The following is a 130,791-nucleotide window of genomic DNA, read 5'->3' as shown; positions in this document are numbered from 1 at the left end:
GCGATTCTCCTGTCTCAGCCTCCCGAGTAGCTGTGATAACAGGCGCCTGCCACCACGCCCGTCTAATTTTTGTATTTTTAGTAGAGACGAGGTTTCATCATGTCGGTCAGGCTGGTCTCGAACTCCCTATCTCAGGCAATCCGCTAGCCTCCGCCTTCCAAAGTGCTGGGATTACAGACGTGAGCCCCTGCGCCCGGCCGAGAAACTCTTGTTCCTTCTAATAAAGGATTGAAGTTACTGATTAACTGCTGTTAAGTACTGCAGATTCTTGGTTCTGTAAACCAAAAATAAAATGCTAAGGCCCCCGCAGCCATCCAAATGGGCCCCTCCTCTTGGCCAGGAGCATTCCAGATTTAACCTGAAAATCTAGTTCAGGCCATGATGAAAGAGGGGATTGGACATGCCTCATGAACATCAACACAGACCTTAAGTCTGGTAAGAAATATTTATCATCTATTCCCTCGGACGCCTGCTACTTGGAGGCTGCATCTGCATGATAAAACCTTGGTCTCCACAACCCCTTATCGTAACCCAGACATTCCTTTCTACTGACAATAACTCTTTTTTTTTTTTTTTTTTTTTTTTTTGAGACAGGTTCTGGCTCTGTTAGCCCAGCTGGAGTGCAGTGGCGCAATCTCTGCTCACTGCAACCTCCACCTCCTGGACTCAACCAATCCTCCCACCTCAGCCTCTCGAGTAGCTGGGACTACTGGCGTGTGCCACCATGCTTAACTACTTGTTTGTTTGTTGAGACAGGGTTTCGCCATCTTGCCCAGGCTGGTCTCGAACTCCTGAACTCAAGCAGTCTGCTCCCTTCGGCCTCCCAAAGTGCTGGGATTACGCGTGTAAGCCATAGCTCCCAGTCAATAATAACTCTTTCAACCAATTGCAAATCAGAATAATTTTTTATGTACCAACGACCTGAAAGTTCCTCCTTCTCCCCTTGGAGTTGTCTCCCCTTCCAGATTGAAACAATGTAAATCTTACATGTATTGATTGATGTATTAGGTCTGCCCAAAATATATAAAAGCAAGCTGTACCGCAGCCACCTTGGACACATGTCACTGGGACTTCCTGAGACTGTGTCAGAGGTGTGTCCTTAACCTTCGCAAAATAAATTTTCTAAATTAACTGAGACCTGTCTCAGATATCTGGGGTTCAGAGTTCCCAACCAAACAGCTATAAAAAAGACATTCTAAGCCAGGCACAGTGGCTAACTCATGTAATTCCAGAACTTTGGGAAACTAAGGTGGGAGGGTTGCTTGTGTCCAGGAGTTCAAGACCAGCCTGGGCAACATAGAGGGGCCCCATCTCCAGAAAAGAGAGACAGAGAGAGAAAGAAAGAGAGAGAGAGGGAAGGAAGGAAGGAAGGAAAGAAGGAAGGGAGGGAGGGAGGGAAGACATTCTAGAATAATTGAGGAATAGTGAATATGAGATGTCTATTAGAGTTGATGTTACAGGATAATTAATGATTTATGGATACATTTATGGATATTCATTTATGGATAATTAATTTTTGGCAGCTGGGCGTGGTGGCTCGTGCCTGTAATCCCAGCACTTTGGGAGGCTGAGGTGGGAGGATCACCTGAGGTCAGGAGTTTGAGACCAACCTGGCCAATGTGGTGAAACTCTGTCTCTACTAAAAATACAAGTATTAGTCGGGCGTGGTTGCGAGTGCCTGTAATCTCAGCTACTTGGGAGGCTGAGGCAGGAGAATCGCTTGAACCTGGGAAGTGGAGGTTGCAGGGAGCCGAGATCACGCCATTGCACTCCAGCCTGGGCAACAAGAGTGAAACTCTGTCTCAAATAATAATAATAAATAATAATAATAATAATTTGTGGCTATGTTGCAGGGTGTCTTTAATATTAGAAAACTCACACTAATATATTTAGGAGTCCCCTGTTATCCGTCGGGATGTAAAAAAAAAAATTAAAAGTATTTAGGAGTGAAGTATGACCATGTCTGCAACTTGCTTCCAGATGCTTCCACGAAGATGAATACACAGAGAAAACAAAATAGCAAAACGTTAATTATTGGACCTAAGTGGAGGGTATACTACTATTCAGTTATTCTTTTACTGTTTACGTATATTTAAAAATCATAATGTAAAGTTGAAGAGATGGAAAAGAGTTGAATCCAGTTCCACAAAATGTCAGACACTGAGTGTATTTCTTTTTTTGTTTTGTTTTGTTTTTGTTTTTTTGAGACAGAGTCTCGTTCTGTCACCCAGACTGGAGTGCAGTGGCACAATCTTGACTCACTGTAACCTCTGCCTCCCAGGTTTAAGCAATTCTCCTGCCTCAGCCTCCTGAGTAGCTGGGACTACAGGCGCCCACCACCATGCCCGGCTAATTTTTGTATTTTTAGTAGAGATGGGCTTTCACCATGTTGGCCAGGCTGGTCTCAAACTCCTGGCCTCAAGTGATCCACCAGCCACAACCTCCCAAAGTACTGAGATTACAGGCGTGAGCCACCGCACCTGGCCATGAGCATATTTCTTAAATATATATGACATGCTAAAGGACAAATTAATAAGATAATCAATAAAAGACAGGTTTACATCCTCATTCTGCAAAACTTTGCATAAACTGTGTTCTGTTAAACATAAAAAACGTCACAGAACACCAATATTAAGCAAGACCACTGTATGATCATGATAGAATAAGACAAAAAGAAGGCCACTGTGTAATCATGTCTAAACACAGACAAAAATGGGAACATTGTTCGAACCACAGAAATGACTATGTCCCTATGCTAACTAATATGACTGACTGCTGCCTTTTTCCCAATCATAGCTTTAGCTTCACTTTATTCCACCTACCTTCTAGATAAGATGCATTAAGATACCCAATCAGAATAACATCTTATTGACAATATGTAATCTGGGACAAAGCTCCACTTCTTGAATCCTCCTCGCAAAATCACTGAACACAAACCCAAATCCTGTAGTAAGATCTTTCTAACACCCTTTCACTGAGATGTCCTCATGGTTCTCCATGGTGTTTTTTCACCCTCATTGCAATGAGTCAATCAACACAATGTTGTCTAACTACAGCTATGGTTCTCCTGGACTTTGGCTGAAGAGCATTGATATATTTTGCAGTGAAATAGAACATAAGGTGAAAGTGAATATGGAAGAAAAGTTGTTAGAAGTTTGAAGAGAAAGGAGAAATTATGAAATACTTAGGAGCACAGGTGAATAAACTGACTAATGTTTTAGGAAAACAGTAAAACAGTAGCATTGCTGGGCAACGCAAATACCTAGTTGAGATTAATTGTCCTGTATTTAAAGTGAGATCACACTAATATGTAAACAGCTCCCAGAAAAACATATGGAAAAACTACAGTCAAGTTAAAATTGTTAAAGTATATGTCAGAAAGTTCATGGAAAAGGAAATGCAAGTGTCTTTTTTTTTTTTTTTTTTTTTTTTGAGACGGAGTTTTGCTCTTGTCACCAGGCTAGAGTGCAATGGCACGACCTCGGTTCACTGCAACCTCCGCCTCCTGGGTTCAAGCGATTCTCATGTCCCAGCCTCTGGAGTAGCTGGGGTTACAGGTGCCCACCACCACACCCAGCTAATATATATGTATTTTTTTTTAGTAGAGACGGAGTTTCACCATGTTTATCAAGCTGGTCTCGAACTCCTGACCTCATGATCCACCCTCCTTGGCCTCCCAAAGTGCTGGGATTACAGGTGTGAGCCACCATACCTGGGTAAGTGTCTCTTAAAAATATAAAAGATCCTCAGTTTCACTCAGAATAGCATAGAAATTAAAACCACACTGAAATACTGTTTTCCATTTATTAGATTGACAAAAGTATAGAAATTTGAAAACGCATTCTGCTGACAAGACTGTGGAGATACAGGACTCTTATAATGGAAGTGTAGAGGCTGGGTGCAGTGGCTCATGCCTGTAATCCCAGCACTTTAGGAGGCCAAGGCAGGTGAATCCTTTGAGGTCAGGAGCTCGAGACCAGCCTGACCATCATGGTGAAACCCTGTCTCTACTAAAATACAAAAATTAGCCAGGCATGGTGGCAGGTGCCTGTAATCCCAGCTACTTGGGAGGCTGAGGCAGGAGAATCGCTTGAACCCAGGAGGCAGAAGTTGCAGTAAGCCAAGATTGCACCACAACACTCCAGCCTGGGTGACAGACTGAGACTCTGTCTCAAAATAATAATAATAATAATGGAGGTGTAAAGTAATATAACAAATTTGGCAATAGCTTCAAAAATTACAAAATGCATATACTCTTGCAGCAATACCAACTTCTGCAATTTTTCCTATAGATTTAATTGCACACATGCAAAATAATCCAAAGTTATTCCTAGAAGAACAGTTGGTAGTAAAAATTGAAAACAAATCATCATCAATAAAGGACTGGTTAAATAAATGACAAATCTCCATCCATTAGAATTTGGAATTCTATGCGGTTTCATAATAACTTTTAAAAGAATGAGGAGGAGCAACATCAACAAAAATGGCAGAGTGGGGAACTTCAAAAGTCTGTACTTCCACAAAAGCAACAAATAAGGTGGCAAGAGCTGTCAGAAACAATTTATTCGAAAATCTGGAATGTCACCAAGACCTTACCACAATCAGGGGAATGCTTAATTAAGAAAAAACAGCTGAATCTCAGTAAGAGACTTTTGTGACATTTTATTTTAACTTACCCTGGTACCATCCCCTACTGTACAATAGCCCACATTCCTGGTACTGATTCGTAGTATCAGAGGTAGCAGCACAGACCTTATTCTCGAAGAATTGTTATCTGTTTGCTTTGACCTGTTTGGTGGCTCCCTGAAGGCTCAAGGACTTGTTTGCCTTATTTTATCTCAGAACTCTCCCAAGGGTAGGACACCTGCCTTGGGCAGGTGTTGGTGGGGGAATGTTGGTAGAGGGGCAGGTAGAGTATTTATTGAAAACATTTGGACTGGGCATGGTGGCTCACGCCTGTAATCCCAGCACTTTGGAAGGCTGAGGGGGCAGATCACCTGAGGTTGGGAGTTCGAGACTAGCCTGACCAACATGGAGAAACCCCATCTCTACTAAAAATACAAAAATTAGCTGGGTGTGATGGTGCATGCCTGTAATCGCAGCTACTTGGGAGGCTGAGGCAGGAGAATTGCTTGAACCCAGGAGGCAGAGGTTGCGGTGAGCCAAGATAGCGCTATTGTACTCCAGCCTGGGAAACAAGAGCAAAACTCGTCACACACACACACACACACACACACACACACACACACACACACACACACAAAGAAAGAAAGAAAGAAAAGAAAAGAAAAAATTTGAAGGCAAATATATTATCAGTATCACTTGGGGCAAGGGATAACAGTTCAGGCAAACAATGGACAATCTGAATAAGGGCTTTGAAAAACTCTCACAAATTCCTGGGAATCCAGAAGGCCACATCCATGCCCAGAGCTGGGAACATGCTCAGAAAAGACCTAAGAAGGCCCTAAACTTCCACCTCTGGCTGACTTTCTGCTCAGCTAAGGCAGAGATATAAACTGCCTGGCTGGGTGTTACAGGCATACCTAACACACACAGAAAGCCAGTCTGCAAAGACTGGAAGATAATTCCTTATTTCTGTATGTATTTTTCTTCCTCGGTTTGTATTTTTTTCTAATCTGACAGAACAGAGACTTATGTGGCCATATACAACAAAGATTACAAACTTTACAAAATTAGTTTAACTTGTATGAGGTACCTAGAGTAGTCAAATTCATGGAGAAAGGAAGTAGAATGGTGGTTTCCAGGGGCTATGAAGAGGGCAGAATGGGGCTTTATTTAACTGGTTCAAAGTTTCAGTTTGCAGTGAAGAAAAAGTTCTGGAGATGTGATTATTACACAATGTAAATGCATGTAATGTCACTGAACCATACTTGAAATGGATAAAATGGTAAATTTTATCTTGTGTATATTTTACCATAACATAAAAAAGTAGTTTATAAAAGATACTAACAAACCACAAATAAATGCTAAAATAAGCAGCAACAGTAAAACCTGGGGAGGTGTACAACCTGATTTTCAAAGTTGCTGCATTATGCCAGGCACAGTGGCTCATGCCTGTAATCCCAGCACTTTGGGAGGCTGAGGCAGGTGGATCACCTGAGGTCAGGAGTTCAAGACCAACCGAGCCAACATGGTGAAACCCTATCTCTACTAAAAACACAAAAATTAGCCAGGCCTGGTGGTGGGTGCCTGTAGTTCATGAGGCTGAGGCACGAGACTCACTTGAACTGGGGAGGTGGAGGCTGCAATGAATCGAGATCACACCACTGCACACTGCACTCCAGCCTGAGCAATAGAGTAAGACTCTGTCTCAAAAAAAAAAAAAAAAAAACAAAGTTGCTGCAGTATAATATTCAAAATGTCCAGTTTTCAACAAAAAATTATAAGGTACACAAAGAAACAAGAAAGTTTGACCCATATACAGAGAAAAATAATAGAAACAGCCCCTAATGAAGCCTGAGCATTAGGCAGACAAAACTTTAAATCAACTATTTCATATATGCTCAAAGAGCTAAAAGAAATCAAATTCAAAAGAGACCCATGAGAACAATGTCTCACCAAATGAAGAATATCAATAAAGAGATATAAATTACAAAAGGAACCACATAGAAACTCTGGAGTTGAAAAATACAATAACTGAAATGAGAAATTCACTAGAGTAATTCAAATAGACTTGAGCAGACAGAGGAACAAATCAGCAACTTGAAGGTGGGTCAATTGGGATTATTCAGTCTGAGGCGCAGAAAGAAAAAAAAAGCGAAGAAAAATGAACAGAACCCATAAGACCTGTAAGACACTGCCAAGTAGACTAACATATACAAAATGGGAATTCCAGGAGAGAAGAAAGAAAGAAAATTTGAAGAAATAATGGCCAAGAAAGAATGAGGAAACTCTTTATGCACTGATATATAAAGATCCACAAGAAATTTTGTCAAATAAAAAAAAGTAAGGTGCAAAACAACATACAGTGCCAAAAATGCATACTCTGAATCTAATTGTGAGGAAGCAGACAAACTGAAACTGAGGGACATTACTTGAACTCTTCAAAAACATCAAACTCATAAAAGGCAAAGAAAGACTGAAGTGTTCTTTCATACTAAAGAACACTAAAGACATATAGCAACTAAATACAATGTGTGATTTTGTCTTGGATCCTGAACCAGAAACATTTTGTTGTTGTTGTTATAAAGAACATTACTGGGACAACTGGAAAACTTTGAATAAAGTGTAGGTTACATTACAGTATTGACTCAATATTAATTTCCTGTTTTTGTTTTTTGAGACAGAGTCTTGCTCTGTCACCCAGGCTGGAGTGCAGTGGTGCGATCTCAGCTCACTGCAACCTCCGCCTCTAGGGTTCAAGCAATTCTCCTGTCTCATGCTCTGGAGTAGTCCCAGGTGCACACTATCATGCCCGGCCAATTTTTGTATTTTTAGTAGAGATGGGGTTTTTACAGGTCACGCTGGCCTCGAATTCCTAACTTCAGGTGACCCACCCGCCTTGGCCTCCCAAAGTGCTGGGATTACAGGCATGAGTCGCCATGCCCATACAATTTCCTGTTTTTTATAATTATACTATGGTTAGGTATGGGGATGTGCTTGTTTTAGGAAGTGCAGTCATGCACTACATAATAATGTGTCAGTCACTGCATTCAACAGTGAACCACAAGAAAACAGTGGTCCCGTAAGATTATAGTAGAATACTTTTACTGTACCTTTTCTATGTTTGGATACACAAATACTTCCCATTGTGTTACAGTTGTCTTCAGTATTCAGCATGGTAACATGCTGTCCAGGTTTATAGCTCAGGAGCAATAGGCTATTCCATATAGCCTAAGTGTGTAGTAGTAATACAGGAGATAGAATTTAGGCAGATAGTAAGGGTAAAAGAGTCCTCGGTGGAACTCCCCTTTTAACAAAAATCAGCCACCAAAACATTTCTTTTCTAAGAAACAGCAGCCTGAAAAATCAAGCCTCAAACATGGATAAGCAAGCTAAAAAGCTTGCACAGGTGAATTCCAGCCTCTGTGCCAATAGAAAAGGGCTACGCGGAAGCCAGGCATGTTCAACAGGGAGGGTCCATCTTCTCTTTTCTTTGTCACCATGTGTACGGTAAAGAGGCAGGCAACATGGTGCCTGGCCAGGTAGAGAACCCATCTGCATAATAAAAGATTAGGGTGAGGTGGCCAGCTTCTTTGCATGCTATGCAAACGGCACACCTAGTCCTAACCAGTTCTTCGTGTGCTATGCAAATGACACACCTGGTCTGACCAATCTTTTGTGCCCTATATAAATCAGATACCACCTCCCCAAGATCATCTATTCAACCTTCTGCATTTCACCATGGAAGCAGCAACCCATATTCTCTGGGGCCCCTCTCTCTGCAGCAGAGAGAGCTTTTCTCTTTATTTCGCCTATTAAACTTCTGCTCTGAACCTCACCCTGGTTTGTCTGCGTCCTTGTTTTCCATGACCGTGGGACAACGAACCTCAGGTATTACCCCAGACAACAACATCACTTCAGTAGGCTCTACCATTTAGATTTCTTTAAGCACATTCTACGATGTTGGCACAACAGCGAAATTGCCTAATGACGCATTTCTCAGAACATATCCCAGCTGTTAAGTGACGTATGACTTTGTACACTGATATATTTGATCTAGCTCACCCAAATGTTTCAGAAAAAAAAAAAATTGTGTGCTGAGAGAGAATAATAAATAAAGCAAACATGAAAATCTGAGTAAAAGTTTTATGGGAATCCTTTGCACTACTCTTGCAACTTTCTTATTTCAAATAATTAAAAACTATTATAACTCAATAAATAAAGTGAAGCCAGCCTCCACAATTGTGTCTTTTTTTTTTTTTTTTTTTTTTGTAGTTGCACAAATGCAAACAGAATGGACACAGTTGGATTTACTTGGAGGTTTTGGAGGGTTTCTTGAGACAGGGTCTGTCTCTATTACCCAAGCTAAAGGGCAGTGGCATGATCACTGTTCACTGCAGTCTTAACCTTCTGAACTCAAGTGATCCACCTCAGCCTTTCAAGTACTGGGGCCACAGGCCCATACCACCATACCCAGCTAGGTTTTGGGGAGTTTTGTTTGTTTGTTTGTTTTGTAGAGACTGGGTCTCCCTATGTTGCCCAGACTGGTCTTAACTCCTGGCCTTAAATGATCCTCCCGTTTTGGCCTTCCCAAGTGCTGGGATTACATATGTGAGCCACTGCACCCAGCTTAAGGTTGATTTTTACCAGGCAAGTATGCTAAGTGACAAGAGAAGCAAGGGAGATAAGTATGTATGCAAGGGTTTGGCAGTAATGATTGTCCCTGGAGTCCAAGCAGGGTAAGAAGCAAAATAAGGTCATAAGAGTGTCAAGGCCAATGAAAGTGTGAGGATTAAATGTTTGTAAATCTAGTTGAGATTAAAGGACTGCTGGTGATAGAAGTGATGAGTTGGAAAGATACAAATGGTACTTGAAACTGAGATTGTGGACAAATTGCAGTTATAATGATAAGTTCTATGACATGAGCATGAGAGTGGGTAGCTGACTTGAGTGGTGGTTCAGATTGTTGGGGCAGAGGTCAAGGCACTAGGAAACCAGGAATTGAAAGTGTAACCTTAGTGGCTATTGAAATCACCAAGTACAGGAAGAGCAGGGTAGAAGAAAGCGACCACGAGCAAGGAGCAAAAATCTTCAATAAAAAAGGGAACATGAATTGTGAGTTTATAGGTGACTCCAATAAGAAAAGGCAACTGGTGGCATAGTGTTCTGACATGAAATTCGAAGCTAGAGTATTAGGGAAGAGTGAAGGAAAAGAGTCTGGAAGTAATAGGAAAAAAGAAGACTCACTTTTTCTCGGACCCATTGGCACTCCAGCTACTATAGTTGCATGACAAATCACCCAAAACCTTAGTGGCTGAAAACAACAATAATCATTCATTATTTCATGGTTTCTGTGGGTCAGGAACCTGGGGCAGCTCAGCTCGTCAGTTCTAGCTCATGGGCTTTCAGAGGTTGCCCTTAATCATGTGGAGATCCAGTCATCAGAAGACCTGATAGTGGCTGGAGGATCCACTTCTACGGTGTCTCACTTACATGGCCAGGCACCTGGTACTGGCTGTTGGTTTGGGACCTCAATTCCTCTCCACATGGACATCTTCACAGAGCTGCTTCAGTCCTCATTGCACGGCAGTGCCTTTCCTCAGAGCAGGTAATCCAGGATACCAAGGTGAAGGCTACACTGCCTTTTATGACCTAACCTTGGAAGTTATAAACTATCATTTACACCACATTCTCTTGGGGTCAGTCAGCTCTGATTCACTGAGGGAGGTGACTCCACAGGGCATGAATGATAGAGGCCAGGATCAATGGAGGTCTTATTGATTGGAGGCCAATGGAGGCCAGGATCAAAGAAGGCCAGATCAATGGGAAGTTACAAGTGATATGACGGTGTGGGAGAGGAAACAGACACCACTTGAGAGGGCTTCAGGGAAAGCCGTTTCCTCTCAAGTTTCAGGGGAAAACCAAGTATCAGTGAAAGCTTGTCCAACCCGTGGCCCACAGGCCACATGCGGCCTAGGACAGCTTTGAATGCAGCCCAACACAAACTCGTAAACTTTCTTAAAGCATTATGAGATTTTTTTGCCATCAGCTATCGTTAGTGTTAGTGTATTTTATTTTATTTTATTTTAAGATGGAGTCTCGCTCTGTCACCCAGGCTGGAGTGCAGTGGCACGATCTCAGCTCACTGCAACCTCCGCCTCCCAGGTTCAAGCAATTCTCCTGCCTCAGCCTCCTGAGTAGCTGGGACTACAGGTGCATGCTACCACGCCCGGCTAATTTTTTGTATTTTAATAGAGGCGGGGTTTCACCGTGTTGCCCAGGCTGGTCACGAACTCCTGATCTCAGGCAATCCGCCTGCCTCAGCCTCCCAAAGTGTTGGGATTACAGGCATGAGCCACCATGCCTGGCCTAGTGTTAGTGTATTTTATATGTGGCCTGAGACAATCCTTCTTCCAATGCAGCCCAGGGAAGCCAAAAGATTGGACACCCTTGAGTTAGAGCAAGATGAAGAAAGATTTTTAGAGAATTTTCAGAGAAAACTCAAAGAACTTAGGTTATAGAAGATTTTGTTGGCCGGGCGTGGTGGCTCACGCCTATAATCTCAGCACTTTGGGGGGCCGAGGCAGGCAGATTGCCTGAGCTCAGGAGTTCATGACCAGCCTGGGCAACACGGTGAAACCCCGCCTCTACTAAAATACAAAAAATTAGCTGGGCGTGCTGGCATGCACCTGTAGTCCCAGCTACTTGGGAGGCTGAGGCAGGAGAATGGCATGAACCCAGGAGGCCGAGCTTGCAGCGAGCCGAGATAGTGCCACTGCACTCCGGCCTGGGTGAAAGAGCGAGACTCTGTCTCAAAAAAAAAAAAAAAAAAAAAAGATTTTGTTAATGTCTGATCCTGAATTCCACAACGCACCAGGGAGGGAGTTTTGGAGTTAAGGGCAGGGGTGGTGGGGAAGAAATGAGTGCTGAGGAAATAGATAGGGTGCTCAGAAGCACGCAGCAGTCCTAGGGTCACCTCTTTATTTTATCCCAAGGAGGCCCAGAGGCGGGCTATGGATGGTATGCCACTTTTTGCCCCTTCACTAAGTAGAGTGTTCCTGAGGTACAGCTCTTTAACTCACATTTCAATATTAGAAAGAACTTGAAGGAGTTTACAAACTTCACTCTTTCAAATTTTTTAAATGTTCAGTATGACTAGTTTTAGTATAGATCCTTGGGAAATGTCATTGTTAATTTTTATCACTTTTTTCTAGTTTTGCTAACCCATAAATAGTGAGTTGGCATATCTTTATAGACCTAATGAAGTGGGTCATGCCTGTAATCCTAGCTTTTGGGAGGCTCAGATGGAAGGATTGCTTGAGGCCAGGAGTTCAAGACCAGCCTGGGCATCACAGCAAGACTCCATCTCTAGAAAAATTTTTAAAATGTGTGTGTGTGTGTGTGTGTGTCTGTGTGTGTACACATATGTATCTAACTTTGTTCCTTCCTGAACCCCACCCAAATTACAATAAAAGGAGTTGTGGACAAACAGAACAGGAGAGGAAGCAAGAGCAAGAAACTTGTAAGCTGAAAGGCAGGGGAGTGAATTGCAACTGAATTATAAAACTCACTCTCTCTGACCATATTTTTGCCAGACATCTAGTATCTGGTCCAGGTGCTCAAAGTCGGGTGAGTCCTAGGCTTTCCAGGACTGCCTGTAGGGCTCCTGCTCACTGACTTTCCAAAATGACCTCTAGGACAACCAAGGACCAAGCTGATTTATACCTCAGAATGCCCAAAAAACATGTAAACTGACAACACCAAAATACCTGTGAAATTGATGATTAAATAAGGAAAGAAGTAGAATTCTAACTAAAATAAGGACTCAGGTCAAAGCTGCTTGTTTTATTTTTATTTTTTTATTTTTGAGATGGGGTCTCACTCTGTCGCCCAGGCTGGGTTGCAGTGGCACCATCTTGACTCACTGCAGCTTCCACCTTCTGGGTTCAAGCAAGTCTCCTACCTCAGCCTCTTGAGTAGTTGGGATTACAGGGGCACGCCACCATGCCCGCATTTTTAGTAGAGATGGGGTTTTGCCATGTTGGCCAGGCTGGTCTCAAACTCCTGACCTCAGGTGATCCGCCCACCTCAGCCTCCCAAAGTGCTGGGATTACAATCATGAGCCACCGCGCTGGCCAGGTCAAGGCTGTTTGAAAAGCAGTTATATCCCTAGGTCATCTCCTTGTCTCCACGCTGCTAGGCAACTTTAATTTTCAGATGTATATGTCTCAAAAAATATGCCACCCACCTTGCTTAAGAAACAAGCTACTGGAGAAACAGCTCATTGAGAAACCAGTCAAGATAAAATGTGGGAGATGAAAAACAAGCACCAGGATAGAGATGGCATTTCCCAAGTGGTAGATCCCAGAATGACAGCTGCAAACTAGACATAGAAGGCAAGTAGTCCAGATTGGAGCCATGCAACTCAAGAGACAAGCTGATTGAGTGCTGTCATCACCAAGATCCCTATTGCCATTTATCTTCTTTTTAGCTGAAGACAGAATTTCCCTATGAGCCATGTTCAGATTCTTTTGTGTACTTTGCTTGTGAAGTTCCTATTCTCCCTCCATGCTCTGCTGCTTCACCCCACAGATTTCTGGTTTGACTTACTCCTGAGAATGAGAGGGAGCTATGATGGGTTTAGAAGCAGAAAACCCGGAACAGTCCATTTTCTCTGACCGTATTTTTGCCAAACATCCAGAATCTGGTCCAGGTGCTCAAAGTCTGTTGAGTCCTAGGCTTTCCTGGATTCCTGAAGGCTCCTGCTCACTGACTTCCCTAAAAAAGACTGTTTATTAACTCTCTGGGAACCTAACGCCAGATTATGATCAGTTTCTTTTCTCCTGAAAGGCTTTAAAAATCTGATAGTGACACCAGTCGCCCTTTGCTTACACAGGAACATAGGTGACATATCTATAAATTAAAGGCACTGATTAACACAAAAATCAGAGTAATGTTTATCTTTGGGGAAGAAGAGAGATGCAATTGGTGAGGGCTTCTATGTTACTCCAGTATTCTATTTCTTTCTCTTTTTTTTTTGGAGATGAAATCTTGCTCTGTCTCCCAGGCTGGAGTACAATGGTGCGTTCTTGGCTCACTGCAATCTTTGCCTCCGGGGTTTAAGCAATTCTCCTGCCTCAGCCTCCCAAGTAGCTGGGATTACAGGCATGCACCACCATGCCTGGCTAATTTTTAAATTTTTAGTAGAGACAGGGTTTCACCATGTTGGCCATGCTGGTCTCAAACTCTTGACCTCAGGTGATCCACCCACCTCAGTCTCCCAAAGTGCTGGGATTACAGGCGTCAGCCACCATGCTCGGCCCCATATTCTATTTCTTAATCTGAGTGATGGGTACATGCATATGTATGTTTTTTTAATTGTCCATGTTAATACTATATATTTTTCTGTATTCATGATACATGTCAAAATATTTTAAATAAATAAACAATTAATGAAAGTAATTATGTTTTTATTTAAATGTTGCTTATTGAGTATTGGATTGACAAACATTTTTGTTTTGATTTGAATAGTTTTTGTAGGATGAAGGAAGCTGGAATATATATATCTATCTTAAAAGGAAAAAGCCAATAGAGAAAAACAGGCTTAGGCTGGGCACGGTGGCTCATGCCTGTAATCCCAACACTTTGAGAGACCGAGGTGGGAGGATCATCTGAGGTCAGGAATTGGAGACCAGCCTGGCCAACGTGCCGAAACCCCGTCACTACAAAAAATACAAAAATTAGCTGGGCATGGTGGCATGTGCCTGTAATCACAGCTACTCTGGAAGCTGAGGCAGGAGAATCACTAGAACTTGGGAGGCTGGAGGCAGAGGTTGCAGTGAGCCGAGATAGTGTCACCGCACCCCAGCCTTGGCAACAGAGTGAGACTCCATCTCAGACAAACAAACAAACAAAGGGGGCTTAAGTTAAGCTGGGTAGAGAAAGGGATAAAATTTCCAGGGACTATAGAATGAGATCCACTGAACAGAACAAAGTTTAAGGCTGGTAAAATAAGGATATGTGCAAAATAGAAGCCAGTGCTAGAGTGAAAAGAGAAGAGTACAAACTGAGAGAGTTCCTAGGTCATTTGCTAAGGATATTAGGTTTCCAGATTCACATTTCATTAAACTATAAATTATTTAAATACACCTTGTGTCAATTTCTGAAATGAGATGCCTTATATTATCTAATGTTGCACTATAACCTATGGTGTTAAATAAATTAACCTACCTAAATTTGACCGGCCATCTCTCTCATTCCTCTCCTATCTTTCTGCCTCAATGATATCCACCAACCTCTCAATTTTAGCATTGCTATTTTAAGTAAAAATGCTTTGCCTTTACAAAGAAATAAGCAAATGTTTTCCAATAGACTATTGATAGCGTAATTAAATTTAGAAATTACTGGCCAGGCGCAGTGGCTCACACCTGTAATCCCAGCACTTCGGAGGGCGGAGGTGGGCGGATCACGATGTTAGGAGATCGAGACCAATCTGGCTAACATGGTGAAACCCCGTTTCTACTAAAAATACAAAAAATTAGCCTGGCGTGTTGGCGGGACCTGTAGTCCCAGCTACTCGGGAGGCTGAGGCAGGAGAATGGCGTGAACCCGGGAGACAGAGCTTGCAGTGAGCCGAGATCGCGTCACTGCACTCCAGCCTGGGCAACACAGCAAGACTCTGTCTCAAAAAAAAAGAAATTACCAAACATGTTGAGACAATGTTTTCCTTTACATAATACCCTTCCTGGAAATTAGACATTTTTAGAAACGACATTATCTATTTAATTGAACCTTATAGACCACAGGAGTATTATTTAATAAAAATCTCTAGCGAGATTATTAGCAATTTAGCAGTTATAATTCATGGATAAGTGTTAATTCAGCCAACTAAACATAAAAATAGAAATTGTGTTCATTGTGATTAGAAACCCATGCTAAAAATATATAAAATATAAAATGTGTAGTATTTTTCGAGTAGCTACATTTGTTGGAAGCAGAGGCAAGAATACAAATATTCATGAGTATCTTTCCTTGGATCACACAATGGTGCATTTAAAAATAAGTATAGGCCAGGTGCATTGGCTCACACTTGTAATCCCAGCACTTTGGGAGGCCAAGGCGGGAGGATTATTTGAGTCCAGGAGTTCAAGACCAGCCTGGGCAACCTGGCAAAACCCTGTCTCTACAAAAATACAAAAATTAGCTGGGTGTTGTGGTACGTGCCTGTGGTCCCAGCTACTCGAGAGGTTGAGGTGGGAAGATTGATCACTTGAGCCTGGAAGTTCAAGGCTGCAGTGAGCCATCATCGTGCCACTGCACCCCAGCCTGAGCAACAGAGTAAGACCTTGTCCAAAAAAAAAGGGGGTATCTAGGCAAAATAAAAATGATACTAGGCTGGACATGGTGGCTCATGCCTGTCATCCCAACACTTTGGAAGGCCAAGGTAGGAGGATTACTTGAGATTGACAGTTGAGACCAGCCTGGGCAACATAGTGAGCTCTCATCTCTCCAAAAAAATCTTTTAATTAACTGGGTGTGGCAAGTCCCAGCTACTCAGCAGGCTGAAGTGGGAGAATTGCTTGAGCCTGAGGTCCAAGGCTACAGTAAGCCATGATCACACCACTGCACTCCAGCCTGGGTGACAGAGCCAGACTTTGTCTGAAAAAAAAAAAAAAAGAAAAATTTGGTAGTGTGACTGAGAAGCCTGTAATCCTAGCACTTTGGGAGTCAGAGGAGGGAGGACTGGTTGTGCTCAGGAGTTTGAAACCAGCCTGGGCAACATAGTTAGACCTTGTCTCTACAAAAAATTTAAAAATTAGCCTGGCATAATCGCGTGTGCCTATAGTCCCAGCTACTCAGGAGGCTAAGGCATGAGGATCACTAGATCCTGGGAAGTCAAGGCTGCAGTAAGCTATGACCATGCCACTGCACTCAAGCCTAAGCAAGACCCTATCTCAAAAATAAAATAAAATAAAAATAAGTACAACCTTTGGAAAACAGCATCCACATGTGAATCAAATTCTAGAATAGAAGAAAGACATTGGAGAAAAAGATATGGGCCATCCTGGGCACCATAACAAGACCCTGTCTTTGAAAAAAAAATTTTTTTTTTAATTAGCAAGATGTGGTGGTGCATGCCTGAAGTCCCAGCTACTCGGGAGACGGAAGTGGGAGGATTGCTTGGGCCCAGAGCAAGCCCATATCACAAAAGAGAGAGAGAGAGAGAAAGGAAGGAAGGAAGGAAGGAAGGAGCTGACTTGAATTCTTAATTCTCTCAAAATGAAGGCTGACACATTGAAGAAGCTTTCTATAAAATGATGCAAAAATGTTCAAAATGGGTAGATATCTTAATGAAAAAATAATACATTCTCTCTCTCTCTCTTTTTTTTTTTTTTTGGAGTACAATGTTTCTTTTTCCTTTTTTTTCTTTCTTTCCTTTTTTTTTTGAGACAGAGTCTTGCTCTGTCGCCCAGGCTGGAGTGCAATGGCTCGATCTTGGCTCACTGCAAGCTCCGCCTCCCGGGTTCACGCCATTCTCTTGCCTCAGCCTCCTGAGTAGCTGGGACTACAGGCGCCCGCCACCATGCCTGGCTAATTTTTTGTAGTTTTAATAGAGACGGGGTTTCACCGTGTTAGCCGGGATGGTCTCTATCTCCTGACCTTGTGATCCACCCGCCTCAGCCTCCCAAAGTGCTGGGATTGCAGGCGTGAGCCACCGCGCCTGGCTTTTTTTTTTTTTTTTTCTTTTGAGATGGAGCCTTGTTCTGTCACCCAGGCTGGAGTGCAATGGCACAATCTTGGTTCACTGCAACCTCCACCTCCCGAGTTCAAGCGAGTCTCCTGCCTCAGCCACCCAAGTAGATGAGACTACAGGTGCCCACCACCACATCCAGCTGATCTTTGTATTTTTTGTAGATATGGGGTTTCACCATGTTGGCCAGGTTGGTTTCCAACTCCTGATCTCAAGTGATCCACCTGCCTCAGCCTCCCAAAGTGTTGGGAGTACAGGCATGAGCCACTGCACCCGGCCCAAAATAATACATTCTTTTTTTTTTTTTTTTTTCTGGAGACAGGATGTCACCCAAGCTGGAGTGCAGTGGCACGATCTTGGTTCACTGCAACCTCTGTCTCCCAGGTTCAAGCAATTCTCCTGCCTCAGCCCCCCAAGTAGCTGGGATTACAGGCATCTGCCACCATACCCTGCTAATTTTTGTATTTTTAGTAGAGATGGGGTTTTACCATGTTGGCCAGACTAGTCTCAAACTCCTGACCTCACATGATCCATCCGCCTCGACCTCCCAAAGTCCTGGGATTACAGGCGTGAGCCAGAGCTCCCGGCCTAATACATTCTTAATATACCACTTGAAGGCCTTCTTTTAGTGAGAACTTCCCAGAACAAGACAACCCTATGATTCTGTTCAATATAACTGTAAAAATCACAGTAGTTATTTCTGCTCAGTGAGAATTTTGTGAAAGAGGAAATGTCTTAATTTCAGTTCCCTAGGAACAGAGCCTGAGAATGAGATTCCTGTGAAAGTGGCTTATTGAGGGCGTGCTGCTCAGGTGAAACTCATAAGGGAGTGAGGAAAGTAGGAGAGAGAAGGAGAAATAGAAGATGCTGATGTGGGTGCAACTGAAATTTCTCCTCAGCCTGGTCCCACAGGGAGCTCTGGAGCATCACAGACTGGTGTCACCTTGAGGCAAGAGGACTGGTCTTTGATATCCTCATATTGATTTGGGTGCAGTTGGGTGTGTGGGTGGGGAAAACAGAGGGATTCAGCTTCCAGGCATCGCCAGATGTGGCAGCTGCTGTTAGTTGAGGGCAAGTTTCAGTACAAATATGCTGCTGCGAATTCTTATCAGCCAATACTCCATCAGAGTACGTGAACTGGCCTGGCAAAGGGAATATGTGCATTTCACCAGCAGGGGCTATTACAAGTAATATTTCTTTTCTTTTTTTTGAGACAGAGCCTCGCTGGCCAGGCATGGTGACAGGCGCCTTTAGTCCCAGCTACTTGGGGGACTGAGGTGGGAGGATCAATTGAGCCTTGACCCAGGAGGTCAAGGCTGCAGTGAACCAAGATGGCGCCACTGCACTCCAGCCTGGGTGACAAAGTGAGACCCTGCCTCAAAAAGAAAAAACAAAAAACAAGCAAAACCAGAAACTTATTTGGCAGTAGTTTTATCAAAGTTAATGCCAACAGGTTATGATTCAAATATCAAGAAATATGTTCTATTAATTTTGAAGTACTTACTTCCTGAAGATTGTTGCATTTGATGATGAATTTCTATATAATACAAGGCTAACATTTACCTTGAATCCTTCTAAAGGTATTCAGTAGGCACTTGTATTTTTTTAATTAATTATTATTATTATTATTATTATTTTTTGAGCCAGAGTCACTCTGTCACCCAGGCTAGAGTGCAGTGACGCAATCTCGGCTCACTGCAAACTCCGCCTCCCAGGTTCAAGTGATCCTCCTGCCTCAACCTCCCAAGTAGCTGGGATTACAAGCGTATGCCGCCCTGCATGGCTAATTTTTGTATTTTTAGTAGAGATGAGGTTTCACCATGTGACCAGGCTGGTGTTGAACTGACCTCAAGTGATCTCCCATCGCGGCCTCCCAAAGTGCTGGGATTATAGGCATGAGCCACCATGCTTGGCCTAAAATTTTTTTTAATAGAGACAGGGTCTCACTATATTGCCCAGGCTGGTCTTGAACTCCTGGACTCAAGCAATCCTTCCACCTCTGCCTCCCAAAGTGTTAGGCTTACAGGCATGAGCCATTGTGCCTGGCCAGTAAGCACTTATTTTAACTGATACTAAAGCAGTCAGTCCGATTTTTGACTTACAAGCAGGGTTGCTGAAGTTTCTGTCATTTGAAAACTACCCTCATTTTTGCCATATCCTTTTATTTCTGTGATTTTATGTACTTAATATTTTTCTTTAAAAATGACTCACTTTAAAAAATACTGAATAGTTTGGCTGCCTCCTTAAGCAAATCCTTGAAATCATGGATTAAAAGTACTAAATGTTGCCTCTATACATTAAAATGCATACTATTCATCTGCCTCTTTCCTAAAACCGTCTCACAGCACTGAGGTGCACTGTGCAGGTTTCCCTTTGCAGAAGGCTTGCTGCCCAGCTGCGAGGAGTATGGTCAGCATACAGCCTCCAGCTATCAGCTCCTTCTTACTCTACAGTTGCTGAAAACCACCCAATCTGAGATGACATTCTCACAAGTGTCTTGAATCTGGGAACCAAGAGAGGCATGGGTGTAAAGGCCAGGCCATTTTAGGCTGATGCATGTCAACTCTGGCAAACTCCAGAGGTTCCGCCTAGGAGTAGACAAGTCTGTCAGGCCTGCTTTGTACTTTACTTATTTTCTGCCCAACCCTGCTTTTGCTCCCTTCTTTTCCAAGTTGTTTATTGCTAGTTAACAACTTGCATCCCAAGCTCCACCTAGATGAGCTCTGGAAGTTCATCTGCTTCCAGAAAACTCAACCTGTAATTCCATGCTTGGGGAAATGCTGTCATAAATCATATAAGGGTAAATGTCAAAGGGGCTTTATAAAGACTTTAAAATAAAACATGCAATTTAAAAATTAAGGCCATAAATATGATTTTATGTGCCAGGTGCAGTGGCTCTTGCCTGTAATCCCAGCACTTTGGGAGGCCGAGGCAGGCAGGTCACCTGAGGTCAGGAGTTCGAGACCAGCCTGACCAACATGGAGAAACCCCATCTCTACTAAAAAATACAAAATTAGCCAGGCGTGGTGGTACATGCCTGTAATCCCAGCTACTTGGGAGGCTGAGTCAGGAGAATTGCTTCAACCCAGGAGGCAGAGGTTGTGGTGAGCTGAGATCGTGCCATTGCACTCCAACCTGGGCAACAAGAGTGAAACTCCATCTCAAAAAATAAAAATAGAAATAAACAATAAAGGGGCATGATCATGTCTCACTGTGGCCTTGACCTCCTGAGTTTAAGTGATCCTCCCACCTCAGCCTCCCAAGTAGCTGGGACTACAGGCATGTGCCACCACCCCCAGCTAATTTTTAATTTTTTTGTAGAGAGGAGGTCTTACCACGTATGTGGCTCAGGCTGATCTTGAACTTCTGGGATCAAGCAATCCACCTGCCTTGGCCTCCCATAGTGCTGGGATTACAGATGTGAGCCAGTGTGCATGGCCAACAAATGCTATTTTTTAAAATGGAACTAAATTATACTCCTTTATAATTATGTTCACAAGCTAAGCCTATGTATAACAACATCAAAATATGTTGCAGAATTTTGATTCCTTTTTAAAAATCTCCTATGTATAGAGAAATGGACAGAAAAAAACCTGTTGGTTCATTCAGTAAAATACCTGAAACTACTGTAATAGAATCCTGTCTAAAATCCAAAGGCATTACAGTTATTATTGCTAAAATTTCATGATTTAGGAAAACTTTGAGTGCCAGGCTATTCTGAGTCTAAATGAGTCAGAATACATATGAATCAGCAGAGCACAGTTTAAGGCAACTACCAAGGAACATCTTAAAGGACAAATAGTTCTGCAACATCTTATAATGCTGAGATTATGATAAAACTAGTCAACATTTGGGAGAATGCTTATTTAAATCTAAGTCTGTCATGTTACTTTTTTTTTTTAAGATGGAGTCTCGCTCTGTTGCCCAGGCTGGAGTGCAGCGGTGTGATCTCAGTTCACTGCAACCTTTGCATCCCAGGTTCAAGCAATTCTCCTGCCTCAGCCTCCTGAGTAGCTGGGATTACAGGCACATGCCACCACGCCCAGCTAATTTTTGTAGTTTTAGTAGAGACAGGGTTTCACAATGTTAGCCAGGATGGTCTCAATCTCCTGACCTCGTGATCCACCCACCTCGGCCTCCTAAAGTGCTGGGATTACAGGCGTGAGCCACTGCACCCGGGCTCATGTTATTTTTCATAGCTAAGCATGGAATAAAGATAGTTGTTTCCCAAAACTTGCCCCATGGTAAGAATCACTTGGAATGCTTGTTAAATCTATTCCCCTACCCTTTCCCTAGACCAGAGATTCCAATTCAGGTTGGTCTGGGGCAGGGCCTGGGAATCCATATTAACACAATTCCATGTTTCTTACATTCAGACAAGTTTGGGAAACATCTAATTAAGATATATAATTATTTAAAACATTAAGCCTGTTTCTAACAGTCATCCATTGCTGCTTTAGGGGCTGTGATATGTATTCACGGACACCTAAGTACGTATTTGTATGCAACTGGCCACAGCACTGTGAAGAGACAACAGTTTATGCATTCTACGACTGTGTTCCAAGGACAGACTATTCCCCAAATCCAGGTCAGCTATCCAACAAAGCAAGCTATTGATCGCAAAGAGAATTGAAAGTGCCTGAACTGAAAAATTTAAATCTATTACCACTGCCAGGAAAGCATAAGTTTAAAAATCAAACAAACAAAAAAAAACCACATCATTTTCTTATCAGGTAAAACCTAAAAGTATTTTTTAAACCACCACTATATATTTCTTAATGCAAAACTACTTTAAATAGAAACCTTTTAAGTACAATCATTACTTGTTTTTGTAAACTTATTAGTAAAGTATGATGTATATACAGAAAAGTGCTTGAATCGTGTGCATGAATTTTTACAAAGTGAACCCATCTTTGTTATCAGGACCCATATCAAGAACCAGAACATTATCAGCACTTTGGAAGCCCCCCTTCTGCTACCCTCCTGTTATTTTATTTATTTATTTTTTTGAGATGGAGCCTTGCTCTGTTCCCAGGCTGGAGTGCAGTGGCACAATCTCAGCTCACTGCAACTTCTGCCTCCCAGGTTCAAGCAATCCTCCTGCCTCAGCCCTCCTAGTAGCTGGGATTACAGGCATGTGCCACCATGCCTGGCTAATTTTTGTATTTTTAGTAGAGACAGGGTTTCACCACGTTGGCCAGGATGGTCTCGAACTCCTGACCTTAGGTGATCCACCCGCCTTGGCCTCCCAAAGTGCTGGGACTACGGGTGTGAGCCACCGCACCCGGCCTACCCTCCTGTTATTAACATTCCCCTCCCTACCATGTGTAACTGCTATCCTGACTTCAAACACCATAGATAAGTTGTTTTTTTTTTACATTTTATATAAATTGAATCATTTGCTGTTGTCTGGCTTCTTTAAACATTATGCCTGTGAGATACATTCATGTTGTTGCATTAACTTTCATTTCTGTATAGTATTTCATTGTGCGAATATGCCACAACTTACTTCAGTTCTTCCAAACTGTTATCCAGGTAGTTCCCGGTTCGGGGCTTTTACAAATAGTGCTGCCTGCTGCTATGAACATTTTGGTACATGTCTTTTGGTGAACATATATGTATACATTTCTGTTGGCTATAGACCTCAGAATGGGATTCGTGAGTCATTAGTTATTCCTAATTCAATTTTGTAGATTCTGTCAGAATAGTTCTCCAAAGTGGTTGTACAAATTTACACTCTTACCAAAAATGTATGACAGTTCCTGTTGCTCCACATCTTCACAAGTACTTGGTATTCTGTCCTTCCCATTTTAGCCATTCTAGTGGATATGAGGAGGTATCATATTATATTAATTTGCATTTCCCTGATGACTTGAAGCTGAGCAACTTTTTCATATAATTGGCCATTTTTTGAGGCATCTGTTAATTCTTTTATCTATTTATTAAGATCTCTGCATTTTTTGTTTGATTTCCTTATATATTCTGGATATAAGTCCTTTATCAGATATTTATTATTTTTATATTCTTGTTCCTCCCCTCTTTAAAGACTTCTATACAATTTTGGTAAAAATGGTTATCTAGTTCCAGATTCATCTTCTTCAACTCTGGCTCAAACTCGAACAATTTCCCAATCACATTTTCCTTCTTAAGAAAAACAAATTGGGCCAGGTGTGGTGGCTCACGCCTGTAATACCAGCACTTTGGGAGGCCGACCAAGGCAGGTGGATCACTTGAGGACAGGAGTTTGAGACCAGCCTGGCCAACATGGCGAAACTGTCTCTACTAAAAGTACAAAAATTAGCTGGACATGGTGGCACATGCCTGTAGTCCAGCTACTTAGGGAGGCTGAGGCACGAGAATCGCTTGAACCCAGGAGGCAGAGAATGCAGTGAGCCGAGATCATGTCATTGCACTCCAGCCTGGGCAACAGAGCAAGACTCCATCTCAAAAAAACAAAAACAAAAAAACAAAAAAATTGGCCAGGCATGGCGGCTCATGCCTCCCTCTAGTCCCAGCACCTTGGGAGGTTGAGGCAGGAGCACCTGTTGTACCCAGGAGTTTGAGGCTGCAGTGAGCTATGATCATGCCACTGCACTCCAGCCTGGGCGACAGAATCAGACCTTGTCTCTAGGGGAAAAAAAAAAAAAAAAAAAGATGAGTGGACCAGGCATGGTGTCTCACGCCTATAATCCCAGCATTTTGGGAGGCTGAGAGGGGCGGATCACCTGAGGTCAGGAATTTGAGACTAACCTGACCAACATGGTGAAACCCCATCTCTACTAAAAATACAAAAAATTAGCCGGGTGTGGTGGTGCATGCCTATAATCCCAGCTTCTTGGGAGGCTGAGGCAGAACTGCTTGAACCTGGGAGGCAGAGGTTGCAGTGAATTGGGATCACACCATTGCACTCCAGCATGGGCAAAAAGAGAAACTCTGTCTCAAAAAAAAAAAAAAAAAAAAAAAAGATGAGTGAATCATACTACCTGTGTCCATGTCCTTTGTCTAGCCAGTAATTTCTCCCTGGTTTTTCTCAGGTTACTTTATCTCATATTAATCAACCCAACGTCTTGGGTCTGAATGAAAAGTACACATGTAAGGAAAAGATACACAGTATGATTTAGTGGAAACAAAGAAACACTAGGAATCAGGAAGCCAGGATTTCGCTATTAAGTAGCTCTGTGACAAGGGCAAGTCAGTTAACCTCCCTGAACTTCAATTTCCTCTTCTACATAATGAGGGGGTGGGAATAAATGATCAAAATCCCCATTGATCCAACAAGCTGCCTTTACTTTCAGGAGGATTAAATCCCATCTGTCTACTTACACCCAAAATTGGTAATATGTTTAGTCTCTGCTCTTTCTCAAACATCTTGCCTCCAAGTCTCCTCATCTTTTTACATGGTGTTTCCTTATTTTGCAGAATAACTTTTTTTTTTTTTTTTTTTTTTTTGAGACAGAATCTTGCTCTTGCTCAGGCTGGAGTGCCAGTGGCGCAATCTCAGCTCACTGCAACCTCAGCCTCTTGGGTTCAAGCAATTCTGCCTCAGCCTCCTGAGTAGCTGGGACTACAGGTGCGCACCACCACACCCAGCTAATTTTTGTATTTTTAGTAGAGATGAGATTTCATCATATTGGCTAGGCTGGTCTTGAACTCCTGGCCTCAAGTGATCCACATGCCTTGGCCTCCCAAAGTGCTGGGACTACAAGCAGTGAGCCACCTGGCCCAGGGTAACTTTTCCGTTACTAATTGACTTTTTTCCTGGATTTGTAAGAAGCCTGCAGTTGTTGCTAGTAGTGTCCTACCTCTCTCTATCTCCTCAACCATGACCACCATTTCAGTGCCCACCAGCCCAACCTCCCAACTGCCAGTACTTAAGTTTTTTTGCAGAGGATTTTCTGTAGCCACCAGGACCTGATCTACCTGTATGCATGTGCTACAGGTACATACATGTATCTGTAGATGCATGTATGCATCTACCTGTATGCATGTGTATTGACGCTCCCCATCTTTATGGGGACAGCTTTCAAATGGAAAATCGACAGGAGCTGGTTGTCAAACAAGTTAACCTAGTTTCCTCACACCCTGGTGGGATAATGCACTTGTTCCCCAAACTCCCCAGCAGGATTGTGCTCCATAGTCCAGAGTATTAACTTGGTTGATAATGAGCGCTTTAATTGGCTTCTTTCCAGTCTGTCTCAATTCTCTACTTTCCTAATGGTGTTTCCTGATGCCATCTCCCAAATAAACTACCTAAACTCAACTGCTTGTCTCAAAGTCAACTTCTGCGAGAATTCAAATTAAGCTCTTAGAACTACTTCAGTAGCGTTTTATCACCCCATTTGAGAAAGTTGATTCCCTTCTTTGTGTTCCTATATTGTAGCAATACAGTAAAGCTAATATGCTGAAGATATTGGGATATTACCTAATGGACAAAAAATTTCTGTCTCTATAATGAGGAAGTCTTCTCATGATTTTTAAACTATTTCTCTACATAAACTTCAGACTCAATGGTAATATACTGTTCTTTATTTGACACTGCTTCTTCACTCCTTTGGAAATTGTTAAAAATACAACATTTAAGGAAATAAAATATATCCTACGTACCATAATGAATTGCTACAAAGGTGTTGCACACTGTTATATTGGACTTTAAATTGGCTTGCAAAATCATAAATTACAAGGCTTTAGTTTACTTGTTAAAAACTGAAGAGTACCACTGATTTCCTTGCACTTAGAAGTGAATTTATAGAAACCATTCACTTTCTCAAATTAAAGTAAAATTCAGAATGGGATGGGATTCTGTGTATTGTATTTCCAAAACATAGTGTGATACAATTATGGGACTTTTTGCAGGCTATAGTGAGGGCTCCAATTCAATTTCATAATCTTAAGTAACAATCTACAAAAAGGAAGGAAAAAATTTTAAAAGGTCATACCAAAACAGTAAGTCAAGATACAAGGTACATATTTTCTAGCAGATTGTGCCGTAAAAAAGAGAAAAAGAAAAAAATGTTAATTTAAATCCACTTTTTATTCTTCCACAGATTTTAACAATTATACACAACTTTTAACATAAAGGTAGTGAAATCTCAAGGATAAGGAGGCAATATATATGGCCTCTTCTATTCGTTATTCAGGATGGAAGGAAATTTTCAAAGTACAATGTGTGAGATTTAACACTGGAAAAATACATATGAAACTTGTTTAATTGGCTCCACTTAGGACCAGACACAGCACAATAAATATAGAACTGCATCATCTTTTTAAAAGATCATTGTAATTTTAACACATTCTTACTAAAGAAATACATACTATCAGTGACCAATCTGAAACTCTGTAACAGGTGAAGGGAGACTTACGATGAATATCTGAGCATAGGTTCGCTAGCATCTTCACACTCATACATAAACATTCTTAAAGGGAATAAGAATGATTTCAAATTCAAAACAACAACAACAAAAAAACAAATTTGGTCAAACTTTCTTCACCATACCATTCATTGCTATCACAATCCTAGTTTGCTGGTAGGTTTAAGAAAGGAATAGAAAGTTTTTGAAATCCTTTTAATTTCTACCAGTCTTAGGGCCTCTTGGGTAGGCCACTTTGGAAGCAAACTGATTAAACAGCACCATTAAGTCCGTATCTCAACAAACCACTGCATAATTTCTGTCAATGTTCTCAAAGGTTAAAACAAGTTGTATGGAAGAATACCTTTCCTCAATAGCAGGCCACTGTAAAAACATGTAATCTGCAAGAATTTAAACAAAACTATCCTGAATTCTCTACTGATTGCTTCTTTCCTTAATAGACCAAGAGATAGGCATTACCTAAAAAATTAAATAATAATATACCGAGGCATAAAATAAATACTTTACTTATGCTATCACAATTTGGGTATTTGAGATTGTTAGCCATGTTCACACACCCTTTCCTCTTCCGAAAGAGGAAGCAATGGTGCCAGCACTATTGGTCAGAAAGAGTTAATCGGAAACTGTTGCTCTCAGAGCTGTTCTGCAATACGAAGACACATAAATTATTTTAAATATATACTTAAAAGACGGATAATATGATTTTTTTTTCATGTGACCCAGATTCTGTTATCAGTAGATACAAAATTAATTTCATTCCTATTAGGATGGAAACTGGTATGCTGCTGTGGCCATAGATATTCTGAGAAACCTCTTAAGCTAGTGAACCAAAAACCATATGAAAGAAAGTAATACTTTCTATGATTGGTCAACTGGCTGTTCAAAAATTCAGCAAGCAAACAAACATGCAAACATGTGACATATGTCATTATTCTGTAAAAATATAATGCCACTCTGGCCCCAGGAATCACTACAGCCCAGCTGGTCCTTAAAGGTGCAAACAGCCTTTAATTGCTACTAAACATCTTCTCTGGTATTTTACTGCCCATTACACTTGCCACATGATTTTCAGAAGCTTAGGCTTCCAAGATGTTTAAGGAAAATAAAGAGGGTGTGATGTGGATCAAGTTTTCAGTGATTGTTTTAAGTGTCATTTTAAAAAGAACTTCCTAGTAATGAAGTATATAATAGTCCTTGATACTAAATTTTTTCTAGTGAAATAAACTATGCTTTAATAAGACAATGTTGCTCTAAGTTTGACCATCTGATTCTTTTTTTTCTCTTTTTTAGAGGGTACTGTTTCATATATTGTGTGAGCCCCACAAACGTCTATTTTAAAAAGAGTATAGTCCCTGGCTGGGCACGGTGGCTCACGCCTGTAATCCCAGCACTTTGGGAGGCCGAGGCAGGCGGATCACCTGAGGTCGGGAGTTCGAGACCAGCCTGACCAATACGGTGAAACCCCGTTTCTACTAAAAATACAAAATTAGCTGGGCATGGTGGAGCATGCCTGTAATCCCAGCTACTCGGGAGGCTGAGGCAGGAGAATCACTTGAACCCGGGAGGCAGAGGTTACAGTGAGCCAAGATCACGCCATTGCACTCCAGCCTGGGCAACAAGAGTGACACTCCGTCCCAAAAAAATAAAATAAAATAAATAAAAAATAAAAGTAAACAGAGTATAGTTCCCAATAGTTTCTCACAAATATTCCTGATTTATACTGGGGGAAGTGATGCATAATTGGAACATTAATCATTATGTTTTTGAAAATTAAATATTTCCTGCAAAGCAATTCCTTTGCAAAATGCTAAGCTGCCAAGAGCTTACCACAATAGATATTGAGTCATTTCACAAAGTACCTGTTCAAAAGTTATAGAAACCTGGCCTTCCATTCCAAATTCACTGCAAAGAGAGTACATGCAGTAGTCCTGTTTACAATTTAATAGAGATGAGGAAAGGGCACACCTAGGACAAAGAGGGTCATCACCCTACATACAAGTTTACAGTAGTGTAACCATAATATATATTTACTATATTCACCACTTCAGACAAAGGAAGAGGGAGGCCCTCCACAACACTAGAACAAAGGAATGTTTGTTTTATATAAGACCTACCAAAAAAACAGGGAAACAAATAACACACATAGGCACTAGTCTCAAAGCTGCACAATAAAGAAGCAAAGGGTTTGAGATGAGAAATTCAGGAAAATATACACATAGGAGCTTGCTGAGGAAAAGGAAATCACAGTTCTAATCTTCAAGGCTTCTAATCTTCAAGGCTACGGAATGCATTCTGCATATCTTCAAGAAGTTGTGCATAGTCGCTTTTGATCTTTGCCTCACCATCTTTCAGTGGATCCTGAAAGAAGACATTGCAAATTCAACTCGCATTTGGAAAATAATTTTCATTACGTATGTTAAGTTACTTTTTTTTTTTTGGAGACAGAGTCTTGCTCTGTCGCCCAGGCTGGAGTGCAGTGGCACGATCTTGGCTCACTGCAACCTCCACCTCCCGGCTTCAAGTGATTCTCCTGCCTCAGCCTCCCAAGTAGTTGGGATTACAGGCGCCCACCATCATGCCCAGCTAATTTTTTTTTTTGTATTTTTAGTACAGACAGGGTTTCACCATGTTTGCCAGGCTGGTCTTGAACTCCTGATCTCATGTGATCCACTTGCCTTGGCCTCCCAAAGTGCTGGGATTACAGGTGTGAGCCACTGCACCTGGCCCAGGTTACTCGTATTTTATATATTTTGAGTACTAGGTTTAGTGAGGGACACTGGTAAACCACAGGGAGGAGGTAAAACTATACTCATTTTCCCTTTTCCTTAAAGATATAAATCCAACCGAACAGAAAGAAAACAAAATTTTAATTTTGCATCTTGCCTGATAACCACGTTCAGTGACCAAAGCCTTTATCTATCCTCAACAATGTGCACAATAGTGGGAAATTATGCCGCTTCATATATTAGATGAATGACTTAATGCATGATAATTAGGAATTAATTTAATCAAAACAGAATTTGCTCAACATCTGGTATTATCACACTGGAATGGAAAAGTAAAATTTAGGAAATAATGTTAAAATGCACCATTATTTAAAATCCTTATGGAAAGCAACTTACTGAGTAATATGTATAAAAGAGAATTTAGCTAGGCTTGGTGGCTCACGCCTGTAATCCCAGCACTTTGGGGGGCCGAGGCGGGTGAGTCACAAGGTTGGGAGATTGAGACCATCCTGGCCAACATGGTGAAACCCTGTCTCTACTAAAAATACAAAAAAATTAGCTGGGCATGGTGGCGTGCACCTGTAGACCCAGCTACTTGGGAGGCTGAGGCAGGAGACTCGCTTAAACCCAGGAGGCGGAGGTTGCAGTGAGCTGAGATCACGCCACTGCACTCCAGCCTAGTGACAGAGTGAGACTCTGTCTCAAAAAAATAAATAAATATATAAAAAATAGAGAGACAGACTTTAAAATGTTCCAGGTCTCTAACCCAATCATTCCACTTCTGGGACTCCATACTAAGAAAATGCACAAAACCAACTACACGCAACTACATGGTCGTCCACGCCAGTAACTGGAAATTTTCTTTTCTTTTCTTTTTTCAGACAGAGTTTTGCTCTTGTTGCCCAGGCTGGAGGGCAATGGTGTGATCTCAGCTCACTGCAACCTCCACCTCCTGGGCTTAAGTGATTCTCCTGCCTCAGCCCCCTGAATAGCTGGGATTACAGGCATGCACCACCACACCCAGCTAATTTTGTATTTTTAGTAGAGACGGGGTTTCTCCATGTTGGTCAGGTTGGTCTAGAACTCCTGACCTCAGGTGATCTGCCCACCTCGGCCTCCCAAAGTTCTGGGATTACAGACGTGAGACAATGCGCCCGGCCAACAACTGGAAATTTTCTAAGTGTCTAAGAATAGAAAAGTATTACTCTCCAGCCACAAAACAATGCTACAGAAGAGTAATGACATTAAAAAATACCTGTGATGTTAATTTGACACAATAAGCATGTAAATAGAAATCATCATTACTACAGGTATATTTCTTTTTCATCCTCTTTCTATGAATATATAGTTTTTTAAGACAATATTTGGATCAAGTTACATATGGAAGTTTTTTCACTCTGTGCCATAAGCATTTCTACATATCTTTGAATATTTTTGACAAAAATGGTAATGCCTTCATAATACCTATCTTATGGACACACCATAATGTACTGTTGGCTCTGTTCATTCTTGGGTGACATTTAAGAAATTTGGCTTGGCATAGTGGCTCATGCCTGTAATCCCAGCGCTCTGGGAGGCTGAGGCGGGCAGATCACCTGAGGTCAGGAGTTCAAGACCAGCCTGGCCAACATAGAGAAACCCCTGTCTCTACTAAAAATACAAAAATTAGCTGGGTGTGGTGAATGCACCTGTAATCCCAGCTACTTGGGAGGCTGAGGCAGGAAGAATTGCTTGAACCTGGGAGGGGGAGGTTGCAGTGAGCCAGGATCATGCCACTGTACTCCAGCCTGGACAGCAGAGCAAGACTCCATCTCAAAAAAAAAAAAAAAGAAAAAGAAATTTAATAAACAACCTTGTATATCTATATCAAAATTCTGATTACTTCCTTCGTTTATGTATCTCAAGGTGAAATGACAAGACTAAAAAGGTGTAAGTGTTTTTAAATTCTCAATGTAGTGATTACCTATTTGTACAGGTTTACTTTCAATCTATAGTGTGAACACACACACAAAATATATATATAATTTTAAAATTTTTATATTACATATACACTCGGAGAATCATTCTCAGTAGGTGGTTAGTAAATATGCCTGGATGTCATGACAGAAATAAATACAATTCAACTGATCAAATATTTTAAAAACAATCTTATACATTTGAGTTCCTACTAATAATTTCATTTAATTATCTATTTTTATCTTGTGTACTTTCAAAAGAACAAGAGGCCACTTAAAAGTTAAAAAATGGCCGGATGCGGTGGCTCACACCTGTAATCCCAGCACTTCGGGAGGCCGAGGTGGGTGGATCACATGAGATCAGGAGTTTAAGACCAGCCTGGACAACATGGTGAAACCCCACCTCTACTAAAAATACAAAAAATTATCTGGGCGTGGTGGCAGGCACCTGTAATCCCAGCTACTTGGGAGGCTGAGGCAGGAGAATCGCTTGAACCCAGGAGGTGGAGGTTGCAAGTGAGACGAGATTGTGCCACTGTACTCCACCCTGGATGACAGAGCAAGACTGTCTCAAAAAAAAAACAAAAAAAATGACCTGCAGTACATGATATTTAAAAGAAGTAAACAGAGAAGATGTCATTTCAGAAGAACACGTGTGCTAGAGGTTAATAGGCACTTGGAGTAAGGTAATTGTTGTTCAGCTATGAAGTAAGCTCTAATTTGCCTGGCAGCTAAGACAAAAGGGAATACACATCAGCATTTATTTTAGACATGACTTACTTTAATTTTTTGAGACTGGGTCATACTGTGTTGCCCAGGCTGGAGAGTAGTGGCGTGATCATGGCACACTGCAGCCTTGACCTCAGCCTGCCAGGTAGCTGAGACTACAGGTGTGTGCCCCACACCTGGCTAATCTTGTATTTTTTGTAGAGACAGGATTTCGACATGTTGCCCAGGCTGGTCTTGAACTCCTGGGCTCAAGTCATCCTCCTGCCTGAACCTTTGAAAGTGCTGGGATTACAGGCATGAGAACAACTGTGCCTGGCTGATATACTAATTTTTATCATTAGAATTCCTATTTGAACATAACTTAGAGGTCTCTACTGGTTTTACAAAACCTGAACATGTGTGAAAATAACTGCAAGTTTTATAGCCCAGGTTTGGGACTCAAAATAGCTAGAAAAATTAAAAAGAAGCATTGCACTTTGTGAGGCCAAGGCAGGCAGACCACGAGGTCAAGAGATCGAGACCATCCTGGCCAAAATGGTGAAACCCCAACTCTACTTAAAAAATCCAAAAATTAGCTGGGCATGCTGGCACGCACCTGTAGTCCCAGCTATTCAGGAGGCTGAGGAGGAGAATTGTTTGAACCCAGGAGGCAGAGGTTGCAGTGAGACAAGATCATGCCACTGCACTCCAGCCTCGCAACAAAGTGAGACTCTGTCTAAAAAAAAAGAAAAAAAAAAAGAAGCATTTCCAAATAAAAAAAGTTACAGCAGAAACAAAATATACCTTGAATTTCATTGAGGAAAGTTTATAGAGGATGTCTCCCATGTGCTCACGAATAATGGACCATGTGATTTTATTGTCACTCTGGGCAGTGGTTTCAACAGCTCTACGAGCCATATCATAAAATGCAATCATGTTGGACAGCATTCCTACTGTCTTGTAGAATGGGCAGAACCTAGAATAAATGAAGGTCAAAAAAATTAACAAAAATAAACTCCAAAACAGGTTCATACTTTATATAAAACTACTAGAGCATTAGTTTCTTTATCTAAGTATGCAGATTGCTTATTTATTAGATGATACATAAGGAATAAAAAAAAATAGTGAAAAGACCAACAACTACTTAACCAGAGTTTTTGGACAGAGATGTCTCAGGATATGGGATAGAAGAAGATATATATTCTTTTATTTATTTTAAGGGTAAATTTTACTTTTCTCTGTTAAAATCATCAGGGAGAAACAATGAAACAGTACTGCTATAATCTAATGACTCTCTGAGGGTTTGTTTTTGTACAATGCAGTTAAATAAGTAACCCAAATGGTAAAATAGCTGAGTTGTAAAGACTCCCTTGTGATAGTGGATTAGGTTTAATGAGTAATAGGAAAGCAGGAAACTGCAAGTTCCTGAAGTTAGTAGTAGCCCCTTTTTTCTTAATGTGTTCGTTTTCATTTGCCCATACTTTTAAATAACAGACACATGAACAAATATTCAACTTCAGTCACATACATTCGTACAACTTTTGGACATGTTTAAACATATTTGCATACATAATTTCATGCATACTCCTATTACACCTTTTCCAAAGAATTCTTCCCTTGTTATCTTTGTGTAGGTGGTTCCTAGAAGCTTTGTAAGTTCCCAGTAGAGCAGATTTCTGGGGCTTACGATATACTGGCATATTTACTGCTTGCCCTACATTCTGGTAATCCTTCCATTGGCTCAGTTCCTTCTTCAGTCTTATATGGGGCCAAATATGATTTGAGGGAGAAAAGATAACCTGGCATGAAAGAGCTAAATTCTCAAAGTTTAAAAGAAATGAGAACTTTAAACAAGCCTCAGTAGTAGCATTGATAATAATGAAACAAAGAAAGCACTGAGTAGGAGTTGGAGTGCTCTAACAGAGACCTTGGTAGAAAGCAAGCAATAGGACTCTTGGGAAATGAGGCATGAAAGCAGAACTATTAATTATTTAGGAAAAGAGTAATAATTATTTAGGAAAAAAGTAAAAGAAGCCAGGCGTGTTGGCTCATGCCTGTGAGTCCCAACACTTTGAGAGGCTGAGGTGGGTGAATTGCTTGAGCCCAGGAGTTGGAGACCAGCCTGGGCAACATGGCAAAACTCAGTCTCTACCAAAAAAAAAAAAAAATTAGCTGGGCATGGTGGTGGGCACCTGCAGTTCTAGCTACTCAGGAGGCTGAGGTGGGAGAACTGTCAGGAGGTTGAGGCTGCAATGAGCTGAGATTGTGCCACTGCACTCTAGCTCGGGTGACAGAGTGAGACCCTGTCTCAAAACAACAACATAAGAGAGTAAAGGAGACACAGGCAGTGGAAAGAAATGAAGGCGGCTTCTGAAGGAGTGAATAATCCCCAGGCTCTGCACTAAGCCACAGTTAAATCTAATTATAGATGAATGTATGAGTGAAAATACTGTCATAATTGGACAAATGAGCAAATCAAGATAGGGGACATATTAGATCATGTCTACTACAAATATACAAAATAAACCAATCTACTAAGTCAGAGTGTATGAGCCTGTATGAGAACAAAAAAAGGTTTTTAATGTGTACTCCTTCACCAAAACACAATAGAAAATCCTCAAATAAAAAAAGGAAGTCAATATAGCTTACTTGTCATAAGGAGTATATCCATTTTGTTGTAGGAAATCATCTTTGATAAGTTTTGCTACCTCCAGAGTGATTTTATCTGTTTCTGCCAAAGAAGCCTAGAAGAGAAAAAGATATTTTTAGACATTAAAATGTAAGCTCGATGGTGGCAATTAATTAACAAGCAGAAACTATATAATCCACCATCACCTATTGTTAATAAATTTACTTATAACAGCTTTTTGATTGATGTTTCTTTTTAAACTGTGGTTAAAAAGCATATAACATAAAATTTACCATCTTTGCCACTTTTAGTTATACAGTGTAACAGTGTTATGTATACTCACATTACTGTGAAACAAATCTCTAGAGCTTTTCCATCTTGCAAGTCTGAAACATCCATTAAACAGTAACTCTCCTTTCTCTTCTCCCCCAGCCCCTGGTAATCACTATTTTACTTTCTGTTTCTACAAATTTGACTATTTTAAATACTTCATAAAAATGAAATCATACAGTGTTTGTCCTTTTGTGACCAGCTTATTTCACTTAGCATAATGCCCTCAAAGTTTATCTGTATTGAGGCATGTGACGGGATCTCTTTCTTTTTTAAGGCTGAATAATATCTCATTGTATATATATATATACCACATTTTGTTTATGGATTCATCCACAGATGGACATATGGGTTGCTTCCACTTCCTGGCTATTGTGAACAGTGCTGCTAAGAACATGGGTCCGCGTACAGTGGCTTACACCTGTAATCCCAGCACTTTGGGAGGCTGAGGCAGGAGGATTGCTTGAGCTCAGGAGTGCGAGACCAGCTTGGGCAACATGGTGAAAACTTGTCTCTACAGAAAATACAAAAAATAGCCAGGCGTGGTGGCATGTGACTCTAAACCCAGCTACTTGGGAGGCTGGGGTGGGAAGACTGCTTGAGCCTGGGAGGCAGATGGAGGTTGCAGTGAGCTAAGATCGTGCCACTGCACTCCAGCCTGGGTGACAGACGAGACCTTGTCTCACAAAAAAAAAATCCCAAACATGGGTGGCAAAAAGCTTGACGTTCTTGGCCAGGCGCTGTGGCTCGCACCTGTAATCCCAGCACTTTGGGAGGCCAAGGTGGGCGGATCATGAGGTCAAGAGATCGAGACCATCCTGGACAACATGGGGAAACCCCGTCTCTACTAAAAATACAAAAATTAGCTGGTTGTGGTAGCGCGCGCCTGTAGTCCCAGCTACTCGGGGGGCTGAGGCAGGAGAACTGCTTGAACTTGGGAGGCAGAGGTTGCAGTGAGCCGAGATCGCGCCACTGCACTCTAGCCTGGCGACAGTGCGAGACTCCCTCAAATAAATAAATAAATAAATAAATAAATAAATAAATAAATAAATAAATAAATAAATAAGCTTGATGTTCTTTTCTTGAAATACCTCTTCACATCTTGGCTTGCTATCTTAATTATTTGAATTCTCAGTCTTAAGTTTGTTTCATAAAAATCTATATAGCTCATAAATAGTTGAATTTTAAAAACATTACAAAGTATTTAGAACTATGAAGTACAGTAAGTATGTACTACTCTATGTCTGAGTGCTATTTGACTAGTATAGCTAAGTTACAGAGCTTCACCCTTTAAATATCACTACCTCAAAAGCCCTAACTTTTACAATTGCCCTAGCAGCCTTGAGAGATAGTATTAGTGTTGCCGGGATCACTAACAGGTAAAGATTTTTTGGGAGTGGAAAATGGACAAGCCCAATGAGTTAACTACATTCTTGCATTATGGATCAGGTCTCCAGTTTTTTTTTTTTTTGTAAATACCTTTTATCTCTAGTCCTCTCTTCAACCACAGGTAAATATTAAACAATGTTTTATGTGTATTATTTGTATAAATTCATGTAAAATGTGTATTTTATTTTGTGCAAGTGTCTTTAATTATGTAAAACTTCTTGTGTCTTTCATTTGGTACTTTGTTTTGATCCACCCATGCTGCTGTGCCACATGGTCTGCTGCTTCCAGCTCTCATGTATTTCATCCTCTGTGGTGTGCACCCTCCCTATTTCACCTTCCATCTTTTGCTCATAGTAGAGGACAATCAGATTACTTCTAATTCCCCACCATCACAAACATCCACTTAAGGACCTGCTTGAGAATTTCTTTGGGGATAAATATCCAGAAACAGAATTGCTAGGTCCCAGGGTATGCAAACAAGTCCTATCAGACTGCTCACAATGGCAGCACCAGACAATCCGCCCACCAGCTCCTCTGTCCCCACAACACTGGGCAATATTTGACATTTTAACTAGTATAATGTGATGTTCTCAGTGTTGTTAGAGCAATTCTCCATAGGTCTATTAGTCTTTTGAGATTCCTTTTCTATAATCAGTCTGTTCTTTCCCTTGGCCACATTTCTGTTGAAGTTCTAGTCTTCTTATTAACTTACAGGAGATCTTTGTACATTTTAGACATTAGTCCATCAGTTTTTTTTTTATTTTTTAAAAGTATTTTTAAAATTAAAAATTTTCCTTAACATTTTTATCTTATTATTTATGTATTTACTTATTTTTTAATAGAGATAGGGTCTCACTCTGTCACCCAGGATGGAATGCAGTGGCGAGATCTCATTTCACTGTAGTCTCAACAGCCTGAGCTCAAGTGATCATCCCACCTCAGCTTCCCAAGCAGCTGGGACTACAGGCCCGCATCACCACACCCAGCTAATTTTTATATTTTTTGTAGAGACAAGGTCTCGTCATGTTGCCCAGGCTGGTCTTGAACTCCTGGAGTCAAGCCATCCACTCACCTCAGCCTCCCAAAGTGCTGGGATTACAGGTATGAGTCACAATGCCCAGCCAGTCCATGAGTTTTAGATGTCACAAACTTCCTCTCCCAATGTCACTGGTCTGTTACCTTTAACCAGGGGTAGGCCTTTGCTAAACATAAATGCTTACTTATGTAATCAAAAACTCTTTTTTTGTTGTTTTAAGGCTAATGTTAAGGAGTTTATTTTAGAAGTCCTTTTCCAACTCTAGATCACTAAGATATTTTCTTAATATTTGTTTTCTATTAAACTGAAAGTCTTACCTTTCCCACGTACATTGTGAATCTATCTGGATTCTAACTTTGTATGTGGAATTAGAGAACAATCCAATTTTGTTTTTTTCCTTCAAATAGTAAACAGTTTTCTATCACAGACTGAAACAATCTATCCTATCCTCACTTGATTTTTGGTACCATCTTTGCAATATCAATCGTTTATACAATCACAAGTCTATCTCTATTCTGTTCCACCAGTCTGCTGGTCTGTTATTTTACCAATACCACACTGCTTTTATTATTATGGTTTTGTATCCCCCCTTATCCAATAGGGGAGAAGCTCACACTTTACTATTCTTATTTAAGGTTGTGAATCTTTGTGAAATCAAATGAATTTTAGATTGGCGTTACACTGAATTTACAGATTAAAGAGAAATTGCGTCTTTTTTTTTTTTTGAGATGGAGTCTCACTCTGTCACCCAGGCTAGAGTGCAGTGGCGTGATTTCGGCTCACTGCAACCTCTGCCTCTCAGGTTCAAGCAGTTCTCCTGCCTCACCCTCCCAAGTAGCTGGGATTACAGGGGTGCGCCACCATGCCCAGCTAATTTTTTGTATTTTTAGTAGTGACAGGGTTTCACCATGCTGGCCAGGCTGGTCTTGAACTCCTGACCTTGTGATCTGCCCGCCTCCGCCTCCCCAAAGTGCTGGGATTACAGGTGTGAGCCACCACGCCTGGCTGAGAAGTGGCATCTTTTTAATAAGTCATTCCATCCAAGAGCATGGACTGTTTCTATTTTCATACCATTTTCTGTTTCATTTATTAGTTTAAAAGTGATTTTCATAGAAGAAATATATATTTCTGGTTAGTTCCTACACTCTAGTTTTTGTTGCTATTGAGAACATCTTATTTTTACTTTTATTTTCTAGTTGGTATTGCTAGTGTAGAGAAATTCTCTTGATTTGTGTTTATCTTGAATCATAACCCCTCAGTGAACTCTTATTATTAGTTTCTCTGTTAATTCTGTTATATTTCTAGTACATGAGCACATTATCTACAAACAATGACACTGTTATCTCTTTCTTTACAACTTTTCTTTTCTCTTCTTACATCATTGGTTATGATCTCTGGTATTTGACAGAACACAGTGATGAGATTAGGCATGGTGGTCTTAATCCTAGTTTTTAAATGAAATGCATCTGAAATTTCTCCAGTAAGTAAAGTGGCTTCCCTAGGTCTTAGTATATTAACACATTAAGGAAGTTCCCTTCTATTCCTTGTTTGCTAAGATGTTTCTAAAAATTGTAATAAAGTCAAATATTTTTCCACATTAACTGAGATATCCTTTTTCCATTATATTATTACATTAGTGAATTACAATAGATTTTCTGTGTCTAATATGGACATTCCCGAGATAAACTTGCTTATGATGTATCATTTTATTGTCTTTAATATCCTACTGGACCTCATACACTAATATTTAATATTTTATTAAGTATCTACATTCATATCTACATTCATCAACAATATTAGCCTATAGTTTTCCTTTCTTGTATTGTCTTTATCTGGTTTTGCAGTTCTTCCTGTTTCTTGCTTCTCTTATTGGGCAGATAAGAGAATATTTTTATTCTATAAATAATAAGTAGTAATACATGTTAGAATGTTAGCTATCTCCAAATATTAACCTTTTTTGGAATACATTAGGAGATGACTTTATAACATATAATAAAAAGAACAAATCTACAATGAACTCTAACAAATTTACAAGAAAAAACCAAACAACCCCATCAAAAAGTGGGCGAAGGACATGAACAGACACTTCTCAAAAGAAGACATTTATGCAGCCAAAAAACACATGAAAAAATGCTCACTATCACTGGCCATCAGAGAAATGCAAATCAAAACCACAGTGAGATACCATCTCACACCAGTTAGAATGGCAATCATTAAAAAGTCAGGAAACAACAGGTGCTGGAGAGGATGTGGAGAAATAGGAACACTTTTACACTGTTGGTGGGACTGTAAATTAGTTCAACCCTTGTGGAAGTCAGTGTGGCGATTCCTCAGGGATCTAGAACTAGAAATACCATTTGACCCAGCCATCCCATTACTGGGTATATACCCAAAGGACTATAAATCATGCTGCTATAAAGACACATGCCACACATATGTTTATTGCAGCACTATTCACAATAGCAAAGACTTGGAACCAACCCAAATGTCCAACAGTGATAGACTGGATTAAGAAAATGTGGCACATATACACCATGGAATACTATGCAGCCATAAAAAATGATGAGTTCATGTCCTTTGTAGGGACATGGATGAAACTGGAAATCATCATTCTCAGTAAACTATTGCAAGGACAAAAAACCAAACACCGTATGTTCTCACTCATAGGTGGGAATTGAACAATGAGAACACATGGACACAGGAAGGGGAACATCACACTCTGGGGACTGTTGTGGGGTGGGGGGAGGGGGGAGGGATAGCATTAGGAGATATATCTAATGCTAAGTGACGAGTTGATGGGTGCAGCACACCGGCATGGCACATGTATACATATGTAACTAACCTGCACATTGTGCACATGTACCTTAAAACTTAAAGTATAATAATAATAAAATAAAATAAAAATAATAATAAAAAATAAAAAGAACAAAACCAGACAAAGAACTCTGAGTACTAACTAGCATTGCATACTATCTGAGAAGTCTTTTCATTCTGGCATTTAATTTGCCTAAATTTAATTACACCATCTTTCCTTGAAGAATCAAGATACAGGCACAAGAATGTAACTCACCTGTTTAAGGCCAATAGCTAATTATTGGAGGAACTAGAAGCCAATCCTTCTGAAACCTAGCCCTAGCATTTCTACAAAAACGTATGTTAACAAATCCTAACTCTACCACCTCTAATTTGGTTGCTGATGGGTATATTCCATTTCAAGATAAAAGTAAATCAAATGTTTCTTTCTCACAATATACCCAAAAACCATGCTAAGTACTATAACGAATAGAAAATTTCAATTAAAAATATTTAATAAATATTTAGTTTGCTAGGCAAGAATCTGTAATATCCAAGGCTCTATCTGTCCTTGAAACACCCCAGTGTAACCCACAGATCTATCTTCCATGGAATTTAACAACTCACCTTTCCCACAAGCTGTACAATTTCTGCCAGGTCTTCTTCTTCCTGCAGAATTTCCTTAGCTTTGGTCCTCAGAGGAACGAACTCTGTGAAGTGTTTGTCATAGTATTCATCCAAGGCACGCATATACTTGCTGTAGCTGATGAGCCAATTGACAGAGGGGAAATGCTTACGCTGAGCTAGTTTCTTATCTAAGCCCCAGAACACCTGATTCAAAAAAACACACAAAAAAACCAGTAATTTTTCTCAAAAAACAAAGTTAAAAAAATACCGAAGCATGTTTGTCCTAACTATGCAATTCTTTTTGTTTTTTTTTTTTTTTTTTGAGACAGAGGCTTGCTCTGTCACCCAGGCTGGAGTGCAGTGGCACGATCTCGGCTCACTACAACCTCCACCTCATGGGTTCAAACAATTCTCCTGACTCAGCCTCACGAGTAGCTGGGATTTACAGGCATGCGCCATCAGGCCCAGCTAATTTTTGTATTTTTAGTAGAGATGGGGTTTCACCATGTTGGCCAGGCTTGTCTTGAACTCCTGACCTCATGTGATCCTCGGCCTCCCAAAGTGCTGGAATTACAGGCATGAGCCACCATGCCTGGCCCCTAAATATGCAATTCTACAATTCACTGGTCAAATTATACATCGTTTTAGTATATACTAAGTAAAATTAAAACAGAATAAAACTTGCAGAAAATGACAATAATCTATTTCCTTTCATTTTCAAAGTGGGTAATACCTACAAATCAAATTTAAAATTTACCTGTATTTTCTTAATAGTGTGTCAAATCCAATAGCAAAAAGAAAAATTAATTTACTCTTTTGAAAATTATTATGGTACAATAGAACCAGAAAAGGTTTATGTAGATGGAATACACACTTTACTTTGGTTAAAAACCTCTAACTGGCCAGGCATGGTGGCTCACGCCTGTAATCCTAGCACTCTGGGAGGCCGAGGCAGGTGGATCACCTGAGTTCAGGAGTTCGAGACCAGTCTGGCCAACATGGTAAAACCCTGTCTGTACTAAAATACAAAAATTATCTGGGCGTAGTGGTGGCGCCTGCCTGTAATGCCAGCTACTTGGGAGGCTGAGGAAGAAGAATTGCTTGAACCTGGGAGGTGAAGGTTGCAGTGAGCTGAGATCGCGCCACTGCACTCCAGCCTGCACGATGGGAGTGAGATTCCATCTCAAAAAAAAAAAAAATTTTTTTTTAACTGTTCTGGGCCAGGCACGGTGGGTCACGCCTGTAATCTCTGTACTTTGGGAGGCCAAGGCGGGTGGATCACCTGAGGTCAGGAGTTCAAGACCAGCCTGGCCAACATAGTGAAACCCTGTCTCTATTAAAAACACAAAAAATTAGCCGGGTGTGGCGGCAGGTGCCTGTAATCCCACCTACTTGGGAGGCTGAGGCAGGAGAATCGCTTGAACCCGGGAGGTGGAGGTTGCAGTGAGCTAAGTTCGCGCATTGCACTCCAGCCTGGGCAACAAGAGTGAAACTCCGTATCAAAACAAAACAAAACAAGAACATCTAAGTGTTTTGATTAAATTTAGTTCCCTATCATTCACAGGGCCAATCCAATAACAACTGACAATGATTTTTCTAAGGGCAAACATTCACAGATATTCCATGCATTTCTAACTCTGTTCCCTCTTTCCCCATAATTTAAAACTCAAAATTTTAGCAAATGTTAAAAAGCTTGAGAGTTGTAAATTTAGCCTCTGCCATTTCCTTTTCTCTGATACTGTCAGAAACACAAGTAAATATTCTGTTTTTCCCACATGAATAATATACATATATCACTTTTTTTTTTTTAACTATAGCTCTGATTTGTACACATCTTTTATTTGGGCTTCTTTTAATAGCCAAGCTGGCTACCTATCCACTAAAATTCATGTCTTGTCACTGGGAAGCAAATACTTAGGCAGAAACTGCATTTTCCAGCCTTGCTTTCACCTGGATGTGGCTAACAGAATGAGTGGAGTGACTGTGTCACTTTTGAATCCAAGGTTCAAAAAAGGTGGGTATGCTTTCTCCACGAGGCCTAGCTCCCTCGTGTCAGCTAGATGCAGATGATCACCAAGGCCTAGCTCCCTCGTATCAGCTAGATGCAGATGATCACCAAGGCCTAGCTCCCTCGTGTCAGCTAGATGCAGATGATCACCAAGGCCTAGCTCCCTCGTGTCAGCTAGATGCAGATGATCACCAAGGCCTAGCTCCCTCGTGTCAGCTAGATGCAGATGATCACCAAGGCCTAGCTCCCTCGTGTCAGCTAGATGCAGATGATCACCAAGGCCTAGCTCCCTCGTGTCAGCTAGATGCAGATGATCACCAAGGCCTAGCTCCCTCGTGTCAGCTAGATGCAGATGATCACCAAGGCCTAGCTCCCTCGTGTCAGCTAGATGCAGATGATCACCAAGGCCTAGCTCCCTCGTGTCAGCTAGATGCAGATGATCACCAGGCCTAGCTCTCTCGTGTCAGCTAGATGCAGATGATCACCAGGCCTAGCTCCCTCGTGTCAGCTAGATGCAGATGATCACCAAGGCCTAGCTCCCTCGTGTCAGCTAGATGCAGATGATCACCAAGGCCTAGCTCCCTCGTGTCAGCTAGATGCAGATGATCACCAAGGCCTAGCTCCCTCGTGTCAGCTAGATGCAGATGATCACCAAGGCCTAGCTCCCTCGTGTCAGCTAGATGCAGATGATCACCAAGGCCTAGCTCCCTCGTGTCAGCTAGATGCAGATGATCACCAAGGCCTAGCTCCCTCGTGTCAGCTAGATGCAGATGATCACCAAGGCCTAGCTCCCTCGTGTCAGCTAGATGCAGATGATCACCAAGGCCTAGCTCCCTCGTGTCAGCTAGATGCAGATGATCACCAAGGCCTAGCTCCCTCGTGTCAGCTAGATGCAGATGATCACCAAGGCCTAGCTCCCTCGCGTCAGCTAGATGCAGATGATCACCAGGCCTAGCTCTCTCGTGTCAGCTAGATGCAGATGATCACCAGGCCTAGCTCTCTCGTGTCAGCTAGATGCAGATGATCACCAGGCCTAGCTCTCTCGTGTCAGCTAGATGCAGATGATCACCAGGCCTAGCTCTCTCGTGTCAGCTAGATGCAGATGATCACCAGGCCTAGCTCCCTCGTGTCAGCTAGATGCAGATGATCACCAAGGCCTAGCTCCCTCGTGTCAGCTAGATGCAGATGATCACCAAGGCCTAGCTCCCTCGTGTCAGCTAGATGCAGATGATCACCAAGGCCTAGCTCCCTCGTGTCAGCTAGATGCAGATGATCACCAGGCTAGGTGACAGTGGAGTCACAAGATGGAAGGAATCCTGGACTCAGAATTATCACTAAACAGAAGAGAGCCTTGGACCATACTGTGAAGAGAAATAACTTCTGGGTATTACACATTTTTGGGCCTCTTTGTTTCTGTAACTAGGGTTACTATGACTTAAAGGATAATATTACTCTAATACTAATAAAATTTTTGCTACCTACATTTTCCACTTATATATTATTAAATTTATTATAAATCCTATGTAAACAGCTAAGAAAAAAACAGACAGTATTAAAGGCTCTGTGTTAAGAGTGTTTCTAAACCAGACTTTACCATTGCCTATCCTTTAGAGACTAAATTAAATACTTTACAACGATTACATTAGATTGCATTAGAACAGCAGGAGGAGGTCAGGCTCAGAAGTTGACTATACTAGGGAAAGACATACCTGAACGATACCAAGAGTGGCAGATGTAACTGGATCAGAAAAATCACCACCAGGTGGAGAAACTCTAAATTAAAAAAATAATATGGTCATTACAAAAAAATATGGTCATTAGAAATGCTTATGAAAAATAACATATATATATAAATGTTAACTTTTTTTTAAAGTCAATTTTAATGTAAATAACTTTTTAATGTAAATAACTTTAGAAATGACCTTTGGAAAGAAAATCTTACCTAAAAATCTTAAACAAAAGCCAGTATTTAAGTTGTAAACAACAACGGAAACTACAGAACACCTTCTATTATGAGACATGAGATAGATAATTTATTATAATCAATTTTATTATTCTAATCAAACAGATGAAGCAAGAAGGAAAAGCTCCAAGAAAAAAGTATGGCTTTATGTAGTGATCATGAATCTTCACTTTCTTTTTACCGTGATGCAATCTCACCTTATCATAGCTACAATTTTCTAAATTACAAAAATTAAATAAATATCTAAATTAAACATATAAATATATAAATTAAAGTCAAACCTATGGAACCAGAACATGTAGAAATTGCGTAAACATGTGCATCTTCAAAGAGCTCCTTAGGTGACTCTGGAGTGCAACCCTCCTTAAGAACCGCTGCTCCCAGTGGGAGCTAAATACTCTCTCTTTAAAATAAGTGACTTTTTTTCTCTCTTTAATACATCTGTGACTTTTTTCCTTTTGCAAAGTAAATACTGTGGGTGCTTACGCTCCTACAATGCTGACACTCCCTTCTCTTTCAGGATTTCCAAGACATTTCACCCTGCCTGCTCGTTCATAAAAAGAGGCCAGACGGGCACCAAGATAGGCTGGATATCCACTATCTGAAAAATGAAAAGAAATTTTAAAACAGAGTTTCTAAGCCAGCCCTGAAAATCCCATCAGCCTTGTTTACATGATAAGCAATACACAGACTTACCTGCAGGCATTTCAGCTAAACGACCAGAGATTTCTCTAAGGGCCTCAGCCCATCTAGAGGTAGAGTCAGCCATCATACTGACATGATAGCCCATGTCACGGAAGTACTCTGACAGTGTGATTCCTAAATTGGGAAGAATATTATTATAAGTTACAATGCTAGCATATAAAAATCCTGTTTTTTTCCACCCTTAAGAAAACGTTAAAGCAATAAGTACACAATGTAGACTGCTAGCGGCTCCCTCAAAGCTGCTCTTCCTCTTTTTCTGGGCACACACTGAATTGTTTCCTAGCATCCTGTGCACTTAGATATGGCCATGTAACTGATCTCTGGCTAACAAAACTCAAGTCAAAATAATGTGTTCTATGGTCAGGCAAGTCACACGCTCTTCCATACTCTTTCTTCCTTCTGGCCTACTGAAATGGAAGGAACTCCCAGTAGTCTTGGAAGCCATGTGTTGAAAATGGTAGAGCTCATTTCAGGCTGGATCGTGGCTCAGAATGACAGAGTAAAGAGTCCCCTCAACACTTCAAATAAACATCTATTATATTGAGCAAATATATATTTGGAATTATTTGATGCCATAGCCTAGCTTACCCTAATATAATGCACATTTTAGAAAGCAGGAAATGACTTTCTCTATTCTTTGTTGAAATAATTATGTCTGAAATTAATTTTCAAATGTAGCTTCTCTCTATATATCACATACACACACACAAACAAACATGTATGCATGCAAAAGTAACCCTTAACCAATCAGCTTGGGTGGTTACTTTTCAAAAGTAGCAAATGTTATTAAAATGAGTAATATCTTAATTGTCCAGATTATTCTGCTATGCAGATCAGGTCCTATCCTGTAAATTTAGACAGTAAACCACTTATAAGCAGCTAATATACAGAAACGAGTGTTGGGTTCTAGTTCCTATTCTGTCATTAACCTTAGCAAAATAACTTGATTTCCCAGTGTGGCTTCCTAACCTATTAAAAATGGAATAATGCCTGCCCTATATACTTCTATATAGCAGATGAAGTGAATTAAATAAATGTCATCTAAAAAGTACAAAGCGCTATGAAGCTCTAAGATATTAGGAAAAATGTATAGTTATATTATAAAAGTTCCAAAAGATTTTGGAACTTTTATAATGCCTTGGTTTCTTTATTTTACTGGTAAAGAAACAGAGGTTTATATAAGTAAAATTAACATAATTAGTGGAAAATTCAGTACTTTACTATTTATCATATTGCATCTTTCAGAATAAAAAAATACTGACTCTTGAGGCATCCATAAAGTGGTCTCATGAAGAAAGTCTTTAGGAAACATTACTTATCAATATTAAGGCTTCAATAACACAATAATTACCACATATTCCAATCTAATAAGAACAGATCCTTTCTTATACAAGCACGCTGTGTTTTAAATCTGTGATGAAATGTCACAGATACTTGTGATATTAGAAAGAAATGGCAGAAAAGACAGATACACATGAGTAAGTGAGAATTCTCTGAGAGACCTACAGATATCAGTGCCTACAAGAAAAATATGCCTCAGACAAAATCAAGAGACAATCTGGGACATATTTGCAACTCATGACAGATAAAGGACGAATTTATTCACTAATCAAAGAGTTTCTGGCCAGGCGCGGTGGCTCAAGCCTGTAATCCCAGCACTTTGGGAGGCCAAGGTGGGCAGATTCCCCGAGGTCAGGAGTTCGAGACCAGGCTAGCCAACATGGTGAAACCCCATCTCTACTAAAAATACAAAAATTAGCCAGGCGTGGTGGTGGTGCATGCCTGTAATCCCAGCTACTCGGGAGGATGAGGTTGTAGAACTGCTTGAATCCAGGAGGCAGAGGCTGCAGTGAGCCAAGATCGCACCACTGCATTCCAGCCTGGGTGACTGAGTGAGACTTTGTCTCAAAAAAAAAAAATCAAAAACAACAACAACAACAACAAAAAAGAGTTTTTAGAAATCAGTATGAAAAACAACTATCATCCAAAAGGAAAATGAACACAAGGCAGTTTTCAAATGGTTCATACACACAAGAAAGATGCTAGTTCATTGTTAAATACAGATTGAACAGGTATCTAATAAAGCAAGAATAGTTAAAATTTCAATTGTCAAATCTAAGTGCTGGGTACATGGTATTCACTGTAACATTCTTTCAACTTTTCCGTATGTTTGATAATTATCATAAGAACGTGTTGAAAAAACTAGCATTGGTGAAGATGTTGAGAAGCAGAAACTCTTGTCCACAGCCCTTTTGAAGTGCTATCAGAATGTAAAATAATAATTAGCAGCTGTATTGGCAGGAATTTTACTTCTAAGAAATTACCCTAAGAAATGTGCAAACAAGCCAAGCATGGTGGTTCATGCCTATAATCCCAGGACTTTGGGAGGCCAAGGCAGGAGGATCTCTTGAAGCTAGGAGTTGCCCATCCTGGGCAACACAGTGAGACCCCCGTCTCTACAGAGAATAAAAAAATTAGCCAGGCATGGTGGCTCATGTCTGTAGCCTCAGCTACTTGGAAGGCTGAGATGAGAGGATCCCTTGAGACCAGGAGGTCAAAGCTACAGTGAGCCATGAACATGCCACTGCACTTCAGCCTGGGTGATAGAGCAAGACCCTGTCTCTAAGGAAAAAAAAACATGCGAAGAAACATGCATGCAAAACATACAAAGAATAGTGTAAAAATACATGTATAAGGATGTTTTAGTGCTGCCTATCATAAACGACGATAAAGAATCCAATAGTCCACCAAAAAGATGCCAGTTAAATTGATTATGATATATCCATACAAAGGGATACTGTGCAGCCATTTAAAAGAATAAGGTAGCTTTCTTAAAATGGTAGATGAATATGTCACTGTCTTTTCCTCATAAAACTTACCTCCAAACAAGGAGAACAAGAAATACGGAAATACAAATTTAGTCATTAAAAACTAGGAGACATAGTCCCACAACAATATAATAAAAAAAGTCACCTAAATAAGGTGAAAACCAAATAAGGGTATGGAAAAATGCCAAGAATTCATCTGAGGCCACGCATCTCAGATAAAGCTTCTGCAAACTTGAAGGCACATTTTCAAGTGCTTTGTTTGGAACACTGCAAAAAGCTACATGGCCAGTCGCAGGAAGGAGTTCCTTGTACCCAGTTTGGCATCAAAGAGAAGCAGGGAGATGGGGATGAATAAAACACAAGTAGGTACTCCCTATTTTCACTAAATGAAAAGTGGGTGAGACAGAGGAGAATTCACTGTGAATGGTCTTACAGCTGCTGATTTCTGGTATCAGGCAAGAAGAGTAAAATAGCTTTTTTACACAGCTGCATGCCATAATAAACTTCACAAGTTACCATGAAGAATTCCTGCTACCCTGGAACACAGTCACAGCCAGCCCTCCCATCTCCTACAAAGATGAGTAATAGCAATAATAAATATCAGTACAGGATATCTAAACAAAAATAAAATAAGGAAAAAGACAGAAGAGAAGAATACAATGATGGTCAAATAACTTGTCAAAGAATAAATGAAAACTGTGACCACAGTTAAAAAAAAAAACACCCTAATAATGCAGCCTACTACAAAATAAAATCTCAAGGCATATGGAGCAAGATAAGAAGAGATACTTGATGAGCTGGAAGAACAAAAAGAAATAGAAGTGAAGGTTTCATTAGAAGCAACACAAAGAATAAATACCATTTATCCTGTGAACAGACAAAAGGCTAAATAAAAAGGATTAGAGAGGAAATGATGCACATGGAAAATAGATAACAAAAATCTAATATGTCTAGTTGGTATATTTGAAGAAGACAGCCATAATGAAAGAGAAAAAGTTTCAGATGCAATTTTCTAAATTTTTCCAAAATAAAAGACATATTTCATAGATTAAAAGGGTACATTATGTCTCCAGAAAAATTTAATGAAACTATCAATATTGGAATATATCTTAATAAAGTTAAGAGACTTCAAATTTAAAGAGAAAGTCCTTTGGGAAAAAAGAAAAATCACCTACAAAAGGAAAAAAAGCAGGCCAGCCTCAGCTTTTAATGTCCCCAGCATTTAATACTAGTTCTCAAAGAAAGAAATATTGATCGAGAATTTTATACTCAACCAAACTACTATTAAAGTTTAAAGGCAGTAGAAAAAAAATAAATTTATGAGGAAACAAGAATTCAGAGAACATAGTTGCCATAAATCTTCTTGAACAAACTTCCAAAAGTCAAATCTTAGCCAATCAAGAAATGGAGAAATTATAGCCAAGGGACTGCTGGTGAGCATTAACTCCATTTTAATGTAGGTCCACAACTAATTCAAATATTGGCTTTATGGCTACAGAATAGAATGTAAGTTTTATAAATCCTGAAAATGTAGAAATAAAAGCTGGGATGGAAATGGAACCAAAGATGAAAGGTCATTAACACATGAATTGTCTTATCTTTTATATCCCCAGACAAAATATATTAATTCAAAGCTGATAATTCAAGTTACAAAGGTATAAGTATATTTAAAACTAGATCAATGATAAAACATGTAGTGAAAAAAGGTAGTATAAGATCATTTTACAGTCATTAAAAAGATTGAGACAGCTCTATAAATGTCTTACATTCACTTATTCTGAAGATATAATAAGTAAATTTTTTTTTTTTTTTTTGAGACAGAGTCTTGCTCTGTCGCTCAGGCTGGAGTGCAGTGGCATGATCTCGGCTCACTGCAACCTCTGCCTCCTGGATTCAAGCAATTCTCCTGTCTCAGCCTCCCGAGTAGCTGGGATTAAAGGTGCCTGCCACCACGCCCGGCCAATTTTTTGTATTTTTAGTAGAGACAGGGTTTCACCATGTTGGCCAGGCTGGTCTCGAACTCCTGACCTCAAGTGATCTGCCCGCCTGGGCCTCCCAAAGTACTGGGAACATAGGTGTGAGTCACCGTGCCCGGCCAAGTAAAATATTTTTTAAAACCTAGGAATGTGCTTATATGTACAGAGATATTTTAGAATGAAAGCAAAAAGCTCTTTAGAAAAGTTTGGTGCTAGCTTTACACTTAAGAATAGATGTTAACCGCTTTTATTCCAATTATATACTCACCAGTATAAATAGAGGCTTCTCTAGCAGCAACAGGCATATTGGAGGTATTGGCTACCAAAGCTGTCCTCTTCATAATTGACTCTACCTTACCATCAACCTCCATTGTGAGCTAGATGTAAAATATATATTAGTGAATCTCCAATTTCTAAGGTAACATTTTAGCCCTCCCTCTTTTTCTTTTTTTTTTTAAAACTTTTGCCCATATTTAATACATCTTACAATCAGTGTTCCTAAAGTAATATTCCCCACCACTCCAACCTCTCTTCCCTGCTCCACGGTGCTATGAAGAAGATAGACATTATTTCAATTTCATAAATAAAATAAATATTTTATGAAAAAAGAAATATTACTATAACAATCTAGATCATAAATCACATGTAAAGTTCACATCTATAAATGTTTTATTTCTTTATTTCATCTTTCTCTCAATAAGTAAAAACCACCAGACCATAAAAAGAAACTTTCAAGTGTTTGGCTTAAGAATTAAAATTCCTGGCCAGGCACGGTGGCTCATGTCTATAATCCTAGCAATTTGGGAGGCTGAAGTGGGTCGATTATTGGAGGTCAGGAGTTTAAGACCAGCCTGGCCAACATGGTAGAAACCCCGTCTCTACTAAAAATACAAAATTAGCTGGGCATAGTGGCATGCACCTGTAATCCCAGCTACTCAGGAGGCTGAGGAAGGAGAATCGCTTGAACCTGAAAGGTGGAAGTTGCAGTGAGCTAAGATGGTGCCACTGCACTCCAGCCTGGGCAAAAAGAGTGAAACTCCATCACACACACAAAAAAAATTAAAATTCCTTTTCTTGAATATACAGATTAATTACAAATATAATTTTAAAATTCCTTAAAGATCCTTGATGAATGACAGCATTGCTCCAGACCCAACACAAAGCTTTATTAATTGTCAATGAACACTGATTAGTGGTATTTTCTCTAGGATATTATTTGAAGCTTTATACAGACCTCTGGGAAGTCCCGGAGGACTTCAGACATCTCATTTCCTCTTTCACCACATCCTACATAGATGATTACATCACTGTTAGAATACTTGGATAGAGACTGTGATATCACTGTCTTTCCACAGCCAAAGGCTCCAGGGATAGCAGTAGTTCCTCCCTGGACACACCTAAACAAAGAAAACAAAGTATGGATTACTTGACTTGCTAACAGATATTAATAAATAAAGTAGGGGCCGGGCGCGGTGGCTCACGCCTGTAATCCCAGCAGCACTTGTGGGGGCCGAAGCGGGTGGATCATCTGAGGTCAGGAGTTCGAGACCAGCCTGGCCAACATGGTGAAACCCCGTCTCTACTAAAATTACAAAAAAAAAAAAAAGAAAAATTAGCTGGGCATGGTGGCGGGTGCCTGTAATCACAGCTACTCTGGAGGCTGGGGCAGGAGAATTGCTTGAACCTGAGAGGCGGAGGTTGCAGTGAGCCGAGATCGCGCCTTTGCACTACAGCCTGGGTGACGAGCAAAAAACTCCATCTCAAAAAAAAAATAAAAATAAATAAAAATAAAGTAGGTAAGGAACACAAAAACACAAGTTAAAGAAAGAAAAAGCACTATGAAATATATTCCATAAACTGGAGAAGAGGGATATATGAAAATAATAAGATAAAATAAGGTTAGGCACAGAGGCTTATGCCTGTAATCCCAATGCTTTGGGAGACTGAGGTGGGAGGACTGCCTGAGCCCAAGACCAGCCTGGGCAAAAGAGTGAGACCCTGTCTCTATAAAAAAATTTAGAAATTAGAAGGGCATGGTGGTGCATGCCCATGGCCTAGCTATTCAGAAGGCTGGGGCAGGAGGATAACTGGAGCCCTGGAGTTTGAGGTTACAGTGAACTATGATCTAGCCATTGCATTCCAGCCTGGGTCACAGAGTGATAACCTATCTCTTAAAAAGTGAGAGACAGAGAGAGAAAGAGAGAGAGATAGGAGATGGTTTATGGTTTTTAAGCAGTCGTAGAAAATGGAAAAAGCAGACAACAAATTAAGAAAGACTGCTGGGCAGCAGAGAAAGCCCAGTTGATTTTATTTAGGTCGGTGCAAAAATAATGACAGTTTTTGCCATTACTTTTAATAGAAATCATCAATTTATGGTGACATAAATCTACTATTTTTTTAAAATTATACCACAATTCTTTATTTTTAAAAAGTTACACATGCAAATAAATTAAATACATCCTTTATGCTGGGAGATCTATTCCTGTGCATGCTTTTGGTTTATTGAGTGACATAATAAATTGCTTGGTAATAATTTATACTTGAATCATTTGAACTTTGTACATCACAAAATCAGTTTACCATAAAATTATATAATTGGTTACAGAGAGGCTTAAGCCAAAAATAGACATCAGTTGAAAGCTACAGATATTGGAGTATTTACTTCTTTGCCATGAAACAGGGCATTTTCCCCCTTGCTCTGTCATCTGAATTATTTAATAATTTTAAATCTAGAAGTAGATCCAGCATCACACTTAAAGTTAGGTATTCATGTTGCTTGCTTCTCAGTTTGATTTATCCCAGGTATGGAGTTTGGGACTAAATTGATCCCCTGGATCCCGTGATGACTACAGAGATTTCCTTCACCAAAAATCAGATTAAAGCCTTGTTTCTGCAGAGCTATGAGTACACTACAGCACTTAGAAGCACATTCTGTGCTATTTTCTTTCCCTCTTCCAAATGTTATCCCAGTTATTTGGGTGGGGCTTCTGTCTTGGTTCCCAGGCTAGGATAGCTTAAGAAACATGGTGGCCGGGTGTGGTGGCTCACGCCTGTAATCCTAGTACTTTGGGAGGCCAAGGCAGGTGGATCGCTTGAGCTCAGAAGTTTGAGATCAGCCTAGGCAACATAGTCAAACCCGGTCTCTACCAAAAATACAAAAAATTAGCCAGGTGTGGTGGTGCATGCCTGTGGTCCCAGCTACTAGGGAGGGTGAGGCAGGAGGAGGATTGCTTAAGCTGGGAGGCAGAGGTTGCAGTGAGCTGAGATCACGCCACTGCACTCTAGCCTGGGCGACAGAGTGAGATCTTGTCTCAATTTAAAAAAAAAAAAAAGAAGAAGAAGAAACACAGTTATATTGTTTTGGTACAGATTTTCTTCAGAAAATTTAATTTTTCCAGAAAAGTTTCAGAAATAATGCTTTCTGTGGGCAACCATGAAAAAAGTAAATCTTCGATGGTTTGAATTTATAATAAGTGCTAGCAATAGATAAAAATATTTAATTCGCCATTATTACTCTAGATAAAATGTATTATAGTGTTAAACACATAAGCCCTTTATCTATAAAGATAATAAAAACATAGGCACATATAATAACTCTGAGTGAAAATCGTGGGACCCATCTCAAACTTACGGAAAAAGGGCATCAAGGACTCTCTGGCCAGTCAACAGAGGATGATTGGCTGGCAGCTTCTCAGTGACAGGTCGAACTTGACGTACAGGCCATACTTGCACCATGGTGAACTTCTCCTTTACACCTTCAAATTCAAGCTCCAAGACAACATCCTATAGAAATACAGCAGGATTTTAGTATGGTCAAATTTGTGAACATTTCTTCCTTCAAAATCAAAGTAACCCGATTCTCCTTGGGGTTAGGAAGGTGATACATGTAAGTGCAAAGGGGGATTTATACTTTTTATTATAATTAATTATATATAGTCCTAGCTTTTTTTTCTTAACCTGGTGCATTTATTACTTTTTAAATAATTAAAAACAAAATTTCTGAGTTAGAAAGGAGTATATCAGGCTTGTGACTGTAATCCCAGCTTCTCAGAAAACTGAAGCAGGAGGATTGCTTAAGCCCAGTAGTTCCAGCATCCTAGGCAACATAGTGACACCCCATCTCCTAAAACAAAAAAACAGAAAGAAAGAAGTATATTAAGCAACAAAGAAATAGGTGAATGTAAGTAAAGGCCTGTAATCCCAGCTACTTGAAAGGCTGAGGCAGGAGAATCGCTTGAACCCAGGAGGCAGAGGATGCAGTGAGCCGAGATCACGCCAATGCACTCTAGCCTGGTGACAGAGCAAGAGTCCATCTCAAAAAAAAAAAATTAACTGGGCATGGTGGCATGTGCCCGTGGTCCCAGGTACTTGGGAGGCTGAGGTGATAGAATTGCTTGAGCCCAGGAGGTTGAGGCTACAGTGAGCTATGATTGCACCACTGCACTCCAGTCTGGGCAACACAGCAAGACCCTGTCTCAAAAAAAAAAAAAAAAAAAAAAAGAGAATTCAAATAATCCATTATATAATAATAATACTTATTTTTATTTTTTGAGATGGAGTCTCGCTCTGTCACCCAGGCTGGAGTGCAATGGCGCGATCTCAGCTCACTGCACCCTCTGCCTCCCAGGTTCAAGCGATTTTCCTGCCTCAGCCTTTCAAGTAGCTGGGATTACAGGCGTGCACCACCACGCCTGGCCAATTTTTATATTTTTAGTAGAGACAGGGTTTCACCATGTTGGTCAGGCTGGTCTCGATCTCCCGACCTCGTGCTCCACCCATCTCGCCCTCCCAAAGTGTTGGGATTACAGGCGTGAGCCTACATGCCCGGTCCCATTATATAATTATTATGTGAATATTGATACACCATTAAAATCAAAGTCTATTCTATGCCTAAACAATTAGGGCTTTAAATAAATGTAGCATCAGTTAATATGGTAGAAAACTGTTACATTTCTTTAAAAAGAAATACTATGTTCTGCTTTTTCATCCCTAAATCCAAGTTAAAAATAAACAAAAACCTTCAAAAATTATAAGTTACTCAAAACTTATACATTAAATATCAATTCTTTAATTACTTAGGGCTCTAAAGCTGGGCAGCTATCATACAAAAATAGAGGCACTCTGCAAGAAAAAGTTCCAATGATACTTACAGAGGTATCATAATTCCCAGGTGGAGCAATGTAAGTTACAGTTCCTCTGTTTCGTGGGGGTAACATGATTTTGTGTTTGATAAGCGAGTTCTCACTGACAATTCCATAAATGTCTCCACCAGTGATATGACTACCAACCTAGAGAATAAATGTATTTGCTGTTTAATTTTCAAATAAATGTCAAGTAGACTTGCCCCTGCTGCTATAATTTAAATCAATTACCTGACTTATCAATAAAACATTAGTTCTAAAATCCCATGAAGTAGAGTTAAGAAAAACTTTCAACTATCCTTCTGTAGTCTATTTTTATTTGGACTAAGAGTACAACGTAGTTTACTAAACATTCATTTTATATTCTTTCAATAACTTCAGAAATTCTTGGTTACACAGACATACCCGTAGGTTTTTGCAAGGTGTAAAGTCCCATTTGATATCTCTGCTAAGAGCAGACACGTTTACTCCTCTGGGGATGTAGATGCTTTGGGTCTGACTGCTGATATCCGACAAAGGTCTTTGAATACCATCAAAAATGGCTCCCATAATGCCAGGACCAAGCTCTACAGAGAGGGGTTTACCAGTGCGAAGTACAGGATCTCCAACAGACACACCAGCTAAAAACAGCAGCTAAGGAAAACCTACTATGAGGGTTTAAAGACACTATTAACAGGAAATACCACAGTTTAACAAGGAAATGCCACTCAAGAAGTGAAAATGGAAGTTCCCAAACTTTCTCAGTTCACAGGATTTATAGTGTTTTCAATAATTTCTTTCACTGTCCCAGGACAAAAGATATATCTAACACTTGCATTTATTAAACAGTTATGTCTAAACAACCTAATAGGTATATACGTCCTAACAACTGAGTAGCAATTTGAAAAAATATATGCATAAGTTGAAAGAAAAAATAATATTAATTTCAGTCATAAATATCCATAATTCTTATGAATGTATATGCCCTTGGGGAACTATATAATTTTCCAATCTTGCAATCAGATTGGAAACCTGTTCCATTTTGATTTTCACATGATACTTGCTTTTGTAGCTTAGCAACTGCCAAAAACTCAGCTTTGCAAAGATATGACATCATTCACAAAAATATAGTACAGCAACATAATGAAACTGTTTATTATCTCAAGCTACTAGTTCATGTGGTGTCTGACAATATGTCTAACATTCCTGTGTTTGCCTCAAAAATTTTAAATATCCTGGCACCACATGAGTTTGCTGCAGCTTCTCAGAATGCCTCTGCAAAGTTTGGGAACCACAGGGCTAAAAACAGAAGCAAAACTCTAGTTAATACATTGCTTCACATATACTGCTGAGGAATATCAGTCCCCTAGTAAGGGTATTAGTACTTGGACAAAACCTAAAATCTTAAGAATAAAGTTATTTTGAAAACATACAAATAAGAATAAAACATATAAATAAGCATAATGAGTCCACTTTATTCTCACACATTTGTTGACAGGAGTAAAATCAGTACAACTTTTCCTGAGAGCAATTTAGCAATATTTATCAAAATTCAAAATGGGTAAGTCGTGACCTAGGAATCCAACTTCTGTGAATTCTTACTATACTTACAATGTAGCACTGTTTGTAACAACCAAAAACTAGAAACCAAAACTTCTATCATTAAGACATTGATAAGTAAATAATGGTACATTTATATGATGGAATTGTTATATGGCTGTAAAAAAAAAGAACCAGAGTTATCATGAATTCCTCTAGAAATCTCTCTAAACGATGTATTTTCATTTCCAATTTTGATCATGAAAATTTTCAGAACAACAACAAAGTTGAAAGAATTTTACAGTGGACTCCCAATCTCTACCAGCTAGATTCTACCTTTAACATTTTACTATATTTATCACATATCTATTTATCTTCTAGAACACACATACTTTTAAGTCAAAAAAAGCAAGGTGTATAACAGTACATATAATATGCTATCTTGGGAGGCCAGGGCAGGTGGATCGTGAGGTCAGGAGTTCAAGACCAGCCTGGCCAAGATGGTGAAACCTCATCTCTACTAAAAATACAAAAAATTAGCCGGGCATGGTGGCACGCGCCTGTAATCCCAGCTACTCGGGAGGCTGAGGCAGAGAATTGCTCAAACCTGGGAGATGGAGGTTGCAGTAAGCCGAGATCATGCTACTGCACTCCAGCCTGGGCGAAAGAGTGAGACTCCGTCTCAAAAAACAAATAAACAAAAAAAAAAAATAAAAAAACCAAATTATATATAGAGAGAGAGAGGGAGAGAAAAAGGAAAGAAAAATACAAATATTTGTATTTGCTCATATATGTAATTACTAAACTAGAAGGATATACAATAAAGGGAGCTATAAATGTGGTTGCATGTGTGCATGGAGGTGTGTATGTGTTTTGATAAACGGCTAGATACAAGACAACAAAGGCAAGGAGGGTTGTCACTGTTTACATTTTCATATATTTTAAATCTTCAAGCCATGAAAAAGATTAAACAAATTAAAAGATAAAAGTAACAATAGAAAAAATATTTCTTAGTCACAATTTCACAGCTACAAAAACTTCTATTTTTATTTAAAATTTCTAGATGATTGTTTTAAATTGGCACCTAGTACTATAAAGAGACTAGTTATCTGCACGCATGTGTTTTAGAATGGCAAAAACGTCGTACCAAATAAATCTTGATTAAATACTCAAAGAATTAATGCTGATTTTGAGAATCAAAGTAAAACACATATAGAAGCATTAAAAAAGTGATTCTTCTTCACTAGGCTTAACCCTTTATTTTTCATAGAAAATTGAAAATAAATACTATGTTTAAAAGCCAAAATTATGATAACCACATAGTAAAGCTTTCCTAGTAATAAAACTGAAATGTAATATGTCACTCAGTGCTATCAGAAGAGTGGTGACCGATTTATTTGTGGACTTACTATTTTAAACTGAAATCATAATTGGAGAATTTTAACCTCACAAGTCAATATTGTTATTCCATTTACGATTTCTTCTACAATATGCGTCCCACTGAAGAAAAAACTCACTTGGTCCCCCTTAAGTTCATGAATTACTGAAGCAGTAAGAGCAATGAAAGTTCAGAAGATACTAATTTCTTAAAATAAGAGTACCAGTTCACAGTACTTTTCTCTCTTTCTTTAACATACTCCTGCGTAATTCAGGTCTCTTCACAACACCAGCATTTCATGCTTCTAATATCATTAGTTGTTGCTGCTTTGCTGCTTCCACCTTTGGCTTAAATCCTTAATTTTTTTTTTTCTTTTCTGAGATGGAGTCTCACTCTGTCGCCCAGGCTGGAGTGCAGTGGTGCGATCTCTGCTCACTGCAACCTCCCACCTCCAGGGTTCAAGCGATTCCCCTGCCTCAGCCTCCCAAGTGGCTGGGATTACAGGCGCCTGCCACTACGCCCAGCTGATTTTTGTATTTTTATTAGAGATGGAGTTTCACTATGTTGTCCAGGCTGGTCTCAAATTCCTGATCTCAGGTGATCCACCTGCCTGCCTCCCAAAGTGCTGGGATTACAGGTGTGAGGCACTATGCCTGGCCTAAAGCCTTAAATTTTGAAATACAGAAAGTGGCAGGAAATTGAGCCAAAAAGGATACAAGTTTCTTCATACACCTGAATAGTAGCCATGTCACCCTCCAATCGAATAATCTCTCCAACCAACTCGCTGTGGCCCACTCTCACCAGCTCATACATGGCTGCACCCGCCATGTCACAGGCTGTAACCACTGAAGAGAACAAAAGACTATTTTGATGACTTAAGACTCTAGTGCTCTGTGAATAGTCACAAATAATTAAAACACCCAATAAACCCAGTATTGTGCCTCTCTCATATATCCATAAGAAGGATAAAAACCTACTATGGAACATACTGGTAGTTTCACATAGATATATTTTTAGTGTATAATATAAAGAGGTAAGCCAAAGATTATTTATTTACATAATATACATGAAAACTTTTCAAACATTTCAAGTTCTGCATGGCAAACTTACCTGGTAGGATTCAGGTATGTTCTGAGAGTTGCTATGATACATGGAGTGAAGGCTTTGGAACAATAAAAAAACTTTTAAAAGTAGAAATTGGAATAAATGGTTTGGCTAGTAGTATGGTGGAATGCCACACAATTATCACTTTGCTGTGCTGTTACCATTTCCTTTGAGAGACAGACCTAAAGCAACATCTTTATTTTCTAATAACTTACAGCAGTGGTTCTTAAAACTCTTCCGGGACATGGACCTTTTCAAAAACTAGTAATAGCTCTACTAGAAAAACTCACACACACATCTACAAAATTTTTTTCATAGGCCATAAGGATATTTATAATCAGTCACCACCACTGGGTAAGAAATTGTCAATGGAATTCCATTTACTGAACTTACTATTTTGGACCATGTGGTCTAGTAAGCAAAAATTATTTTTCTAGCAGGGAGGGAAGGTTGCCATATTTTTAGACACGTGTAAGAATAAACCAATTTTTAATATTTAGCCTTCTGATACAACTGATTAGAACTATGTAATAGGTAATACTTCAGTGGAAAATGTTAAAGCTTTATGAGTTAACCTGTGTAAAAACAATGAAGACTTATTCATTCTATAAATATTTACCTCTATGCTGACTACTTAAGAATTAAGATGCACTGAAATACCAGAGATAATGAAATTTAAAAATCGTATTTCATAAGCCAAAAAAGGATGCCATTGTTCCATTACCTTATTAAGTACTTAAGAATTAAAAATTGCAGGAGGCAAGGGGAGGGAGAGCATTAGGACAAATACCTAACGCATGTGGGGCTTAAAACCTAGAGAACAGGTTGATGGGTGCAGCAAGCCACCATGGCACATGTATACCTATGTAACAAACCTACACTTTCTGCACATGTATCCCAGAACTTAAAGTAAAATTTAAAAAAATTTAAAAAATAAAATAAAAATTGTTTCCAGGAGCAGTTTACTACACAGTTTCACAGAATATTTTTTCCTAAACTCTTTGATGTTCTTTTGCCTTTTCTCTAAAGGTTCTTGGGTTTAGCCTGTCCATCCTGAAGACCCTTATGATCACTGAGAGGACAATTATTTCTCTGCATGGCAAAAGATACTGATAACCTTTCAATGACTTGCCAATGAAATCAAGCTCAAACACCAAGTTCTTGGGGGAGAAAAAAGAGGCACAGTGACTGACAGTCTTCATTTGCATAAACATCAAAAAACTGTCATCATCACTACCGTAACTAGAACAAGAAAAAGACTATATAGCATGAGGTTTTAAGGATAATACATCACTGAGCAGGTTTTACTTAGAGAAACTGTGACTGTGAATCACATTTTGTAGTGGCAGTATTCAATAACAAAACAAATACTGGCGTAAGATTTATTATTTAAAAAGCAGCACTCCATGTTTTGGCAGAATGGACATAAAGTTTGGGTCCTAAGACTTCTTTCCCACAGGTAGTTAATAATGTGACACTTAAAATAACCATTCAAAAAGTTTCATAAATGCAAAGCGCAAAAGCTAATATTGCTGAGAAATGCTCTGAGCATTTGAATTATTAAAGTTCAAAGCAAATTAACATTTACTGAATGCCTGCTATATGCAAGGTATTACATATTAAAAGCTATAAACTTCATAGTGTTTTTTACCTCAAATTTAACAAAAAATTAAGACATATAAAACTGAACACTGGTTGAACATTTACATAATTATAAACAGGGTATCACAAAGTAGCACCTCAATAATCATAAAATTTAGATAATCAATGCTAGATGAGCCCTTATGATAGAGATTCTACTTTGGTCTTATAATCACTATGAGATGGCCTAAGGACAAACAGAATTTATGCAGGTAAACAGAAAGTTGTATATTTCTATGTAAAATATTTTGAAAAGACATTAATCAAAGTTAGATATCCTTATTTTGAGATTATGATGTATTACTTACCAGGTCCTGAGACCCCATGCACATAACCAAATGTGCTTTCTTTATCTTCATCGAGTATTTTGGGTAGCTTGGAAAAATCCATAATGTTAGTTTACCTATGGTAAATAAATAAATAAATAAATAAGTTATAATTATAAACCCTAAAGCAAAAGAACCACAATATAGGTAGTCCACTAAGATGAGACCACTCTCATCTTTGGTATATTCTTGAGTTATTATACTTCTTCAAAGTAGAATATAAAAATGCCCTTTTTCTTAATTTAAAAAAAAATTTTAAGAGGCTTTCTGTCACCCAGGCTGGAGTGTGGTGGTACAGTCATAGCTCACTGCAGCCTCAGACTCCTGGACTCTAGCAATCCTCCTGCCTCAGCCTCCCAAGTAGCTATGACTACAGGTGTATACCACCATGCCCAGCTAGTTTTTTTTTTTTTTTTTGAGACAGAGTCTAACTCCACCACCCAGGCTGGAGTGCAGTGGAGGGATCTCTGCTCACTGCAACCTCTGCCTCCCGAGTTCAAGCAATTCCTGTGCCTCACCCTCCAGGGTAGCTAGAATTACAGGTGCACGTGACCATACCTGGCTAACCTTTGTATTTTCAGTAGAGACAGGGTTTTGCCTTGTTGGCCAGGCTGGTCTCAAACTCCTGACCTCAAGTGATCCACCCACCTCAGCCTCCCAAAGTGCTGGGACTACAGACGTGAGCCAGCCACTGAACCCAGCCAAAATTCCGAAAATGTAGTTAAAACTACCCTGTTCCTGGATGCTGGATGGTTTTATCACAACTGAATTATATCTCTATGTGAGGTATTTCACAGGAAATATCGATAACTATAACAAAACACGTGAAGTCTTTTCAACGACTTATCCACCCCTACAACAAGCCCATCCTCAATGACCTCTCTGACTTATCCAGCTACTCTTTCACTTAATCATGCTGCAGATACATACTGAACTCTTTGTCAGCTCTCAAAAACACAAGCACATTCTACCTCAGGGCCTTTGTACACATTGTTCCCTCTGCTTAGAATGTTATTCTCCAAGGTATCTGCTCCTACACCTCCTTCAGGTCTTTTTTTCTAACACGGTCTGGCTCCATCGATTAGGCGGGAGTGTAATGGTGTGATCATGGGTCACGGCCAACTCAACTACCTGGGCTCAAGAGATCCTCCCACCTCACCCTCCCTAGTACCTGGGACCACAGGTGTGTGCTACCACACCTGGCTAATTTTATTTTATTTTCTGTGAAGACAGGATCTCAGTATGCTGCCTAGGCTGGTCTTAAACTCCTGGGCTCAAGAGATTCTCTGGCCTTGGCCTCCTGAAGTGTTGGGATTACAGGTGTGAGCCACCATGTTCAGCACTCCTTCAGAGCTTTACTCAAACATCACCTTCTCCATGAGGCTTCTCTGTGCATTTATTTAAAACTGCAACATCCTTCCTCCCTCCCTACTTTATTTTATACCATAGCACTTTTCACAATGTAACAAATGATATATTTTACTCTTTAAAAGTATTTATTTATTACCTATCTTTAAATTTTAACTAGGAGTGTTTTTCCTTTTTTCTTTTAATGGAACACACAGAATAGTTTAAGAAATTCATTTCAACCTCTTAGTTTATAGATATACAATTTAAAAAACAGGAACTATCCAAGTTCACACTGAAAACTGGTAACAGATTCCAAAGGAGAAACTTTATTTGTGACTGCTGATCTACCTTAATAACTATTACCAGTTTAATGAGGGAGATGAAATACAGGTACACATGAAAAGCTAAATAATGTCCAAAATTAACCACAAAGAAAGAGTCATAGATCAATAAGTGATAAAGTACCAAATAATACACCCTTGTTTACTAAAAGTTCAAAGATTAGAATGTTTAGAGAAAATACCTTGAAGGTCAGGTAGAATTTGCACACAGTAGAAAAAGAAAGGTAGCAAAGACACTGCAGAGGGTAGAGGGGGTGCCAATAACAAAAGAATGGAGAAAAACATTCAGGAATAGTGAACAGACCAGCCTGACTGGTATAAAGACTATATTAAAGCAGCAGTGAGAAATAAGGATGTAAGGGTAAAGACTAATTTGTGGATCTTGAACTGACTGCCAAAATAACAAGTGGACTTTATCCTATAAACACAAGGAAATCACTGAAGATTGAGGGAGAACTATTATGAGAAGAATGGTGTTCAATTACTTTAACAGAATTAAAGTAGGGGAGGCAGGATAAGTTGAAGAAGCTCTGGAAATAGGTAAGGCTTGAATGTCAATGGAATTCCATTTATTATATGTTTACAGAGCTTTTGAAGCTTTAAATAGCTGTATAGTAAAACAAAATGACTTAAATGCTCAGTTGAGGTGCAAACACCACCTTGGGAGCAGAGGAGAAACTGATTCCAACTTGCAGAAGTGTACACCAATGTGGATGAAATATAGTGAACAGGTAGCTGTAAAGTAAGTTTTTGTTTTTGTTTTTTTGAGACAAGTTCTCACTGTCACGCAGGCTGGAGTGCAGTGGCGCGATCACAGCTCACTGCAGCCTTGACCTCCTGGGCTCAAGTGATCACCTCAGCCGCCCCCATCCCCACCCCACCCAGTAGCTGGCGTGACAAGCACACGCCACCACACCCAGCTAATTTTTACATTTATTGTAGAGACAGGGTTTCACCATGTTGCCCAGATCGGCCTCAAACTCCTGGGCTCAAGTGATCTGCCTGCCTCCGCCTCCCAAAGTGCTGGGATTACAGACATGAGCCACTGCGTCTGGCAGAAATTTATTAGGATTTTTGGCTTCCTGAAGATACAGTAGAAGAAGTCATTAAGAGCAGGCATGGGACTGTAAAACATTGGAATCTAAAGAGACAGAACAAGACTTTCTAGAAACTATGAGATAATATGGGGGAAAACAGAAAGAAGATTTAAAGACAAACATATTTAATTGGACAATAGGTTGGGAAAAGTCTTCAAAGAAGTAGTGAACAAGTGAATGAGGTGAAATTTCAATCTTCAGAAAATCAAAGATTTTCAAAATCAGAGAAGAAACTGACAATCATACACCGTCTAAGTTCCTCCCCACATATGGGTATTTCCTCTATAGCATTCATGATACATGGTCATCTGCCTCTTAAAGTGGAAACAGCATGAGATCTTGGGTCAGCAGACTTGGGATCACATCCTGGTCCTACCAATAACATGCTGCAGAACATCTTGGACAAATCAAAATCTCTTAATATCTGCATCTGAAAAACAGTAATAATGCTACCACCTACCCCAGACTTGTGATTGCATTACAAATTTGCTTAAATGTTCCTTGTGTCTGGGTGCAGTGGCTCATGCCTGTAATTCCAACACTTTGCGGGGCCGAGGTGGGCAAATCACTTGAGGTCAGAAGTTCGAGACTGGCCTAGCCAACATGGCAAAACCCTGTCTCTACTAAAAATACAAAAATTAGCTGGGTGTGGTGGTGGGCGCCTGTAATTCCAGCTACTCAGGAGGCTGAGGCAGGAGAATTGCTTAAACCCGGGAAGTGGAGGTTGCAGTGAGCCAAGACTGCACCACTGCATTCCAGCCTGGACAACAAAAACAAAACTCCATCTCAAAAAAAAAAAAAAGTTCCTTGTGAAATGTAATATGCTTACAAAAATGTCATCGTAACACTATTTGAATATAGGTCCTGAATTTGGAAAAAGCCATTCTGTTTTTAGAAATACTATCTCACATCCAATCTAAATCTACTTCCCTTAACTTCTATCCTTTGGCCCTATTTTTTCCAATTACTATAGCCACACAAAGTATGTTTCCTCTCCAAGCACATTCTCTTTAGTGCCTTCCACTGTCCCTGAAAGTACAATCTTTTCAGATCCCTCACTCCTGAAACTACCCTTTTCTAGAAGTATTTCACAAGGTCAATATTTCTTTTAAATAGTACAAATAAAACAACGTTCTAGTATGAGTGAGTACTGAAGAGTACTACTTCATCTATTCTGAATGCTTTTTTCTTTTTTTTTTTTTGAGACAGGGTCTCACTCTGTCACCCAGGCTGGAGTGCAGTGGTGCAATCTCGGCTCACTGCAACCACCACCTCTGAGGTTCAAGCGATTCTTGTGCCTCAGCCTCCTGAGTAGCTGGGACTATAGTGTGTGCCACTATGCCTACCTAATTTTTGTATTTTTAGTAGAGATAGGGTTTCACCATGTTGGCCAGACTGGTTTCGAACTCCTGACCTAAAGTAATCTGCCCACCTGTAATCCCAAAGTGCTGGGATTACAGGCGTGAGCCACCGCGCCCAGCAAATGCTTCTTTTTATTGAGAGACAAATGCCATGGTTTGAAGACTTTGAATTTATAAGTTGTGTCCTTAAGCAAATCAAATTGTTTCATCCTTTTGAGCCTCAGTTTCATCTGTAAAATCTAATGGGGTTTTTGTGAGGCATCTAACAGTATGCCTAACAGAAAAGTAATACTGATGACTACTAATTTTATTCTATTAATATAAGCTAAGATCGCCTTTTTTCTAAAGTATCCAGTGATTCTTATCTTGCTACCAAATCTAGTTGTTCTTATCTTGAACCAAATCTAGTCTCTTAGCTAGTTTTTTTGGATTTCAGAGAATATACAAGAGCATACCAAGAAATTTCCCTGTTTACGGTAGACTGCTATAGCATCCTGTTTCTTGTTCACATTCTGGGATGGAGTATAGTTCTTATCTTGAACCAAATCAAGTCGCTTAGCTAGTTTTTTTTTTTCCTAGTTATCAGGTGCATTTTATCATAACTTCATTTTCTAAGACCAACTGCATTTTTTAAGCATTGATGATGTGCCAGCTCCTGTATTATAGATGGAAAATATAATGAAGTAAGACACAATCGTTCCCCCAAGGATCTTCTGGCATAGTGGGATGAAAAGATAAACAGGTAGTTCTTATAAGGTGACATATGTGCTCTCTTAGGAGTACTATAGGCTGGAGATTTAGAAGAGCATAAAGCAATGGCATCTAACCTAGAGTTGGGCAGGATGAAAGTCACTTAACAGGAGGTTAAGCTGAGACTTGGAGGGATGAACAAAGAGGCATCAGAGTATCTAGTAAAGCTTCCCTACAAATGGTTGAAACCTGTGGTTCAGGAAGGTATTCTAAAGTTTATGAGGGAATAATGATGTCTGTTCTGATTTTTTAAAACAAGCATTTACATACTTTCCCTTTAAGACTAAACAGTGCATGCCTCCAAATGTATGAGCAATGATTAGCGGAAACCAAATGGGTTTGTTCATGATTCAGCAGTCTTGTGGGTTTAGCAGTCAGCTGGAAAATCCTAGCCAACATGAGAATTTTAATGATTCTATAGTTTTTAACTCTTTAATTTTTAGGCACATATTATTTAATTTATGCCAAAGACAGCAGACTTTAGGAAGTGACATCATACTAATAAGAGAACCTAGAGTCCTAGTGATAATTCTACAAATTTACCTAAAGATAATTGTCACCAGATCCATAAATTTGCATTAATTTGGTGAATATTCTTGTATTAGCAAACCAAGATGACTGTCCTTTTTAAAAAGTCAATATTGGCCAGGCACGGTGGCTCACACCTGTAATCCCAGCACTTTGGGGGGCCAAGGCGGGTGGATCACGAGGTCAGGAGTTTGAGACCAGCCTGACCAAACATGGTGAAACCCCGCCTCTACTAAAAATACAAAAAAATTAGCCGGGCGTGGTGGCGCGTGCCTGTAATCCCAACTACTCAGGAGGCTGAGGCAGGAGAATTGCCTGAACCCAGGAGGTGGAGACTGCAGTGAGCCGAGATCACACCACTGCACTCTAGCCTGGGTGACAGAGTGAGACTCCATCTCAAAAAAAAAAAAAAAAGCCAACATTAAGTGGAGAAAAAAATGATGATGATTCTGATTCTGAGTAATTTAATTTGCTCTACTCCGTTGTGTTTATACAGAGAGGTGGTTGTAAATACATCCTGAAATCTGCTCTTACCACATCTTTCATAATAATTATGAAAACACGAGTTTAAAGTGTAAACTTCCAAGCATTTTTGTCCATTTGGTTTTTTTTTTTTTTTTCGAGATGGAGTCTTGCTCTGTCGCCCAGGCTGGAGTGCAGTGGCACAATTTTGGCTCACTGCAAGCTCCGCCTCCCAGATTCACGTCATTCTCCAGCCTCAGCCTCCCAAGTAGCTGGGACTACAGGTGCCCGCCACCATGCCCAGCTAATGTTTTTGTATTTTTAGTAGAGACGGGATTTCACTGTGTTAGCCAGGATGGTCTCGATCTCCTGACCTCGTGATCTGCCTGCCTTGGCCTCCCAAAGTGCTGGGATTACAGGTGTGAGCCACGGTGCCCAGCCCCATTTTGATGTTTTAAAATATTTACATTTTAATCTGCTACAGCAAGATAGATCTTTTATATTTCCTGTGCTCCTCCCTAGAATGTTCTTTTCTCCAGGATTCATTTCTTCATATCATTCATGTCTCTGTTCAAACATCCCCAGTCCAAAAGCACTCCCATAGTGATTACTGAATAACTAACAGCTGTCAACCCTTCAAGGTCAGCCTCAGATGCAGAGTGCTGCCTTGCCTGCATTCACACCACTTGCAGAGCAGTGTGCACCTGCTGAATGGACACAATGGAGGTACAAAGGCCCAGCCATCTCAGCCTGATGCAGGATACTCTCACAAGCAACAATCACTCCAGATCTCTCCCACTGGGTAACTGAGGCTCTGTGGGATTTGCACTGCATTTCAACTTCTTCCTCTGCCCAACTCTGCTTCCACCCCCTTCCTTGCAAATGTATTGATCCAGGTAAACATTGAAGTGAATAACCACTCCTCTATCTACCCCATCCCAGAATGTGACCAGAAACAGGATGCTATAGCAGTCTACCGTAAGCAGGGAAATTTCTTGGCATGCTCTTGTATATTCTCTGAAATCCAAACAAGTTTTATACTCTACTTCATCTCATACAATAAATTTTATAAGAAAAATATGTACCTTATAAATATATACACTTATGTATCCATAAAAATAAGAAACTGAAAAAACTAAAGAAAAAAAGAGGCAGGGCGCGGTGGCTCACACCTGTAATCCCAGCACTTTGGGAAGCTGAGGCAGGCGGATCATGAGGTCAGGAGATCGAGACCATCCTGGCTAACACGATGAAACCCCGTCTCTACTAAAAATACAAAAAATTAGCCGGGTGTGGTGGCAGGCACCTGTAGTCCCAGCTATTCAGGAGGCTGAGGCAGGAGAATGGCCTGAACCCGGGAGGCGGAGCTTGCAGCAAGCGGAGATCACGCCACTGCACTCCAGCCTGGGCGACAGAGCGAGACTCCGTCTCAAAAAAAAAAAAAAAAAAAAAAAAAAAAAAAAAAAGAGAAAAATATGCAAGTGTTTTTTCCCCACAGTGAAATAAAAATTACTCATCAGGTAGACATACTATAGTGACGTGATAACTGAATAGGGCTAAACATATATCATTTTGGTAAGCATGGTCATACAACATACTAATTTGTTTATAACTCTTCTTTATTAATAATCTGTGAATAGTTAAAAATACCCCACTAAAATCTTCTGCTTCATCATTGAATGCTTATGCCTCTCAGTGAAAAATAGGCTTTTAAAAATGTTAAAACAATCTCCTAGAACACCAACTTTCAATAAGCAAATTATACTGCAAGTTAGATTATACTGAAAGTTAATTTTTTTTTTTTTTTTTTTGAGATGGAGTCTCCCTCTGTTGCCCAGGCTGGAGTGCAGTGGCATGATCTCGGTTCACTGCAACCTCCGCCTCCCAGGTTCAAGCAATTCTCCTGCCTCAGCCTCCCAAGTAGCTGGAATTACAGGCATGCACCCCCACACCCAGCTAATCTTTTTGTATTTTTAGTAGAGACGGGGTTTCACCTTATTGGCCAGGCTGGTCTTGAACTCCTGACCTTGTGATCTGCCCACCTCGGCCTCCCAAAGTGCTGGGATAACAGGTGTGAGCTATCACGCCTGGCCTGAAAGTTAATTTTATCCCAAATCTCTATAAGGTCCAAACTATGATATGATTTAATGCTACATAAAATAGCTTTACAGGCTATTGAATAACTCCTTCTTAAGACAATATACAACTATTGATTTTCTTTTTCTTTTTTTTTTGAGACAGAGTCTCAGTCTGCTACCCAGGCTGGAGTGCGGTGGCACGATGTCGGCTCACTGCAATGTCCACCTTCTGGGTTCAAGCGATTCTTGTGTTTCAGCCTCCCAAGTAGCTGAGACTATAGGCACGAGCCACCATGCCTGGCTAATTTTTTGCATTTTTAGTAGAGATGGGATTTCACCAAGTTGACCAGGCTAGTCTGGAACTGCTGACCTCAGGTGATCCACCTGCCTTGGCCTCCCAAAGTGCTAGAATTACAGGCATAAGCCACTGTGCCTGGCCTATACAGCTATTGTTGTTCTCTAACATTTAAAAAATAAAAGCATGAGGCCAGTCGCGATAGTTCATGCCTGTAATCTCAGCACTTTGGGAGGCCGAGGCAGGTAGGTTACTTTTGGTCAGTTCAAGACCAGCCTCGCCAACATGGTGAAACCCTGTCTCTACCAAAAAATACAAAAATTAGCCGGGTGTGGTGACGCAAAACTGTAGTCCCAGCTACTTGGGAGGCTGGGGTTGGAAAAATGCTTGAACCCGGGAGGTGGAGGTTTCAGTGACCGGAGATTGCTCCACTGCACTCCAGCCTGGGTGACAGAGTGAGAGTCTCAAAAATACATAAACAAATAAATAAAAGCAGGAATACTTATTACATACTTTCATGAAAGCAGTGTGGTACACACAGATGCACTCATAGAAAAATCAAATCAATGATTATATAAAAATGTTGCCTTTAGCTGTTTTGACTTCAACCGTGTTTAAGGATAAAAAGTAAATGCAACTTACAACTAAGATTCTTTGGTTACAAATTATAGGAGTGCCCCTCCCCACCCAATTTGTGAAAGACTTAAACAAAAACCCTGTGGTAGAAGAGGAAAAATCCAGAAAGACAGCACAGGCAACCGATCTGAGTTAATGAGTCATCAGTCTCTTCCCAACAGGCACTGCAGAACACTGCAGTGGCAAATAACACCAGAGGAAAAAATTTTTTTCCTATAAAGTTCACTCCAAATTGCTGCTGGTTAATGCAATTGGTAATTCCATTATTTCAGAAATTATTCTTTTTACTACCAAAGTCTTGGATGATATGGCTGTTGGGGGCAAAGAGGAGGTGATATATAAAAGTTAAACACTAAGATTCCAAGGTAATATTTACTCACTTACAAAATCCTGGGGCACTTCATTGACAATGAAGCATTATTTTGATGTAACACTTGTTACATTAGAGTGTAATGAAAAAATACATTCTATCTAATTGATTAAAGACTATCTCTGGAAATCATAGATTTTTTTTTTAAAAGATTCAGAAGAATCTAATGGATTATAACCAATTACTTATTTTCACACACTGCTAATATTTTTAGATAAAGCTATCTTAAATCTGTTTAATATTTTTATATTTGGTCAGAAAGTTATAGAACAGGTGGAATTTCCAACAAATAACATTACCTGATCATATTTTTAGAGTATAGTGCTAGTCATTTTGTGACACTCTCTATTCATCTCCTTCAATCCACCTACCTAGCAATCCTATTAGAATGGCTTATGTGGCAGATTTATTTCACTACGTATATTTAGTTTCCCGATTTTTCCTTGCCAACCAAAAGCCAACTTTGTTCAAAATTTGGTAAGCCTATTACTGTAATTCCAGTTCCCTCGACTGCTTTGGAAATAAGCACATAATAAATGATGTTCTAACCATAAGAATTAAGGCAAAATCTGTTGGAGACCCTCTGGAAATAATTTCTTTGTTCTTTTAAAAGATACAGGCAGCTGGGCGCGGTGGCTGTAATCCCAGCACTTTGGGAGGCCAAGGTGGGTGGATCACCTGAGGTCAGGAGTTTGAGACCAGCCTGGCCAACATGGCGAAATCCCATCTCTACTAAAAATACAAAAATTAGCCAGGCATGGCGCCTGTAGTCCCAGCTACTTGGGAGGCTGAGGCAGGAGAATCACTTCAACCTGGAAGGCGGAGGTTGCAGTGAGCCGAGATTGCGCCACTGCACTCCAGCCTGGGCGATAGAGTGAGACTCCATCTCAAAAAATAAAAATAAAAAAAAAGATACAGGCTATGAGAAACAATACTCTCCTTTGGGATTTGGTCATCTGCCTGGGACATCTGGAACTGTGGCAGCCATATTAGGACCTTGAGGGAGCTAAGCAGGCAGCCCACCTTGCTAAGGATGACAAAAAGAAAGACAAAAGACATCTGAGTCCTTGTTGCCTTTATTGGCACACTCAACCAACACAACAAGAAAGGACTTTCAAAAATAAATATTTTTATATTGTACATATTTCATAGCGCTTTTTAAAAAAATAAACCAAAAGGTTAAGAATATACATAAGGTCATCAGTGAAGTAGTCCATAAGAATTACTAAGGTGGACTACAATGAAATGTGTAGACAAAAGCAGGAATCAAAGAGCAGAGAACAGCAAAGTCACAGATGGCAAACTGGACTAACAATCAGGAAAAACTTACTCTTATTGGAATAAAATTATTTGAGGACACACACACACTCTTCTATTTCAACTGTATATCAAAACTAAGGCATTCCTGAAAAAGAAATAGTGAAGATAAACGCTAGGGTGGACACTTAAACTGGGAATGGAATTTAAATTGTGTCAGCTAAACATATTTACGGTTCATCAACAAGCTTGTCCAGAAATGATTTTTATGTCACTTTTAGAAATGGATTCCTTTCCAGCCAGGCACGGTGGCTCACATCCCAGCACTTTGGGAAGCCAAGGCCGGTGGGTCATGAGATCAGGAGTTCAAGACCTGCCTGGCCAAGATGGTGAAACCCTGTCTCTACTAAAAATACAAAAAAATTAGGTGGGTGTGGTGGCAGGCGCCTATAATCCCAGCTACTAGGGAAGCTGAGGCAGAGAATTGCTTGAACCCAGGATGCGGAGGTTGCAGCGAGCTGAGATTGAGCCACTGCATTCCAGCCTGGGCAACAGAGCAAGACTCCAACTCAAAAAAAAAAGAAGTAGATTCCTTTCCCTTCAAATTTTTACAAATAAAATTGTGCGATATTGGGCGAAACAGTAACAAAATACTGTATCGAGTGTACAAGTTGCACAGTATCAATGTATACACTAGAAGCCTATGGTCAATGGTAAAACTGATGTACGGATTCAAGTATCCCTGCCCTCAAAGCGCGTATTATATCATTTTCCTACTTCCTCCCTTCCATATGGCATAGTGTCTTATACAGCAGTAACTCAGTAAAATGTTCTGAAATTAAAAAGAGATAACATCAGGGTGGGCGCAGTGGCTTACAGCTGTAATCTGAGCACTTTGAGAGGCTGAGGCGGGTGGATGAGGTCAGGAGTTGGAGACCAGCTTGGCCAACATGACAAAACCTGTCTCTACTAAAAATACAAAAATTAGCTGGGCATGGCGGCATGTGCCTGTGATCCCAGCTACTCGGGGCGCTAAGGCAGGAGAATTGCTTGAACCCAGGAAGCTGAGGTTGCAATCAGCCAAGATCACGCCACTGTACTCTAGCCTGGGTGCCAGAGCAAGACTCTGTCTCAAAAAAAAAAAAAAAGACATAACATCAACTACTATTTGTTAAGTACATATCACACTCCAGGCATTATGTTTAAAAAAAGCAAACATCTCTTTAATTCTTAACACTAGTCCTATGAAATAGGTATTATTTGATTAAGAAATAGGGGACAAAACTAAAGAGCAATGATGCCCAGATTTGGTCTGATCACAACACCTAGGCATGTAATAAATAATTCAAAAAACCTTACTTTGACAGTAGTTTTCACTTCAGCTATTAGGTTGGTGCAAGTAATTGCTGTTTTGCCATCAAAAGCAATGGCAAAAACTGCAATTACTTTTGCACCAACTATACCACTTTTAGAAAAGAGAGCCATGTGTCATGGACTAAATGTGTCCCCCCAAAATTCACATTTTAATTCCAACCCTCAATGTGATGGTATTAGGAAGTGGGGCCTTTCGTACATAATTAGGTCATGAAGGTGGAGCCCTCATGAATAGGATTAGTGCCCCTCTAGAGATGATCTCTGAGCTGGATGCAGTGGCTCATGCCTGTAATCTCAGCACTTTGGGAGGCTAAGGCAGGAGGACTGCATGAGTCCAGGTGTTCAAGAACAGAATAGGTAACATAGTGAGACCCTGTCCCTACAAAAAATTAAAAAATTAGCTGGGCGTGGTGGCATGCACCCATAGTTCCAGCTACTTAGGAGGTTGAAGTGGAGGACTGCTTGAGCCTGGGAGGTTGAGGCTGCACTGAGCCATGGTCGCACTGCTGCACTCCAGCCTGGGTGACAGAGCGAGACTCTTGTCTCAAGGGAAGCGAAAAAAAAAAAAAGAGAGAGAGAAAGAGAGAGATAATCTCTGCTCTCTACCATGTGAGGATACAAGATGTCCATCTACAAACCAGAAGGAAGCAGGCCCTGACCAGACACAGGATCTATAGGCACCTTGACCTCGGACTTCCCACACTCCAGACTATGAGAAATGTTGCTGTTTAAGTCACATAGCCTATGGCAATTTGTTATAGCAACCAAACTAAGACTTTTTTGTATTATTTACTGACCCTATGTAAAAACGCAAGCACAAGGAAGAAGATGAAAAAAAGGTGACATAATGGGACATTCACAAACTCAGGAGTAATTAGTAAAACAAGAATTGACTGTTCTAAATTACCCATCTCCTTTTTTTTGAGATGGAGTCTTGCTCTATCACCCAGGCTGGAGTGCAGTGGTGCGATCTCGGCTCACTGCAACCTCCGCCTCCTGGGTTCATGCGATTCTCCTGTCTCAGCCTCCCGATTAGCTGGGATTACAGGTACGTGCCATCACACCTGTCTACCATTTTTTTTTTTTTTGTATTTTTAGTACAGATGGGATTTCACAATGTTGGCCAAGCTGGTCTTGAACTCCTGATCTCAAGTGATCTGCCCACCTCGGCCTCCCAAAGTGCTGGGATAACAGGCCGAGCCACCGTGCCCGGCCACTCATCTCTCTCTTTTTTTTTTTTGTGAGATGGAGTTTCGCTCTTGTTTCCCAGGCTGGAGTGCAATGGCACCATCTCAGTTCACTGCAACCTCCACCTCCCGGATTTAAGCTACTCTTCCTGCCTCACCCTCCCAAGTAGCTGGGATTACAGACATGCGCCACCACGCCTGGCTCATTTTGTATTTTTAGTAGAGATGGGGTTTTACCACGTTGGTCAGGCTGGTCTTGAACTCCTGACCTCAGGTGATCTGCCTGCATCGGCCTCCCAAAGTGCTGGATGAGCCACTCACTACGCCTGGCCCCATCTCTTACAGAACTAAGATTTTTAAAAAACATAACGTATTTTACTAATACCTAGCTTTATAACACAAACATAACCAACTATATTAGCCAAAAAAAAAGATAAAACATCAATGTGACTACAAAGTAAATGGACATATCTAAGAGGAAAATGGGCATATTTGAGGATAATCAGAATATTAATGCCCACAGACTCAATACAACTTTGCTACTATTAAAAATAGAGAACAGAAGTGGAAAATTTCTGGTCAATTATTTTAAGTTCAGAACAACAAAGCTACCTGAAACAGAATTTGGGTAAGAAATTCCTGTTTTTTGTTTTTTTTTTTAATAAAGACAGGGTCTGGGTCTGGCTCTACCACCTATGCTGGAGTACAGTGATGCAATCTCAGCTCACTGCAACCTCCACCTCTAGGGCTCAAGTGATCCCCCCACCTCAGTGCTGGGATTGCAGGCATGAGCTAGGATTACAGGCATGATTACAGTGCTGGGCCTTATTTTTTTTATTTCTTAAACTTGATAAACTGAAGGGGGAAAAGCAATTGTAAAGCTCACATTAATATCCCACATTTGAATTTTTAGGAAATTTTCCTGATTTCAGGTTACAAAGAAAAAACAAGACACCAAAGAAGATCCTATTGATTTAAAGCTTAACTTACCTATGATGTAAACAGCCAAGAAGACAGCCAACAATATAAATAGAAAAGAAAGCATTTGTTACACATCTTTAAAATCTGTTTTCAGAAGCAATATGCTTATAATTTTAAAAATACCTAATGAAAGATCTCACCACTTGAATATGATTGACTTTATTATTTCTCCACAATTAATTTTTTTTACATAATTGTAATCAATACTAGCATAAAATTATTTTACTTCAATTTTTCTATGCACTACACAGTCTTTGTGTCATCTTAAACTGTATACTATTCCATTAAATAGATACCATACTTTACCTAACAACAATAACTCTCTCTATTGCGTACCAAGACTGCTTCTTATTTGGGGCTGTTTTTAACATTTTGCTAATACACTTTTTTTTTTTTGAGACAAGGTCTTGCTCTGTCACCCAGGCTGGAGTACAGTGGCGCAATCAAGGCTCACTGCAGCCTCAATCTCTTGGGCTGAAGCAATCCTCCTGCCTTAGCCTCCCTTACTGGGACCACAGGCATGTACCACCATGCCCAGCTAACTTTTTGATTTTTATGTAAAGACAAAGTCTCACTCTGTTACCCAGGCTGCTCTTGAACTCCTGGGCTCAAGCGATCCTCCCGCTTCGGCCTCCCAAAGTGCTGGGATTACAAGTATAAGCCACTGTACCCTGCCACTTTAATTCAATTTAACTTACTGACTAGGTAAAGTCAAGGTAAGGCAACCACCTAAGAATCCATGCTGATGTCTCACAACAGCAATTCTTACAAACACACAGACCCCTATCTAGAAGTTAATACCATATTTCACCTAATCTAAGATAATAGCAATTTTAATAAACTCCTTTATTTGATGTACTACTAAGGAAAAAAACCTGACAAATTATGGCATTCCAGAAATTGCAGGACAGGCACTAATTTCAGAGCTGTTAAAAATATGGGAGAAAAATGTCCTAGAAACAACAAAATATGGTATTAGAACTAAATACAGTACAATATTTATATACACGAGAAGTCAGACTTGCCAACCTCAATAGAAATAAAGTAAAGACCTAAGAAACAGGAAAACAAAAGATCTCTGAACTTGTAGAATGACAGTCTTAAAGCTTCTGCACATGGCAAAAGACCTGCATACAGTCTTAGGACTTAATTTATGCACAATTAAAAATTATTGTCTAATACTTTGGATCACTGCAGATTTAAAGCAGCAAATCATTAGAGAGCTACTCTATAAGAATAAATGGAAGGGCTGGGTGCGGTGGCTCACTCCTGTAATCCCAGCACTTTGGGAGGCCGAGGTGGGCGGATCACGAGGTCAGGAGATCGAGACCATCCTGACTAACACAGTGAAACCCCATCTCTACTAAAAATACAAAAAATTAGCTGGGCGTGATGGCAGGTGCCTGTAGTCCCAGCTACTCAGGAGGCTGAGGCAGAAGAATGGTGAACCTGGGAAGCGGAGGCTGCAGTGAGCCAAGATTGCACCACTGCACTCCAGCCTAGGCGACAGAGCGAGATTCCGTCTCAAAAAAAAAAGAATAAATGGAAGGTAAAAAGGAAAGAGATGTGAATTGACTAATGGTAATAAGAATGACCCATAACCATCAAGAAAAGGTCAATTTGGGTTTATTATTTTCTAGGAAACATGGGGAAAAAATTGGTAATATGCAACCACGCCCTTAAAGATGTTCAAGTCTTTTGACTCAAAAACTGTATTTCTGGGAATATATTTGGCATGTGGATAAGGACTCATTTATGTATGTGTTTACCGTTATACTGCAATATTAGAAAAACCTTTAAAATCCAATAATGACAACAAAATGTAGTATTAATTTATCTGAAATCCTACAGTATTCCCCCCCACACAAAATGTACTTAATAATAATAATGAAATTTCTTATGTTAAATAGTCTACAATTCCAAGTTCATAGTGCCAAGGACTGTCATCAGCAAATTCTCTTCTGGAATCCTCAACCTTCATGGCGTATTAGCACTGCAGTGATTGGCTTTTAGATAGGCTTTTGTCAGATAAACTGCCTATGAAACGACTTTGCCATTTTTTTTTTTTTTTTTTTTGAGATGGAGTTTCGCTCTTGTTGCCCAGGATCGACTGCAAAGGCGCAATCTCGGCTCACTGCAACCTCCACATCCCGGGTTCATGCGATTCTCTTGCCTCACCCTCCCGAGTAGCTGGGATTACAGGTATGCACCACCACGCCTGGCTAATTTTGTATTTTTAGTGGAGACAGTTTCTCTATGTTGGCCAGGCTTGTCTCTAACTCCTGACCTCAGGTGATCCGCCCGCTTTGGCCTTCCAAAGTGCTGGGATTACAGGCGTGAGCCACTGTGCCCAGCCGACTTCACCAATTTTTTTTTAAATTCAGGCAATCATGCAGGAAAATTATCACCTTCAAAAGAAGTCAAACTAGAAACTGTATGACTACTTTAAAAAGGCAATTGCTTAAAATACTTAGAAACCTTTTTTTTTTTTTGAGACAGTTTTGCTCTTGTTGCCCAGGCTGGAGTGCAATGGCGCGATCTCGGCTCACCGCAACCTCCACCTCCCGGGTTCAAGCAATTCTCCTGCTTCAGCCTCCAGAGTAGCTGCGATTACAGGCATGTGCCTCCACGCCCGGCTAATTTTGTATTTTTAGTAGAGTCGGGGTTTCTACATGTTGGTCAGGCTGGTCTCAAACTCCCGACCTCAGGTGATCTACCCGCCTTGGCCTCCCAAAGTACTGGGATAACACATGTGAGCCACCAAGCCCAGCCGAAACTTATTTTTAAAACTTTACAATTACCATATTACTCTTATTACTGAGCAAATTTTGATGGCTTTGCCAAAAAAAAAAAAAAAATCATGAGCAGCTAAACTAGCCAAATGTAAGCAATGTAGGCATTTGAGACTGACACACATACAAGGAATAAAAAAGAAACAGCTTCAACAGTGTTGTACTAAAAATGCTATTACACTTATATTATAAAATGATGCTGTCCAGGTACGGTGGCTCACGCCTGTATTCTCAGCTACTCGGGAGGCTGAGGTGGGAGGATCACGCTTGAGTCCAGGAGTTCAAGACCAGCTTGGACAACATAGCGAGACCCTGTCTCAAAAAAAAAAAAAAAAAGAAAAAAAGAAAAAGAAAATATGATGTCTACTTTTTTTTTTTTTTTTTTGAGACAGAGTCTTGCTCTATGGGCAGGCTGGAGTGCAGTGGCGCGATCTCGGCTCACTACAACCTCCCGCTCCCAGATTCAAGCGATTCTACTGCCTCCGCCTCCCGAATAGCTGGGACTACAGGTGTGTGCTACCACGCCCGGCCAATTTTTGTATTTTTAGTAGAGACGGGGTTTCACCACGTTGGCCAGGATGGTCTCGATCTCTTGATCTTGTGATCCGCCCGCCTTGGCCTCCCAAAGTGCTAGGATTACAGGAGTGAGCCACTGCACCCGGCCAATGTCTACATTTATACGAATCCATCCTGTCATTTATTTAGTTTTATTTTTTATTTTTTTGAGATGGAGTCTTACTCTGTTGCCCAGGCTGGAGTGCAGGGGCGCAATCTCAGCTCACTGCAAGCTCCAAACTCCCGGGTTTATGCCATTCTCCTGCCTCAGCCTCCTGAGTAGCTGGGACTACAGGCGCCCGCCACCACGCCCGGCTGATGTTTTGTATTTTTAGTAGAGACAGGGTTTCACCGTGCTAGCCAGGATGGTCTCGATCTCCTGACCTCGTGATCCGCCCACCTCGGCCTCCCAAAGTGCTGGGATTACAGGCGTAAGCCACCGTGCCCAGCCATCCTGTCATTTATCTAATGGATGGAATAGAAGAGGACAAAGGTTCATAAACTGTGCTCAGGTAATATTAATCCAATGTTTAGAAGAGAGTGTTACATAAATAGGTTCACATTTAATTCAGGAATTCATAAAATCTCTGCAATAAAAATATATCCTAAAGCACAAAGGATAAAAGAAGAAAAGAATGCTGCCTAAGATAGGTGAAAAAACACCTCACAATCTGGATTTAAATAATGACTATAATCAAAAGTCCAGACATTTTCAATTCAGAGGACAAGAAATCTGTGTTTCTAACAGTTTACCTAGTATACTATGATTAACAACCAGGGTTTATTAAATTAGTTGTGGGGAGAGGAGAAGTTTTCAATAGTATGATTTACTAAGAAATTAACTGCCTGCTCCTCTGGTATGTGCTCAAGGTCTTTAATATTGCTCCTTAGTAGCATTTACTACTCTTGTGATTAAAAAATGTGAAAGAAGCTGTTCAATGTATGTCTTCACTTCCAGACTGTAAATGATAGAAAAACAGGGACCACCTCTGCTTTGTTTATTGAGCACCCCAATTATCCAGTAAAGTGCCTTGGCACATAGTAGGCAATTACTAAATATTGCTCAGTGACAGTACTGGCAAGGGTGTGGGGGGAAACAGAAACTCTAATCATTGAGTGAAAACTGATAAAACCCTTTCAAAGTACACTGAATACACATTTTGGCCTAATGCTTGATGGCCAAGATTTTTAAAATATTCACCTGATGCCAAAGCTGAATCCAAATATTACCATCACAGAATGACCTTCTAAGATCAAAAATTATGATTAAATATTAAGAAAATATTAAATTAGATTCAATTTATTAAGTTATAATTTTATTAATAATTTTAATGGTCAATTTGTTCAATCTTGTGAATAGTAAAACACATATAATTCTATAATGAACACATAAAATTTAATCTCTATTAATCTGCCTAGTATTATTATTTAAAATTTTACAAAATTTATTAGCTCAAAAAGGCTCTACTCCAACACATATATGGACAACTGGTTTTTGACAAAAGTGCAAAGGCAATTCAGTGGAGAAAGCATATTGTCTTTTCAACAAGTGGTGGTGGAACCAACATATACATAAAATGCAAAAAAAAAAACAAACAAACCCATAACTATATAGAAAAATCTAAAAATGGATGGTAGACCTAAATGTAAAACCTAAAACTATAAAACTTCCTTTGTGACCTTGGATTTGACATAATACTAAAAGCACAATCCACAAAAGAATAAAATGGCAAACTGGACTTCAAATCTCTGCTCATCAAAAAACACTGTTAGAACAAAAAGACAAGGTAAAGACTGGGAGAAAATATTTACAGACATAAACCTGACAAAGAACTTATATCCAGAATCTACAAAGATCAAAACTCAATAATAGGAAAACTCAATTAAAACAGGCAAAAGATTTGAACATTCACTTAACCAAGGAAGATAGATGGCAAAGTACATGAAAAGATGCTTAAGCTCATTAGTCACTAGGAAAATGCAAGTTAAAACCACAATGAAATGCCATTCCACAGCTATCAGAATGGCTAAAAGTTTAAAAGACTGACAAAGGAAGTGTTGGTAAGGATGCAGAACAACTAACACACTCACATGTTGCTAGTAGAACTGTAAAATGGTACAACCACTTTGGAAAACAGTTTGGCAGTTTCTTAGAAAGTTAAAATTACACTTACCGTATGATTCAGCCATTCTACTCCTTGGTATTTCCCCATGAGAAAGCTTATGTCCAAAGACTTATATGAATATTCATAGGACCTTTATTCATAATGGCCAAAAAGTGGAAAAACAATACAAATATCCAGCAATGGGTGAATGGATAAACAAACTATGGTATATCCATAAAAAGGAATAATAGTCAGCAAGGAAAATATGAATCATCGATACATGTAATGCAAACTAACCTATAATGATAGAAAATAGATCAGCGGATGGTTAAGGACAGGAGGTGGGGAGGTATGGAAGGACAGGATTAAAAAGAGGCACAAGGAAACTTCTTTTGGGTGTGATGGATATGTTCACTATATCGATTATAGTGCTGGCTTCATGTGTGTATACATATATTAAAACTTATCCAACTGTATACTTTATGTGCAGATATGTCAGTTATATCTCAATAAAATTATTTTTTAAAAAGCACAAGTTATTGCCAGCGTCACTCCTATAAAGGCATGCTTCCACAGGACACATATTCACTTTTGCTTTTATTTGTTGACTAATAGAGTATTTCTTTCTTTTCTTTTCTTTTCTTTTTTTTTTTTTTTGAGACAGAGTCTCACTCTATCGCCAGGCTGGAGTGCAGTGGGTGTGATCTCAGCTCACTGCAACCTCTGCCTCCCAGGTTCAAGTGATTCTCCTCCCTCAGCCTCCTGAGTAGCTGGGACTACAGGCGCACAGCACCATGCCCAGCTAATTTTTGTATTTTCAGTAGAGATGGGGTTTCACCATGTTGGCCAGGATGGTCTCAATCTCTTGACTTCGTGATCCACCTGCCTCGGCCTCCCAAAGTGCTGGGATTACAGGCGTGAGCCACCAGGCCCAGCCGACTAACAGAGTATTTCTAAAGGACTATTTGACCTATGCAAATTTGTTAAGAGAATTTTAACCCTAGAAACAGCATGGGGGAACAGATGAAAACTTAACCAAACCAGTTTTTTGTCTGTCTATTTAGAATAAATATATGTGGCTCTGGATAAGGCTGTGTGGGCACTCTCTGGTCCTGCCAAGTTTAGCTAATTCTGGGAATTTCCACAGTCACTTAATAGCTCAGGAGTATAGAAGTCAGATATGCCTTTTAAGTACTTTATTCATCTATATTTTCAGAACGGGGCTAATGGCATATCAGCTTACAATATGTTGAATGAGAATTTAGGAAAATATTAACTCCATCTTGAACACACTTTCGTGCCATGAGGCATAGAAGGGTTTGTTGTCCAAGACTCAGATTAAGCTCTAATAATTTGGACATCAAAGTTGATATGGCTCAATGGCTCATTTGGAGGGCGGAGATATAGGGAAAGTTATTTTCTGTTGCTTTATACTACTCCGAGGTAGAATTAGCTCACAATAAATGTTTCTGACAGCCTGTTTATCTCTATTTACAGCTACTTTCCAAGCTGTCCTTATCCCCAGTAGAGCATCTTAGGGAGAATGAGGTCATATATAAAACACACACACACACCCCCCACTGTACAATAAGCAGGTACTACAGGGCCATATTCAGGCACTGCAGGTATACTACGTTGGGACCTGAGAAGATTCTGTATTTTAAGTGTCTATTTTGGATCACATTGAAGAGTTTGGTGTCAGTCAATCTGCTTCTTAGATTCATAGAGATACTTTCTTCTTTCTTGAACAAGTGAAATATTGGGCATTGAAACCAAGTGTGTTATACTCAAAATAATTTGTGGATTTTATAACTCATCTAAATAAAGCTCCTCACTACCTCATTTTGCATTACCTAAAACTAGGACTCACGGATTATCAAAAACTCACTTTTCACAAGAAAGGACACAGCTATTCCTATATTTAGCTAGCTACCACACTCTTAATGTTCAAATGCAATCTGATTCACTATTTAACTATTTGAACACTCTTACATAATTGCTTTGGTACATAAAATCAGCAACTTTCACAATTATTAACAATTATAGCATTTTACTCTTTCAACAATATCTATTCAAACTTCGATTGATAGAATTTCAATGTATAAATCACATTAAGGAGCATTTCAAGTTATATCTAAAATACTTACTATTATTTGAAAGTAGTACGTCCAAAGGTCACACCTCTCATACTGACATTGTTACATTAATTCCATATGACAGTAACTTAAGCTATTACATGATGGTAGATCACACACAATTCAGGGATGCTAGAAATGTTAAAAGCACACCTTCCAAAGACCCAAGCTAAATGGCAGATTTTGGCAAATTACTAAGGACAAAGGTGAACTTCTGAACATCCCTAAATTGGAGAGCAATTTGGCAGTGCCCACCAAAATTCAAACTGTACTTACCTTTGACATGGCTAGTCCATTTCTAGGAATTTATTGTAGATGTACAAAATGTTCTATTAACAAAATATTAACTATAGCACTGTTTCTTAAGCAAAAGACTGGAATGTCCATTAATATGGAGGCTGGTTAAATACCTTGTAATACTATGACAGGCTACATGTTTAGTGGTATTATGGCAGCAATCTCTGGAAAGTGACTCCCTGGGCTCTAATCCTGAGCCCTACCACTTATGAACTGTGTGACTGTTAGACATTTAATCATCCCGTGCCTAGTTTTCCTCATTTGTTAAATATGGAAAAATAGTGCCTATCTCATAGGTTGTTATGAGGCTTCCATGAGTTAATAAAACTAAAGTATTAAGAAAGCATCTGGATCAGGAGTAAGCGCTCAATAAATGTTACATATGATGATGTGGGTATATTAATACAATTGAATACTAAACTATCATTAACAAGAATGAGGCAGCTTTAACTGTATCGATGTGAAAAGATCTCCAAGGTAATACTCAAGTGAAAAATGTAAGGTCCAGAATAATATGAAGAGGTGCTACCATTTGTGGATAAATATATGGGGGAAGAAAAGAATAAGGATGAGGGGAGAGAAAACACACTTGTATGAACATATAAATTTTACCATATTTGTACATGTATTACCCATTCAACTGAATTAAAAATATTGTTGGATGAGTAAATGAATGTTAAAACAACTGAGCCAAGTAAAACTATTATATATTGCACCTAATTGACTGAGCAAATAATAGCACATATTATTATTACATATATATTTTTCTGAGACAGGGTCTGGCTCTGTCACTCAGGGTCTGCAGTGGCACGATCTCAGCTCACTGCAACCTCTGCCTCCTAGGCTCAAGCGATCCTCCCACCTCAGCCTCCCGAATAGCTAGAACTAGAGGTGTGCGCTACCATGCCTGGCTAATTTTTTTTTTTTTTTTTTGTACAGACATGGTTTCACCATGTTGCCCTTCAATTCCTGGGCTCAAGCAGTCCGCCTGCATCGGCCTCCCAAAGTGCTGGGATTACGAGTCACTGCACCCAGCTAGCAAATATATATATGGCTCTTATGTGCTAGTTATTATTCCAATCACTTCTCTTATATTATTCACAACATCCAATGAAGTTAAATACTCTTATTATCCTTATTTTAAAGTTGAGAAAAATGCAATGCAAAAAGACACAAGTAACTTCTTCAAAGTCACACTACTAGGAAGCAGAGCCAGGATTTGACTCACACAGTCTGGTTTCCTTCATCTCTTTGCTATATTAATACTACTCTAAAATTATTTTTATTTACATATATCCCAACTCTTGTAAAAAAGACTTTGGACAGCTTACATTAAAGCACATATATGCAATTAAGAAAACTGGTAATGAAAAGGGGAAGAAATACCAATGTGAGAAAAAAATACAGCTACTTTAAGTACGCAACAAATCCAACTCTAAAGCATCTGCTATTTTCTACCGAGGCTTTGAATGATGTATTCTACTGAGATACTTTTAAAAGGACAGAAATCAAGTATTAAACAATTACAAGTACTTTTTATTTTGCTTCTTTAAAGAAGTTCTTGTTTAAAGTTTTCTTAAGGCAAGTTAATCTTGTAATCCAGTTTATATGCCAAAACCCAAATAGGGACTTTTCTTATGATTCTGTCATATGATTAAGTCAGGTGACAGATCACACACTTGTGCAATGTGCTCTACATCTCTAAGGCAGAAAGCGTGTCTATAGCACTGACTATCCATACCAAAAATAAAATGCCAAATTTGTAATCCTATCTAGTAGTTCCTATCATTTTTTGGTACATTTTTCTTTTCTTACTTTTGAGACAGGGTGTCGCTCTGATGCCCAGGCTGGAGTGCAGTGGCACATTCACAGTTCACTGAAACCTTGAATGCCCCGGGCTCAAGTGATCCTCCCACCTCAGCCTCTTGAGTAGCTGGGACTACAGGTGCATGCCATCATGCCCAAATAATTTATTTTTATTTTTATTTTTTATTGGTAGAGGGGGTCTTGCCATGTTGCCCAGGATGGTCTCCAACACCGGGCTCAAGCGATCTACCTGCCTCAACCTCCCAAAGTGCTGGGATTACAGGCGTGAGCCACCATGCCCAGCCTGTTTTTCCTAATTACAGAAACACTTCATGTCCACTGTAAAAATAAAAACATATAAAGTGTAAGGAAGAAAGTAAATCACCTTAGTGCCCATTGTTTCCTATAATCCATCTTATACACAGACATGTACAAACATGTAGTTTTATATAAATATGTTACCATGGATATTTTGTCTCTTTCCTTTTCTGCTTATTTCCTCTTTCCAATGGTGACAACCAGGTAAAAATATACAAAACTCATGGTGTTTTTCAACTGGTTTTATAAAAAATGAGTTATCATTACAAATGTTTCTCTGTACTTTGTATTTTTTTTTCTTAAGATACATGATGGCCTGGGCAATAAGGTAAAACCCCGTCTCTACCAAAAATACAAAAAATTAGCCAGGTGTGGTGGTGCACACCTGTAGCCCCAGCTACTCTGGAGGCTGAAGCGGGAGGATCGCTTAAACCTAAGAGGAGGAAGTTGCAGTGAGCCAAGACAGCACCAGTACACTCCAATCTGGGTAACAGAACAAGAGCCTGTCTCAGAAAAGAAAAAAAAAAGATACATGATAGAAATCCTCTCAGAATGTACTTGGAAATCCTTTCTAATCACCAGTAGATTTAACTCCTACCATTTAATCACTTCACAACATTCCATAAAATGCCTAGGCCATAATTTACATAACAATACCCCTATTAACAGGCATTCCCTTTGTTTCCACGTTTTTTGCCACTACTAACATTGAAACATTGAAACACTGTTGCAGCTAACACTCATGTAAACTCTTACTGGTGCTTTTATTTCTAAGGAAAAGATTACATGGAGTTAGACTGATGGGTGGAAAATACATGTATTCTCAGTATTAACAGATGTTGCCTGATTGTTTACTAGGAAAAACTCTTAACACTTCACATCTCCACTAGCATTTTATGAGATAATCCTTCTCCACATATCCTTGCTAGCAGTAGGTTTACCACTTAATTTTTGCTTGTCAAGAGAAATATTTCATTGTTAGTATACTGATTACTAGTAAGGTTATACATCCTTTTTTGTTTGTTGAATGTTTGGATTTCTCTTCTGTGAACTTCTGGTGACATGTTTTATCCATATTTTTACTGGGTGAACTTTTTCTTAATTGGTAAGAGTTCTTACAACGGTTAACTCATCTGTTACACATATCTCAAGCCTTTTTTTCCGCCTGATTTTGTCTTTGGTCCTTTATTTTTGCCACTAAAGAATCCTTCGTTTCCATGCAGTCTCATGTGTCTATCCGTACTTTTATAACTTTTAAGTTTCCTATCTTGGTTTAAAAAACTACATCCGGATTGTATGTATAAAGGAAATTTAGGAGATTAATATCTTAAATATTTTATTGTTTACATTTAAGCCTCTAATCCATCTGAAATCAGTTTTTGCATCTGTTGCAACGTATTGGATCAATTATATTTTCTTCTAGATGAGCAAGTTGTATCAGTTAACATTTACGATATATACGTGCCCTTTTTCACCACTGGATTGAATTATCCCTTTGAAATGTGGTAAATTATCTTATATACTGAGATTTACTCTGCTTTTTAAAATTCTGCTGCACTTATATACTTAAAAATATATTTACACACTTATAAAATTAAATAACTTACTCAGCTACCTGGATCAGACAAAACATTTTCACTTAAGATATCCAAGTAGTTAAGATGAAAGAATTATTTAGGTGCCTTAATTTTCCATATCAAAGTAAGAAATATTTTACAATGTCTATTGACATTATGAATTCAAATATACAGAAGGTATAGTAATAAATTTTAATTTTTTCTTTAATGCATCAATCTAGAGATAATTACTTATTTTGATGCATTTCCTTACAACTTTTTCCATATGTATATACTATTATTATTATACATATGCTCCTTTTTCAATTTTATAGGTACTTTCCAATTCAATTAGTCTTTTCTATTTTACCTTTAAACAATAAAAAAAGTAAACTAAGAACTAAAAACTTATAAAGTCTGGTTGCTTTTTATTGCTCAAGCACATCTGAAACTCTTCTGTATCATATCATATACCACCCATTTTATTTTCAGTGAAATAAGCCTAATTATTTTTCAGAAAAGAAACAAAATGTGGCATGTTGCAGATAAAATTTTTTTAAAGGCTTACCACCAAGAGAACAGTTTCAACAGATAGCATTAAGATCCAAAACTGAAATTTTTGTTGTTAGTCATAGTAATACCAAAAATAATAGTGATTTTTAAAACCTTAAGACATAAGAAAGTGTTTCCTTCTAAAATTTAAATCTGAAAATACTTATGATATACCATTAATTTTTAAAAACAGCTAATCACAGTTGTAAATTTATTAACTAGAGCTAACTACAAATAAATATACAGAAAGAGGAGTTTCAAACGTAAATAAATCATTATATAATTCTAAAGATCACTTCAGTAGTTTCAGGTAAAAATAAATGTTACTACGAAGATACACAACCACTTCAGCTGTCTTTATATATACATATACACACATTACGTACTTTATATACTACAAATATTTACTCTATATATAGTATATACATAATATGTATATACTAAATATAAATGAATACACTTATAAAAACCAAAGTCGCTTTCATTTCACCATAGGGAAAAAAGAGAATAGCAAAACTTTAATATTCTCTTCAGAAATTATATGGAAAACATTTTTATTGCTCACAATTTATTTACAATAAACTTACTTAGTATAAAGAATAAATTCATTCATAAATCAATAAATCCATTTGTTATAATAGACAATCAACATTAAGGAAAAGTCAATAAACTTAAAATCTTTCCTTAAGACAAATGAGTAATTTTTTTTTTTCAGGAATAAAGTGATTCATAAACTCATGATAGCTATACTTATTGTTTAATTTGCTGATATTTTCCATTGCAAAACTACTAACCCTTGTGAATCATGAATTTAAGAAGGGAAGAATTTTACTCTAGTTTATGTCTCCATTATGTTCTCTACATTTCTTTGTCTATTTCATATAAGGATAAAAATAAGATATAAAAACACTTAATTTTTTTAAAAAGACAAAATGTTTAAGCTTATAAGCATTAACTCAAAAGTCCCTGGCTCTACAATCTGTACAATTTTAATATACTTCTATAATCCATTGCAGGAATAAAAACTTCAAAATTGAAGAACTGCCTCCTTAAATTGATTGCATATATTAATGATTACAAGCTTTGGAAAATCTTTATATAGAAAATATTAAGACACTACAGTTGCCCAAATAAGGGACTTTATCTTGATATTTTTCAGATACAATTAATAAATCTGTTTTAGAATCTTTGCTACAAGTACATTTTTCTTGTTCCCGCATTTTTTGGGTAATAGCTTCTTTTCAAATTCTACTCTCTTCTTCATGCCCCAAACCTGCTGCTCACAGGGACATCAGTCAATTCTGCGGGTTGTCTTAAGTCTTCTTTAGAAATTCAGTATATAAAATCGAAGTAGTTATCAGTAAAATTAATTAAAAATTTTTTTTACAAAATATGTTCTAGATATTTTACATTCATGATCTAACTTAATAGCACCCATGGTATGGTATAGATTTAAACGTGAGAAAACTTAACCTTACTTAAGTACATTGTCCAAAGTCACACAGTTATTAAGTGGTAGGGCCAGAACTTCAACTAGGTCTCTATGACTGGAAATCAATTCATGTAAAGTCTGAGCTACACTGCTTTACCATTTTACACACCACTTCGTGTTTTTGTTTGTTTGTTTGTTTTGTTTTTGAGATGGAGTCTCACTCTGTTGCCCAGGCTGGAGCGCAGTGGTGTGATCTTGGCTCACTGCAACCTCCATCTGTCGGGTTCCAGTGATTCTCCTGCCTCAGCCTCCTGAGTAGCTGGCACTACAGGCGCGTGCCACCATGCCTGGCTAATTTTTTTTATTTTTTTAAGTAGAGACAGGGTTTCACCGTGTTAGCCAGGATGGTCTCGATCTCCTGATATTGTGATCTGCCCGCCTTGGTCTCCCGAAGCGCTGGGATTACAGACACCACTTAGTTTTTAAGATATTTTCACATAGATTACCTAGGGTTTATGTCATAGGAATGTTCCTAAGTATCAAACCTGAACCCCTCCCCAGCATTACTTAAAAGGACATATAACTAAAGTGGCAGAGCTGAATGAAGATCCTGACTTTTAGTCTAGTGCTAGTCCACTTATAGATCATGCAGAGCCACTTTTTCATTTAGTACAATTCATTCCCCTTCCCTTCTCTCCCATATTTTGATGATAACCATACTTACTAGTAAACAAACGTGCTGTGAAAATAAGTTGGTCTCAGCATTAATAAAGTCCATCTGAGGTTTTTATCTATTGTATTGACCATGAATTTGGAAGGTTATTACCAGTTTATATTTAAAAGCTAACATTTAGTGCACAACTTTAGGAAGAGCTATGATCTGCAAAAATTAAAGTGGTTTAATTTCCTTGTCTAATTGCCCAACATTCATTCAATAAATAATTTACTGAATACCTATCAGGTACTTCAGTATTCTGGTGCTGAAGACACAATAGTATTATAGTTCACAGTCCTGAGAGCTTTATGATTTGCTGAGGAGCAGCCCAGGAAACAGCAATTAAATACAATGCTAGAAGTGCAAGTAGAAGACTAGAAAAGATGATGATGATGATGATTAGTAGTCTATAGGACTGAGTGGCTACCTCTGCCCATGGGGAAGAAAGCATTCTTAGTGGTGGCAAAAATCTATAAAGGCACTGCAAACATGAAAGAACTCAGGAAAAGAAAACCAGAAGTGCCAAGGGCCCTAAAATAAAACCAAACCCTTATGTTTTATTTAATGGTGGACTACAGCACAATTCCCTAATAAATGTTAAGATTTCTACATGTAACACTCATAAACTGATAAGGCTAGTCTCAGAAATGTTTTCCAGGCTTCCAATCCTGTGTGTGTGCATGCGTGCGTGTGTGTGTGATCTGTGTATAATGTCAAAGCTTTTTTTCACATTTAACCTTACTAGCAACGCAATCACCAATTCCCACTACTAAGCTACATTTCATCAGTGGTCTAAGTTATTGCTTTCACAAGTTCCCTAAAACTGGGGGAATTGTGAAGTAAAACTGCAGACTCATCCAACCACTTTCATACTGACATTTTCCCCTCTAGTAGTCAATGCTTCTAGCTGGTTTTCTCTTTCCCATTTTGGTCTCAGCCAGACAGGACCAGTTAGGACTTCCAGACCACATAAGGAATTCTCCTCACGTGGTGCAATGTCACCTGGTCAATGAAGTAACACTTCCTTTTATTTCCCCTCTCCTCTAGAGATCAAGGAACCTTATTATAGAGAAAATTAATGGATAAAACTACATATATATATATATATCTACAGCAGGCATGATGACATAAATCTATCAATATATTAGTCTACTGTCCAGTATGGGTCATAAGTACGAAATGCTAAAATGGTAAATCCACACGAGATAGTAGTAATCTTCATTACTTGGGGAAAGCAACATCTCCGAGGTTATGTTTTCTACTAAGGAGCATCAATAAGCCAGGTTATGTATTTTGTACTTACTATAAAAATATTTTGTTAAATTGCTGCTATTGTAGAATTTTAACTTTTTGTTCTACTTAACAAAATAAGACCGTTTATTGTATAGAATTTGGAAGACACAGAAAAACAAAAATAAATCAGTCACATCCACCACTCAAAGATGATTCCATCTTCCTAATTTTCCAGCAGTCTTCTTTAATTACCTTAGTTAGAAAACTACAAGATTTAACTGAGCATATAATTTTTCATATTAAGAAAGGTGTAATTTAAATTTTAAAATTCAAATTTGTAATATTTGTAAGACCTTCAATTGAAAAGCAGCATGGAATTTTCTGAGTTTGCAGTATAAATAAAAGAGTTTAACCACAAATTGAAAAACATTCTTCCCTAAAGCACATTGTTTGGGGTCAAAACATTGGTAATACATTACAGACGGAATGGGAGTACTTGGGTTGGACAACACCTGTATTTTCAATTGGACAACAATTTCTATATTTTCACAAAATACTATTCATTAAAATCTGAAGAGGGCACCGGGAGTTTTACAAATGGGGAAAGCTAAAGAGGGATACACATGCTACTTAACCTAAATTTACCACAAAGCCGGTCAAGGAATAGATTGGGAGTGCCAATTCAGAGGTATTTTAGGGAAAAATGACAAAAAGGGAAGGATTGAAGGCAGAAAACATGTGCAGACAGCAACATCTCGACTTGATTCTACCTTTAAGCACATGTGCAAATCAATTTGATTTAACATATTTCCAACCCAATCAGTTTCTTATTTCGGTTTCAGGGAACCCTACTCACTCTTCCCTAAACTAGCCTGGGCCTCCTGCACACCACAACACCACAATACCACCTTTCAACGCCTCCTCATTCAATCGAGACTGTCGCATTACTAACACCTCCTGTTTTGAAGACAGTATTCCTTCAACTGTCCCCTCTCGCAGAGAAGAAAAAGTAAAAGCCCTTCTTTTACCCTTCTAGTCCCATCTGAAGCACGTGAACATCTACGGAGCCTTCCCTGCAGGTATGTCAGATAAAATCCTTAGAATCACTGAGAAAGCACACTCGGAGGGAAGCTTCACAGTGACTCTGCAGTGAGGGCCGTATCAGTGACAGTCCCTCCCAAGCCTGTCTCACCGGAGACGCCTCTGCCTCCAGGGTTTTTGCTACCTCCCCGCTCCCCAGCCCTGAACTGAGGGTAAGGACAGAGAGGACCTTTGCCAAAGAATGGGCTTTAAGGAATGGGACCTAATGTCTACTGCAGACCCTGTGAAATGGCTGAAACAATCTGCTACCCGAAGCCCCAAAGGCTCTGAGTAGGGAACCATAATGGCCGCACTCACTTCCAACCCTGGGAAAAGTGGACATCTGAATCCCCAAGTAGCTGAAACGACCACACTTGGGGGAGCGGGGGTTAAGGAGAAATGAGCTCCTTGCCGGTGCAGGGTGACAGCGGGGAGGAAGCCGCAGGCAGAAAAGTCGCCGTTCACACTCTCCCTTCTCTCTCTCCTCTGCCTCCTTCCACCCCCTCTATCCCCACCACTCGCTAGTTACCGGTCGCCGCTCACCTGCTGGGGCGCGAGGTGCAGAGACTGTATCGACCGAGGACCCAGAGGCTCTGTCACCACGGAGAAGTCGTCCTCAGCTGCACAGGGTAGGGGGGGGCGGGCCCAACCAGTCACGTGACGTCGAGCTCCGCCCTGCCTCCTCCATCCCAGCGCGCTACATCTCGGGGGGCCTGTATTTTTACGGATCCCTTGAATATTAATTTTCTTGGATTAAACAAATAAAAGACAAATTTTCACAAAGACTATGTTATAAGGTACAATGTGGAAAATGTGGACAGCAAGAGTTAAAACGCATTGCTAAGGAAGTGACGTTCACGCCACAATCGAGGGACAGGAAATGGCGGTGGGGTTCCGTCCCTCTGAAGTCCGCCGGTAAAATTCCAGGCTCTGAGGTTTGGGCCAGTCACGTGATCTTAAAACTTGAGGCGTGTTGGAGGGTAGCCAATCTATCCGGACGATTGTTAACTACGTTTATTTGTTTTAAAGCATCTAACTTACTTGAGCTTTCCACAGATTTCTTTACATTTAGAAGAACTAGCTTTATAAAACCCTACTAGGATGCAACAGCGTTTGAAGGTCACTCTGCAGACCACAAACTGGGAAGAACGGGGCCGAGAAAAACTATCTTGCGGATATGGGACAAGAGAGGGAGGGGTGGAAAAATCTGGATTTTACCGCCAGGGCCTACCGAGCCAGCCCCACAAGTAGTGTCGTAAGCGGGTGGGAGGGAGGAGCATGACGCCAGAAGGCCCAGTCCAGGAGAAAGATGGAGGTTCCGGAGTGGAGGGGGCAGGGTGCGCGGAGGCGAGCAGTGCGGCTGCGCGTGAGGCGGCGGACGCGCCGGCGCGCGAGGGGCGGGGTGAAAGGTCACAGCGCGGCAGCGGGTCTGGCTGGCGGCAGCGGCGGGAGGGAGCTGAGAGACCCGAGTGCACGTGTGGAGAAGCGGCGGCACAAGCGCGGCGGCGGGAGACACTCCCGCCCCCACCAGACTCAAGCCCTCACTCGACTCTCGCGGCCTTCGTCGCTCGCCCAGCTCCCTGCCCAGGCTAGGAGGCCGGCTTGCAGGGTTGAGTGGCCCGAGCTGAGGGTGCGGAGACCTAAGGGCGGCGACTACGACGGCGTTGATATCGGTGATAACGACGGCCTCAGCAGGCGGAGAAGATGAAAGGGTGAGGAAGGGCAGTCGGGCAGGGCCCGGCCGGCGGGGTAGAAGGGCCCGGGCCCACGTAGAGGGGGAGAGCCGCGAAGGCGAGGAGAGATTCAGGGCGAAGACGGGCGGAGGGAGATTTCTCTGCTTCTCAGTTCCCTCGGCTCTCGGAGGGGGCGGAGGCGAGGCTCGGCTCGGGTTGTTGGCGGGCTGAAGGGCCAGCGGAGGCAAGACCCGGGGGGCTTCAGGGTTTCGGTTCGGAGGACGAGTGTGGGTTGTTGAGTGGAGAGAAACGGCTGAGTGGGGCAACATGGAAAGGCTATTGTGAGGCGCCCGGGGCCTCCTTCCCTGGAGCAGACCGCTAAGCCACGCCGGCCCGCAGCTCCAGGTGGAGTGGTTTGGTTGTCTTCCACCTCCAGACTCAACTCTGGAACTGCGCTGTTTGACACCTTTCAGTTTAATTCACGCTTGGGAGCTGTGCAGAACCTTCTGGAGGAAGAAGAAATTGGAATAAAGAGCACGGGGATGAGTATTAAGAGCTAGTGACTCAACTAGATTTGGGTTGGGTCACAGCGAGTGGAGGAGGGGGAGAGAGCGCGATCACTGTAGACTTGGGGTGCCAACATGTTTAAGGAAGTATAGGGTGGATCAGTAGGTGGAGCTATTGCTTCAGTAGTTCACTATTGCCCCTGAGTGCTGAGGCGGTCCTGGGTAGTTTTACCACGCTGCTCCTTTCAGGTGATTGGCAAAGTTAATGTTCGGTCTTTCACCGTTTGCCTCTTACATAAAATTAGGAATTATTTTGGATCGGCTGTTTAAGTTTTTATGAAATGGTCTCCTTACCATTAAGTTGTATAGTTTTAATGTATTAATTACATAACATTTTTCCGAAGCATTGCCTCAAGCCGTTTTGGAGCTTGTCTTTATCCTCAAAGAAATGAAGCTCATAAACGTTAAAAAGCTCTCTGCGATGCCTTAGTTTGTTGTTGTTGTAAGTCCATTAAGAAATCGCAACTATGTTTTAAGTTAACGAAGTCATTCCAACTATTCAATAGCCCTTTTGAGGATGAAATAAAAGTCACTTTGAACGTTATCTCATACTGCCCCAAACAAGGACCTAAATATTATCTGTGTATCGGTATTTGAGGTTCCTGAAGAGATTCCAAGAAAGTTTAATTTGGTCTTAGGTCTGTAACATGTTTCCTTACTTTAATTTTCCTTTAAATACTGGATATTTATTCTAATGTTGAAGTGTGTGTTTTGTACTAATAATCTTTAAAGTTTAAGAACCATGAACTATTCACAGTACCTGCATTGTTTCACATCAAGTTCTAAAGAGTTCCAGTTAGGGAAATATAATTGACGGGTATAGGAAGTATTTGCTCCACTTGAATCATGATCTGGGAAGTTTGGCTATTTCAGGTACAATCCAACATATTTGGAGAATGTTGTTTTTCTGCTATACTGCACTCCTTTTGCTTTGTTCTTCTTTTCTTTTCTTTTCAATGAGAGGGTCTGGCTCTGTTGCCCAGGCTGGAGTGCAGTGGCGCTATCTCGGCCCACTGCAACCTTTGCCTCCCCAGCTCAAGCAATCCTCCCGCCTCAGCCTTCCGAGTCATTGGGACCACAGGCGTGCGCCACCACGCCTTGCTAATTTTATATATTTTGTAGAGGCAGGGGTCTGACTGTGTTGGCCAGGCTGGTCTCAAACTCCTGAGCTCAAGCAATCCACCCACCTGTGCCTCCCAAAGTGCTGGGATTACAGGTGTGAGCCACTGAGCGCGGCATATACCGCACTTCTTGAGCATGGTTACTGACTCTTACTCATTTTTGTACTCATTGTCAGGCACTCAATACTTGATTGTCATGTTCTGTTAAGTAAGCAAAATGAGTCTGAAGAGTTCCCAGTGTTGAAATTGCCATGGATTTACAAAGGGGGTTGTCAGGAAATTATTCTGTATGTTTAGATCCAAAATCTTCAATCTAGTTCAGTCTCCATAGGGTGTGATGTTCTTTCTGATACATAACTTGGCAATAGAAATGGAGCTGAACAGTCATATTATTCACAATCTACCTTGAATTAATATATTCATGGAGCAATTATCTCTGTTTAAAATGGATATTTACATGTAACCTGATGAAGGCAGATCCGTAGAAATGAGTAACTGGCCGAATTTAGAGGAAACTTAAAACTATTGAATCTGTACCTTTATGCCACTAACTATGCCTGTGAAGTTCCTATTACTTCTTATGATTGGGAGCTTAGAATTGTGTTCTTTACTGTAAACCTTTAAGATGATTTCACAGGAATAATCCCTTTAACTTAACAAATGAACTAACTCCCAGATGAGATGAAACTTTTTAATTTTTTTTGCTTCTAAGTCTGTATTTAAGACACTCAACAAATGAGTTGTGTGAATCTTGCTTGTATTTGTTCGGATACCGAACCTACAACAGTGTAGGTTTAAAATAAGTTAAGCACCTTGAGTTCCAGAACTTGTACCACAGTGCACAGTGTGGTCGATTTTAAAGTCCTGACTCTTAATTTGGAATGGCCTGTAAAAACGAAACAGTGGTCCTGATTATGTGGCTTTTGTATGAAATTTTATTTGCGAAGTGTTCTATTGTATATTGAGCTAAGTAAACAGTAAATTGAAATATCTAAAATTGGAAACTGCAGAAGTCCCAAGACAAAACCAGTCAAATATTTAAAATTGTACACTGTTGCCTATGTTGCCTATCATATTGAAACTTAAAACTTACCTGGTTTTTCTTCATATTTTTACCATGAGTATTTTTATTAGTAGTAGCAGTAGGACTTTCCATTGTATTGGCATGTCTTTCCTCTATAGAAGATAAATTTCTGGTTATTAACTACTGAATGTAATTTATATGCACATGTAGAAGTTTGAGATATACTAGGAAATATTGCTTCCTTTTGAGGTTGGCTGTTTTTATGAACCAGGGACATTGTAGTTTGAATTTGTGGGTGGTATTTTTATCTGTTCTTCTCTAGGGAAGGCGATTTCAAGCAAGAAGGTATGCCACAGATAACCATGACTGAGGTGGCAATGTAATTAGGCAGTGTAATGGAAAGTATAATAAAACCAAATCATTTAGCCTTCAGTTGTAGTAAAGAGGTGCAAATTAGTTCTAATAAAAAATGTCTTTAACAAAATGTGAATACGTGACTAAGATGGGAAAGTAGGTAGCAGCAATATAAATATGGAACAATGTAGATTACTAATTGGAATAGTAAAGGGAGCCATTTTACCAAATAAAATTAAAATGTAAGATTCTGCAGTCAGAAACAAAACTTTAAAAACTCTGAACAGTGGTTATCTCTGACAGCATATGGACTGGGAAGGGGCAAAAGGAATATTTTTAGCATCTCAGCATAGTGAGACTTCGTCTCTACAAACAATAAAGCAGCCGGGAGAATCACCTGAATCTGGCAGGTGGAGGTTGTAGTGAGCTGAGATCACGCCACTGCATTCCTGCCTGGGCGACGGAGACTCTGTCTCAAAAAAAAAAAAGCCAGGCATGCTGGTGCAAGTCTGTAATTCCAGCTACTTGGGAGGCTGAGGCAGGAGGATCACTTGAGCCCAGGAGTTCAAGGCTGCAGAGAGCCATGAACTTGTCACTATATTTCAGCCTGGGCAACAGAGCGAAACCTGGTCTTAAAAAAAAAAAAAAAAAAAAAGCTTTTTTTAAAGGTTTATTGCTGTTTTGTTTTTCAGCAAAACCAAAAGCTAGTCAGGCTGACATAGCATTTGACACCTTTTATAAACCTACAGTTTATACTTCTTCCTTCTGTGAAACAATTTGTGGTTTGTTGATTGAGATAGTGAATTTTAACAAACAATTTGTAATTTGCCCTTGCTGTGTTGAGATGAATTCATATAAAATATAACCTACTTACACTATAAGTTTTTTTTTAGAAAATCAATGTACTGTCCTCTCTAATATAAAAGAAAAATAAAAGGGAAGTAATTTATAATAAAATTTATTTCAGTATTTAATGATGTGGCACAACTATGCCATAAAGCATAAGATCAAGTGTTTGCATCTATCTGTAAATAGAATCATCGTGTAATTTAGAAAGTACATCTGCTGCCTATACAGTTGTGTGCATTGTTGACTCGTGTTGCCATTAGTGGTGTGATTTCTTCCTGAAATTGCAGACAACTCTTAGTAAAGCTCTAAACAAAGAATAATCAATACTTTCTGGGTTGGAAAATATTTTTTAAAGTCACTTAGTAGTCCAAGCACTCACCTTATTGAATCAAGATATATTCCATGTTTATCATAATTTCAAAGATCCTTCTGTTGTGTGAATATTACTGCACATATGATCAGTAGAGTGGGAACTGTTATTGGGACTCCTTATTTTTTCTTCCAGGTATTGCCTATGGCTTTCAGCTGTGTGATATCTGAAGCGATACTCTTTCTCAATTATTCAAATGATTGGCCTTCATCTTTTTTAAAACGCAGCCTGCAGTAACCAATAGAATACCAGTAGTAACCAGTAGACACATTCTTCCCATCGTGAACATGAGAGCTATATTTAAGTCTATTCAATGCCTAACTTAATGGCAAAGTGTTATTGTTCTGTCTAGTACAGTCGTGACTAGCTACAGTTGGTGATTGAGCAGTTGAAGTGTACCTTGTGGTCTGTAGCACAGTTGCCATTTCCCGGGTGAGATGGCTGCAGTCTGTGTGCTGAGGACCTGGAGCAGGAATGCTGGGCAGCTGATGTGTTTCACTGTTTTCCAACATGTAGTAATGTTCATGTTTTGAAGCCAAATTATGTGTATTTCTTTGATTATCCTTCATTCAAGTATAGTCATCCACATCACTTTCTGAAAACAACTAATGCTGTATGTGGACAGCTTGTTCAGTTCAGATTCTCAGACACTGAAGAAGAGATTAGAAAAGTAACTGTTAATGTTATGTAAAAGAAGGAGATACAGTGTCTCAGTTTGATAACATCGATGTAGTTCAAAGTGATAAAGCTTCTGTTACCATCACTAGTCCTTATGATGGAGTCATTGAAAACTCTAGCATAGTCTAGATGATATTGCCTATGTGGGGAAGCCATTAGTAAACATAGAAACAGAAGCTTTAAAGGGTACTGTTAATCTGTTTTACCAAATTGATTATTGTCCACCTTTTGTCATTGGGTCTCAATTAAAAGCGACCTTTAAAAAAAAAAGAAAAAATGTGTCTTGTATGACAGAACTAAATTTTAAAGTGTGAAAGCTGATTCTTAGCTGGGTACTGTGGCTCACACTCGTAATCCCAACACTTTGGGAGGCCAAAGCAGGAGGATCACTTGAGCCCAGGAGTTCAAGACCAGCCTGGGCTATAACATAGTGAGACCTCATCTCTACAAAAAAATAGTAATCATAATTATCTGGGTATGGTGGTGTGTGCCTGTAGTCCCAGCTACTTGGGAAGTCAAGGTGGGAAAATCACTTGAGCTTAGGAGGTTGAAGCTGCACTGCATCGAGGCATGATAATATCACTGCACTCTAGCCTGGGTGACAGAGGGAGACCCTGTCTCAAAAAGGAAAGAAAACTCAGTTATTGGTCCGTTTTTATGTTTGAAACAACGTAGATATGTGGATCTACTGCAGATTTTGTGAAATGTAAATACAGATCAAATATTTCTAAGGAAAATGAGTAGCTGAATTGGGCCATGCTGTAAATGTAGTAAACTGGATTTTAAAGACTTGGAATGAAAAAAATTTTTTAAGGTAAAATAAGTTTTATTTTGACTACATGTTGAAATGATTTCTCCCCCTTGTAAATGTGGATACTAAACTTGAATGAAAAAAAATTTTAAGGGAAAATAAGTTTTATTTTGACTACATGTTGAAGTGATTTCTCCCTCTTGTAAATGTGGATACTAAACTTGAATGAAAAAGTTTTTAAGGTAAAATAAGTTTTATTTTGACTACATGTTGAAATGATTTCTTCCCCTTGTAAATGTGAATACTAAACTTTTTTTGTTATATCAAGGAAGTCTTCCCAAGATATTAAACATTTTTGAATTTTGTATGTCACTTGTATATCTGTTGGACGGTCCTGTGCTAAACCCATAAAAAGCCAAAGTTGTATAAAACAGGATCTTTTCCCTTAGAATCCAGTTCCCAGATGGTAGATATGTCTAAATGTTTCAACTTGTGGGCCAACAGATAGTTTATGGCTGTTTATACCTCTGTGGTGAAGGATTTTGAGGCGATTCTGGTTTTTTGGTAAAAGTGTTGCCGTTCAGTCACTTGGTCTGCTGTGAAAGGGTAGGGAAGAGATAATTGGAAGTATTCATCTTTCTTGAGCTAGTGCAAGCTATATTCTGCCTCTATCAGAAACTGTTAAGGGAACACCTTGTTCTCCAATTCCAGAGGCTTCTTACCTCAGTCCCCTATAGTGCTGTAGTGAATGCTTGTTCATAAAACTACCTGACACACATCTTTAATTACTTCTTTTGGATAATTTCCTAAGAATGAATTTTTTGGATCAAAAGGTACTGACATTTTTAAAGCTCTGGTGTTTGTTGCCAGTTGACCTCCAAAAAGATAGTAGCAATTTATTCTGTCAGCAACGTATGAGAATGTCCTTCTCTTTCCAAGGGCTAATGAAAGGGAAGGGCACATGGAAAAACCTCAAGAAAACATATTGTGGCTGACATTTCAGCCATGAATGGTATAAATTTTCTTTGTGATGCGTTCAATACATTTAAATACATTAAAATGATAGAAATAACTAATAGCTTCCTTACAAGTTGTGTTTGAGTAAATATTCACATTTTGCTTTAACTCTAGTTTTACTTTGCTGATTAGGTGATAAATGGCATTTCCTTTTTTAAAGATTTGATGATTATTTAGTGAACTTTGGACATATACCATTTTTACTGGTCATTTTGTGACATAAGTTGTTTATAACTTACCCAGTTATTAATTGGGATGATGATTGCCTTAACTTCAAATTGGAAAACAAAGATGATGTTCTTTAGAGAGTAGGGGTGAGACATTAGGGCCCAGGTGATTTGAAATAAAAATTTTTAGAGGTGGAACTTGTTAAACAAGGATAAGCAAGGAAAATATTTTGTACTTAGGAGTATTTCAAACACTTCTCTTTCCAGAAAATTAGGGTATATTTAAAGGTATGTTTGGGTTCCCCTGCTTCTAGTGTGTATAATTTGTTACTTATTTTAAAGGAAACTTACTATAATGCAAAAAACATTGAACTAAAAGCAACCAAGTTTTAGTTTTATGTACCACAAATGATAGCTAGCAGTAGGGTCACTAATAAAGGTGTTTCAACCTCTGGGCCTTGGTTGTCTTTTAAGGGAATGGCTTCAATCTGAATAGGAATGGCCAAAGATTCTAGCTTGTGTGCCCGTTCTATTTTGTAGGTATCTGGGGAAGCAGAATTAACAGAGATTAAAATAGGACATAAAGAATACATAGAAAACTAAATTTCTCTATTGGATGAACGGTGGGCTTTTCATAGATTGTAGAGGTGGTTCTAATTTCTTATGGAAAGTGATGCTGTTGCTTTTGGATGTGTTGAATTTGAGATTCTTGTAGAGATCACCAGTAACCAGTCAGAAATATTGGCTTGGATTCAGAGATTTGGAAATAAAAACATTAACATTTAGATGGCAGTGAAAGAAAAGCCATAAGCTGGCAAGGAGCTTTCTTAACTGAATATGTGGATGACAGTGGAAACAATTTTCCACAGAATAATTTGATTCTTTTTAGGTTATATTCTTGAGCAGATTGTACCCATGTGTGTATTTAGCATTAGTAACCGACCATATAATTGCTGAGATTTTTATACCTCTGATACTTGCAGGCATACAGTTTGGAGAGCTGATCCACCCCACCTTCGCTTTTTTCAAAGAAATAGAGTCAGGGTTTTGCCATGTTGCCTAGGCTGGTCTCGAACTCCTGGACTCAAAGGATCTGCCCACTTTGGCTTCCCAAAATGCTGGGATTACAGGCCTGAGCTACCATGCCCAACCCCACTTTTACTTTTAAAATTACTGCCAAACCTCTAGAACAGTAACTGCCAACTAGGGCAACCCCCACCCCCTCTTCCCAATTATTGGTAATGTCTGAAGACACTTTTGATTGTCCTAACAGGATGTAGGAGAGTTCTGGCACCCAGTGGGTAAAATCTAGGGATGCTGCTGAGTATCCTACAGTGTACCAGAAAGGCCCCTCACAACAAAGAATGATGTAGCCCCATATGCCAATGTTGAGATTGAGAAACCCTGCTGTAAAATCTAGGTGAGATGGAACTTACTGGGAATTTAGTAATTCCCAGAAATAATTTGAGATCCTGCCCTAAGTCTTATAGTTTTATAGAAGAGGTAAGATATAAGAATAAATGTTTGTAGCAGGGCAGAGGTGCCTTGTAAGGACAGAAACAGTAATATAGTTCATATGAGGTAGAAATCTCAGTGGGTGACAGGTTAAGACCTCCTGAGCAGTTAGTGTTGAAACTGTGTGATAAATTTTGAATGGGCTTACTTTCAGGTTGAAGGAATTTATTTTCCAGAGGAATCACTCTTTCATGTAATTTACTACAGGGTAAGAGTTTAGAAACATTACTGCTAGCAAAGAAAAAATTACCTCCCTTCTAGCCCCTTGACATTTTTAAATCAAAGGACCATTTGATCCTTGCTAAAAGATGCTTTGAGTTTTATGCAAATGCACCTTTATCAGTATACATCAGAAAAATGTTTACCAACAGATCTCTCTCCCTTTTTTAAAAAAGTGACCTTGAGGGATAAAGATCACTCCTTTGACAGAACATGGTGTGACTGATCTTGTGCTACATGGAAATTAATAGACATAGGCTTGATTCTGGCTTTATCCATGACTGTCTGTATAACTACAGGTACATTTGTCTCTTGGGGGTTTAGTTTCATCATCTGTAAAATGAAGGGGGAATAGATCCAGTCGAGATCAAATACTCTGCACAACAAATGAACAGGCAGTTAAAATTATGTGCCAAGGTACTCTTAATACTCACTAAAAGTATAAACAGGCTTTAAGCTTTCTCTATACTTCATTTTCACTTTTTGTTATATAACTTAAAAAGTCACACTTTGAGCCTGGTGTGGTGATGTGGTGCCTGTTGTCCCAATAGCTCAAGAGGCTGGGGCTGGAAGATCACTTAAGCCCAGCAGTTCAAGGCCCCTGGGCAATATAGTGAAACCATCCTTTAAAAAAAAAAAACTTTTTACCGAGACCCACTTTTGTGGAGTCATATCCCCATCTTGTGGCCTTTCAGAATATTGCTGCTAAATGTTTTTACAATTATGAGCATAATTGGCAATAGGTTGAATAGCTAAAAACATTTGCGTCCATAATACCTGACATCGCTGTGCCAAAATTTAGTGTGCATTAACTCATCACACTGCTTGATTTATAGGCCAAGGGTAAAGTTTTCTTACTAGCATAGTCTAAGCCCAGAAGTTATGTACATGAAATTATAATCTTGTGGCACAAATTAATAGCCAGTGGGAGTCTATAAAGAGGCAGACAAGTAACTGCATTTTTCACATTTAAGGACTTAATATAAAGTGTCTGTAGGCACTTTGGCAGTAGCTGTTTCTTATTTACATCACAGTCTGTCCCACTTTTCCTTAGTCTAAAAATTCTGGTATGAAAATGCCTTGGGGTTTGATTGTTATGAATCTGAAAAACAAGAAAAAGTAGCACATCACACCAGTTTACTTGAGCTGAGAGAGTAATTTAGTGTATTTAATAACAACTGTCTTCAATTTTCTATAGGTAGGGCTGTAAACTCTACTGCCAACAGGAACCAGTAAAGTAAATCAGTAAAGCAAGAGAAGCTGCAATTTGAGACTTTATGTAAAATCATTTCATTTAAATATTAGCATCGAACTTAATGTGAAAACCAGAAACAAAAAGGAAAAACTGAATCAGGCCAGGCACAGTGGCTTGCGCCTGTAATCCCAGCAGTTTCGGAGGCCGAGGTGGGAGTCCAGGAATTCGAGACCAGCAGTAGGAGACCAGCCTGGCCAACGTGGCGAAACACTATCTCTACTAAAAATGCAAAAATTAGCCAGGCATGGTGGCGGGCGCCTGTAGTCCCAGCTACTCGGTAGGCTGAGGCATGAGAATCGCTTGAACCTGGGAGGCAGAGGTTGCAGTAAGCTGAGATCGCGCCACTGCACTCTAGCCTGAGCTTCTGAGGGAGACTGTCTCAAAAACCAAACAAACAAAAAACCTGTGGGTCAAATAGATGTGATTTAACTCATAGCTGATTTAACTCTTAGGCCGGCAATTTGTGTCTTATATACAGAGTAAAGGTCTTAAACTACTGATAAATTAAGATAGTCTACATTGTTACATTATATTACATTCTTATCAGAAGTAAGCAAACAATTCATGATCCGTTGTGATCATATAGCATAGTTTTTCCAATGACCCATTCTCTATGCCCATCCTTAGCCCTTGTTTCCCTCACCAGATTTCTCAGATTTAGGAATTTACGCACATGCCGTGGGAAATTTAATTTAGATGGGTGTTAAATTTGGATGATGATTTACATAACAAGGTTAATTACAAAAGTAAAGCTGCCAAGGTAGAATTTGAGAATCTGAATTTTTGAGAATCTGAATTTTTAACTGGCAAGATGATTCTGGTATATAACCAGGTTTGGGATCCATTTTTTGATTTTGTAACACTACTCACTCCCCAGTTTTTTCCCTCCCTTCTCTTGAAAATTGTTTCTTGGACATCTTTGTAGGTTCCTGTTCTTTTACCTCTAAAATTCAAGTGTTTCTTACGTTTTTTTTCTTTGACCTTCTTCTTACTACAGACATCCTTGGTAGTCTCATATAGTCCCATAATCAAAGGTTATATGCTATGAATTAGTTATGTTTCAGGAAATAGCTGTCAAAGCAATGTGTTATAAAAGAGAATTCTTTCATTTAAAAAGTCTAAGTACATTTCCCTTTACCACCTAGTTTTTATTTAACGTTAGCATTGCTTCAGTCTCATTGGGTAACATTTAGACTGCATTATATAAATCATTTTTAAAATTGCCCATTCATACCTTAAAAGCGTTTGACACTAGTTTTGATGGGAAAAAAACCTATCAGAACATGTATTAATAGGTGTTTATTCCAAAAGCAAAGATGATAACAGACTGTCTGGACACTGCTGAAATTTGGAAGATGATCTGGTACTTAAATGGAAGGCTCACTCATTCAGCTCTCATTCAGTTTCTGTTCTATATAAACTGAAGCCTTGTACAGCTAGGGATTGAGAAATCGTAGTGTTTTAAATGTTTGAACGTCTTGCCTCCTTTTACTTGTTCATATAGTAAGAAATAAACAAGGAATCATTTACTTACTACTTTGAGTTTTAGTATCAAAAATAACATGCCTGGAAAGTACTGCAGTTTGTTGTACCTTATATAATGAGTAATGTTTGTATTGTATTTTACTTTTTGTTAGGGATTCTTTTTCAGCTTTTATCTTAGATCCAGGGGGTACATGTACAGGTTTGTTACGTGGGTATGTTGCATGATGCTGAGGTTTAGTGTACAATTGATCTTGTCACCTGGGTAGTGAGCATGATACCCAGCAGGTAGTTTTTCACCTCTTGCCCCTCCCTCCCTTCTCCCTCTTTTAGTAGTCCCCAGTATCTGTTGTTCCCATCTTTATGTTCATATGTACCTAGTGTTTAGCTCCCACTTACAAGTGAGAACATGCAGTATTCAGTGTTCTGTTACTTTAATTTACTTAGGATAATGGCTTCCAGCTGCATCCATATTGCTGCGAAGGATGTGATTTTGTTCTTTTTTATGGTTATATAGTATTCCATGGTGTATGTGTGGAAATCTTTAAACATTTATGAAATGAAACAGTAGAATGAGCCCCATCAATCAACTACAGTTAAGTAGAATCAATTCCCATTTTATTTCATCTTTGTTTGACCTATACTTTTCCCTTTTCCTTTTTTGCTGGGGCACTTCCAAAAGAAACTCTAGATGTAGTATCCTTTTCCATCTCTAAATACTTTAATATTTAATATGAATTTTTTTTTTTTTTTTTTTTTTTTTCCCTGGAGACAGAGTCTTGCCCTGTCACCCAGGCTGGAGTGCAGCATCGCGATCTCAGCTCACTGAAACCTCCACCTCCCAGGTTCAAACGATTCTCCTGCCTCAGCTTCTTGAGCAGCTGGGATTACAGGTGTGCGCCACCACACCCGGCTAATTTTTGGTACTTTTACTAGAGATGGGGTTTCACCATGTTGGCCAGGCTGGTCTCAAACTCCCTAACTCAGGTGATCCACCTGCCTCAGCCGCCCAAAGTGTTGGAATTACAGGCATGAGCCACTATGCCTGGCCTTCAATATGAATCTTTAACAGAGAAGGATTTTTTAAACAATTACAATACCTTATATTATCTTATGATCTGGTATCCAGTTTGTACTTATTTTCTGTCTTGTAAATGTCTTTTAAAAATAGATTTTTTTCACATTAGAATCCAGAAAGGTTCACAAATTGCAATTGGCTGAAATGCCTTATCTCTTACGCTAATAGTTCCTCCACTAATTAGAAAAAAATTGAGTAGTTTTAGATTTATAGAAAAATTGCAAAGATGCTATAGAGAATTCCCAGTTTTCTCATATTACTAACACCTTACGTTAGTATGATACCGTGGTGAGAAAATGAAAAGACAAGCTACAATTGAGATTAGTTGCAAAATCATCTATCTGATAAAGGACTTGTATCCAGAATATATAAAGAACTCTTACAACTCAATAAGACAAGCAATCCAGTGTAAAAATAGGAGTACAAAATTATTGTAAAAATTCTAGGTTTATTCTCAGGGCTAAACCATGGGCAAGAGATTTAAATAGACATTTTACCAAAAAAAAAAAAAAAAACCACATAAATGGCTAATAGCCATGCAAAAACATACTCAACATCATTAGTCATTAGAGAAATACGTCCAATGAGATATCACATTACACCAGTAGAATGGCTATTAACAGAAAGGCAATAAAAGGTGTAGAGAAACTGGAACCCTAATACATTACTGATGGAAATATAAACGTCACAGCCATAGTTTAGAGGTTAAATGTCTGAAATGGGTTTCACTGGGCTAAAATCAAGGTGTTGGCAGATAGAGTGATTTTAAATAGTGTCCTTCAAAAATTATTATCTATCTGGAACCTCAGCATGTGAGCTAAGTTAGAAATAGGGTCTTTGCGGGTATAATTGAGTTCATATGAATTAGAGCAGGTCCTAAATGTAATGACTAGCATCCTTATAAGAAGAGGAAAGGAAACAGACACACCACAAAGACCATGTGAAGATGGAGGTAGGCTGCCCCAAGCCTGGGGCCACCGAAGCTGTAAGGGGCAAGGAAAGATTCTTTCCTAGAGTTTTGAGAACATGGCCCTGCTGACAGCTTGATTTTGGACTTCTAGCCTCCTGTACTACAAGAGAATAAGTTTGTTGCTTCAAGCCACTGAGTTTGTGGTAATTTTTAAAGATAGCCCTAGGATACTAATACAGTAGGATTGTGTTTCTCCTAGAGGCCCTTGAGGAGAATCTGTTTCGTTGGCTCTTCCAGCTTCTATAGGCAACCTGCATTCCTTAGCTCCTGGCTCTTCCTTCATCTTCAAAGCCAGCCATAGAGCATCTTAAAATCTTTTTTGTCTGAATAGTGTTCTGTTGTCATATCTCCTCTGTTTATTAAGGACTTACGTGATTATATTAGGCCTGTCTGGATAATCATGGTTGATCTTCACATCTCAAGATCTTAATCACATCTGCAAAGTCTGTTCTTCCATGTAAAGTAACATATTCAAGATTCCTGGGATTATGACATGTACATCCTTTGGTTGGGGGTGGGGGGCATTATTGTACCTACCACAGACAGTTTTTTTAAAGCTAAAAATATTTGTCATACAACCTAGCAATCCCACTTCTAGTTATCTACCAGAAAAAAAACTAAGGCATATGTCCACACATAGACATTTATGCAATATTCATAGCAGCATTATAATAGCCAAGATGCATATACAGCCCAAATATCCATCAGCTGGTGAATGAATAAACAAAATGTGGTATAAACTATACCAAAATAGAATACTATTCAGCAATAAAAAGATCAGACTGCTGACATGTGTTAAAACACAGGTGAACATCAAAAGCATGCCACGTGAAAGAAGCCTAGTGCAAAAGATCACTTGTCTTGTGTGCTTCCATTTATATTAAATGTCTAGTAAAGGCACATTTGTAGAAAGAGAAAGTAGATTTAGTGGCTGTCTAGGGGTAGGAAAGGGGATTGATTGCAGATGCACCTAATGAATTTTGAGGCTGTAATGAGAATGTTCCAAAACTGAATTGCATTGATAGTTGCACAACTTGATAGTAAAAAAATCACTGAAGTGTGCACTTAAAACATGGCTTTTATGGTATATAAATTATACCTCAAGAAGGCTGCTTAAGAAAAAAGAAATGAGGGGGATTTAAGAAAGAGGGAGTTCATACACCTAAATGTAAAACGTCTAGAAGAAAACATAAAAATCTTTGTGATCTTGAGTTAGGCATATTTCTTGAATACAACTCAGAAATAAATCCATGAAATAAATTTGTCAAAATGTAAAACTTTCCCAGAAACAATAAGAAAATGAAAAAAGCCATAGACTGGTAAAAATTCTTTGCAACATATATAACTTAAAAATGACAAGTATCCATAATACATCCAAGACTCAAGAAAAACCAGTTTTTAAAAAATTGACAAGAGAGGAACAGCCCCGGTCTACAGCTCCTAGCGTGAGCGACACAGAAGACGGGTGATTTCTGCATTTCCATCTGAGGTACCGGGTTCATCTCACTAGGGAGTGCCAGACAGTGGGTGCAGGTCAGTGGGTGCACGCACCTTGCGCGAGCCGAAGAAGGGCGAGGCATTGCCTCACTCGGGAAGTGCAAGGGGTCAGGGAGTTCCCTTTCCTAGTCAAAGAAAGGGGTGACAGATGGCACCTGGAAAATCAGGTCACTCCCACCCGAATACTGTGCTTTTCTGACGGGCTTAAAAAATGGCGCACCAGGAGATTATAGCCCGCACCTGGCTCAGAGGGTCCTCCGCCCACGGAGTCTCGCTGATTGCTAGCACAGCAGTCTGAGATCAAACTGCAAGGCGGCAGCGAGGCTGGGGGAGGGGCGTCCGCCATTGCCCAGGCTTGCTTAGGTAAACAAAGCAGCCATGAAGCTTGAACTGGGTGCAGCCCACCACAGCTCAAGGAGGCCTGCCTGCCTCTGTAGGCTCCACCTCTGGGGGCAGGGCACAGACAAACAAAAAGACAGCAGTAACCTCTGCAGACTTACGTCTGACAGCTTTGAAGAGAGCAGTGGTTCTCCCAGCACGCAGCTGGAGATCTGAGAACGGGCAGACTGCCTCCTCAAGTGGGTCCCTGACCCCTGACCCCCGAGCAGCCTAACTGGGAGGCACCCCCCAGCAGGGGCACACTGACACCTCACACGGCCCGGTACTCCAACAGACCTGCAGCTGAGGGTCCTGTCTGTTAGAAGGAAAACTAACAAACAGAAAGGACATCACACCAAAAACCCATCTGTACGTCACCATCATCAAAGACCAAAAGGAGATAAAACCACAAAGATGGGGAAAAAACAGAGCAGAAAAACTGAAAACTCTAAAAAGCAGAGCGCCTCTCCTCCTTCAAAGGAACGCAGTTCCTCACCAGCAACAGAGCAAAGCTGGATGGAGAATGACTTTGACGAGCTGAGAGAAGAAGGCTTCAGATGATCAAATTACTCCGAGCTACGGGAGGATATTCAAACCAAAGGCAAAGAAGTTGAAAACTTTGAAAAAAATTTAGAAGAATGTATAACTAGAATAACCAATACAGAGAAGTGCTTAAAGGAGCTGATGGAGCTGAAAACCAAGGCTCGAGAACTACGTGAAGAATGCAGAAGCCTCAGGAGCTGATGCCATCAACTGGAAGAAACGGTATCAGCGATGGAAGATGAAATGAATGAAATGAAGCGAGAAGGGAAGTTTAGAGAAAAAAGAATAAAAAGAAACGAGCAAAGCCTCCAAGAAATATGGGACTATGTGAAAAGACCAAATCTACATCTGACTGGTGTACCTGAAAGTGACGGGGAGAATAGAACCAAGTTGGAAAACAGTGTGCAGGATATTGTCCAGGAGAACTTCCCCAGTCTAGCAAGGCAGGCCAACATTCAGATTCAGGAAATATAGAGAACGCCACAAAGATACTCCTCGAGAAGAGCAACTCCAAGACACATAATTGTCAGATTCACCAAAGTTGAAGTGAAGGAAAAAATGTTAAGGGCAGCCAGAGAGAAAGGTCGGGTTACCCTCAAAGGGAAACCCATCAGACTAACAGCAGATCTCTCTGCAGAAACTCTACAAGCCAGAAGAGAGTGGGGGCCAATATTCAACATTCTTAAAGAAAAGAATTTTCAACTCAGAATTTCATATCCAGCCAAACTAAGCTTCATAAGTGAAGGAGAAATAAAATACTTTACAGACAAGCAAATGCCGAGAGATTTTGTCACCACCAGGCCTGCCCTAAAAGAGCTCCTGAAGGAAGCGCTAAACATGGAAAGGAACAACCGGTACCAGCCACTGCAAAATCATGCCAAAATGTAAAGACCATCGAGACTAGGAAGAGACTGCATCAACTAACGAGCAAAATAACCAGCTAACATCGTAATGACAGGATCAAATTCCCACATAACAATATTAACTTTAAATGTAAATGGACTAAATGCTCCAATTAAAAGACACAGACTGGCAAATTGGATAAAGAGTCAAGACCCATCAGTGTGCTGTATTCAGGAAACCCATCTCACATGCAGAGACACACATAGGCTCAAAATAAAAGGATGGAGGAAGATCTACCAAGCAAATAGAAAGCAAAAAAAGGCAGGGGTTGCCAACAAAGATCAAAAGAGACAAACAAACCAACAAAGATCAAAGAGACCAAAAAAGATCAAAAGAGACAAAGAAGACCATTACATAATGGTAAAGGGATCAATTCAACAAGAAGAGCTAACTATCCTAAATATATATGCACTCAATACAGGAGCACCCAGATTCATAAAGCAAGTCCTAAGTGACCTACAAAGAGACTTAGACTCCCACACATTAATAATGGGAGACTTTAACACCCCACTGTCAACATTAGACAGATGGAGACAGAAAGTCGACAAGGATACCCAGGAATTGAACTCAGCTCTGCACCAAGCGGACCTAATAGACATCTACAGAACTCTCCATCCCAAATCAGCAGAATATACATTTTTTTCAGCACCACACCACACCTATTCCAAAATTGACCACATACTTGGAAGTAAAGCTCTCCTCAGCAAATGTAAAAGAACAGAAATTATAACTGTCTGTCAGATCACAGTGCAATCAAGCTAGAACTCAGGATTAAGAACCTCAAAACCGCTCAACTACATGGAAACTGAACAACCTGCTCCTGAATGACTACTAGGTACATAACGAAATGAAGGCAGAAATAAAGATGTTCTTTGAAACCAACGAGAACCAAGACACAACATACCAGAATCTCTGGGATGCATTCAAAGCAGTGTGTAGAGGGAAATTTATAGCACTAAATGCCCACAAGAGAAAGCAGGAAAGATCCAAAATTGACACCCTAACTTCACAATTAAAAGAACTAGAAAAGCAAGAGCAAACACATTCAAAAGCTAGCAGAAGGCAAGAAATAACTAAAATCAGAGCAGAACTGAAGGAAATAGAGACACAAAAAACCCTTCAAAAAATTAATGAATCCAGGAGCTGGTTTTTTGAAAGGATCAACAAAATTGATAGACCGCTAGCAACACTAATAAATAAAAAAAGAAGAATCAAATAGATGCAATAAAAAATGATAAAGGGGATATCACCACCGATCCCACAGAAATACAAACCACCATCAGAGAATACTACAAACACCTCTACGCAAATAAACTAGAAAATCTAGAAGAAATGGATAAATTCCTCGACACATACACTCTCCCAAGACTAAACCAGGAAGAAGTTGAATCTCTGAATAGACCAATAACAGGAGCTGAAATTGTGGCAATAATCAATAGCTTACCAACCAAAAAGAGTCCAGGACCAGATGGATTCACAGCCGAATTCTACCAGAGGTACAAGGAGGAACTGGTACCATTCCTTCTGAAACTATTCCAATCAATAGAAAAAGAGGGAATCCTCCCTAACTCATTTTATGAGGCCAGCATCATCCTGATACCAAAGCCTGACAGAGACACAACAAAAAAAGAGAATTTTAGACCAATATCCTTGATGAACGTTGATGCAAAAATCCTCGATAAAATACGGGCAAACCGAATCCAGCAGCACATCAAAAAGCTTATCCACCATGATCAAGTGGGCTTCATCCCTGGGATGCAAGGCTGATTCAATATACGCAAATCAATAAATGTAATCCAGCATATAAACAGAACCAAAGACAAAAACCACATGATTATCTCAATAGATGCAGAAAAGGCCTTTGACAAAATTCAACCACCCTTCATGCTAAAAACTCTCAATAAATTAGGTATTGATGGGACGTATCAAAATAATAAGAGCTATCTATGACAAACCCACAGCCAATATCATACTGAATGGGCAAAAACTGGAAGCATTCCCTTTGAAAACTGGCACAAGACAGGGATGCCCTCTCTCACCACTCCTATTCATCATAGTGTTGGAAGTTCTGGCCAGGGCAATTAGGCAGGAGAAGGAAATCAAGGGTATTCAATTAGGAAAAGAGGAAGTCAAATAGTCCCTGTTTGCAGACGACATGATTGTATATCTAGAAAACCCCATTGTCTCAGCCCCAAATCTCCTTAAGCTGATAAGCAACTTCAGCAAAGTCTCAGGATACAAAATCAGTGTACAAAAATCACAAGCATTCTTATACACCAATAACAGACAAACAGTCAAATCATGAGTGAACTCCCATTCACAATTGCTTCAAAGAGAATAAAATACCTAGGAATCCTACTTACAAGGGATGTGAAGGACCTCTTCAAGGAGAACTACAAACCACTGCTCAAGGAAATAAAAGAGGATACAAACAAATGGAAGAACATTCCATGCTCATGGGTAGGAAGAATCAATATCATGAAAATGGCCATACTGCCCAAGGTAATTTACAGATTCAATGCCATCCCCATCAAGCTACCAATGACTTTCTTCACAGAATTGGAAAAAACTACTTTAAAGTTCATATGGCACCAAAAAAGAGCCCGCATTGCCAAGTCAATCCTAAGCCAAAAGAACAAAGCTGGAGGCATCACACTGCTTGACTTCAAACTATACTACAAGGCTACAGTAACCAAAACAGCATGGTACTGATACCAAAACAGAGATATAGATCAATGGAACAGAACAGAGCCCTCAGAAATAACGCCGCATATCTACAACTATCTGATCTTTGACAAAGCTGAGAAAAACAAGCAATGGGGAAAGGATTCCCTATTTAATAAATGGCGCTGGGAAAACTGGCTAGCCATATGTAGAAAGCTGAAACTGGATCCCTTCCTTACACCTTATACAAAAATCAATTCAAGATGGATTAAAGACTTAAACATTAGACCTAAAACCATAAAAACCCTAGAAGAAAACCTAGGCAATACCATTCAGGACATAGGCATGGGCAAGGACTTCATGTCTAAAACACCAAAAACAATGGCAACAAAAGCCAAAATTGACAAATGGAATCTAAATAAACTAAAGAGCTTCTGCACAGCAAAAGAAGCTACTATCAGAGTGAACAGGCAGCCTACAAAATGGGAGAAAATTTTCGCAACCTACTCATCTGACAAAGGGCTAATATCCAGAATCTACAATGAACTCAAACAAATTTACAAGAAAAAAACAACCCCATCAAAAAGTGGGCAAAGGACATGAACAGACACTTCTCAAAAGAAGACATTTATGCAGCCAAAAAACACATGAAAAAATGCTCACCATCACTGGCCATCAGAGAAATGCAAATCAAAACCACAATGAGATACCATCTCACACCAGTTAGAATGGCAATCATTAAAAGTCAGGAAACAACAGGTGCTGGAGAGGATGTGGAGAAATAGGAACACTTTTACACTGTTGGTGGGACTGTAAACTAGTTCAACCCTTGTGGAAGTCAGTGTGGCAATTCCTCAGGGATCTAGAACTAGAAATACCATTTGACCCAGCCATCCCATTACTGGGTATATACCCAAAGGACTATAAATCATGCTGTTATAAAGACACATGCACATGTATGTTTATTGTGGCACTATTCACAATAGCAAAGACTTGGAACCAACCCAAATGTCCAACAATGATAGACTGGATTAAGAAAATGTGGCACATATACACCATGGAATACTATGCAGCCATAAAAAATGATGAGTTCATGTCCTTTGTAGGGACATGGATGAAATTGGAAATCATCATTCTCAGTAAACTATCGCAAGAACAAAAAACCAAACACCACATATTCTCACTCATAGGTGGGAATTGAACAATGAGAACACATGGACACAGGAAGGTGAACATCACACTCTGGGGACTGTTGTGGGGTGGGGGGGGGGGAGGGATAGCATTGGGAGATATACCTAATGCTAGATGACGAGTTAGTGGGTGCAGCGCACCAGCATGGCACATGTATACATATGTAACTAACCTGCACATTGTGCACATGTACCCTAAAACCTAAAGTATAATAAAAAAAAAATTGACAAGAAATCTGAACTGATAATTTATCAAAGATGATACATGAATGGCAAAGAAATACATGAAAAGATGCTCACTTCAATTATTATTTAGGGGGATGCAAATTAAAAACCACAATAAGTTGTCACTGCATACCTGTTAGAATAGCATAAATTTTAAAAGTTAACAATGCCAAATGCTGATGAAGATTCAGAACAGCTAGAACTCTTACACACTTAAGACCCAGCATTCCCACTCCTAGGTATTTACTAAGAGAAATAAGAACTTATGTTCATACCAAAACTTATATGTAAATGTTTATAGGAGTTTTACTTGTAATCATCTAAAATTGTAAACAACTGCCCTTCAGCAAGAGGATAAATTTATAGTACATCCACATAATGGAATACCATTCAGCATTAACAAGGAATGAGCTATTGATATGCACAACACCGTGGTGAGTCTCAGACATTATGCCAAATGAAAGAAACCAAACAAGCAGCTATGTATTTTGTGATTCCATTTATGTGACATTCTTGAAAAGGCAAAACTATGGGGAACAGAAAAGAGATTAGTGGCTGCCTGGGAGTTGAACTTTAAAGGGTCATGTGGGAGGTTTGGGGAGTAATTAAATTGTATATTTTGGTAATGGTTACATGATTATATGTATTTGTAAAAACTCACAACTATACAACAAAAAGATGAATTTAATTTTATGTAAGCTTTAAAACTTTTTTTTTTTTTCCCCGAAAGCCAAGGGATCAATCAAAACTGATCCTCATAAAAGGCAGGAAAGTAAAGAACAGTTAATACTTGGTACAAATAGAAAATTGCAAGCTGATGGACTTGAATCAACTAAATAATTCAATAATTACATTAAATCTTTTTTTGAACAGTCTAGCTCTGTCACTCAGGCTGGAGTGCAGTGGTGCAATCTCGGGATGGACTTGAATCAACTAAGTCAGTAATTCAATAATTACATTAAATCTTTTTTTGAACAGTCTCACTCTGTCACTCAGGCTGGAGTGCAGTGGTGATCTCGGCTCACTGCAACCTCTGCCCTTGGGTTCAAGCAATTCTCCTGCCTCAGCCTCTCAAATAGCTGGGACTAAAGGCACGCACCACCACACCTGGCTAATTTTTTGTATTTTTAGTAGAGACAGGGTTTCACCATGTTGGCCAGGCCGGTGTTGAACTCCTGGCTTCAAGTGATCCACCCAAGTCAGCCTTCCAAAGTGCTGGGATTGCAGGTGTGAGCCACTGTGCCTGGCCCATTAAATCTTAATGGACCAGATACTCCAATTGTCAGATTAAAGGAATAAGATCCAACTATATGCTATTTATACACACTTTAAATATAAGGACACAAGGAAAAGTAAAAAGAAAAAAAAAGGTAAAAGATAGAACATGAAACTTTGATTTGAAAGAAGCTGTAAAGCCAGGCCTGGTGACTCATCCCTGTAATCCCAGCACTTTGGGAGGCTGAGGCAGGTGGATTGCTTGAGTTCAGGAGTTCGAGACCAGCCTGAGCAACATGGTGAAATCCTGTCTCTACCAAAAATACAAAAAAAAAAAAAAAAGCTGGAAGTGGTGGCATGCATTTGTGGTCTCAGCTACTTGGAAGGCTGAGGCAGGAGGATCCCCTGAGCCTGGAAGGCAGAGGTTGCAGCAAGCCAAGATTGTGCTACTGCACTCTAGCCTGGGCAACAGAGTTGAGACCCTCATCTCAAAAAAAAAAGAAAGAAAACTGTGTATTAATGAACAAAGTAGACTTTAAAACCAGGAGTATTGCCAGCAAAAAGGAGGGATATTTCAAAATGATAAAAGGTTCAAATTATCAACAGTAGTCCTAAATATTTGTGCCCTTCCCAACATAATTTGAAAATACCTGAAGCTTTTTTTATTGATTGAATGAAACAGCAAAAAGGAAGAAACACTTCCAAACTTTTTTTGAGGCCAACATAACCCTGATAAGAAAACATATCAAGAATATTATAAGGGCTGGGTGCAGTGGCTCACGCCTGTAATCCCAACACTTTGGGAGGCCAAGGTGGGTGAGCCTATCACTTGAGGCCATAATTTCAAGACCAGCCTGGCCAACATGGTGAAACCCCATCTCTACTAAAAATACAAAAATTAGTTAGGAGTGGTGGCACATGCTTGTAATGACAGCTACGTAGGAGGCCAAGGCAGGAGGATTGCTTGAATCCAGGAGGCGGAGGTTGCAATAAGCTGAGATTGCACCGCTACACTCCAGCCTGAGCAACAGAGGGAGACTCTGTCTCAAAAAAAAAAAAAAAAAAAAAGAAGAAAAAAGTGTGTCAAGAGTAAGCCTTTTTGAGATACCATGTGTACAAAGACTTGAAGGAGTTAACATATTCTGCAGCCAAGGATGGAGAGGCCATCAATTGACAGGAAAAACTGCAAGCAAAGCAGATTTTGGAACAAAGATTTGAAATTGTTTGCAGTATGTTCACTTTGAAGTGTCTGCTGGAGATTGCTTGAATCTAGGAATGTAGAGTTCAGGAGTGAACTATAGGCTAGAGACAGAAATTTGGAAATTGGCAGCATTAAAGCCACACAACTACAAGATTGAATGAGATCACCAAGAGAATAATTATAGAGAAGATAACCAAATGCGTCCATATACGAGGCCCTCATAAAATTGGTTCTTTTTCAGCTTCCACATTTATACACAAGCACACTTGATGTTTTAGCCATATCAAACTGACTAGTTTTCGGACTACATCATTGCTGTTTTGTTCATGTTTTATTAGACTGCATCTCTTGCCCTTCCACAGGATAAGCTAGTCATTCTTCAAAATGTTTCCCATTGTCACCTTCATTCTAGTATTATTTTTGTACTGTATGTACATACACTGTTAGTAGCACATTGTATATATCTGTCTTTCCTACCAGATGTAAACACCTTTGCATTCCAGATGCATAACGCATAGATATTCAGATATTTATTGAAATATAATTGATTTATGCTTTAAATAGGCAACTCTATTATGTTCATAAGAACTTTAGAAAAATTTAGATTGACAGAATTTTTTAAATCTCCATTAGATTAGTTTTTTAATAGAGACTTTGGACTTTCTTTTAACTTAATTTTTTGTAGGTTATTCTAACTAAAAGCTTTTTGGTTGTTTACATTCAAGTAATGTTATTTTCTTGACATGTCTACATATCCCTTATGCTTATGCCTTTTTTTTTAACTACGTGTTCCTTGCTAACTTATATTTACAAGTTGATTATATTACTTTGATATATTTAGAAAATCCACGTCTTAAAATAATTTGGAGCTAAGTGATAAGGATTACAGAAGTATTCCATTTCAGTCAGACATATCATGTTAATGAGAGTTAAACTATATTTGAAGCTCAGTTTTGCTGACAAGGTTACATTAAGTGAACATTTTGAAATTGTTTTGGCATATTTGTTTCTTGCAAAAATCAAATTAATTTCTCAAAAACAGCTTAATTTTTCCAACAGCTACCAAACAATACTTATATCTCAAATTTGTTTAAAGCGTGTATGTACGTATATATACGCGCATAGAAAAATATTGGAAGACTATCAACAAACTTATTTCTGGCCATATTATTACAGGATATTTTCCCTTTCTACGTCATTTCTGTGGTGTGCTTTTTTTTTTAAAAAAAAAAGAAAAACAAGACATCTATTTTTTTTAATTAGTTAGGGAAAGATTAAGCTGCCTATTCCCTATTCAATATTGTTTTCTCTATTTAGGCTTTATCTGGCCACCCTAATGGAAACTTTTTTTAGTACTTAACTTTTATTAGACTCAATCTAGCACAGTGCACTGTAACCACTTTTTCTTCTTGTATGAAGTCAAGAAATACCTGGTATTATTCTTTGAAAATTGTAAATATGCTTGAAGCCTAGTTATTACCTACAAATGATTCCTAAAGTTTTAAAAACCTCAAGTTCTTTCATTTATACTTTAGAAGCTTGACTTTTTAGGTTCTTAAGTTACTATTGTTGATACTTCAACTTCATAATATAATTTTAAATCATTTTTTAAATACTAAGACTTTTTTTTTAAATGAGATGCTCTAAATTAATACAAACTGTATGTAAAAAAATTACTACATCCAACGTGTGGCACTATGGTAAGTTAAACAGGAGACAATGTAGGTAAAATGTGATCCCTGTCAGCTACTGCATTTTTAAAGGATCCTATATTTTGGCCAGGCGCAGTGGCTCACGCCTGTAGGCCCAGCACTTTGGGAGGCCAAGGTGGGCAGATAACTTGAGCTCTGGAACTGTAGACCAGCCTCGGCAACATGGTGAAACCCTGTCTGTACAAAAAATTCAAAAATCAGCTAGGCGTGGTGGCATGTGCCTTCCTCAGCTACTCGTCAGGCTGAGGTGGGAAGATCACTTGAGCCTGAGAAGCGGAGGCTGCCGTGACCTGTAATTATGCCACTGCACTCTAGCCTGGACAACAGAGCAACCCTGTCTCAAAAAAAGAAAAATAAAGGATTCTATAGTTTACAGGATAACAGTAGCCACAGATTTTTTTTTTTTTTTTTTTTTTGAGAAGGAGTCTTGCTCTCTCGCCCAGGCTGGAGTACAGTGGTGCGATCTTGGCTCACTGCAACCTCTGCCTCCTGGGTTCCAGCGATTCTTCTGCCTCAGCCTCCCGGGTAGCTGTGACTACAGGCACGTGCCACCACACCAGGCTAATTTTTGTATTTTTAGTGGAGACAGGGTTTCACCGTATTGGCCAGGCTGGTCTCAAACTCTTGACCTTGCAATCTGCCCACCTTGGCCTCCCAATTTTTTTTTTTTATGTGAATGGTAGATAGTGGGGAAAGTGAGCCCAGTAGATTTTAGTCAAAAAAGTGTTATGAAGAGGGGGAGTTCTGTGAATGAGATGTAATCTACTTAAAGAAAACATGAATTTCATACAGGGAATTCATTATAGTTGTCAAATATTTGGAATGAGAAAAGACTATACTTAAGTGACTAGAAGTTGGAAGAGACTATAACAAGAAAATCTCTATTTTTTTATTTTTATTTTTTTAAACTTCCCTATGGTGCTGAGGGGTTTTTTAAATATATAAATCTCTTACCCTTTTACTAACATGTTTGTTTATTTAATCTGTGTGGTTGCTAAGGAACTATGTTCAGATTTTAGGAAGACATACAAGACATGAAAAGATCATTGGTTGCAACAAATAATACAGATTAGTAGTATAAAAAATAATCAAGGCAGGAAGGCTAAAGTTCCAAATGAGCTAAGCCTTTCAAAACTGCTAAGTATGACAGAAAGGATGCTTTATGCTGTCTTTTGTGTTCTTCATACAGACTGCTTAAATAGGGGGTAAAAGTCTCTTGTTTTTGCCTCTAACTCCTTAGCAAGTAGAATTACTGGGCATTATAGAGTAATATATCTTAGAGAACTTTGTACTATAAGATAAAATATTACATCATATTCCTCTCTATCCAGATAAATCAAATTTAGAAATTTCTTTTTTTATCTGTGATTGTTGCTGTTTTTTGTTTTGTTTTTGAGACAGTCTGTCACCCAGGCTGGAATGCAGTGGTACACAATCATAGCTTACTGCAGCCTCGACCTTCCAGGTTCAAGCAATCCTCTCACTTCAGCCTTCTAAGTAGCTGGGACCATAGGTGCACGCCACCACACCTGGTTAAGTTTTTTTAAAAAAATTTCTTATAAAGTTTTGCTATATGCCCAGGCTGGTCTTGAACTCCAGGGCTCAAAGGATCCTCTCACCTCGGTCTCCCAAAGTGCTGGGATTACAGGCCTTCATGCCCAGCTGTTTGGGTTTTTTTTTTTTTTTTTTTTTTTTTTGCTTTTTAATCTAAATTTTAACATTTCAAAATACAGTTTTTAAAATTACAATTTCTACTACAAATTAAAATCCTTTCAAGCATGTTTCTGTATATGTTAACAAAAGTCTGTTGTTAAATATAGTTGAAATGTGCTTTTTCTCTACAAAACACAATATACTACAACATCTTTTTGGGCAAATAATACAGATGGAGCAAAAAAATTGTAGAATGCTGTCAGGTTTGCCTTATCACATTTGATCTGCCTTTAACAGTAGTGAAGTTCACTTCAGCTATTAAAAATTCTTTGTTTACAGCTCTGCAGGCAAAACAACTTTGATACTTTGTTAGAAATTGGAACTGAAACTTTTTAGCTTTAATCTTTTCCATGGAACCAATTGTTTTGATTACAAGTGGTTTCTTAGGAATGCTCCTTTTATTAGTCCTTTCTCACGCTGCTAATAAAGACATACCCAAGACTGGGCAATTTATAAAGGAAAGAGGTTTAATTGACTCACAGTTCCGCAGGGATGGGGAGGTCTCAGGAAACCTATAAACATGGTGGAAGGGGAAGCAAACACATCATTCTTCACATGTTGGCAGGAAGGAGAAATGAGAGCGAAGCAAAGGAAAGGCTCCTTATAAAACCATCAGATCTTGTAAGAACTCACTATCACGAGAACAGCATGAGGGCAACCGCCCCCGTGATTCACCGGGTCCCTCTCACAACATGGGAATTATGGGAACTACAAGATGAAATTTGGATGGGGACACAGCCAAACCATATCACTCCTGTTGCTTTCTTAATGGATAATTTTCATACTGGTGTGATTTTCAAAATGTGAATTCCTTTGTTTTGTTCCCAGCAACTCTGGTTCTGAAAATGGGGTATGTGTGTCCAGGAATGTGAATTTTGCATATCACGTCTGTGACTCTGATGTAGGTAGTTCATAGACCACGGTTTTCAATGAATAGAATGTGCATGGTATTGCATACTTCCATTGTTTTCTTAGAATAAATTACTAGAAGTAAGATACTTGGACAAAGGAACTGTAATTTTACCAGAAATAGGTGTATCTAAATTTTTCTGAACTATGAACTACAAGGAAAATTTTGACACTTGTAGAATGTTATTCTGGCCTTTGTAGTAGTTGTTGTGTACCATATTTGTCCCTAAATATATGTAATTGTATGAAAGCTATGAGTAGAATTTGTATTGAATGACTGTCAAAATTTGCTTATAAATGATAATTTGCTTATAAATCAACTCTGAAAGAGTTGAATTTATCAATCATGTAAAAAAGACTTGGTACCCCTTTCATATGTTCATATTAACAAATGGGGCTAATTATGTTTTATTGAGTACATTTTGATTTGTTCCAGTAGCCGGATCGAGCTGGGAGATGTGACACCACACAATATTAAACAGTTGAAAAGATTGAATCAGGTCATCTTTCCAGTCAGCTACAATGACAAGTTCTACAAGGATGTGCTGGAGGTTGGCGAGCTAGCAAAACTTGGTATAATATAGTTTTTTTTTGTCCTCCCTTTTCTTTCTTTTTGTTCTTGAACCCTAGTTTTTTATAGAGCAGAAAGAGTTAACTAATTTAGTTTGCTTATTTTATAAGTGAGGAAATGGGAGTGGTCTAGGTTGTGAGAAAAATCTCAGAGAAATCGGTTGAATAAAATAGTTGAATTTAAAAAGAAATGCTTAGTGTTCTTACTTTGTGTATACCTGTGTGTTTTCACTTTTTAAGCTATACTCTAGAGGAGGCTTAAACTTCCTAAGATGGCATAAGAGCTTTGCGGTCATTGATAATCATGAAATAGTTGATGAAATTTAATGTTGATAGGAACAATGTAGTCCTTTAAAAGGGAAAAAGATTAAATGTGTTATTCTGTCTGTTCAACATTATATCTTTATATTTTCCTTGGCAGCCTATTTCAATGATATTGCTGTAGGTGCGGTATGCTGTAGGGTGGATCATTCACAGAATCAGAAGAGACTTTACATCATGACACTAGGATGTCTGGCACCTTACCGAAGGCTAGGAATAGGTAAAAAATTGTGGTTTTTTTTTTTACTTCTTCAAAGAAGCATAAACATATTATTTATTAATGTGTCTGACCTAGTAAGTTAATGTGGGTCTTTTTAAGGAATACTGAGAAAGGGTTACTGAATTATGTAAAATATGGTGAAAAATAACTAATGTTTATTAACATAATTCTATTGGAAGCCCTACATAGATTTGCTGTTTACATCCCCTTCTGCTTTTTCTGTTTTTCTTCTACCCGGAAGTGCTTGTTTAAAAAGGTTAGTCTTCTGCTAACAGTTTTAAACATACGTAGCTATTGTAGAGCGAGAACACAACTTTGGAAAATAAGGATATCTAGTGTATACCTCATAAATTCTTTTAGGACTCAATAAGTAGTTCAGATGGCAAGTGGATAGATACATAATTTAAAGGTTGATTTATGAAGTCACGTGTTATTTGTTTTATTAACAGGAACTAAAATGTTAAATCATGTCTTAAACATCTGTGAAAAAGATGGTACTTTTGACAACATTTATCTGTAAGTAAAATAATATTTAATGTTCTTATCAAAGGGGTTTAATTGGCAGGAGAAATCTTTACTAGAAACTTTAAAATCTGGTCACTTATTGTGCCTTTGGAAACACTGTGGAAGTAGTTGTTACAAAGTATTCGAGTAGTTGTTAGTTTTGTTTTATTAATAATAGTAGATTAGGAACCTGAGATAGAACACATTGCTTTATTATGTTAGGATGAGAGCTCCAAAGTCACAGGGATGAAATCAGGATTAAAACTCAGGCCTGCAGAATTCAGGACTATTAATACTACTTTTCTCGTGCAAAACTTTGTGTGTTTTGTTCAAAGCTATGTTGATAGCCTTGAACATTGTGGTAGATCATTTGTAGTAGAGTTTAATAATCAAAATCAGAGATTACCTAGCTGAGATTATACTTGAATCTCAAGAGGCTGTAGATAAAGAGTTATGACTAAGATCACAGCCATGGATGTTCATAATTTAGTTTGGCCATGTGAGAGATTGAATTATACAGTGTTATTTTGGGAAGTAATTGAGACAGCTTGCGTTTTTAATTTTTAAAACATACCATGTTTTTTATCAATCAGAAGGAAGATATACAAGTTTTGAGACCTTAGTTTTTTACTTTTCATCATTTTTTTCTGTGTGTTAATAGGGCCTTTTAATAATTTATCCTCTTACAGTGAAAAAATTTTGATAGCTGTGGTACTTTTCCCTTTGTTGACTAGAAGAATAAACCCTATGAGCCTTCTAGTCTCAGCCAGCTGTCTTACAAATGTAAAAATTAGATTAAAAGTGTAAAATTGTCATCAAAAGGTTTTAGGTAAGCATGCCTAACCTTTGTTGATTACTGGTAATTGTAAAGGGAATGTAACAAATATTTGGAGCTATCTGTGGAGAATGCTTAAAACTTGATGAAACCTTAATTTTAATTTTTTTTCTGATACTCTCTTATATCTCAGGCATGTCCAGATCAGCAATGAGTCGGCAATTGACTTCTACAGGAAGTTTGGCTTTGAGATTATTGAGACAAAGAAGAACTACTATAAGAGGATAGAGCCCGCAGATGCTCATGTGCTGCAGAAAAACCTCAAAGTTCCTTCTGGTCAGAATGCAGATGTGCAAAAGACAGACAACTGAACAAATTACAAATGAACTTTCTTGCACTTGCTTGTCGCCAAATAAAAGAGAGGCCCATTGATTCCTCCCCCACCCCAACACTTTTCTTTTAAAGCTTTTCTCCCTCCTTGTTCTTGTTTTTCCTTCTTCCTTTCCTTTTCTCTAAGAGTTTTAATACTTTCAAGGACTTTAAAAAAAAATCATGTTTGAATTGTTTTCTCTTATTTTTGTGAGGTGGTTTGAAGGAAGGAAAAGGTAGATCTGTTTAGTTTTGCAGTTAAAGCTAGATGATCCTAAAAATTTAATTGTCAAATAATTTCAAATTTAATGTCCTGCTTTCACATTGAAGGGCAGAGCCTACAAAGCATTGTATTTTCAAAAGACAAAAAGAAGCAGCAGCAATATCTTGCTCTCTAATTCATAGACAAGTTGAGTGTGTTTGTGGTACTTTGGGTTTTTAAACACTTTGGGATACTAATCCCTAGACATTGCCTTCACTCCACCTTTAGTCCTTCTGAGCACTCTCTCGGGAGTTGGAAGATCGTTATCCTTGTAAGAAATACTAAGCTTATTTTGATTTTTAAGCAATTATACCTTCTCTTCTTGCTGGTGGGTGGGGCAGTTTGGTTTAGTGTTATACTTTGGTCTAAGTATTTGAGTTAAACTGCTTTTTGCTAATGAGTGGGCTGGTTGTTAGCAGGTTTGTTTTTCCTGCTGTTGATTGTTACTATGGCATTAACTTTTAGAATTTGGGCTGGTGAGATTAATTTTTTTTAATATCCCAGCTAGAGATATGGCCTTTAACTGACCTAAAGAGGTGTGTTGTGATTTAATTTTTTCCCCTGTTCCTTTTTCTTCAGTAAACGTAACAATAGTCTAACCTTAAAAATTGAGTTGATGTCCTTATAGGTCACTACCCCTAAATAAACCTGAAGCAGGTGTTTTCTCTTGGACATATTAAAAAATACCTAAAAGGAGGCTTAGATGGGCTGTGACACAATAAATTCAATTAATGTCATCTAATGCCAGCTGTTTAAAGTGTGGCCACTGAGCATTTGATTTTATAGGAAAAAATAGACAGTATTTTTGAGAATAACATAGCTGTGCTATTGCATATCTGTTAGAGGACATCCCAGGTTTGCTTATACTCAGTGCCTATGATATTGAGTTTAAGGATTTGAGGCAGGGGTAATTATTAAACATATTGCTTCTATTCTTGGAAAAATAGAAGTGTAAAATGTTAATAATACAATTGTCACTGTGACCTCCTCCACTGAGAGGACTGGTTTATGCCAGATCATTTTCCGGCACATAGGGAGTGGCTTTGACAGGTTAATAACTTTGTAAGATGGGAGACATCTGAAATATTCATGTTTTCCTTTTGTAGTCCCATCTCCACTATTTAGAAATGTTCTCAGACTTTAAAATAATGCACAGGGCTTGAGCTTTCTGTCATTTGACTTTAAAAGGAAGTTTCATTCATATTTATCCTCTTAGGTAAAATTGTGGTATAAAGTCTCATTTCCAAATATGTTAAATGACAAAATTATTTTATAAAATGTTTATGCACACTTTATAACCTTAAGTTTTTATTTGAGAATGTGAAAGTGCAAAGTGCAGTAGACTTCAACAATCTTGAGTGCCAAGAATAATACAGAAAAAGAAGACAGTTGATGAATGAGTTTATAGGGTTCTAATCTTAAGATGGTAAAAATGTAGAAAGACCTTGCTGGTTTTTTGGGGGTATTCGTTTCTTAAACAATCCAAATCTAAGCTTAGAAGAAAAGTTTAGTGTTAAGCACCTTTATCTTCATGGATAAGCTTCAGCTTGCTCTTGGCAAGAGAAGAGTGCTTGAGTTACAGAAGGCATAATTAGTTTGAAGAATGCAGCAGCCTTTTTGTAAACTTCCCAGATATCAAAATAGACTTTGATACATAAATGGTTTTCTGAGATGACACTGCCTCTATTTCTATAACCTATAACCATTTCACCTGGACTATCTAATCAGTCCTATGAATGTATCCCTAAATGTGGTTATTGAAAACCGAATAGCTGCCTCATGACAAGTACATGTTATTTAAGGAGGAAAAAATATTAAATTTTGAATTGAGTGTGTAGGCTCCCTATCATTATATATAGAGTTTCTTTTTCCATGGTAGTCAGTGACTTAACCTAAATTGTAAATGTTTGTAAAGGGTTAATTGTCCTACATCAAACTTAGTTAAATAATTCCATCCACTTATGGAGGAGGAGGAGAATGTGGAAGAGGTAAAAAGCTGGGCACAAGTTCATATGCCTGTAAGTCAGTAAAGACTGAATTAATGTCCTATGTTGAGCTGGTTATTTTGATATATGATAATAATTATCTTTGAAGTAGAACAATTCTGTTAACTGGAAAATCACAGGATATATCCATCATATTTTTCAGGACAGATAGTTTTTACTGTGGGGCAAATAGGTTAAAATTACACTGTATGGTAGTTGCATTTAGGTTTTAAAGAATCTGTAGAGAAATCTATGCAATATATAGTTTGTCCAGATTAGCTTTCATTTGGGGAATGAAGTTCTGAAATATCTCTAAAGCAGTTTACTCATCAACTGAAAGTCCTCCAAAAAGAGAACTATTGGGAAACCATGGTGTGTGGTGGTGGAAAAGAAAACCTCCCTCAGTTTTTTGGAGGGAATAACTTAAAAAATACTTAAATGGCTAAGTTTACTTGGTGCAGTTAAGAATTAAACTTGTCAATTTTAACATTGCTGTTACATCTGAAATAAACTTATGTGATGTTCTGGTAGTGATCTGTGATATCTGTAAATGTCAAAACTGTATTGTTGAATTCTGCAGCCAGCAACCGTATATACTCATTGTGTAGTGTTTCCCCTTACTGCTTTTATTTACTTTCACATTTAAGATCTAATTTTAAAATCATTAAAATAGGCCAGGTGTAATTAAGGCATCCTAATTCAGATCTTCTGTGACTTGCTAGGTACAGTGCCCAATATCTACAATTTAGTTCCAATGAGAGGGAAAAAGTAAGATCCAAGGAACTGTCTTGCTGCTATATTTTTAATGTAATTATTAGAAATACTTGACACTTTAGGCTGCAATCTAATTAGTAATGTTTATTGGCTACAGATAACATATTCAGGTGTTTTGTTTTTCTTCCTTGTAAGGAAGGAGTATAGTAGTTCAATGAGTTGGGAATTGGCTTTTAAGCTTTTTATCAAACATGAATTTAAGATTTTTTCTTTAACAATTAATTCAGTATTTAATATTTCTAGTCAAAATTGTTATAATTAGATTTTTGATTTTTTCATTTAAGAAGCAATGGGTGATCCTTGTCTAGTGTGTCTTAGTTATTACTGTAGTTTAAAACAACAAACAAGTATTATCTTCCACAGTTCTGGATCAGGAATCTAGGAGCTGCTTAACTGGGTGGTTCTGTCTTGAGATCTCAGAAGGTTGCAGTCAAGCTATTAGCCAGGACTGTACCATCTTGAAGCTTGACAAGGAGAGGAGCCATTTTCAAGATGTCTTGCTCACGTGGCTCTTGGGCTTCAGTTCCTCACTGTGTGGGTATCACACACAGTTGCTTGATGGACAACTGGTATGTGGCTTCCCCTAGAGCAGGTGATACAAGAAAGTGAGCAGAAGCCATACTTTTTTATGATGTAGCCTCAGGTGACATTATTTCTGCCATATTCCATTAGTCACACAGACCAACCATTGAATCAGCTTGGTATAGTGTGGGAGGGGACTACACAAGGATGTGAATACTGGGAGGTGGATATTATTGGGCCCTCTAGGAGACTGGCTATCACTGCTCAGAGAAGATGCTGGGCTTTGTTGACTCCCAAGGTCAGGGTAGTTTTGGTTAGGTTGTGTTTTATTAGTCTCTAAAAGGAGTAGTTTTCTAAATGAGGGTTATAAAGCACTGCACTTTACAGTTATTCAGGATATAAAAGAAATAGTGGGTCTAAAGGCTGTGCTCTTGTGGTTGGGTTTTCAGTGGGGAGGGGAGACTAGACTAGTCTGTCTCAGCCTGATGCTGTTCTCACTGATTTGAATATTTCTGGGAAATTGGATACTACAGTCACAAATAGGAACAGTAAGCCTATAGAAATTTTTCAGGGAGTAAATATTTGCTATGGCAGTGTCCTGAATTGGTTCTCCCTTGCAAGACTGAACTGTAGGAACTTAGTCCTAGTTTATGATACAGGCAAGTAACATAGTCATATGGGAAAAAGGGCTTGAGTCAGATTTCTTAATGTGTGTGTAGTTAACTTGGTAGAACATTGAGAATTATTAAGTCAGAGAACAATCTGTTACTGGGGCAGAAATTCTCAACCTTTTCAGTTCTCCAAAATTTAAGATATTTGATTTCTTAGGTAAAATGTTTTTGTTTTTGTTTTGGAGACAGAGTCTCGCTCTGTGGCCCAGGCTGGAGTGCAGTGGCGCGATCTTGGCTCCCTGCAAACTCCGCCTCCCAGATTCAAGCAATTCTGCCTCAGCCTCCCAAGTAGCTGCGACTACAAGGCACGCGCCACCACGCCTGGCTAATTTTTTGTATTTTAGTAGAGACAGGGGTTTCACCGTGTTGCCCAGGCTGGTCTCGAACTCCTGAGCTTAGGCAATCCTCCTGGGGCAGCCTCCCAAAGTGCTAGGATTACAGGCGAGCCACAGCGCCTGGCCAGTAAAGTGTTTTCTATCTAGAATGAATCAAGGTATTTTCCTTGCTCAGTAGCTTCTAGAATAAGAAAAAATAGCAGCAAGATCTGATTCAGAAATAGTTGGGAGCAGAAAGTTAATATGAAGGAATTGCTACTTGTTAACAGCCTAGAGTTGAGATCTAGAAGAATTATTACCTTTTTAAATTTGTGATGAAAGCTTAAATCCAGCATTTGGGAAGTTACTCTATTGGCTGAACTATTTTGGAGTTTGTAAACTTTGTATTAGATATTCCTGACTTAAACTAATTTGCCACATAGCTTTAATTTCATCCCAGTTTTACTTGTTTTACTGTCCTCAAAAACTCAAGACATCTGCACTCAAAGGATCTAAGCAGTATAAATTAAAGCACATGTTGAATCGCTGTAGCTTTCGTAAGACATCTGATTATAATGCTTTTCTTTGTTTCTTTGTCCATACTGAACTTGTCGAGTTTATCTTTGAGAAACCATTTGCTGGTATCAAAAATCTTCTGTAAAGATTTGAACAATCTTGAATTATCCTTGTCGCTAGCAATCTCTTCCCCTAAAGTATAATAAAACTGTCAGGTACTATATGTATAATTGCTTATGCAGGTGAAATTTGAATACACAAACAGTAAATCCCAGTTCTCTTAGTAAGATGAGGGCTTTGTTATAGCACCTTTAAAACAGTTTTGTAACCTCCTTCATTCTTACCACCTTCCTAAGTAAGAAACGATCTTCCTTTAGTGGATATAAAAGTTGTACATTGTTTCTACAGACTTACTGGGTGCCTACTATTCTGAGCTCTAGGGATACAGCAGTGAGCAAGGCAAAAAATGTCTGTGACCTCATTAAATAAAGGTAAGTAAAATTCCAGTTTAAGCAGAATTCATGTCTAAGTGCAGGTCATCCTCTTTACTAAAATGAATCAGCTCCTTCAAGGATCTTGATTTTACCTTAATTTTGAATTCCCTACATTGACTTGTTTTCTCTAACATTGGCTCCAGTACAAACAAAAAGCCTTAATTCCCATAGGAGAACTGAGACTTAAAAGTGGGAAAGGGAGTGCAAAACAGATAAAAGTTCAGAATTTATAAGCAGAAACAATCTAACATTGTAGAGGTTCTTTTTTTTTCTTTTGTTTTTGAGACGGAGTCTCTCTATCACCCCGGATGGAGTGCAGTGGCGCAATCTCAGCTCACTGCAATCTCCACCACCTAGATTCAAGCAATTCTCCTGTCTCGGCCTCCTGAGTAGCTTGGATTACAGACATGCACCACCATGCCCAGCTATTTTTTGTATTTTTAGTAGAGACGGAGTTTCACCATGTTGACCGGCCTCTTCTCGAACTTCTGACCTCAGGTGATCCTCCCACCTCGGCCTCCCAAAGTGCTGGGATTATAGGCGTGAGCCACTGTGCCCAACCTAACATTGTAGAGGTTCTGATTCCATCATACATAGCTTGTGTCCCTGGACTCATGTAGCTTATCTCATTCTAAATGGCCTTTTTCATGCTACAGCTTAAAAACAGACTAGCTCAGCTCTGGTGACATCTTAGCTAGAGATCATATCATCAGACAAAGGAGTGACCTACTTCACAACTTGACCTTTTGCATCAGGATCCAAAGAGTAAATTCTTTCCTTCATCATTTTAGTTTCTGACTAACAGTTCTTCCCCAGATGATGTACTAGCAGTGACCTCCCTCTGGGGACTTGATTCAGTTTGTTTTACACATAAGCAAATCTGTATGACCTTGGTTAAAATTATCTGCAAGTTTCCTGATTCTTTGTCTTACTTGCTTTCTAATAGTTACAACACTGCTAACTCCTTCAAGTGTAACTTCCACAACTGCTCAGTACCTACTAGCTTGGTCTTTTCTTGCCAAACCTTTCTTCCTCTTTCCCTACATGGAATTATCTAGAGTCCCTTCACAGCAAATGGAAGTTTTGCCT

The 130,791-nt window shown here is 39.2% G+C and overlaps 2 protein-coding genes across 5 annotated transcripts; one reads left to right on the top strand and one right to left on the bottom strand.

Annotated features, from left to right (window-relative positions):
- Positions 1 to 26,386: 26,386 nt before the first annotated feature.
- ATP6V1A (ATPase H+ transporting V1 subunit A) lies at positions 26,387 to 93,592 on the bottom strand. Of its 3 annotated transcripts, none has more exons than XM_063661651.1 (16): positions 93,385 to 93,565; positions 92,710 to 92,879; positions 61,506 to 61,600; positions 59,169 to 59,297; positions 55,962 to 56,176; positions 55,566 to 55,703; positions 54,047 to 54,198; positions 51,650 to 51,812; positions 50,684 to 50,792; positions 45,603 to 45,725; positions 45,393 to 45,507; positions 44,653 to 44,716; positions 40,936 to 41,139; positions 34,781 to 34,875; positions 32,936 to 33,107; positions 26,387 to 29,100 (listed from the first exon to the last, which is right to left on the bottom strand). In XM_063661651.1, the coding sequence occupies exons 3-16, from the start codon at positions 61,585 to 61,587 to the stop codon at positions 29,008 to 29,010; spliced, it is 1,854 nt and encodes a 617-aa protein (XP_063517721.1). In that variant the 5' UTR covers positions 61,588 to 61,600; positions 92,710 to 92,879; positions 93,385 to 93,565; the 3' UTR covers positions 26,387 to 29,007. The 3 variants fall into 3 exon arrangements, with proteins under 3 accessions (XP_063517721.1, XP_054338979.1, XP_054338978.1); XM_054483004.1 differs by having other exon boundaries at positions 92,710 to 92,913; positions 93,398 to 93,557; XM_054483003.1 differs by having other exon boundaries at positions 92,710 to 93,592.
- NAA50 (N-alpha-acetyltransferase 50, NatE catalytic subunit) lies at positions 93,547 to 126,941 on the top strand. 2 transcript variants are annotated; one of them, XM_054483006.2, is made up of 5 exons: positions 93,547 to 93,878; positions 121,842 to 121,978; positions 122,397 to 122,516; positions 122,966 to 123,032; positions 123,989 to 126,941. In XM_054483006.2, exons 1-5 carry the CDS (start codon positions 93,871 to 93,873, stop codon positions 124,164 to 124,166), a joined length of 510 nt encoding a protein of 169 aa, XP_054338981.1. In that variant the 5' UTR covers positions 93,547 to 93,870; the 3' UTR covers positions 124,167 to 126,941. The 2 variants fall into 2 exon arrangements, with proteins under 2 accessions (XP_054338981.1, XP_054338982.1); XM_054483007.2 differs by having other exon boundaries at positions 93,559 to 93,878; positions 121,845 to 121,978.
- The last annotated feature ends 3,850 nt before the right edge of the window (positions 126,942 to 130,791 follow it).

This window comes from Pongo pygmaeus, chromosome 2 (genome assembly GCF_028885625.2).
Source record: "Pongo pygmaeus isolate AG05252 chromosome 2, NHGRI_mPonPyg2-v2.0_pri, whole genome shotgun sequence".
Taxonomy (NCBI): Eukaryota; Metazoa; Chordata; class Mammalia; order Primates; family Hominidae; genus Pongo; species Pongo pygmaeus.
This window is presented reverse-complemented; position numbering and strand designations above follow the sequence as displayed.

Excerpts from the sequence above, each read along its gene's own strand:
- NAA50 (XM_054483006.2), top strand. Across the intron at positions 121,979-122,396 it reads TGGCGAGCTAGCAAAACTTG|CCTATTTCAATGATATTGCT; the intron begins GTATAATATAGT and ends TTTCCTTGGCAG. Across the intron at positions 122,517-122,965 it reads TTACCGAAGGCTAGGAATAG|GAACTAAAATGTTAAATCAT; the intron begins GTAAAAAATTGT and ends TTTTATTAACAG.
- ATP6V1A (XM_054483003.1), bottom strand. The coding sequence starts at position 61,587 with ATGGATTTTTCCAAGCTACCCAAAATACTCGATGAAGATAAAGAAAGC. Across the intron at positions 54,199-55,565 it reads CTGGGAATTATGATACCTCT|GATGTTGTCTTGGAGCTTGA; the intron begins GTAAGTATCATT and ends GTATTTCTATAG. Across the intron at positions 51,813-54,046 it reads GTCCTTGATGCCCTTTTTCC|GTGTGTCCAGGGAGGAACTA; the intron begins GTAAGTTTGAGA and ends TTCTTTGTTTAG.